A 140873-nucleotide genomic window follows, 5' to 3' on the forward strand; every position below is an offset into this window, starting at 1 on the left:
ACTGCCGAGGGCACGGGCACTGCAGAGAGCACGGGCACTGCCGAGGGCACCGGCTGAGGGCACTGCAGAGAGCACGGGCACTGCAGAGAGCATGGGCACTGCCCAGGGCTGAGGGCACTGCCCAGGGCATGGGCTGAGGGCACTGCGGAGAGCACGGGCACTGCAGAGAGCATGGGCACTGCCCAGGGCATGGGCACTGCCAAGGGCACGGGCTGAGGGCACTGCAGAGAGCACGGGCACTGCCCAGGGCTGGGGCAGCTCCTCGGGACACAGCTCCTGTTCACAGGCGTTTCCTGCAAGGGTTGAATTGCGCCACACCAACACTCAAAGGTTCAGAACCCGAGGTGTGATGGATCTTCTGATGGCTTTTTAAATATCTGGTGAGAGGGGGCTGCTTTCCAAACAGCAGAATCTACACCAAAATGATCTTGATTTGAATAAGTATTCCATCCTTGTTTGGTAAATATACCCAGTGTTAATGGTGCTTAATGGTGCCTGTAATTGGTGTCTAAAGTTATTTAAAAGTAAATTTACTAGAAAATAATTAGCAATTTTATAGTTCACTACTTCCTAATTTTGTCGATAAAAGTTTTTATGTGGTTTTTATCAGATGACACAATAGGACCATGCTGTGAAATAACCTTTTTTTAAACAAGCAGGAAATTGCGCGCACAAAATAAGATTAAAAAATTTTCCTCCGAATTTCTTACCCTGGCAGCCAGCCCTCCCTCACCCCTCTCTTTTTATTAGCCACTGATTTTTCCTTAATCAGCAGCAGTGAAATCTCCCAGGTATTGCTCGTGGATTTGTTCTTTGTGGCCTTGGGAGGTGCAGCCCAAACTGAGAGGTCAGTGAGGAGAGTTGTCCCCCATCCAGGACCTGCAGGCTGGCCCAGCTGTTCTGCTCCTGGTGCTCATTCTGGTCCTGGCTGCAGCACCTGCCTTGCCCAGCCCTGTTGGCCATGGGGGCCACGGCCTGTGGGGCAGCCAGGTGGGCTGGGGTCACAAGAACCAGGTGGGCCGGGGTCATGGCAGCCAGGTGGGGTCAGGGCAGCCAGGTGGGGTCACAGGAGCCAGGTGGGGTCATGGCAGCCAGGTGAGGTGGGGTCACAGCAGCCAGGTGAGCTGGGGTCACAGCGAGTGCTGTCCTGCTGTGGCTCCTGCTCGTGGGGTGTTGGTGCTGCTGGGGGGCCAGGAGAAATGGAGCCAAGAAATGCAGCTGCTACAATGATTTATTGTTTAGTGCTGGGGGTTCCAGGGTTCAGTTCAGGACAGTCACATCGCTCAGGTACAGAGACACTGACGGACAGAGACGCACTGGGGAGGCAGTGACAGCACAGCAACAAGATTCAGAACAGACCCACTCTCCATTTCCAGTCTCTGAACCAGAAAGTACCAGCTTTTCCAGAACAATGAATCACTCAGTCTGTGTATAAAATTAAATATAATTTATGCTTTGCTAATTGAAACCAAATACAAAATTCAATTTCCTGGGTATTCTAATGCTGACATTTGAATAGTTTTTTTAAAAAAAGTGTTATTAACCTGACTCTCATTTGGCAGGCCTCTCTCTGGCCAGATAGAAAATAATCCCCCCCATCCAGCCCCAGCTGCAGTGGGGCATGCATGGGGCGCATTTCCGAAGAGCAAAGCAAAATAACGCCACCCCCAGCCCAGCCCAGCCCAGCCCAGCGCCCCAGTGCAGGGTGCTGGCATGGCCCTGCTCCCTGCAGCAATGCAGCACTGCAGCACCACACCTGCACCTGGGACAGGGCTGGCGGCTGCGCTGCGCTGTCCCAGCACGCTGCGTGCCCATGGAGCAGGCACCAGGGCACAGGAGCACCCAGGGCACAGGAGCACCCAGGGCACAGCAGCGGGCTCTCCTCTCCCATGGGCGCCCGTCAGCTCCTGCCCAGCTGGAGATGGCATCGGGTATAAAAAATAAACTCTGAATATATGGCAGAAATGACAGCAGGGAGTGTGGGGGCAGCAGTGAGGAGGGGCACAGGGTCCCCAGCCCAGCCAGGAGCCCCCAGCCCCGAGCTGGGCCCCTGTGCCAGGCAGCCAGAGCCAGGGCCAGCGCCATGCCCAGCCCTGCTCCAGGCTGGGCTGCAGGGACAGGCAGAGACTCCCAGACATCCTCTGCTGAGGGGCACACCGGGCCTGGAGCCCCTTGGCCTCCATTCAGCATCTTGCGCCAAATCCTGCAACCACAGGTTTCATGTAGGACCTATTCTGATATTTGAATAATGTGTGAAACATCATAAGATTATTCTTATTATATACTTCCAATTTTCCTGTAGTAATTTGGGAGTTTGTGGGTTAGTGAAAACTGCGCTATGTCAGGAGCTGTTCTTACATCTGCCCAGGCTGATGGGAACTGGCGGGTGGCAGCAGGGACCTCGCAGTGTCCCTCAGCACGGGCCATGTGGTGAATGGTGCAAATGGCTTCAGCTCTTCTCGTGCAGTCCAAGGCACCGGCACCATTCCATGGCATGGTGAGCCACAGACAGGCCCTGGAACCCTGAGCAGGGTCAGCTTCTCACCCAGTGAATGCAGCAGTGATTTCCTCTGCTGAGCTGGAGTTCTAGGGAGTTCTTTCACCTGAACCAGAACTGGGTCCTGGTCCTCCTGCAGCAGCCCCTTCCTGCACCTCTGCCCAGTGTGAGGGGCTCTCATGGGGCTGTACCCGAGCTGCAGGCAGCCTTAGCCCTCATCAGAGTACAGAGAGCTGCCAGCAGTGCCTGAGTGCCCTGAGAAATCACCACACAAGGGACCATTTCAGCAGCTCTGCTTCACCTCTGCTCCCCCTCTGCCTGGTTTCTGCAGCAGTGGAGGTGGAGCTGTGCACTTGTGTGAAAGCTCTGCTCCTCTCTGCTGGGCCCAGAAAACAGCTCTTATGACACTGGGGGATTGAGTGGGAATAGACATTTAGTCTATAATTTCTACCAGGATTTGCAAATTTGGGTGACTTGGTCATTTCCACTAGAAAGCACATGTTTTATGCGCTGAGCTGTGCTTGCCCTGGGAATCGATTGCTCTTTTGTAATTCTGAAGTCAGGTGAAGGCTGCTTCCCTGTTCTGCCACCCCAGCTGTCCGCAGCAAGCAGCAGGGATTGCATTTTCAAGGTGCAAACAAATGGCAGTGCCAGGGGTGCTGCCTGTCAGAGCCCGTGCCAGGCTGTCCCAGCCCTCCTGCCCCTTGGTCCCCACATGGCTCCAAGCCATGGGGCAGGGAGCAGGGCAGGGCACAGCCTGGCCAGGGGGAGCTGCGTGGGCAGGGCAGGGCACAGCCTGGCCAGGGGGAGCTACGTGGGCAGGGCAGGGCACAGCCTGGCCAGGGGGAGCTGCGTGGGCACCACTCCGGGCACCACACTGTGCCTTGGCAGCCTGGCTGGGCAGTGGGAGCCTGGCTCACTCTGGGAGCCTGGAGTGCTCGTTCAGCCCCCAGCAGGATGGAGACCTGGGGAGATCCCGGTTCTGATCTCACTGAGCATCTCAGCAAAAAGGAACAACTCTCTTCCAACAGTGGAGGTGCACCCATCAGTCAGAGGAGAATTGAGACCAGGTGTCTGTGGCACTTGGTAAATTCTAGTTTTAGTGCAAGAAGTAATTGAAATGTTTGGTGCAAATGAAGTTCCTGTACATAGTTCCTTTGCAGCATAACTGGCTTTATTCCTTCCACACATGAAGACCAGTGTGCATGTGAGTGCACAAGGCCTGAATTTACCAGATCTGATGCTGCTGTTTGGGCAAAACTAAAATGCAGGGCAGGAGAAATCAAATCTCTGGGTTTGTCCCAGCGCTGGGTTTTGGGAGCCACCCTCTTGCTGGGCAGGAGGTCTGGACCTGCCTGCCTGGCTGCAGGGGGACACCAGCAGCGACACGCTGGCACAGAGTGCCCCTCACCTGAGCAGCCGTGCTCCCCCTGCCTCCTCCTCCTCCTCCTCCCACCTGCCCCGGCCCCAGTGCTGCGCTGGGGAGAGCCCAGTGCAGCCCGAGGTGACACAACAGTTCCAACTGCACACCTGGGGCCACTTCTGCTGCAGCCCTGGCAGCACGAGAGCCTGTTACGCACAGGGATGAGCCTCTGGCCCCAAGAGAGTTTTGGGTCTCAAATGATGATTCACATCCCAAAAACAAAAAAATATTTTTTCCTGATTTTGTGGTTCTACTTATCACTTTCTTCCTGCTCCCACTGGAAATCTTGGCCTGTCATTTGGTAAAACATGACATTGAAGGGTTTGTAAAACTTCCGCAGTCTGTGGATAACATCTGGGTCTATTTTGGGGTGAGTTCGACCCTTGGACTTGCCCAAACACCGGGGAGCACTGCTGTCCTCTGGCTTCTTTAGACAGGGAAACCCCTTCGTCTTATTAAAATAAAAATGCTTCTCTGTCACAATCCTCTTGAGGCCTAAGAAGTCCTGGACCTTGGCCATTTCCCCAGCTGGGTCAGTGATGAGCCTCTCACCACTGACAAACAGGATCTGGGAGAGGGGGAAGTACTGGAGCCAGTTTTCCAAGTGCAGGGCATAAATCCCAATGCGGATAGCACTCCAGGAGGCATCAATCAGCCCCAGGGTCCTGTTCTTGAAGGCCAGCACCTCGAAGGTGGGGATCTCTGGCTTTTTGGACAGGGTCTGTGTGTAGTCCGAGATGGCGCGGGTGACGGGGTCGCGCACCACCACGATCAGCTTGGCGTCCTTGGCCATGTTGTGGATGCGCCGCGGGGCCTCGTTGGTCACAAAGTAGCTGGGCGTCTTCTCCATGGTGATCTGGCCCTCCAGCGTCTTGGGCATCACGTTCCTGTGCCAAAGCAGAGCAGGGGTTAGCGAGGGGCAGGCAGGGCTGGGCACCTGGCGCAGGTGTGACGGGACACGCAGGAGGAGGGATGGTGTCACTCCTGAGTGTCCCCAGACCCAAGCCCTGCTGGCTGTGCTTCTCTCAGCCCCGGCCACAGCGGGCACCCAAAATGTAACAGCAGCCTCGGTGACACATTAAGCAGACAATTTGCCACAGGCGTGTGTAGACCAAAGCTAATTGACACTAAACCCGCACAATACCTGCCTGCTCAGAAGCCATCTGCTCCCATTTGCTCAATTAAGCCTATTCACTCCCGAGCCGTGTACGGAGCGCCGCAGTTCGGATTACACAGGACCTTTTTGTTATGATGACATGCTTTTAAATGTCTCAGCTAATAAAACTTAATACAGAATAAGATCCCTTGCTTCTAGTACAATAATTAAATTTATTTACTATCTTGTGTGTGAGAAAGAATGACTTTTCTTTTATCTCTAATTCACATGCTCTGTCAATAATTAATTGCAGCTGGGTTTTGAGCTTCCTGTGCAAGCACTTTTATTAGCCAAAAGGAATTTGCCTACTGGATAAATTAGCATGTAGCAAGATTTTCCTGGATAGCATATTACCATATTGTAAAATGAAACTGCAGTGAGATAGCAGTTATGTCTAAGAAAATGAAGAGGTAAATTCTTGTCCCAGTGCCACCAGTTAAGGATTATCATAGCCAGCCAGGGGCTTTTAAGCGATCACAGAATCACAGAATGAGCTGCACTGCAAGGGACCCACATGGTGTCCCCTGCAGGAGTGTCACAGCCTCGGTGGCACCTGTTGTGCTGCCAGATGGCGCGGGGGCTGGAGGCTGTGCCGCAGCCGGGGCCTGCCTGCTGCCCACGCCAGCCTCGCCGTGCCCCAGCCGTGGGCAGCCCCAGCCCGGCCTCAGTGCCAAGGACAGCAACGGGGCCGCTGCCCCGGGGAGGCACCCGCGGCGCCGGGCAGATCTCCCGGGCCAGAACGGAGGGTGGCCGTGCCCATGGCCTTGCAGGATTATCCCTCTGTACCGCAACTATTTTTAGTACAAACATATGGTGAGGAAATAACGTGGATAGGCTTGAAATGGCTCTGTGCGAGCACCTTGGACAGCGACAGCCACAGTAAGGCTGACGTCAAAGTGCTGGGCCCCAGGAAGACCCATTTCAGGAACAACACAGCTGAAGCCTGGAGCAGAAGCAGAGGACAGGCACAGCCTGCTAGATGTGCCTGTCACTGTCACCTCCTATTTGTCTGCTAAAGGCATCATCTGGCTTTAACGCCTCTGTAATCTGTGTATTCACGGCTGGCCCTGTCCAGCCCACCAGGCTTGCTCTGCTGGGAGCAGGGGTGATGAGGGGTCTCAAGGCAAGAGTGAGGGTGGGTTTGCTGCTGCCACAGGGCCACCAGTGTCCTCAGCACTTTGGGTGAAGAGGCTGGCGCTCCTCGGCTGCCCCTGAACTGCTGCAGAGCCCTTCCTGCTGAACAGTCCTGACTGAGCACCAGCAGTGCAGCCTGCGGGGCTGCAGCTCTCCCCGTCTCTGGGCCAGCATGCTGCTGGCCAGCCTCTCCAGGGAAAGCCATCCCCGTGCACCAGGTCCTGCTGCAGCTGCCTTCCCAATGGCAAGGGGCCTGCAAACCTTCTGTCCAGAGCACTCTGGTGCTTCATGTGTGCCTTGCATCAGCCACTTGAGCAGCAGTGGCACGGAGGGAGCAAGGATTAGTCAGAATGGTGTATCTTGAGGTATTTATTCCTTTAAGAAAAAAATTAAGAAAAAAAATAAGAGAGATAGGAGCACCTGGGGACTGCAGATGCTGCAGAATTACAGACCAGCTTCCCTGGGGAATCCAGTACCTGAATTTAACAGCCCTGTGGGAAGGAAGCAGCTTTTATGGCTATGCACATCACAGCAAGACCCATGGATGATCAGGGAGGAGCCCTTGGGTGCCCACTGCTGTCCTACAGGGCGGGGGGGGGTGGGAGGTGCTGCCCCCAGCAGCACTGCTCCGTGCCCACTGCCACAGCCAGCCCATGGGCAGGATGGGGAGCGACCCACCTGCAGCAAGGACAGCAGCCATATGGTGTCTGCTCCCCACTGCAGCACCTGATGCCCCAGGGCTTTTGGTTTGGTTTGTATAAAACAAACACACTGGGGGTTTATAAAAGAAGCATGAACAAACGTTAATTACAACTGCCCCTTCAGATGATGTTACCATAATAAACGAGAGCCAAGAAATTGCAGAGCTAATAATCTGGAAGTGTTGCCACATTTAAGGACTGTGTTTAACTCTGTGCACAGTAAAGACAAATAGATGGATGGGCTGGCCCTGAGGAGAGAAAACAGGGAAGCAGCAATCAAGGAAAAGAGGAGGAGAAGCAGATTCAGCGTTTGCTGCACGGTTTTAAGCATAAAGCTGGAAGCCACGGTTTGTCCTCAGGACACGCTGGCCATGCAGAGCCCGGAATGACTGTGGCTCTGGGACATGCCTACAGAAAGGCTTTACCCCAAACTCTGCTGTGCTTCAGAATCCCCCCTCGCGCTGCTCTGCTGGGCAGGAGCTGAGCTGCCCTGTGCAGGTGAAGGGGGCTTAGCCTGCAGCCCCGGGGCCGGGTGCCCTGTGTGCCCTGTGTGGCATGCGGTAAGCGCTGCCAAACAGAGAGCAGCACGCTGCATGGCCAGCTCCTGCTGCTGGGAATAGCAGGGGTGTTAAAGCTGGAGCAGCCGAGCCTCTGGCGCGGCAGGAATGCTCCTCAGAGCAGTTAACCTTCACAGAGCTGCTGCCATGTGCTCTGCCCTAATTGCGTGTGTGCCGACAGAATTCTAACCAGCTCTGTGTGCAGGCAGAGCAGCGCACAGGGCTCCCCTGCAGCGGCTGGTGCAGAGCAGTTTGCGGTGTGGGGCTGGGGCTTTGCTCCCTCTGAACCCATTTTGGCTTTCCTGCCGTGTCTGTGTCCCTTTCGAGGCCAGTCTGGTCGCTGCAGATGCACGGCCAGGGAGTGACCGTGCCCGGCATGCCTGCACAGGGCACTGCAGGGGCGAGGGGCTGGAATGGGACATGTCTGCTCGCAGCTCTGCCACTGCTGCCTCCCCACCTGCCCCTCTTCCCTCTTAGCACTGCTCGCCTGGAAAAGGGGAGCAGCGACAGCGATGCCCTGGCAGGAGCTCTGCTGGCACAGGCATGAGCCAGCCCCCTGCCCCCTCACGGGATGGGCATCGTCCCCTTGGGCTGTGGGTGCAGCAGCACCACACTGTGCAGTGCCAGCACCGGGCTGCCAGGCTGGCCTTGGGCCCGGGAATCACCAAGCAGACGATCCAATATCTATCACTGAGCACTTGCTTGGGCTTTGGGTATTTCTCTCCTTTCCCGTTCATTGCCCAGTGCTCCTCAGAGGCTGAGGAGGGGCAGAGTGCTCTGTGCCCCCTGAGCTGCACAGGGGCTGCTGCTCTCACTCCAGGTTTCTGCTCTGTGCACAGAGAGCCTCCAGCAGGACAGCTGGCTCCTGCCCACCCTGGCTTGGAGCAGGGACCCTCATTGGGAAAATGTGCTCCGGTAATTGCTCTTAACTGCTGGTTTCAAACAAGCTCTTTATTTTCAAAGGATACATTTTATAAATTTGCGAATTTGCATGTTGCCAAAATCCCCTTGTGGTTTATTTAAATCCAGATTATCTTGTTTATTCCTTCAGTCACAGCTGTCATTTATCTCTGTGTAGGCAGCTTGTTCACCATGTTGCAGGTTTCCTGCAATCCCACTCAAAAAGAGTCTTTGTTAACTGTGTTTTCATGTTCTCAACAAGAGAAAAAACTTCATAGCAACTCCCAGGGCTTGGGGGATCACAGAGGAGGACGAGGATTTGCACAGCTGCCGTGGAAAGAGGAGATGGCCAGGTGCTGCAAGTGTCACCTGCCCACAGAGCTCTTCTCTGCTGCTCCTTGGGGTGGAGCAAACAGCTGCTTTTGTCTTCTGAAAAGACAAACATGAATCCTTTTTCTTTTTATTATTAACACATTCCAGTATAATTGCTTGAGCTGTCAGCTGTGACCTGCCAGTAATTCAGCAGGCGTGGGACTTACAAGGGGAGAGCGGCATTGCAACCGAGCCCGCAGTAAGCATTAAAAGCAGAACCCATTTGCTATAAGCCCCCGAGTCAAATCTCTTGTTGAATTTGTTCAAACATAAATTTACAGCTGAATTTACATAGGTTTAATGTTTTATAATCTTTTCAGTCTGTGAATCTATATTCAAGAGTGCATTAGCTCAGAAATATTGTGCTTAACGCTGAAAATAATTTTAATCTCTCCAAAGTCCAATCCTTTGCACATCACTAAACCTCAGAAGCCAATCCCTTCTAATAAGAGACACAAAACCTGCATCTGTCGCTGCCTAATAGATTCACATTGCTCTAATTCAAACAGCTCACATATGTCTGTTAAAAAACACTAAACACAAATTATAAAGCCCTTTCAGAAAAGTGGGTGCCAGCTCTGACTGGGGGCCAAAGGAACTATCCCCAGGAGACTCACTGGAAGAGTTTAATGGTTAGGGGTCTGGTGGCTGGGAGAAGGGGGTGAACCACCCCTCTCTGTGACTTGCATTCTGCTTTTGCAGGGCTTGTAACCCCAAATTAGTGGCTGCCGGTACCATTGGTTTCCCTCTCCAAAACAAGGAGCTTTCCCTCTTCCCAGGGTTTCCGAAGCCATTCGCTGTGCATGCAGAACACTCCTGTGAGGGGCAGTTTGGGGTTGCTCTGTGCCAGCCGTGTCCCCGCTGAGTCTCTCCCCGTGTGCCCCGGCCCTGCAGGATGTGGGAGCCCCGGAGCCCAGTGCAGCCAGGGAACAAGAGGCAGCTGCGGCTTGGGAGTGTCCCAGGGTCCCTCAGCAGGGCCGGCCCTTCTGCCAGTGCGCCCAGGGCTGCCTGGAGCCGTCCGTCCGTCCGTCCGTCCGTCGGTCCGTCCGCAGCGCGCTCCCGGGTTGCCATACCAACGCAGGTGCTAACGCGTGTTGACTCGCTGAGAGCCGAGCTGATCAGAGAATGGCAGCTTGGGGCTGCCATGGCAACCGAGATGCCAAACTGGAATCCGTGTCAATAGCAAAGGTATCCGGGAGGCGGCCGGAGCGCGGGGGCAGCGCCCGGCGGGGCTGCGGGCACCGGGGCATGAACCTCCTCAGGCTGTGCCTGCCCGCTGGGGCATCCCGGCACCGGGGGCATGAACCTCCTCAGGCTGTGCCTGCCTGCTGGGGCATCCCGCACCGGGGAGCATCCACATCCTCAGGCTGCCTGCCCGCTGCCCCTGCCTGCCGGGGCATCCCGCACCGGGGGCATGAACCTCCTCAGGCTGTGCCTGCCCGCTGGGGCATCCCGGCACCAGGGGCATGAACCTCCTCAGGCTGCCCCTGCTCACTGCCCCTGCCTGCTGGGGCATCCCGGCACCGGGGGCATGAACCTCCTCAGGCTGTGCCTGCCCGCTGCCCCTGCCTGCCGGGGCATCCCGCACCGGGGGCATGAACCTCCTCAGGCTGCTCCTGCCTGCTGGGGCATCCCGCACCGGGGGCCGACCCGCCCGGGCTCGCTCCGCAGCGGTGCCTGCAGCGAGGCTGCGCCCAGGGCACCCCTGCAGCCGCACCCCCGGACATGGGAAAGTGCCTTCGGAGCACAGCCTATGTCTAACGCGATTTTTCACAATATCGCCTAGTCTAGAGTCCAGCGATCCCAATGAAAGGGCTTCTGTGTCTCCACAAAATGCAAAATCTTTAACGGCTCATTGGCATGTGCTTAAGTTGGCCTGGATAAGAAGTTACTCCTGAGAACCTGCTATTGATTCTGTCAAGGATTCAAAGGTTTTATAGGCATCGCTCAAGATCTCTTCAGTACTTGTACCTTCTTAATGGCTCCCATCACCAATGGCACGGGAAGCATCGCCCCGCGCCCTGGGAGCAGCCGTGTCTGTGCCGGGAGCCGGAGCCGCGCCGCACCCGGGCCGGGGGCTGCCCTCAGAGAGCCGGGCAAGGCGCCCTGGCAGCCTGAGAGGGGAGCCGGGGGCTCCTCTGGGGTCTGCTGGGAGCTGGGGCAGATACCGGGGCTGGGAAAGGGCAGGGGGCAAACTGCACCCGGGAAGTCTCCTCTCCTCCTACCACTATGCAACAAAATCAGTGGGCAGGTGGCTGAATAGCAGACAAAAATATAAATATGCTCTGATTTCACTGGGACCATCTGGCTCAGGCATGATAGGTGGGTAGGAATGCTATAATCATGGAGCGGAGTACTAAGCTGATCCATTAAAGTCTTTTAGCAGAAGCAACTATGGAACCTATATTAATCTGGCAATGCTTTGTGAACAGACATCACAAGGTTAGATCCATTCAGCTGCAATTAAAACCAGCCCTCACTGATCAGGCTAGCTGAGAGAGCTGCTGCAGCATTGTGTTCCCCAAGGCTCTCATGAGTATAGACTGTTGATACTTGCACAATGTAATCTGAAATTATGATCCTAATGCTAAATCTTGCTTTCTTCTGTTCTCTCCTCAAGTGGATCTCCTCTGGGACACGGCTGCTGCCTTGTGCCCAAATCCCTTGCCTGCACAGCTCTCACACAAATTGGATAGGCTCAGGTTAGTGCCGGGGGGTTCCTGATGGGGAAGTGCCTGACATTGCTTGACCAGGGATAAATTTGGCCCAATCTCTCCAATTTCAGTGCAAGATTTATTGTTGTTAGGCATGTATGGAACAAGTTGTGAGAAAGGTTGGAAATGCATATTTCTAGCCCCTCTGCTGCCAAAGTTATTTCGATGAAGTCTCACTACCATTCCTTACAGAAGGCCAAGATCCCATTCACTGGGAATCTCAGCATTGCCTGCTGGATTTAGTTACTGTGTTAGTCACAGTTATAGCAAAGGACTCACGGGCAGGCAGGGGGAGGCCTGCTCTTCTTACTGGGGATGTTCAAGTCCAGCTAGTCTGCTCCCAGCCCAGATTTCCCTTCAACACAGGAGTTCAAGCCCTCTCCGTGCCAGTTCACTCACTTTCCACCGGTTCTTCGTGCCCCATGCCAGTTCTCAGCTATGGGGCAGAGCTACATGAAATGCTGATGCGCATCCAACCTCTGCAGGACAGAAACCTCTCTGAATCATGCAACCCAGTGCACCTCGCTGGCAGCAGCCATCACACTCCCTTCCCACCCCTTTGGGATTCCAGTCTGGGAGATCAATACCGATATGCAGCAGGAGGAGCCCTCAGCACCGGCTGTGCTCCTCCTGCCCCAAGCAGAGCACCGGGAGCCCGCAGGGACACCCGTGCAGGAGCTCTCCTGTCCAGGACTGCTCCCACCCAGCCAGCCCTGACGGCTGCTGTGGTGCCTGTGGAAGTTTCAGGACTGTCAATAGCAGATGCTGCTGGCATTGCAGGCTGCAGTACCTGGAGCAGCCAGTTGGAAAAGCCACAGCTCATGGGGAGAGCTCGGTGCACACCTAACACTGATCAGACTCAACTGGGTGGTCAAATCACTCCAGTTTCCCAAATATGGGATGGGCCCTTCCCTAAGAAGGCCAGGGAAACAAAATATTAAAATATAGTGGTTTGGAGCTGCAGATCCTGAGGAGGCCTTTTTCATCTTCAGGAAAATTTAATTCTACCAGGAAAAACACGCTGGCAATAATGGCTGCCTAAGTGAAAGCACCACAGCTGTATCATACTAAAAGCTTTTCAGGGAAAAGAGTAAATAAATTCTATTCTTCAGATGTATCTGGATGTTATCCTAACGCAGTGCCAGAGTAATAGGCAAGCCATCAGCAGCTAAAAGGCTGGGAATTGTTATGGAGGAGCGGTAGTGCCAAAGAGGCTGCAAACAGCAGTAATCGTTCACACCCTGCGCTGAGCCCCAGCTGGGCACGGCACAGGCACCAGCATAACCAGGCTGGGCACAAAACCACGATCCAGGCGGCCACAGGAGCCCCGGGCAGGTCAGGGGCGCTGGAGGAGCACGACCCTCTGCGCCTTCACACCCGCAGTTCGCTGTTCCTCGTGAGCTGCCGTGAGACGGACCCACGCGAGCCAGCGCTGCAGGCGGGGCAGCTGAAGGGCAGGTGGGGAGGTCACGGCTCTCTCTCTGCTCTCCCAGCACAGCCAGCTCCAAATCCCTCCACAGGGACACCGAGCGGCGAGACCTCCCCAGCTGCCCAAAGCAGGACATCCCGCTGCCTGAGTGTCTGCGCGCAGCCTCTGGAGCCCGGCAGGCGCCCGGGCAGAGCCCCCGTGCTGCCCTTGCGCACCGGTGCCCAGCCCTCCTCTGCCTCCTCCCCGCGCGAGTGGCGACCGCGTCCGTTCCAGCATCAGACGAGTCCTGCAGCGGCCCAGGCGCCTCCCAAAACCGCTGCCAAGGACTGCACAGATCCAGGACTTGTCCATTCCCAGCCCAGAGCTGCTCCTCTGCCCCTGGAGGGAGTGATGCCAGCCAGGCTGCTGCCGAGGGCACAGCTATTTATTATTTGCTTCTGTTGATTATTTTTGGGTTTAAGTTCATTTATTATGTATGCAAGAATGGTAATACATTGGCATCTGAATGTCTTTTAGGCATACAATATCCTTATTATTCAAAGTGGTTTTTCCTCCATAATTGAATGGTTTACCTTATTATTACACTATGTTAATGACCCAGCATTTCCATTTTTCTATAGGATGCTTAATTGTAAGCAAAGTGCAATCAGAATCAGAGATGCCATCCGTAATTGACAGCATCATAATAACAGCCAGAATTGCAGGAACGAAGCACCAAAATAAGTAACAGTGGGGAGAAAGCTGCCCTGAAACACCTCAGGAGGCTGATCTGGGCTGGGACAGAGCCCACCCACACAGGATCCTCTCCCCAAACTCCGACAGTTTGGGCATTAACAGAGATAGAGTGCTATTGATATCAGTTTGTACATTTAATCAGTTTTTTTGCAGTTTTCAGCGAGATGTGAACTATATCCCTGTCCAAGGCATTTGGTTCAAATCAGCTGAGACAGAGAATAATCAAGATTTATGATTCTCATTCTGACTCGGATCACACAGTCAGTGCAAACGGTACCGCAGAGCTTCCTCCCTGAGCCCCAGTGACATCCTCTGCTTGCCCTCACACGGTGATTTAGCGTCCATCCCAGGGATGTCACCGTGCCCCTGCAGCTCCAGATAATGGTGACTCTGGGTTCTCTCCACCGTCCCCAGGGGTGGCACTTGAGGGGCACCGCAACCCACTTTGGGGCTGGTTGGCAGAAATCAGTAAAACAGCACTTTGCAAACCAAAAGGGAATTCATCTTGCTGTGCCTCCCAGCAGGGCCCAGAGCAGCCTGTGGCATGCCTGGCCTCTCTACCCAGAGCAGCCCTGCTGGGGAAGCGCACCGTGGGCTCCCATGGGTGACCCAAACCCACCCTGCAGGAGCCCAGGAGCAACGCGAGCGCTGGAACTGCCCGGGGAAGGGCCAGGGGCAGCCCAGGAGGCAGCTCAGCAGCAGCCAGGGCTGTCAGCACATCCTGCAGGCAGCTCCATTTCCAGGGGCTCAGCACCAGCCAGGGAGCCAGAGCTCTCCAAGAGCTCAGCTGGGAAGTGAATGTTTAGATAAAAATTAAATGATCCAAACCCAACTCTAATAAAACCAGCCAGGTGATGGGAACAGAGCAGTGGTGGGGCAATTTCCAAGCCATTTTGAAGGCAGCCGTGCTGTGTGTTGCTGGCTGGCCAGTGTGCTGTCTCTGGCTCCTGGGATGCTCTGGTGGGCTCCTGCCCAGACATCTGCTCCCATCAGCAGAGGATGGATGTGAGCCCAGGCCAGGCAGCCCAGCCACGACTGTGGAGGAGGGTCCTGGCACATCCCCCTGCCCACTGACCTGGGGGTTCCCCTCTCTGGGCAGCACAGCCCCACAGCTCAGCCCATAGCCCCGTCTCACAGCTCTCCAGTGTGTGGGCCATGGGAAGAGAGTGCTGTGATCCTGCTGCTGACTGGCTCCACGCAGGAATGGGGTGATGGGAGCTCCATCTGGGATGGGGCTGGGATGGGGATCAGAGCCTCCTCTGCCCCCTGCCCTGCTCACAGTGACGGGAGCTCCATCTGGGATGGGGATCAGAGCCTCCTCTGCCTCTGCCCTGCTCACAGTGATGGGAGCTGCATCTGGGATGGGGCTGGGATGGGGATCAGAGCCTCCTCTGCCCCCTGCCCTGCTCACAGTGACGGGAGCTCCATCTGGGATGGGGATCAGAGCCTCCTCTGCCCCCTGCCCTGCTCACAGTGATGGGAGCTGCATCTGGGACAGGGATCAGAGCCTCCTCTGCCTCCTGCTCTGCTCACAGTGATGGGAGCTCCATCTGGGATGGGGATCAGAGCCTCCTCTGCCTCTGCCCTGCTCACAGATCTGGCAGAGGGCTGGGATGGGGAGCACAGCCTCCTCTGCCCGCGCCCTGCCCACAGTGACGGGAGCTCCATCTGGGATGGGGAGCACAGCCTCCTCTGCCCCCTGCCCCGCTCACAGCCAGGGCAGCAGCACGAAGGCAGGAGGGCTGCCCTGCTGCTCCTGCTGCCTGCACAGGGGCCCTGCTGCATTCTGTCTCAGCAGGGTTTGCTCAGCCACCTTTCCCCACACGCTGTGTGCAGCAGCACTCAGGGTTGGCCAGGGCTCTCGGTTAATTCACACATGTAGTGTAACATCCAAGTGAGTGAAAAAGCAGCCTGATGCCACTCCAGTCAATAGAGTAAACAATTCCTGGTTTGGATAAACAGAATTACTAGTGTTGAAGAGCTCTGGGCAGCACTGCACAGTCTGATTAGTGTAAATGCTAAACACAAACCAATTAACACTCTCTAAGTCTGCTTATCTCATGTCACTTAGTGCTAAAATAAAGGCTAACACTAAACACACACATTGATTTAGCCATTAAATCTAGCATCACTCAAAACAGCTCATTATATCACCGAGAAACAAATAAAGTCACCTGAATTTTCAGAAGCTGCCGTGTTATGAACAATGACTCATTTGCTCCATCCTGCACTAGGGAGTCACTGCTCAAACTGAGAACAGACTGATAGAGCTTCACCCAAAAAGCAAACCTGGGCCACGGCAGAGGTGCCAGGTGCCATCCCTGCAGCTCCTGGGGCTGGCCTGGTGCTGTGCCTCCAGCGACAGTGCCCGGGACAAACACCACCAGCACTAACAACAATTGCTTGGCCAGGGCCAGCCGTGAATCCCAGGCATCCATCAGCTCTGCTGAGGAAGAGGAAAGGCTCTCCACAGCCCCAGCAAACCCCACCAGATGCCAGGGCACTTTTTGAGAGCAAAACCAGCACTGACAGAGCATCCACCTCAGTCCCTGAAGAACCAAAGCTACTTTGGGTTTGATTTGGGCTTTATTTGGGCTTTTCTTCAACTAGAAATTATTGAAAGCTGGTACGAGGGAAGCTGATGACAGGAATAGCCTGAATGGGGTATCCTGCCCTAACAAGCACTTGGTAGCAGGCAGGGAAGGATGTGTGGATGTTAGCAGGCAGTATGAGATGTTTACATTCCTAATTACAAGGGCTAATTCTTCGCTTTGGCCAGGTATCCCTTCTGCAGACAAGGTTAATGGGATGTGAGAGACCACAGCTGCCACAGCACCGAGTGAGGAGGACAGGCAAGAGACAGCAGCATTAATCAGCAAGGAGCCATGCAAAAATGGTTATCTCAAGCTGTTTGGAGGCACTGAGTAAAAATAAATCTCCCTGAGTTTAATATTCTGCCAGTCAGCTCCTTTTTGTAGGTGGAATCTATTAAAAATTATCTTTCTGCTAAAATGCTAAAGTGTTTCTGACATTTAACAGCTTGCTTCGAGCAAAAAGGTGCAATAAATACATAGGAGAGCTAATTGGCACCAGAACATCCAACATCCACCCAGCACGAGCAAGCACTGCTGTGTCAGCTCCTGAGGGCTCTGGCAGACCCCAGCCGCTCCCCTGAGAATGGTGCCCTGCTCACCTGGGGGAGCTGGGAGCTTCCCACCATCACCCAGCAGCTGCAGATGGAGACTTGGAGCCGCGGGGCCGGGGGACCCTCACTGCAATCGGGGCCGGGGGACCCCTGCTGCAATCGGGGCCGGGGGACCCTCGCTGCAATCGGGGCTGAGGGACCCCTGCTGCACTCTGGGCTGAGGGACCCCTGCTGCAATCTGGGCTGGGGGACCCCTGCTGCACTCTGGGCTGAGGGACCCCTGCTGCAATCGGGGCTGGGGGACCCCTGCTGCAATCGGGGCTGGGGGATCCCTGCTGCAATCGGGGCTGGGGGACCCCTGCTGCACTCTGGGCTGAGGGACCCCTGCTGCAATCGGGGCTGGGGGACCCCTGCTGCATCTGGGCTGGGGGACCCCTGCTGCAATTGGGGCTGGGGGACCACTGCTGTATCTGGGCTGGGGGACACCTGCTGCATCTGGTCCTACCCAAGTCTCCACTTGGAGGTACTTGCTTGCTGCAAGATGCAGAAGGAGCTGCTTGGCAATGTGGTCTCAATAAAAATTAATGCTTTAACAAGAAGCCAAATAGCTACAGCTAATGTTCTTCTGAATGAGATCTAAATTTTATTCATAAGCATCAGTGTCAGGACTAAAATAACAGTTTTATGGACACTATGAGCATAAACAGCTCTGCTGATTCAAAAACAGAAACTGCACTTCTGAATGAATCAACGTGTTCATTTGGAACAAAAGCACTGTTCCAAACACATGCCTCAAATAGAAGAGAAAGCCAGAGAGTGTTCTCCTGGTGAGTCTGCTTCTGAGGAGTGCGCAGCAGAGGGGAGGGGAGATGAGGGAACAGTGACTGGGGATGTGCCAGGGAGAAGGAGCAGGACTCATCAGGGACTCCTGGGACACGCTGGAGGCGGGGTGGGATGGTGTTTCACCTCATCTGCATGGGGAAAAGAATCACGGGTGAGAAAGAAGAGCGCTACACTCCTGCAGAAATAAATCCCTGCTGAGCTCCAGCATTCAGGGCTGGATGGCCCTGGCAAATAGTTGAAATGGCCTTTGTTTATTTGAGGTCAATGCCTCAGGAAAGGAAAAGAGCTATATGGCTAATAAGTAATTGATAAGAGATTTTTAGAAAAATACTTCTTGGAGAGTGGGCTCAGACAATAGAAGTCAGGTAGCCCACAGTGTGGCAGGCATGTGTGGGCAGTGGCATGGCCACTCTGGCCAGAGGCTGCAGAGCATGGCTGAGATGGGGTGGAAAACACACGGTGTATTCAGTGAGGAGTTTGTCAGGCTGCTGCTGGTGGAGCCTCTGGACAATTTGTTCGCTTTACAAGGCCAATTAAGGGCCATGCAAGAGGGAAGCACCAGCTCCAGCATCCCCATTCCCACAGCCCTTCTGCAAATGGGAACAGGACCAGCAGCACTGAGCAGGTCCAGCCAGCAGTGAAGCACCCCAGATACCACGATCCTTGTCCAGTGCCCTGCCCTGGGCAGCCCCCAGGCCCCAGCAGTCCTGTGAGCTCGGTTCTGCAGGGAGTCTCTCTGGGAGAGCCTGGCTCTGCTGCTGCAGGGCTTCCCATAACTGGGGCAATATATCTGTGGCCACAAATGAAAGATCAATATTTATTTAACAGACACACTACCCTTTAGAGGCCCCTAATTGTAAATTAATCATCATTAACTGGCAGTAATTGAACGCGCTGAGAGCTGTGATCGCAGCCATCCCCACAGCAGGGTTTGGCTCCAGCAGAGGGGTTGGGATGGAGCTCAGAGCTGGCAGGGGGACCCACGGGGGCCCTGCAGGGATGCAGACACTGCTGCAGCCAGAGGTTTGCTCAGCCCATAGGAGCTGAGGTGGGACAGAGCTGCGTAGGCTGGGGACCCTCACAGCAAACCCTGGAGCACCACGGGCCCCTCTGCTGCAGCAGCCCCACAGCCCTCAGCAGGACACTCTGGAGCTCTGGCCCAGCTCCAGCTGGAGAGGCAGCGTGCTTCGGGCCAGACAAGCCCCCTGGCCTGTGTGGGCAGCACAGGGGGCTGAGGAGGGAAATGAGAGGGTGACAGGCCCACCAAAGGGAAGGGAGACATGGCTCTGCTCTGCTCTGCCTGTCTGGGCAAGCACCTGCCCGGCACCATCAGCACAGCACAGAATGCTGGTGCTGCTCGCCTGCTCTGAGCTCGCTGCCTGCTGGAGGCACAGCTGGTGCCAGGCCCAGGGGATCCCTTCCCTTTGGGAGCCAGAAACTGCAGCTTCTTTCTTTCCAGGTTTCCAGGAACGCAGACCAGCAGTGCAAGCACCAGCGCTCAGAGCCACGGGGCAGGAGCTGCTGCCAGGGGGACACGAGGGATGCACAGCCACCATGGCAAGTGTTTTGGAGAGCGCTGCTTTCAGACAGCCTTCAGCACTGGAGGGCTCTGGAGATGCTGGTGTGCTCTCTGGCCTGGGGCTTCGGGAGGCTCTACCCTGTGTCACCGTGATTAAGAGACAAAATCTAACATTGTCCTTGGCGTGAGCACAGGCGAGTGCTCCGGCCTCAGTGCCAGCGGGCTGTGTGGGGCGAGCTGGCAGCAGGAAATGCAAATTCTCCTTCTGTAAGGACGGCGGTGGCACGAATGCTGACTTTATTAAAATGCAGAATTATTTCAGGGCCCTTTGTTTAGCTCAGAGCCCGGAGGTAATTTATGCACAGGGATGGAGCAGCGAGGGCTGTGCTCGGCTGCTGGCATTGCCAGCAGTTCTTGGCTGTGCTCCTGCTGTGAAGGCTTTCTCACTCTGGAGGGAGGGTCTGGGGAGCCACAGTCTCACTGCTTGTTCTTGCTGAAGGATTCTTCCTGTCCTCACTGCTCCTGTGTACAGCTGCTGTGGATGGAGCTTTCACACACAGATTAATTAAGTGCTCGCTGATCAAGTCAGCTGGTCTTGTGTCCAGAGACATCCCTCTCTGCCTGCCCCCCTGCTGCTGCCCAGAGCAGCCTGACTGTGCTGGGGCCTGGGCTCTGCTGTGCCCGTGTGCCATCCCCATCCCCGGGAGCTGCTGTGGGCATCCCGTGCTGCCCACGGCTCCCTGGGAGCGAGGCAAGGTGCCACACTGAGCCTGGCCAAGGAACCGTCTGGGCCATGGGCAGCGAGGAGGGCCCCTCTCTGTGCCCCACCATGGCTGTGAGCTGCTCCTTGGGCTGTGGCCACCAAACACGTTATCCCCTCTGCCCTGCCCCAGGTACCCCCAGTGGGGCAGTTCATGGACTCTGCAGCCCATGGATTCTCTTTGGATTTGGAGACTCTCGAGGCAGTCTGAGCTTCTGCAAATTCTCATCAAAACTTGGGACTTGGCTGGCACTTCCACTGCTTTGGCCTCTCTATCAAAGGGATGCATGCAGGATTTGGCAGAAGAAGTTCCAGAACCTGGCACAGAGATGACAGTTAGTTTCTTATGAATAAATACTACAACTTGAAAGGATGAGGTTCAGAACTGCAGCACGGCTGGAGCTGTCCTGGTCCCATAAACAGCTGTGTTCCTGCAAGGGCACAGGGAGAGCATGAGGCAGGGCTCTCCCACATGCAATAGAAGGCAAACAGAAGAGAGGTCTGCAGGTCCCTGAGCAGCACTAAGCTCACCTGCTCATCACCACAGTGCTGGAGAGGGTTCTGGTGGCTCAGAGCACTGCATGTCAGATGAACAGGTTCAGCCAGTGCTGGGGGCAATCAGCACAGCCCAGGGGCACAGAGAGGTGCCAGGATCTGTCCTGGCAGCACTGGGGACTGCTGCAGCAGCACGGGCACAGGGACTAATGCCAGGCCCTTCACCTCTGCCAACCATCGCTGCAAAGGCAAACAGAGGCGGCTGGAGCTTCTTGGCAGGGAGGTTTATTGAAATGAAACCTTTTCAGCAGGTTATGTGCTCTTGTTTTGAAGAGTTTAAACCATGTCCAAGATCAGGCTAGATTAAATTCTTGACTTCCACTACTGCCCAGGAAGCCTCATCTAGGCTGATTCACGTTTTCATCTGCATACTAATGCTGGGCTTTAATCAGCAAGGAAACCTTCCAGCACATTGCTTCAAAGGTAAATGTCTGCAGTGGAAGGCACACAGGGAGGAAACCCCTGCCAGCTCCTTTGCCCCTTTCCCATGCCACATAATCCAGATTTGCTGTACCTCAGCTGACAGGACACGAGGGCTCTACTGCCCAGCCCTCTGAGCTGCAACAGGCTGTGCACTGCTGGGGCTGTGCTTGGGGAATATTGCCGTGTTTGACACAAGGTCTGGCTTCGCTGAGGAGGTTTATCACCTGGGAAAGCTGCTGTGCCCAGACACCACAGGCAGAGCAGAGGGCGGGCTGTTAGCAGGGGAAGGAGCTGGGGAATAAATCCCCGACTCCTGCCTTTGTGCAGGTGGGGTGCGGATTTCTGCTGCAGAGGATCCGTGCAGTCTGTGTGAGTCCCAGATCGCAGCCTGCCCCTCGCACATGGGTGCCAGCAGCTGGTGCCAGCCCGCAGGCTGACGGGAGCAGGGATGGAGCCCGGAGCCCGGAGCCAGCCGCCCTTCTGGAGGGAGCTGCTATTCTTAGGCGGGTATTTGGAGGCACTTCAGAGGAACCTGCCTTGTCACACTTTTAAATTCCTCTCTCCGCAGTGGCACAGTGACAGAAGCCTTTCCGTATGGTGCCGTGGGAGGGAAAGCTTCCGCCCGCCACTGCCTGCGGCGGATGCCACCCGGCGCGCTGGGCACCTGCCACCACGGGGCTGGCACCCCGGCTGCACCAGCTGCCAGGCAGCCACAGCCCCGGCCAGGCAGCCACAGCCACAGCCACAGCCACAGCCACAGCCGGGACAGCCACAGCCACAGCCACAGCCAGGGCAGCCACAGACACAGCCACAGCACCAGCCACAGCCACAGCCACAGACACAGACACAGCCACAGCTACAGCACCAGCCACACACACAGCCACAGCCGGGACAGCCACAGACACAGCCACAGCCACAGACACACACAGACACAGCCACAGCCACAGACACAGCACAGCCACAGCCACAGCCACAGCCAGGGCAGCCACAGCCACAGCCAGGGCAGCCACAGCCACAGACACAGCCACAGACACAGCCACAGCCAGGGCAGCCACAGCAGCATGTCACGCCTGCCCAGCTCCTGGCTGCAAGGGGCAACACCGGCAGGTCCAGTTCCAGCAGCAAGCGCTGCATTTCCACAGACTTTCCTAGAGGAAATGTCTCTCCTCTGTAATTGAAAGGTTGCAGCAAACAGGTGTTGCAGGTAAGCAGGGCTGGGGTCAGCCATCCTGCACCAGCCAGGCGTGCAGCCCCAGTGCAGCACACAGAAGTGCGAGAACATTAATCACGGCGGCCGAGCTCCTTTCCTGCCGCTGTGTCACAGCCCTAATTGCGCTTGTTAAGTGGAATGTCTTCCTGGCGCTTGCTCGGGGCCACGGCTCGTTCAGGTAAGACAGAGCCGGGTCGATGCCGCCTGACAGGCGATGCACTCCGCTGCACTCCCGGCAAATGCTGCACGGCCTGTGCCCCTCGGAGGGCTCCCAGCCAGCGAGGAGGGGATCCTGGAGCCCAGGGACCCCAGTGCTGCCGGTGCACTGTGAGGAGGTGAGCAGGGCATCCCCGGAGCCCATGGCCCCAGTGCCACCCCAGGGCACTGTGAGCAGGGATGTCTCTGTCTCTGGCACGGGTGTGTGCTGCCCTGCCAGCACTGCCTATCTGCACCGCACAGCTTCAGCCAGGAGGGCACAGCCTCCGGGGAAAGCTGCTCACATGGCCAGGAACAATGACCCCAGCCCAGCCTCAGCTGCTGCTCCTGTGGGGCCCCCATGCCCTCGAGGGGCTCTGCCGCACAGGACCCTCGGCAGCTCTGCCTTTCATGGTTGTGTGGGCACAGGACAAAGCTGAAGCAGACCCAACACTCTCAGCATCACAAGTAATCCCATTAGTTGTTTCTGTGATATCTGACTGGTCATGAACACCTCGCTTTAATGCAGACCCAGCTCCCCTGGCTCCCTAAGGTGATGCTCAGTGTGAATCTGTCACAGCTGCCCTCAGCACGGGCAGGTGCTCACAGTGCATCCCAGCTGCATGGGCTCGAGGGCTGCAGCCAGTCTGGGCACACATGCTGGCTGGGGCCAAGTCACTTTTCCCACTGTCACCTGGGAGTTCTCCAGACTCTCCATATTTGCTGTGCCTTTCACAGCTTGAAGGGACAGGCCATGCGTCTTTGGAGGCAGCAGGACAAGTTTCCTGCCTGAGACAGAGCTCAGGGCAGCATGGTCTGCATCAGCTCTGATCACCTTAAAAGCCTCGGCCCACGTGGATGCATTTCCCACCAAATGCATCTCTGGCTGAGGAGTGCTTGGGGACCAGCAGTGACGGATGAAGGTTGTGGCTGCCCTGAGCAACCTTAGGTTTGTATGGAGAGACATCTCCTTCCTGTCAGGGGAGAAAAAAGCTATAATCTGCTCTAACTGACGCTGTGATTTTCTTATCCATCACAGTGGCAGCTTGTTTATACCTGCCCAGGGCCCAGTGCTGCACAGGCAGCAGAGGAGAAGTGGGGCAGCTGCAGCAAAGCAGTGCAAGAGCCTGATGGGCTGGAGCACAGGACCAGCAGCATGAGCCTTGCTGACCAAAGCCAAAGGCAGCTGCCCAGGGAGAGGGGGTGCAGCACGAGCCATGAGCACTCCCAGGGCAGCTGGAGACCCAGGTGGGTTTTGAGAGCAGAAGAGAAGATTTGGGGAGTTGCCACGGCAACAGCATCACTTATGTCAGGGTATGTCAGAGCGGCATTGTCTCTGAATCCAAAACCTTCCTTCAAATTAGCTCCAGAGCATACCATACTGCCTTTGGAAACATGTAATGTGCTCCTGTCACTCTGTAAAGCCCTGCTTGTCAAATGGTTGGTGTTTCTTGCCTGCCTGAACAGCATCCTTGAGTGCAGCCCAGCCCCGGCGTGGCACAGAGCCCGCTGCACCCTCAGCAGCAGCAGCAGCAGCAGCAGCATCCAGCCCTGCAGGGCACTGTGAGCAGCGACCCCTCTGCCTGTGGGGGCTCTGCCCTGCACGGCCCCGTCACCCACCACGCCTCCCACACATCCCCTCACTGTTTACAGACAGCACATCACGAGGAAAGGTTCAGCTTTGCCTGTCAGCCTTGTAAACAAGCTGGCAGCAGCCCACAGCTCTGACACAGACGTGTTAATGTGGCACTGCCATGCGCCCAGCTGTGTGGGAGCCAGCAGCTGCCAGGTGAACCCGCTCTTCAAGGGCTTCGGGGTGGGTGTAGCTCCAGCTGCTCGTCCCGCTGGACAGACCCCACAAGAGCTGTGAGGTTGCATTGCCCAGGCCTGGGACCCCCAGCCAAGCCTCAGCTCAGGCAGGGTCAGCTGGAGGAAGTGAGAGAAGTTCATGGGGCTCTCTCCAGCCCGGACAGAACAAACAGAAACTTTTCAAATGTCAATTAGCTTCCTGTCAATCAGCTTATGCTGAAGTAAGGTAATTACCTTGTCCTTACAGAACTCCCACTCTCCTGGAGAAGGCAAAGCTTCCTCCTGCCTGCTTGGCACCAGCAATGCCCAGAGTGATCACCTGGAGCCTGTGGGGACAGCGGTGGCCAGTGCTGCCCATTGCACTGCTGTGGCCGCTGGGACTGGGCACAGCACCAGCCCTGGCACAGGCAGGTGCTGAGCCCCTGGCTTCCACACCAGCTCCGTGCTGCGTCTGGGCTCCCTTTGCTTCTCTCCAGATGCGTCTGCAGGGCCTCCCAAGGGCAGCTGGGTCAGGAGAAGAGGGGACGTAGGGATGTCCTGGGTGCTGCCGGGTGCCAGCAGGATGCAGGATGCAGCCCCTTCTCCCAGCCAGCAGCTCCTGGTGAGCTCTCCCCTGGTGTCTGGGGAATGCTGCTGCTCCCAGGCTGTCCCTGCAGCCACAGCTTGGCAGAGCCACCACAGTTCCATCCCGTGTAGCTCAGGAGCTGCAGATCCAGAGACAGACGCTCCCCTCGCGGTACACTGCCTGCCATGTCTGTGGCCAAGCAGCACCTCACAGGTGTGTCAGAACAGGAAATATCCATTAAAAATAAAGCAAAATAAAAAGGCTCCATTGTAATCCTATTAATGCATCTCCACACAGGTCGGTATCTCCTGAAGAACACTTCCCATTAGAGAAATCAATTTAGCATTCGGCTTTCTTCCTGTGGTGCATATTGAAGTGGGATTTGACAATGATGGAAAACAGATTTGTGTTAAATACTGCCAATAATGTCTCATAGCTCAAGGTTACAGCTTCTGGTGAGCGACAGACGCTCGTAATCCAACGCATGGAAAATACTGCGCTCCACTATCAATTATCTGGAGTTATTAGGTTTTAAAATAAAATGCACATCCGGACTTGAGGCCACATGTTTATTTTACATTTCCCTTGCAGCTGCTTCAGCCAGTTTGGGGCTTTCTGGTCTGTCTGAGGGCTCCGTGCACAGCTGGCTCCAGCTCCAGCTCCAGCTCCAGCCTGGAGTCCCAAATCCCCTCAGGGTGCAATGCTGGTATCCTTTCTGCCCAGGATTTCAGACCTGGATAGAGCTCCACACTCCAGAGAGGCTTACCGCAGACAGGAAATTTCTTGATCCTCTTTGTTTAACAAATTGGGGTTTTCAGGTTCACCCGTTTAGTGGGGAATTTTGCACAAGTGTTTTCCTTCCTCAGGTTCCTCAGGAGCCCACAGCAAAGCAGCTGCTTTGTGTCCTGAATCGCCACTTTGATGCTTGACAAAAGCTTTTTCCTCTTTGATAAACAGAAATGAAGCCAAACATTAATGGATCCTTTCCTTCCTCTCAAGAAGGCTGGGGAGCCGTGCAGGGGGTCAGAAGACCTTTTGGAACCTCTTTTTACTGTGAGGCTGGCAAAGTCTCGGGCGAGGAGGGGAACTGAGCTCCTGCAAGCTGCTGCCCGGAGGAGATGCCCGGGTGATGACACTGGTGCCCGGGCTCAGGTGCCAGTACTGCCCAGCTGGCACCCTGGGCTGCACGGGGACATGGGCCCCAGCAGTGCCACAGGGAACTGGGATAACTGGGAAATGCTCACGGGGACATGGGCCCCAGCAGTGCCACAGGGAACTGGGATAACTGGGAAATGCTCACGGGGCTGCACGGGGACATCAGCAGTGCACCCTGACTCAGCAGTGCCACAGGGAACTGGGATAACTGGGAAATGCACACGGGGCTGGATTCCAGCTCCTGCCTGGGGATGCACAGCGTTCCGTGTCTGTGGAGGAGGAACTGCCACGTGCTGGGGAGCGAAAACAACACCCAGAGCTGGGGACAGAGAGAGAACTGATGGGTTCAGTGACAGGTGGGGAGTGCCACATGCACACACACCTGGAGAGTGGGGCTGAGGAACCTGGACCCACAGGCACTCACTGTTGGTCCTCTTCCCTGTGAGTTTTTACCCTAATTTGCAAGGCAGTAAGAGCCCATATAGGAACCCTGTCCTGTTTCTGGATTGCACTGTGGAAGCCGCATTCCCTGGGACAAGGAGCCTGCAGAAGGGGACGCAAGGGTGACAGAAAGCTGGGGCCAGCCCAGGGAATCATAACTGTGACACAGCCAGACCACAGAAACATCTGCTGGTCCTGCAGAACCCAGGGGAACAGAGAATGCTCCTCACCCCTTCATTAAGCAATTAGACCTACATATATCTCTCTTCTATTAAGTGTCCCCACATCAATGGCAAGGGCCTGCAAATATTCTAGTGGCATAAACAGAGTTATTAATCAGTGCTGTAAAGGCAAGAAATTAACATAAGGAAAACGCAGACTGAATATTGGAGAAAGTTTTCCGGAAGCAAACCATGTTAGTCAGGGAATTGCCATCCCAGGGAAAGGGGAAAACTCCACAGCATGAGATGGATTGGAGATCCCTGGCAAATATCCCAGAGGGAATGCACAAATGATGGCTGGTGAGATGAGCAGGATGACCCAATATGTGACTTGCTCTTCCTGACATAAATCATTGAGTGATTTCTAATGACAATTCACTGCTCTGGGTAAAGGTCCCTTCATTCACACAGTGTGCAGCCCTGCCACAGGCCAGGCTTTGCAGCGGGACAGTGATTTCTTTGCAGCAGGCTCTCCTCCTGCAGCAGAACCACCATGGAGACGCCACTGTCGTGCACCGTGGTGCTGCACCCCTGGGGAGCCTGGGGTCACCCCTGGAGTGCCCTGCTCCCAGGTGTGCTCTGCATCGTGGCCACAAGGAAAGCTCTCTCTAGCTGTGGCCAAGGGGTCAGTCCAAAGGACTGGGATGGATTCAGCTGCTGCCAGCTGCTCCCTCCCTCCAAGCTTTTGGAAGGCTGTGCCCCACCTGGCTTTCCCCTGGAGGCTGCACACAGTGAAAGCACTGGCTGGCTTCACAGCACGTGCCAGGAACTCGGTGCAGTGACAAGGGTGGCAAGAGCAACGCATGCAGCTGCAGGGATGGCAAGGTTACCTGTGCCTCCACCAAGGGGAGCAGCTGCTCGCAGGACGCCCCTGAACGCTGACACGCATTTGCGCTGCGCGTCCTGCTGCAAACAGATGTCTCCGTGCAGCAAAGCAGCCACCCGAATGCTAAAGCAGCTTGTTCTGGCTCTCCATAAAGATGTCATATTTGTTCCCAGAAGTTAATCTTTAAAGATTTTTAGAGCGATCAATAACCAGTGGAAGTGTGCAGAGCAGCGGCTGGGGACAGCAGCAGTGCAGCGAGCAGCCATGCTGAGCCCCACGCACAATGGTGCTGGGGACAGCAGCAGTGCAGCGAGCAGCCATGCTGAGCCACATGCACAATGGAGGGGACAGCAGCAGTGCAGCGAGCAGCCATGCTGAGCCCCATTCACAATGCTGGGGACAGCAGCAGTGCAGCAAGCAGCCATTCTGAGCCCCATGCACAATGCTGGGACTGTCCCCCACAGCTCACACGGGGGCACCCAGTGCTGAAGGGCTCCAGGGAGTGGCATGCTGAGCTCTGTGGCACTGGGGGCTCTTGGCCCTGAGCCCTGGAGCCATCTGGGGACCTGGGCAGGACTGAGGCAGGCCGGCACTGGCGGGGGCTCCCAGGACACACTGGCAGTGCTGCCGCAGGCTGGGGCTGGGGCACACAGAGCCCACCTGCAGCAGGGCTCCTGCCTGCCTGTCCTGGGCCATAGGCTCTGGCTGCGTGCAGATGGCTGCAGGGAGCAAGGGCAGGTTTAGCCCCGAGCTGGCAGGCGGATCAGCAAGGAGAGGAGTGATCAAAGCCAAGAAACTGGAAAGCCATTTGCACAGGCACAGAGCAGGATGGCGGGCGTGCTGCCGGCAGGGACAGTGTGTGCTGAACTGCAGGAGCCTGTTCTGCAGAGCCCGGCGTGCAGCCCAGCCCCACCAAAACTGGCTGTCCTACACAGGCACAGGTAATGTCATCCTCACAGAGCTGCCCCACAGCCTTCCCTGGGCCCCTGGCGCAAGAGCCAGGGTGGATATGAGCACTGGGGGATGCTTCCTGTGTTCCAGGATAGGAACGCTTCAGGAAAGCACCCCAGGTCCCCGCAAACCCCCTTCCCCCATCTGAGAAAAATGTCCATATTCATGAGCCTTATCACTCCCCTCAAGCTGCTGTGTGAATGCAGCAATTCAAAAAGCAGCACCACACAAAGACATATTTTGAGGCCGTTGGGGAATCAGCAATAGTTTCTCAGGCTCCCTTGCTCTGCTCCTGTCCTGCTGGATTGGAGCAGCGTTCCAGCCCCGCTGGTGCAGTGACAGTCCCAGCAAGGCTGCCACAGGTCACAGGTCCCTCTCAGCACTGTCCGTCATGGGGCAGCAGCAGCAGCAGGGTCAGTCCTGGGCTGCTGGAGGGTGCCAGGGGGCCCTGGTGAGTGCTGGAGTTGTGATGCTGCAGCCTGAGGTGGAGCTGGGCGAGCCTCCGGGTCACAGCGATGGCCAGCTACCAGCCCCGGCCACAGTCAGCCTGTGGCTGCTCCCAGGCTGGGGTGGCCGTGCTCAGGATGGCCATGAAGCCTCTGCTGCCGCTGCTTTCAGCTCTGCCCACTGTTGTGATTGGCATTTTATTAAGGAGAGCCATTATCATTTGCAAAAACATTCCAGACATTGTCAGTGCTTATCCTGGTCTGACTCCACAAAGCTCGCTGGGCCTTTATCTCCTACAGACTAGACTACAGCAATGCCTCCGTGCTTGCCAGGAGGGCTGGTGCCAGCCCTCAGCCCCACGGGCAGCACAGATGGTGCCCACCGTGCCCACCACCAGCCCAGCACCGTGCTGGGGCTGCTCCCTGGCTGTCCCTCCTGGGCAGAGCGCTCTGGGCTGGCACCGTGACCGAGCTCAGCGCAGCCTGTGCCCCCTGTGCCCCACTGCCCAGCTGCATGGGGCTCAGCAGCCAGCCCTGCTGCCACCCAGGCTTTGCCCTGGCACAGGAGCCCCGGGTGCTCCACTGCTGCCTTCCCAGCAGGGACATTCCCCAGCAGTGTGCAGCCCCTGCTCTCCACTCTCTGCAGGCTGCCACCATCACACCTGGCTGTGTGGAACTGCTCTGGTGTTCCTGGGGCCCAACACACTCCCTGCATGGCGTAAAACTGCCAGAAACCTCCTCCTCCCTGCTCCCAGGAAAGGCCCAAAATGCCACTGGTACGTCCAGGCAGTGAGCCTGGCCTGGAGCAATGCTCCCAGACCATCCTGTGGGACTGAGCCATGGGTGCCAGCAGCAGGGGACAGGGGAGCTGCCCGTGAGGCTGGCACTCCATCTCCCCTTCCCAACACATGCCACCTCCTGCTGCTCTACCTGCGCCATTCTGCTGCAGGCTAAATTAATTATTTCTAATAAACTCATGTTTAAATTACCAACCCAGGCAGGCAGCAGCTGATTTGAGGGCTTCTCACTCTGTTAGCCCTACTGCAGTCAGCACTGGGCCAGGCAAAGGCCTCCCCTGCATCCCCACAATCAGCTGGGATGGGGCCCTGCAGCCCCCCTTCCTCTGCTGGGTGAGACCCCAGCCGTGTGCCCTGCACTGAGCACAGCCAGACCCACCCCATGCCCAGGCACACGCCTCAGCGCTGGGAGAGAAGGAACAAACACCTCCCCTAATCTGTGCCAGTGATGGAGAAGGTGTCACAGCAACAGGGACGTGGGGACAAGCCAGCTCAGGGCGTGCAGCTTCTGTTTTGGGGAAAGAGCAGGGATAATACACAGCAAGGACAGCAAGTGTGCTTATAGCCGGAGCTGCTTCCTGAGCTGCAACAGGCAGGTGCAGCTAGCAGGGCCTGCAGAGGCAGCGGTGGGGAGGAGGTGCAGCAGCCAGGCAGGGTTTAGCCCTGGGTGTTGCAGCTCTATCACCCTGAGCACAGGCAGGTGAAGCACGACCTGAGGCGGGCAGCAGGCTCATTCCAGCACGCTGCAGTCAGTGCCTGGGCTCTGAGCTCTGGGCTCGGCTGGCTCCCCCCACAACTTATCTCAACCCTTCCCAGATGGCTTTTATCTTTAAACTACTGTACAGCAATACAAAAAGACAACAATAATTTAAGATCCTCTTTGACTGCAGGCTAATACCAATTCACTCTGCTTGCCGAGGGATGACACTTTCCCTTTTTTATATAGCCTCTGTGATTTTTCTAGCGTATGCAGATAATCTCAAGCTCCTCATAAATGCAGCCATAAACTTCCCTCCCTCTGCCCCCTCGGAAGTGCATAAAGCCAGCGGGATAACCAGCTCCATCCCGAGCCTCCGAGGAGCAGCAGCTGCAGCGGGGCGCAGCGCCCGGGCAGGTGCCATGGGGAGCTCCCGGAGCCGGCACGGCCACTGACCCCGGCCAGCCCAGGCACGGAGGGCAGGCAAAGCACAGGGCAAGGCAGCTGGATCTCTGCACAGCGGCTGCCTGGCAAGGTGTCCCTGGGCAGGGCTCCTGGCCAGGCTGTGCTGGGGATGGCACCTCTGGGCACACAGGGCTGCCAGCCCAGCATCAGCTCTGCTCCCTCTCAGAGCCTGCCCGGCTCACACCAACACCTCCTGGGGCCTGTCCGGAAGGAATTCCTGCCTACAGACAAGCCAGCAATGTCTCTCTTTCCCTGAAGAAATGCTCTTCCTGTGTGGATGAAAGACCAACATCTTATCATCTCTCAGCAAATTATTTGGTGTCTATGGAAATGCAGTCTTCCAAGAATTCAGCCCTATTAGTTTTGGGGTTTTTTACATGCTAGGCCTGAAGTAATTAAGCCTTCACATTCTGACTCATTTTCCAGCCTGTTCACCAGCGCAGCTGAGAGAAGGTGTTCTGTCAACAATGGAATTTTTCCCCAAAACACTTTAAAATCCGAAGGTTCATCAAAATCAACTTTAGTTTGCAAACTGTTTAGGTTTTGACTTAGCAGCTTTTTTTTTTTTTTGTGGCAAAATGAACGGTTCAGAAAAGCTCCCAGGCATCTCTGCTGCAGATTCTGGGAGAGCAAAGGGGGCTGGCACAGAGCTCTGAGTCTCAGCCAATTTCTGCAGCACCAGATTATAAGCATCCTTCTTCCTCTTGCTGGAGTGCAGACAAAAACTGCATGTTCTCATGAAAGCCTCCAGCCACAAAGACAACAAAATGGTGTGTGGTTGAACAGAGCACGGCAGTGGCTCTGTGTCCCTGGGTTTGCAGGGGCAGCTCGGGCCATCACACTCAGACAGACACCCTGGCGTGGGGAACACCCCTGGCTGAGCAGGGGCTGAGTGTGCAGCTCCACCAACAAACCCTGCCAGTCTGCTCCCCACCAAGCAGCAGCACCGAGCCTCATTGCAGGTGCCTCCATCGTGCAGATGACAAATCGCTGCCTGAACGGACAGGCTGCACAGCGTGTCTCTAGCTGAGCTGAGATTTCACCCAGAACCACATCCCCAAGAGTTATTACCAGTTTCATTAGATTAATGATTGCAGAGCCACCAGCAGCATCGCAGATGAGGCGTTAACGTTTGCATTCCCATACAGTAGCACCAGTTGCATGGTTTTGCTTAAATCAGGACAAGAGAACAACTGGAGACTGACACAGTGAGGTGTGATTTCTTGCTGGCTCCAGCAGCAAGAGGACAGATTTATGATGCTTAAAAAGCACCAACTGGACTGGGAGACAGAAATCTTGGTCTGTGCATAATGACACACAAGACTTTAACCCCAATGACACACAGGACTTTAACCCTGTATGCTATAAACTTCCTCATCTACTCTCACATTAGCCTGGTAGTAGAACTCCCACTAATACAGGGGGGTAAGGAAAAGGAACTAGAAAACATCCATTCACTGCCTAAACTGTCATCTGTGCTGCGAATAGTCATGGGCAAAGCACATGGTGGGCCTGCTGAGATAAAAGGAAGCTAAGAGATTGTTTGTACCACTAATACATCTCGTGATAAATGATGTGTGAAGTTTTACTGCAAGGTCTTGAGGAGGCTGTGAGCCTGGAACAGCAGCTGAGGGAATGCCAGCCTGGGGCAAGGACTGAGAGGCAAACCTGGGAGGCTGGGGAAGGGCCAGGAGCAGCCTGAGCCATCTCTTCCAGCTCCATGTGATACCCCAAAGGCACACGCAGGGCACTGAGATTCCAGATCTGATGGAGGCTGCATGAGGGAGACTGGGGCATCCACACCAAGAAGCTGGAGCTGAAGATGCCTGTGACAGCCATTGAGGCAGCCACGTCCAATCCTGGTGGCTAAATACGCTCCTAGGGGGATTTCTTGCTTTACCTCTTTAATATTTTCCTATGCTGTGACCCAGTGCTACATGCAATAAAACAATTTTCAAGCTGAAAATGACGCTTTGTCCTCATCCCGAGGCTGCTGAGGACTGTGCCCTGAGCCAGGCTCTGTGCCTCTGGCCACAGCCCACGTCTGAGCCTCTCACACCCTCCTGGAACACATCCCTGGGTCCTGGGGAGCTGCACCCACCCACACCTGCTCTCCCTGCCCTGTCCATCAGCACCAAACCCTGCTGTGTGTATCCTGGTGCCAGGGGCACCAGGGCCTGTGACTGGGGGCACTGCGAGCCACTCTTCCCCACCAGTGCTTTGAGATTCCCAAAGTAGAGGATTGATGCCATGGTTATCTCAGAAATGCCACACAAACATGAAAATTGAGCAAATGATAAAATGTAGATGAATTTTCAGGAGCAGAGAGATTGAATAAGAAAAACCACGGCATCAAACTACACAGTTTATGCACAGGAAAGATATATCTTGACAAGAACTAATATTTTATGTGGCGCAAATAATTCAGTAGTAACAGATTTGCACGTTTAAAAATATGGTATTAGGAACAAAGTCCCGATTTGCCCTACTTCTCATCCAAGTCCCTGACATACACCATCTCCTCACCCTGCCCTCAGTGCTGCCTCGTATTCCACTGCCCTCCTTTTCCCTGCCCTTCTCCTTGCTCCCCACAGGGGCTGCCATGCTGCAATGGGCCTGGGCTCCAGCTCTGCAATGTGGAGAGGCAGGATTTCTCCCCAGGCCTGATGGGCAGTGCCCTGGGTGGGCTTGGGGTGCACAATGCCCGCCCCACGTGCCCCAGTGCCCACACCACACCAGGGGCTGCCCCGAGCCCCCCTCCCCGTGCCAGGGCTGCTCTGGGCACAGGATCCTCCTCAGCCTTGGTGATTTACACTCGCTGTCCATGGGGGCAGTTTGAGACCAGCCCAGGGGAGCGTGGAACAGCGGCCACGGCGGTGGGTCCAGCCCAGAGCGATGGGCAGCTGGGAGCCCCAGGTCACCACAAGGCCAGCAGGACGTGTTTTGGCCGGGGCGCCTCAGCAGCTCCCCGTGCTGCCTGTGCCAGGCCATCTGTCAGCGCTCCCCGTCTCTCCCTGCCGCAGCCAGAGATTTGCACAATCAAGCCCATTTCACTGATGCTGGAATCTTCCTACCTGGTGTGAGGCTCTAAGCCTTATCTGCATTTAGGAATTGTGCTAAGCCAGCAGATCTCCTGCGTATTTGCTCTTTGAAAGCCCACTCTGAGGAGTTCTGGCAGGAGGGCCACATAAAGGGAAAGCCCCACAGCTCCAGCCCACAGATAAAGCTCTGTACCATACAAGACATTTTGATATTTTATGCCAGCATTTGGCGCTGCTCCAGAAGAGCTCTGAGTTATCTTAAGCTTCATAAATGCAGAGCTGAAGCATTAGCAAGGGAATTGCTCCTAAGTCAAGGGTTAGAGGCGACAGCAAAATGGGTTCTTAGGGGGTGCTCTCTGTGCCCCTGGCTCTGGGGGATAAGTCTGTATTTACCACCCCTCCCAACACTGGGCAAACTGTGATGCTTCCCAAGGCTAAGCTGAAGGGTTTTACTGAAACACTCCAGCAAAACCATTCCTCCTGGCTCCTAAGCACATAAAAGCATCAAAAAGTAAAAACGTATTCTGCACTATGGTGATTAATTAGGATGATGGACGAGGACAAAAATCTGGTTCCATTGCCCCCTTTGCACAGAAGCAGGAAGCGGTGTGAGGGGAAGGCAGAACACAGGGGTCACTGCACAGGATGGCAGGACACGACCGTGGCCCCCAAAACGTGCCAGAGGCTCTCTGCCCACCCTGGCACGGCAAGGCAATCGCGCCTCCATCCGCGCCCACCCTGGGCTGCCCATTTTGCAGGAGCCAACGGTGGGAGCTGAGGAGCTAAAATAGATGGGCTTGAAATAATCCTGGAGGAGAGAATCAAGGCAGCTGCTCAAAGGCTTGTGCCAGCCTGGAGCTGAATCTCGCTCCAGGAAAGGTGCTGCAGCAAAGGGGACCCTGCCTCTGATCAGGGAGCTCAGGCAAGAGCTGAGCATTGAAACACACACAGCAAAGGAACTGGGAAACAGAAAACAGGAAAGAGGAAATGGCTTCTAAACAGTGCAAATGTTCCGCTATGGAGGAGGATGGGGCCTGGAGAGGGAGGATTAGCCAGCTATAAATACAAGCAGTGCTGAGTTAAAAGGCTAATTAGAATAGCAAAAAGAAATACAGCAGTACATTTCAGAGATGATTCTGACTAACAAAGAGTTTTTCAAATCTGTTTGCAGAAGCGAATATGAAAGAGAAAATTGGATTCCTATGAAATTATTTCAAAAATTGGAGGAGGAAAAAGGTAATGGCAGATCTCTTCAACAGCCATTCAGGCTCCTGACATCTTCATCTGCTGCAAAGGCAAAGAGAAAGGCGACAGGTCTCAGTTTTCATGTCTTGGGAGGAAAAGAGAGCTGGTGCCAAAGAATGGATTGTGGAGAGGGGGCTCCAAAGCTGATGGCAGACATTCTCCCTGAGGCAGCCTGGAAAGAGGTGAGCAGTCCAGGTGCTTCAGGCTGAGCACAGAGGCGGCAGCTCTGCCCTCCCTGAGCGCTGGGAACTGTGCCACAACACATGGAGGGGACATTGCCCCCCCCAGTGCCCCCTGCCCATGGCCAGGGAGGGGCAGGGGCCCCCTGGCTTCAGGCCGTGGGGTGGTGGAGCCACCTCTGGGGCTTGCAGAGCAAACTCCTCTCTATGGCAGCAAACCACTGAGCCCTCAGTGATTAATCACCTCCAGCCTCAGCATATGCCAGAAATGGCTTTAGCTTCCCCCAAAAGCTGCAACAGATGGTCCTCCAGTTCTTAACCCAATAAATGTACACAGACACACAGAGACACACGCACATACATATAGATATATAAAAATACAGCCTCTACCCCACCTCATCCTGCAGACAGGCGAGGCTGGCTGAGCCACGCCTGCCTCCTCCTGTGACAGAGGGATTCAATGCTCTGCTTTCTGCACATCTCTGGGACACAGCAACATTCCACACTAAAAGAGCTTGGAGCTAGCCTAAGACAGAGCTTGTCCCACACCTCTGCTGGCCAGAAGCAGCACACATAAAGGAGACTGACACCAGAGCAAAGGCTGGTTTGGATTCACATCCTTCATCTGGGCTCCCAGGAGCTGAGGCTGCAGTGCGGGGGTGTCACCAGAGACCTTTGTGGCTGGAGGAGAGGGACTGACATCACCAGAGCCCACGGTGAGGTAAACAGCTGAGCAGAAATGGGATGACTTTATCCTTCAACTGTTCATGACAGCACTGGAGGCTGCTGTGACCAGAGCCACAGGTCACAATGACATCAGGCCATTAACAGGACACAGAGTGACAACTGGGATGGTGCAGGAGGCAGGGATGGGGCAGGGGGGAAGAGGTGCTCGGAAGGAGCAGACACAGAGTGCTGCTGTCTCCTCCCTGGCAGGCAGCACGAGCTGGCTCTCTGTGAACCTGTCTGTGGCCGTGGGCACACAGGACAGCACAGCAGCTGTGGAGAGGCTGCCTGGCTGATGGCTCTCTGAAATTAAACTAATTGCATTGCCTGGTAAATCCTAACAGCAGCTACAATACCTTTGCTCTTCTCCAAAGATGCTGAGTGGCTTTATGAGCATTAATTAACTCCGACACACAACAAGCCTGTGAGGCAGGCACAATTAGATCCGAGGAGAGGGAAGTCCCCAGCCCCAGGTCCCACAGCCTGGCAGCGTGTGGGGGTCCCTACAGGACCAGTTCCCTCCCCAGGGTGCAATTACAGCCTAGGAGATCCCGCTCCCAGGACTCCCCTCTAATTAACCATCCCATCTCCCTGCGCACTCACATCCATATTTATCATGATTTCCTATAACAGACAAAAGGCAAAACCACGAGAAGCTTTGCTAACAAGCAGGCACCAGCAGCAGCCCTTCATCCTGGCCAGGCCCAGCAGAGTCCCTCTGTGCTCATGCCCAACACAGCCAGCCTGTGCAACCCATGGGCTCTGCAGCTCCAGGGCAGTCTGCTCCCTCCCTGGCAGTGCCCTGGAGGCACGGGACATGGCATGAGGCTCCCAGACACCCCATGGGCTTGGCTCTGTGTGCCTGTCCTCTCCCCCTGAGATCTGTGAGACCCCATTCACTGCAGTGGCTGCACCCCAGAGAGTGCTCCCGGGGTGGGGAGCAAGGAGAGGAGAAGCAGCAAAATCCACAGACACACACCTAAATAAAATATTTTAAAGTGAATTTCCCATGAGGTGTAGCAGCTCTTCAGTACTGTGCTGCTTTTCCTGGCCAATCATGTTGTCACTCCAGCTGGTGGGAGAGTGATTGCCAGCTGCCCATGGGGAAAGGATGACAGGAACGTCTCCTCTTGCCTGGGAGAGCTGCACTGGCTCATCCTCCTGCACCACTCCTGACTCCACGAGCCAATGGCTTCCTGCAGCAGGGGCAGAGGGGCAGCAGGAGGGGCAGCAGCCCCGTGTGCCAGCAGGGCTCCCTGTGCCGTGCCCAGTGGGGAATGCAGGGGCAGGTCCCAGCACGGGGCACACAGTGCTCTCCTCAGGAGTGAGGAGCTGGTCTCGCAGCTGGGGAACACAATGAGCCCTTGGCACCCACTCAGCCCTTCCAGCGGCCAGCTGGGACACTGGCCCAGCCCTGCAGACCCTGCTGTCCCTCCCGCAGCCAGCGGGATGCAGAGCCAAACAGCTCCATCCTCTGCCATCCCCGCTGGGTGCCCGGCTGGCCCCTCCCTGGCCCTCAGGCTGCGGGCATTGGAGACTGGAGGAATGCTGCAGGAAATAGAGAGCAATACTGAAATAGAGAGCAATACTGAAATAGAGAGCAATACTGAAATAGAGAGCAATACTGCCCTGTGTCCCTGACCCGTGGGGCCTGTGGGATGGCATGACCCTGGAAGGGTGCCCTGCCTTCTCCTCTGCTCCAGCCACTGCTGCCACCCCAGAGGAGGGCTGTGCTGTGCTGTGGCGTGGGGACAGCTGCTGAGAGTGTCCCTGTAACAGCAGGCTCACCTCCACTGCACACAGGAGCTCTGTGCCCTGTGGCAAAGCCAATGCAGCTGAGCTGCACAAACACATCAGGTCAAAGCTGGCCAGCTGCAGCTTACAACTTCTGTGAATGGGGAAGAAATAGTTATTTTATTTTAATTACAACTTAACTGCCAAATAAGTGCCTGTCCGCTATGGTAATTGCAATGTCACTGGGTGATTAGTGCCTGCTCTGCACCCCAGAACCTGCAGCACATCTGCAACCCACAATAATCCACACCCGAGTGCCCCAGCTGCACACAGCCCCCGTGTCCCTGGCCACGGGGGCCAGAGCAGGGCTGCAGGGGCAAGCAGTGGGCAGAGAGCTGCTCTGCAGCCTGCCAGGAGCCGGCTGTGCCCAGCTCACAGCCCCAGCTCCAGCTCACAGCCCCCAGCCCCAGGGGCAGCTCTGTGTGCCCGGGTGGGCAGCACCCACACCTGGCCGTGCCCAGCTCCCAGCCCAGCACCAGGGGCAGCTCTGTGTGCCCGGGGCAGGCAGCACCCACACCTGGCTGTGCCCAGCTCACAGCCCCCAGCTCTCAGCTCCCAGCCCAGCCCCAGGAGCAGCTCTGTGTGCCCAGGTGGGCAGCACCCACACCTGGCCATTCCCAGCCCCCAGCTCCAGGGGCATCTCTGTGTGCCCGGGCGGGCAGCACCCACACCTGGCCATTCCAGGAGCTCCCTGAAGCTGCTCCCACCCCAGCCAAGCGCTTGTCAATGCCAGGCTGAACATCCACACCCATCTCCAGCTGCTCTCAGTGCCAGGGCCAGCCCTTTGCCCCTCCCAGGGCATCCTGTGGATGTGCCATCGTTACCTGTGCCCACGACACAGCGTGGGAGGGCGTTCCTGCCCTCAGCTCAGCCACCAGGCAGCCACAGGGCCAGCTGCTGGTAGCCAGGGCTGAGCTGCACATCCCTGGCTGCTGCCACTCCTGAGGGCAGCCACTGGGCAGAGGGACAGGCTTTGAGGTTTAGCTTTATATGCATAGGAGGTCTCAAGCAGTGACACTTGCTAACTACAGTTTAGAAAACAACAAAAGGAAATTCTATAGAAAAACACAGCATTTAGTCTCACACCCACCGCCTTTTTTTTTCCTTATTCAAAAGAAATAATCTTTTAAGCATTAAAAAACCCCCCAGTGCTGCTGATACAAAATGCATTGTAACCTTGAATTATATGTAGCAGGGCTGGCTTTCATTATTTATTAGCAAGATCAATTAGAATATTCTGTTTGCAGAAGAATATAATCCACTATGTACTTCAAGCACTAACAGCTAAATATATGCTTATTTAAAAATCAATCTAAAAGTCAAGGTTTCCTTTGTAAATCCTTACTACAGATTAAAAAAAAAGCTTTGAGTGTTACCACCTGCTGAATGCTGTAGTCTCAAGGAGACAGTTATACATTTTAAAACATCTCAAATGGGAATTGATTGTGCCAGGCAAACAATCGCTGAAGCCCAGCATGGAGGGCTCACGGCCTGCGTGAGGGCAGAGCAGCTCCCACGGAAGCCCCGGGACCAGAGCCGTGGGAGCGAGCCCCGAGGCAGGCAGGGAGCGCCAGCAGCCCTGCCAGCCGGGAAGGGCACCCAGAGTGTGCCAGCCGCGCTGGGTGACTCACGCCGGCTCCCGGCATCCCAGCACAGACTTGTTTTTCACTGCCTTCCCCGGGCTGACATGGAGCCAAGGCACCCGCCCGCCAGCCCGGCTCAGGAGCCGCAGTGTCCTCGCCTTTCTCCCCCGAATCGCAGGTTTCTAAGATTAATTGTCATGTATAATTTATTGACCTCAGCCGCGACCTTGGCCCGGCGGTTTCCTCTCTCTGCGCTGTGGCAGCGGCAGCAGAGGCTCCGGCAGGGCAAGGAGCACCAGCAGCACGGATGGGCAGCTCTGCTGCCCCACAGCCCTGGAGAGGCCCCAGCCAGCCCCTCTGCTCCCCCCGTGTCACCCCACAGAGCCCCTTCCCGGCTGTGCCAGCGCCCGCTTTAATCTCCCCCCTGCTGCCAGCCCGGCGCCGGCTGCTCAGCCAGCTCCCCGCTTCTCCGCCTTCCTTAAGCCCTTTCTCTTTCGTCTTCCATTTTTAAATCTTATCTCCAGGTAAAGAGGGTATTTGATGGGATCAAAAAGTGACCTTTAACAAGGGTAGCAGAGCTTCAAACAATATCCCTGCAAGTTCATGCACACTCAAGTGTTAAAGGGAACAGTTCTCTGATCTCCTGTTCCTCAGTGGAAAAGTCGTTTCACAAAGATTTCTGCCAAAAGCTGGTGCAGCAGACTGAGGAAACTTTCTTAAAACCCAGCACCTAGAATTTGGCACAGGCTGTTCTTAGCTTCTGATAAACCAATCCTTCAAAATCATTTGGTCTCAATCTTTGCCAGCAAGTGCTCCAGCCACACCACCCTGCACCTGGCTGGAAGGAGGGTTGGAACAGGATGATCTTCAACGTCCTTTCCAACCCAGATCTTTCTGTGAATCTCCGGAGTGTTTGTTTCTCTGCTCAAGTTCCCTATCTCTTGCCAGTTTCCTGGGTCTGACAGATTCCCAGCTATCCCCCATCTTTCACTCAGCTGAATAAAATCCCTGAAATGCCTCTTAGGTAAAACATTCCAGCCGTGGAGGGAGGTCAGACAGAAGCAATCAGAGGGATCAGACAGTGATTAGTGGGCTGAAAATACAGTCAAGAGCACAGTGGACAGACACCCTGAGGCTGCCCAAGGCCTCCTCAATGGTGCCATGTCCTGCTCCAGCCTGAGGTCCTCAGGGACCAGCAGCATGAGCTGGGGGCTGGCATTGCCCTTGCTGAGAAAACCAGGCTGTTTGATCTACGATCTGAGGGCCACTCCAGTCTTGGTTGAGACCAAGACCTACAGACCTCCCCATAGCACCGTGCAGATAAATTCCAAGTGGGAAAAGAACAGCCAGAGCTAAAGGATGATGTAGGCACATAACAGTTTGCCTGCTGAGCTTCCACTGTGCCATGAGGCCAATGGGTTGCAGTGTCACATTCCCCTGGGACCTTGGCAGGCCAGAAGGGAGCACTGGGGGCCAGAGGCCACGTTATGCCAGATCAGGACAGTGCCACACTCTCCAGCACACAGCCAGTGCTGGCAGTGACGTGACCCCCACGCCACCAGGAGGACGAGGGGACACATGTGCGGTCCCCATCTGCAGCAGAGCTTGCTGGTGCCCCCACAAGTGGCACGGCGCCCGCAGTGGACAGACGGGAGCGGTGGGTGGGTGGCAATGACAGCAGCGTTAATCATTTCCGTGGCACCGTGCACGCAGGCGGCAGGAAAAGCCCATGGCGGGCACAGCCCAAGGCGGGCACAGCCACTGCTGAGGTCTGCACGGGGAGCCTCTCCTGCCCAGCAGGAACGGGGCACAGGGAGCCTCTCCTGCCCAGCAGGAACGGGGCACGGGAGCCTCTCCTGCCCAGCAGGAACGGGGCACGGGGAGCCTCTCCTGCCCAGCAGGAACGGGGCACAGGGAGCCTCTCCTGCCTGCCCAGCAGGAACGGGGCACGGGAACCTCTCCTGCCCGCTCAGTGGAACGGGGCACGGGGAGCCTCTCCTGCCCAGCAGGAACGGGGCACGGGGAGCCTCTCCTGCCCAGCAGGAACGGGGCACAGGGAGCCTCTCCTGCCCAGCAGGAACGGGGCACGGGAGCCTCTCCTGCCCAGCAGGAACGGGGCACGGGGAGCCTCTCCTGCCCAGCAGGAACGGAGCACGGGGAGCCTCTCCTGCCCAGCAGGAACGGGGCACGGGGAGCCTCTCCTGCCCAGCAGGAACGGAGCACGGGGAGCCTCTCCTGCCTGCCCAGCAGGAACGGGGCACAGGGAGCCTCTCCTGCCTGCCCAGCAGGAACGGGGCACGGGAGCCTCTCCTGCGTGCCCAGCAGGAACGGGGCACGGGGAGCCTCTCCTGCCTGCCCAGCAGGAACGGGCACGGGGAGCCTCTCCTGCCTGCCCAGCAGGAACGGGGCACGGGGAGCCTCTCCTGCCCAGCAGGAACGGGGCACGGGGAGCCTCTCCTGCCCAGCAGGAACGGGCACGGGGAGCCTCTCCTGCCCAGCAGGAACGGGGCACGGGGAGCCTCGCCTGCCCGCTCAGTGGAACGGGGCACGGGGAGCCTCGTCTGCCCAGCAGGAACGGGGCACGGGGAGCCTCTCCTGCCCAGCAGGAACGGGGCACGGGGAGCCTCTCCTGCCCAGCAGGAACGGGGCACGGGGGAGCCTCTCTTGCCCGCTCAGTGGAACGGGGCACGGGGAGCCTCTCCTGCCCAGCAGGAACGGGGCACGGGGAGCCTCTCCTGCCCAGCAGGAACGGGGCATGGGGAGCCTCTCCTGCCCAGCAGGAACGGGGCACGGGGAGCCTCTCCTGCCCGCTCAGTGGAACGGGGCACGGGGAGCCTCTCCTGCCCGCTCAGTGGAACGGGGCACGGGAGCCTCTCCTGCCCGCTCAGTGGAACGGGGCACGGGAGCCTCTCCTGCCCAGCAGGAACGGGGCACGGGGAGCCTCTCCTGCCCAGCAGGAACGGGGCACAGGGAGCCTCTCCTGCCCAGCAGGAACGGGGCATGGGGAGCCTCTCCTGCCCAGCAGGAACGGGGCACGGGGAGCCTCTCCTGCCCGCTCAGTGGAACGGGGCACGGGGAGCCTCTCCTGCCCGCTCAGTGGAACGGGGCACGGGAGCCTCTCCTGCCCGCTCAGTGGAACGGGGCACAGGGAGCCTCTCCTGCCCAGCAGGAACGGGGCATGGGGAGCCTCTCCTGCCCAGCAGGAACGGGGCACGGGGAGCCTCTCCTGCCCGCTCAGTGGAACGGGGCACGGGGAGCCTCTCCTGCCCGCTCAGTGGAACGGGGCACGGGAGCCTCTCCTGCCCGCTCAGTGGAACGGGGCACGGGAGCCTCTCCTGCCCAGCAGGAACGGGGCACGGGGAGCCTCTCCTGCCCAGCAGGAACGGGGCACGGGGAGCCTCTCCTGCCTGCCCAGCAGGAACGGAACACGGGGAGCCTCGCCTGCCCAGCAGGAACGGGGCACGGGGAGCCTCTCCTGCCTGCCCAGCAGGAACGGAACACGGGGAGCCTCGCCTGCCCAGCAGGAACGGGGCACGGGGAGCCTCTCCTGCCTGCCCAGCAGGAACGGGGCACGGGAGCCTCTCCTGCGTGCCCAGCACAGCCAGCCCCGGGCTCTGCTGGCCCCAAGCGTTGCTGTCCCGTTTCTCCCTGTCCCGTTTCCCGCTCTGGGGAGAGGGGCGAGCGGCACCAGCTCCGGGCGCTCCCGGGTCGATATCCAGACAGAGCTGCGCTCCCCGCTCCAGCTGCCCACACACACACCCCAGCAGCGCCTGGCCAGGGGGACGGCAGCCAAGGGGTTAAAGTGCCTTGTTACTGCTTCTGGAGCCGGGCTTCACTTATTTGCAGCCGGAATTCCCCAGGAGCCAGGGCTTTTACTAGTGGCTCTGCCGTAGAACCATGTCATTATAGATTGCAAGTTCCTTAAAGGTCAGATAACACAACACAATTGAATCATATTAGTGAGCATAGCGAGCTGATATTTTCCTAGGAAAACCCATAAAGCAGATTGTTTGCTGCAGAGAAACACACTGTTGTATAGCAAAGCCGGTGTAATCGTCTGCACAAACAAACAAGTGGTTTATGAGAAAACCCTCCCCTGCTGCAGATCCTCGGGGCGGGAGCCAGCAGGACCGAGTGCTGGGCATTCAGCACGTTGGATTTCAGCTTGGGTCACAGGACTGAAATACATCGCAAAAGACAAGTAGGGAAATAAACAATTTCCAAGTGTGTTGTTGAGAGACAAATACTCGATATTTCATTTAATGTCTGGATGCAGGTAGTGGTTAATCTAAGACCGTGCTATTAAAGAAATGCAGAATTGATTGTGAGGATGATTGAAGATTTCTGAAGAGCACAATTTCCATGGCCATGATGACCCCACCATTTTTTTTTTTCCTAATTTGCCTGTAATCTATTTGGACAAATCCTTTTATCACATTTATTTCCTTTAAAAGTTTCAACAGTGTGATTAATTACAGAACTTTGCAGTCCTACTTACCCAACTGCAGGCTCTAATTTTGCTTCCTTTTAAAATGGCTTTCCATCCCTAATAGACCCCTTTCCTTGTCCAGCTCCTTTACTTTGTCCCTCTGAAATCCGCTGTCACTGACCCGTCGCACAGGCAGCCACTCATCCTGCCTGAACCTGCAGTTCCATCTGGAGCCACCCAGCACCAGTGGCCACTTGCTCTCCAGAAGGGCATGGGCCTTTCTGTGGGGAGAGGAAAGGCACAAACCTCTTTTTCCAGAAATTTGGGTGCTTGTCAGACCCTAGGGTCTGCAGCCCCTCCAATAGCCTGGAAATTCTCATTTGGTTCTAGATTTAACTTCAGAATGAAAAAGCAACTGGAATCAGCACAACTGCTTTAACCTTCCCCAGTCACAGAAAGAGGAGGAAAAGTAATTAAAACCATAATTTTGAGTACACAAAGCCACATCTCCTCCCGTTGACCTTCAACACGTGCGTCAGCTGTCCGGGGCAGCAGAGCAGGAACAGCACTGGCTCCCACTCCCACCTGTGTGGCTCCCCTCTGCTGCATTTCATCATGTCCCACACAAACAGTGGTGAAACACAGGCAGAAAAACAATTAGATTTAAATCTCGTTTCCTCTTTCTATCTTGCCTTTTTCTTTTCTCTACTTAGATGCTCCTCAGTGCACTAATGGGATTTGTGTTTAGCACAGTGCGAAACGAATGATTTATGGTCTGTCCGCAGTGCACACTCCCAATGCCATTGCAGCCCCTGAAAGGGCACTCCAAGAGTGGCCAGACAAGAGTGTCCTGGCACTGTGTGTGGCTCTTTGTACACGCTGCCCACACGATCCCTGCTGTCCTGGCTCTCTCAGTGCCCCTGTGCTTTCCTCGCACTGCGCTCGGCTCTGCTCCGGGAGGAAACGGGACCAGGAGCCCTGAGCAGCTTCAGCCCCTGCAGCCAGGCAGCACCCACAGGGCTGCCACAAACCTCCTGCTGGTTCCACTGGTGCCTCAGCTCAGATTGACTCGTGCCTCATCTAAGCCAGGCAGGAGCTCAAGTCCCCGTGTTCCATTACCAACAGGAAATGCAAGGGCCATGTGAGAACGGACCAGACCCCACAACCCAAGCACGGTCAGGAGCACAGCACACTGAAGGCTGCAGCTGCCTCAGTCCTACCGAAGGTCCCTGGGACGGGTCAGATTCTCCTGGTGGCTCTGAACGTGGCTCTGTCAGTGCAGCTCCGGCAGCTCTGCACCAGCAGTGCCCTTCATTAATTCCTAATGCTGCCCCAAGTGCATCTCCTGTCCTCCAGGCTTTGGCAGCCCCTGAGAGCTGGGGCACAGAGCACAGCTCCCCACCTTCCTTCCACGTATAACAAGAAGCCAAATGAAATAATGAAAGAAACTCATTTTAATGCCACAGAGGGAATTGTTTTATTGCTAAAGCAGCAAATAGAACTAATTGAATCCACTGGAAAAAAAAAAAAAAGTCGCAAAGAAATGGAAAGGGTAGGTGTGGAACACAGACAAAAAGGGCGAGCTGGAGCCTGAATATTCATGGACCTAGAAACCGCAAACCCTTGAATGCAAAATATCTTCATAACTGATCATATGCCAATGGCAATGCATGCACGGCTCGGAGACAGGCTCAAAATGTTTGCATTTACAAGATTTTTTTAAGTAATATTATGGAACAAATTCTCTGGTTCATTAAGCTGCTTTGCACCTCCCTGGTACAAGAGAACATCCTGGGAGTGAGCGCAGGACTGGCACAGGCTCCCACCAACGCTGAGCATGGGCAGGTGGCCGCGCACACCTGGCACAGCTGTGGTGCCCCCAGTGCCAGGCGGTGGGGCAGCAGCTGCCTGCCTGCTCTGGGGCCATGGGGCAGCTCTGAGCTCAGCCCCTGTCCTGTGCCTGGCTGGGGCACCCCAAATCTCCTCCCGTTTCACATGCTGCCAGCTACACCTGCCACAAGCTTTTAAACTCAGTTTTCAGTGAATCTCAATTTTCAGTGGCAACATATATATTAATACGGGGGTTACATTTTAATTAAGGCAGCACTCATGTTCTTCATTACAATACTAAGTCATCCAGCGAGGAACACCAAGGATATAAATCCCATTAATGAAGAAGGAGATACATAACCTGCACTGCATGCTCCAGCACAGAGGCACCGGTACAAAATGACTCTCATACAAAGTGCAAGGTGAGAAACGGGATTAGAAATGCAGTTTATACTCCCAAGGGTCATACAATGCTCATCTGACACCACAGGCCCTGGATCTGCACCCAGAAGGCACCCAAAACACCAGCCCTACCTCAATCTATTTTCTCACCCTGAGAGAGAGCCCAAGGCACAACACGGCTGCTGGGTGTATATATATGCTCATACATATGCTTATTTAAGCTGCTGGTGGGGGATACAGTGCCTGGGTCCCTCCTGGACACCCCCAGCCACGTGTGGGAGGGGAAGGGCTGCAGCTGAGACCCTCCCCAACAGCAGCAGCAGCGCTGCAGGATGAGTGTCTCCCAGCCTTGGGCCAACTGGGGGCTCAGCTCTCCCCAGGCTCACTGAAGGCAGAGGCACTGGTGAAATCCACCTCTCCGCAAAGCCCTCCCTTCGTCCCTACACCAGCACCCCAAATCCTTACCCTCTGGGCACAGCAAAGAGCTTCAGGCTCACCTCTGCCTGCAACACCCTCCAAGCATTAGGAAAAGTTAACGGGGGTCACGGGGGGAGCTGCACTGGGCAAAGCCATGCAGAGCACCTGGGGGAAGGAAGGACCCTGAACTGGGAGCAGGGACAGACCCACCACAGTGCCAGGGGCCCTGAGCAGCCAGAGCCCCCAGACCCATCACCCGCTGACAGCCAGCAGCTCTGAGCTCACACTGATCAACAGGCTCCCTACACGGCCTGGCCATGGCACTGAACTCACACACTGATCAACAGGCTCCCTACACGGCCTGGCCATGGGAGAGCTCTGAGCTCACACTGATCAACAGGCTCCCTACACGGCCTGGCCATGGGAGAGCTCTGAGCTCACACACTGATCAACAGGCTCCTTACACAGCCTGGCCATGGAAAGCACTTCACTGCTGCCTACTGCAAAAAAAATGGCTGAGGAGTTCCTGATAAGGCTCCAAAGGAACCCATCTGCAGCAGAGACATGGATTGCCTCCCACTGAGACAACCGTATCCCAAGACGAGAGTGCTTCAGAGTATTATGTGGGAACAGAGTAATAATAAAACACCTTGCCGCAACTTTAGCAGCAGTGGCTCTCGCAGAAAAGCCTGTAATGATCTAATAACACATTTCCCTTGCTGCCACTCCAGCCTTGTGAAATCCGGGGTACTTTAAGCCATAAATCCATCCCAGCTCTTCCTTTGTCATTAATTGTTAGGCTATTTGTATCACACATTTCACATACCAAATAGACTCCAATTTCATGGCGGACTAGACTGCAGAAATGCTTCTTTTAATCTTTTTTAATTTCAAAGTGGTACCAAACTTAAATATTTTCTAATGGAGTGTATGTTTTACTCACATCTAATAGTATCACTACAATTTAGGAGCAATAAAAGTCAAGCTCCCGTCTGTACAATAAGCTTGCAGCTCTATTTCCGAAGTTCAATCAGTTAACCTAGGAGAGCAATAACTTCCCTGCAATGAGTAACAGTGCAGAATAATATTTAGATAGAGATAAACCCTTTTTGCATAGGAAATTGCATTATGATTTGCTGGGTCTATGACATTCTCAGCAAGATGCTTTAGTTTACCAATGAAGTTGTTGCCTCAGGCATTTTTCCAGTGTTTTGATTTTTTGGGGAGGGTCTAGATGATTTTGAGCTGAGTAAGGAGCCCTTACCACTCCAGATCCCAGCGTGTGCAGCAGACCCAGCAACAGAGCTGCTGCAGCCTCTTCCCCACACTGGCAGCCCAGGATGAGCAGCCAAACAGCAGCTGCCCCATCTCAGGGCTGTGCATCCCTCAATCTCTGCCCTCCTGCCCCATCTCAGGGCTGTGCATCCCTCAATCTCTGCCCTCCTGCCCCATCTCAGGGCTGTGCATCCCTCAATCTCTGCCCCATCTCAGGGCTGTGCAGCCTCAGTCCCTGCCCTCCTGCCCCATCTCAGGGCTGTGCAGCCTCAGTCCCTGCCCTCCTGCCCCATCTCAGGGCTGTGCAGCCTCAGTCCCTGCCCTCCTGCCCCATCTCAGGGCTGTGCATCCCTCAATCTCTGCCCTCCTGCCCCATCTCAGGGCTGTGCATCCCTCAATCTCTGCCCCATCTCAGGGCTGTGCAGCCTCAGTCCCTGCCCTCCTGCCCCATCTCAGGGCTGTGCAGCCTCAGTCTCTGCCCTCCTGCCCCATCTCAGGGCTGTGCATCCCTCAATCTCTGCCCCATCTCAGGGCTGTGCAGCCTCAGTCCCTGCCCTCCTGCCCCTCCTGCTCCTGCCTTTCTGTGCAGGGTGAACAGCTCATGTAGAGAAGGCAGAGCCCTTTGCTAGGGTACCCAGAGCCCTTTCCTGATGTACCAGTGCTCCTCAGTGCACCCTCTGGCTCCACAAGCTCCAGTGCCACAGAGCATGAAGCAGAGGTGGTGATTGGTAATTCAGGAATTAAAAGGGTACAAATAAAGAGCCCTAAAATGAGCTTGAAGGTTGTGAGTGCTGACAGTGCACTGTGGGATCGATGCTGGTGCTCCCTGGGGAGCAGACCAAGGAGGGATGAACCAACAGCCACTTAAAGACCTCCAGCAGCAACAACTCCAGATCCATAGCTCTGCCACCAGCATCTCTGGAGTCAGCACTTGGGATGGAAAACGGTCGGTTTGCTGTTGAACAAGCAGGACCAGGGCCGAGCAATTGACAGTTTGTCACCTGCACAGGTGAGGCAGCACCTTCCACCCAGGGCTGACTGGGAGGTGACCCCTTCCCACATGTCTGGGGCTCGGGGCTGGGCAGCAGCTGAGCCTCCCGGGGCACACCTGGGGGAGCCCAAAGGGGCTGGGGCTGGTGCACGGCCCATGCTGGCTGGCACAGACATGGGGCTGAGCACTCAGCCTGGCTGGATGGGGGCAGCTCCGGCTGGGGCTGTGCCATGCCCAGCTCCTGCTGTGGGGCTGTGCCGTGCCCAGCTCCTGCTGGGGCTGTGCCATGCCCAGATCCCTCTGGGGCTGTGCCATGCCCAGATCCCTCTGGGGCTGTGCCATGCCCAGCTCCTGCTGTGGGGCTGTGCCATGCCCAGCTCCTGCTGTGGGGCTGTGCCGTGCCCAGATCCCTCTGGGGCTGTGCCATGCCCAGCTCCTGCTGTGGGGCTGTGCCATGCCCAGCTCCTGCTGTGGGGCTGTGCCATGCCCAGCTCCTGCTCTGGGGCTGTGCCATGCCCAGCTCCTGCTCTGGGGCTGTGCCGTGCCCAGCTCCTGCTCTGGGGCTGTGCCATGCCCAGCTCCTGCTGTGGGGCTGTGCCATGCCCAGCTCCTGCTGTGGGGCTGTGCCGTGCTCAGCTCCTGCTGTGGGGCTGTGCCGTGCTCAGCTCCTGCTCTGGGGCTGTGCCATGCCCAGATCCCGCTGGGGCTGTGCCATGCCCAGCTCCTGCTCTGGGGCTGTGCCATGCCCAGCTCCTGCTGGGGCTGTGCCATGCCCAGCTCCTGCTGTGGGGCTATGCAATCCCAGCTCCTGCTGGGGCTGTGCAATCCAGCCGTGGTTTAACACCAGGCCTGATGCTGACGTTGGCTTCCCACGAGCGTGCTCACGGCTCAGCTTAATTATATGAGTGTCCATCAAGAGCAAATACAGAGAGGGCAGAGCTGGGGCTGAAATAAAGTCATTTGCAGATGTGGATGAGCACTAATACTAAATATATTAGTGTACACATCTCAATGCAAGATGAAAGGAAATACACTCTGAAACAAAGGAGAACTGCAGATCTGGGCTATCACAGCAGCGCTGCTCTGCTCGGATCCAAAATAATTACTGCTAATAAAGGAGGGGGCCAAGTCCGGTCCAGCCTGGCTCTGAAGGGAATGGAAATCAGATTTTGGCTTGAAATGTGTTATAGCAATCTCTGTAATACAAAATAAAGTCTGGCAGATGGAGTTATTTTTATCCAGAGCTAGTTCTGTTTAGTAGGTCGGTGGCTATAACTGATGTCCCTTTGCTATTTCCTCTTCCCCCAGGTCCCCCTGCCTCAGTTTCTCCAGGCACTGACAAGATTGGAGCAGACAACTCCAGTATATTTTGGGAGGATCCTACTTAGCTGTAAAAATCAATTGTGAATTTTGCATCCACCCCCAGCATTTGGCCTGTTTATATTGCCAAATATATTCTGTAAAGAAGTACCGTACTTCACAGGAGAGCTTGTCAAGGTAAATACCTTAATTTACATAAAATGTGACTAGCAATTGAAATGTTAAAGCCATAAAGAGCAAGTTTATGATCCATCCTTGATGCCTGGATGTATAATATGACAAGGGGGGAAACACTGTGCCTTGCAACATTTACTAAATTGGTGTTTTAACACTGGGGAGGGAAATGGGAGACTTTGGAAAAAAAGGTTGGAGGGTTTTTCTGAGGGCTGTTTTTTGGCTTTTTTCTTCTCTCTTTCCATAAGTATGAATTTTTCCCCAGCCTTCTACAGCTAGCTTTCAAGACTCTCCTTCAGCTTGGAAGCTGCAGCTACCTCACCTCACTAACAAATGGGGGAGCAGTGCCCGAGTGCCACCGTGGAGCAGAGTCTGAGCTCAGCCATGCCAGGGAGAGGAGCTGCTCGTGGCAGGGTCAGGGCCCAATCCTGCCCAGTCACTCCCCCATGCCCCTCACAGATACCTGTGGTCTAAACAGGAATTTCTCACTGCGATTGAACAGACTCTTGCAATTCTGGGGCTTCTTTAAACTTCTTCAAATATAGGGGAAACCAATTTAAACCTCATACAACCCTAAATAATACTTATTTAAAAGGGGATTAAAAGCCTAAAATGAGCTCGTGCTCACATGCACACAGCAGTGAAATTACAGTATCCACACTGCATGCTCTGGAAAGTTTGATCATGGAGGTTCCTCACCTGGACTCCATACAAATGTTTCAGCCATTCATTCATGCTCATACCCTCACACCCTTCACAATTCATTGAAACCCTTCAAGCAAAAATCATTTGAAAGAAATTACCTCTGTGTATCACAGTCTGAGCAGTGAGAAATGTCCCACATGAACCAGCCCAGCCCCCAAAGCAATAAAATTTCTGCTGAAGTGCATGAAATAATGACTCAGAGAAAAGGAGTCCCCATGAAAAGAAGAGGAAAAAGAAACCCATGAAAAGAAAAAGACTCTGACCTTTGTCGATACAAGGTGTCACAAATTTGTGTTGGAATTTTGACTTGGAAAATCTAAAGCCTTTGCCCATAACTCTCTTTGAGAAGCTGCTGTTCCTTCTGTGGCAGTGTGGGCCTGGCGCAGAGCAGAGCGAGCCTTGCCAGCCAGGGAGCCAGCAGGGCTCAGGTGCATCATTTAGACCACAGAATGCCACCACCCAACACTCCCCTCTTGCTTCTCCAGGGGGCTCCTTTTCCCCAGGCCTGTTTCTGAGTTTTCTGCAACTCTACATGCACGAGCAGTAGTGCGCTCACAAAGAGAGCGAAGCTCACAAATTTTGACATCGCAGACAACACAAACCATTAGCACCAAAGCACCAGCCTGTTTACAAAGTGGGTAATTGAGCAAAATCCTAGAGAAAGGGTGTTCTTGAGACTGCAGTGCAACAGTTCAGTGATTTCAGGGCTGGTGAGATGCGCTGGTTTCTTTCCCACATGCTCCAAGGGATGTTCCCAGTCATTGGAAGAGGCATCCCCAGCACATGTGGCTGGTGTGCTGAGCCCTGTGCCCATAGCCCTCCCGGAGAGCTGTGTGCTGCTCCCGGCTCCTCACACACCGGGGATCAGAGTGGGAGCAGGGCAGAGCCCAGCTGGGCCTGGTGGGATGTCACCCTGCCACCCATCCCACCCCTCTGAGGGAACGGGGCCGGACCCCTCCGTGCCAGGCAGAGGGGCAGTGCCCGGGGGCTGCGAGGGGCACAGAGAGCACCCTGTGCCTCCCCCCTGCTCCCCCTTTCTCTCAGCGCCCCGTGCTCACTGCCAACCACAAACACGTTCCCCATGGAGGCAGAAGCAGGGACAAGCCCTGCAGGAGCGGGGGCTCCAGGGCCCTCCTGGCAGCCTTGGCCCCGGCACTTCTCTCACTCTCTTTGCAGCAAGAGCCAGAGCGGCACACAGGGGCTGCAGGTGCTGAGAGCAGCTGCCATTCCCATGGCTACAAGTGAGCAGCATGTGGATAACCACCATCAGGTGATAAAACACTGCAAATAGACACAATTCATTCCTTCACCCCATTGCTTGAGCTGAAGCAGAGAAAGGAGGGAGACAACTGCTGCCCAGGAAGGGTGCAGGGGGGTTCCCCTGGCACAGCACACAAGGCAGGGCAGAGCCAGGAGAGCCTGAGCTCTGGCACACAGCAGATTCACTGCAGTAGCTGCAGGATGCAGAAGGAAATCCATGCCTGCTGCTGGAATGGCCTCTCATCAGTCCCCAGATGGGTGAAACCGGGAGCCAACCAGCACAAAGCCTGACCCCTGCTCACAGTCCCCAGCCCAGAGCTGACCCAGATGTCAGCAAAGTCCAATACACTGGATCCACAGAGGAGAGAGGCAGCTGAGTCACTACATTTCAGCAAAACCAACTCACAGCAGGGCCCAGAAACAAAATCAATACACTTTCCTTAAGTTACCAGAAGTGCAGTGGGTACAGCACTCTGGGAAGGCCTTTTGCAGAGAAACACAGCAGTTCCCAAGCTCTGCAGCTGCGCCTGTGGGCAAGAGCAGACCCCAATCCATCCTTCCATTGTAGGTGTTCCCACAGTGCCGCCAGCACAGGCTCACAGTGCTGATGGAAAGGGTTTGATTTCCTGAATGCCCCGAGCTGATCAGAACAGCACAGGCATTAGCCAGCAACACAATTACAGCTCACAGCGAGGTACAGCTCACAGCTGTGAGGTGACACTGTGTGGGATGAGGCTGAAGTGGCCCCAGGCTGTTGCTGCCCAGCAGCTGTTAGGGCACGCTGGAGGAGGGTCCCTGCACACATCCCTGGACACAATTGCTGCCAGCAGCCATGGCAGCAAAAGCCAAGGCTGGATGGTCCCCGGGCACGCAGGGCTGGCCCCACTGCCCCAGGTCAGCACAGGAAGGAGGGTGAGACGGCCCCGTGGGGAGCAGAGCCCCTGGCACAAATAACAACACACAACAGCCACCTGCCCCACACAGACCAACTCAGCATCCCAGGGACGGGACTGGCAGGGCCAGCTCCGAGCCACGGCCCGCGGCTGCGGGAACCGCTCACCCTGAGCACGTGCTCATTGCTGAGGGAAGAGCTCCTGTCATGGCATTATTCATTATTTGTGTGAGGCCAGCAGCTCACCAAATAACACGCAGGCCTGACTGCTCGGGAGAACACTCCAAAAACCCAGACAAGCAGTGCAAATAGCATTAGACATGCAAGCCACTCCACTCCTGTCATGGTGACTGCCCCTGCAGCGGGGCCACTCCACGCACACAGCTACACCCCGTCCAAGCTCTCAGCACTGGGGACCAGGCAGAGAGGGGAATGCGATCTAATCACAGATATTGCTGCAGCCTCTCCTTGAGGGCTCCACTGAGGAGGAAGCAAGGAGTAAAGCAATGTGCATGTACACACAGCATTTAACTCTTCCAACCAGCAAACCTTAAAATCCAATTTCAACTCACCACTATCAGGTGTCCTTCTTGTGTTATGGAAATTATATTTGTGTTAAAACCACAAGTTTGTTTTCAAAATATTGTTACAAATCCCCAGTTTTTCTGCTAAAGGTAGGATGTCAAGATAGCCTTGAAAGGGTAACGTGACAGAACTGAATCCCCTCACCATGCTGAGCCTGCAGACAGCTGGGATGGTGGCTGGGAGCACTGGGCTGTTCCACTCAGCTCACAAACCCTCAAGGGTGCCCAGGTGATGAGGTCTCCTGTGCTGGTCATTTGCACCAGCAGAAAGACACAACTAAAGCCCCCCAATGCTGGGGCTTGGAGCTCCCACTCCCTTCACACAGCCACCTGAGCATTTCTCTTTCAAAATCTCCAGAGCAGTCACCAGGAGCACCCCGAGGCACTGGACCTGCACAGGTGAACCCACAGGCGCAGGGCAGCGTGGCCACTGACCCTGCAGGCAGGACCACCTCCCCTCCTTGTCCAGTGACACAGAGCCCCTGGCCCACAGCGGCTGCAGGGCTGCCCTGCCCACCCCTGCCCCTCCCTGGGTCCCTCCCTCCCCTCCGAGACTGAGCCGAGGCCCCCAGCACCACAGGGAGACAAACCTGCCCGGGTGTGGGACACTGCAGGCAGCCTGCAGCTCCCACCATCCACAACATCCCTACACAACTCTGTGCCCTTGGTCCGCGCCCAGGCAGGGAACTCAGACATGTCCCAAACGCTGTGCCTGCGCTTGTAATGAGCATTTATGGATGTAATCTCCATTCCCCGGTCTCAGAGGCCTCTGTGTCATTCTGCCATCCTTTCTGTGCTCTGAGAGAGGCTCTCAGTGCTTTCCCAAACACAGGATAGCTCAGGGCAGAACTCCTGGCACAGGCCATGCCCACTGAGGCATGAGCATCACACTGGAGAGAGCAAATGCCTGCAGTCCAGCCTGGCCGTGGGGGACGTGTGGAGATCACTGTGCCTGAGCACGGCAGAGAGCAGGGGGACACTTGGACACTGGCTACAGACCAGCAGCAGCTCCTGCAGGAAAGCTGGCATATCCTGGGGACAGAAGGAGCAACTTAAAGACAACGGCTTACAAAGGAACAGCAGAGGAAGCCTGGATCTCGTTTAAGGAAAGCTGTACCATGGAACTTGTCCTTCAGACAGCCCAGCATCAGGACAGACAGAACCATAAACTGCAGCCACACAAACAACCCTGGCAGCATAACAGAAACTAACCAAAACTAATCTTGGCCCAGTTTGCACCAGTTTGTGTGTGGAAAGACCTCTGTTTGCAATTGCCACACGAACTGAGCTAAAGAGATCAGAGACTGCATACAAACCTTCAGCTTTCCCTACAGGTTGCCAGCAAAGAACAGAGCCAGCAGTGTGGAACTGCCATTCTGCATGGCACCCTGTCCCCAGCAGCACAGAGCTGGCACCCCCTGGCCCAGTGCCTGCAGCAGCTCCAGCCACTGAGAGAGATCCTGGACCACACATCCAGAGCGCTTAGGGCTTTTCAATCTCAAGGCAGCAAAGACACAGGTGATGCAGCACAGAGCACACACAAAGAAATGGCAAAGCCCGGGTGCCGTCTCCATTTTACAGGAGAAACCAAGGTGGAGAAGGCATTTCCCTTTCCTCCAGCTCCTCGAGGCTGGCAGATGATCTGGTGACTGAACAACTAAGCAAGGAACCCTGAAGGTCTGCCATTCCCTTTTTTCACTATGTAAGAAAAAATCTGACCATGTTAAAAGCTCACAGTGTGTAATGCAGAAGTCACAATAAGGAGGTGACTTCAATAGTTGCTTCTTTGCTAAAAAAACATTGACATTTCTGTGGACAGGAAAAAGATCTCTAATTACTCTAGCTGGGACACAGCTATGAGCTGTCAGCCTCCCTAGTGCACTCAGTCAGGTAATCTCAGAGGTCAGGAAGAAGCAGCTGCTGGGATGGACGGTGAGCTTTCCCCATCCTGTTCTTGGTCTGTGTTTGTGTGGCACTAAACGCCAGCCCATGACAACAGCCTGGCACCAGTACAGCCCCAGGGCAGCTGTGGCTGCTGCTGAGGCACAGAGCACCAGCAATGTCCTGCCCTGCAGGGCTGGGCACTCCTGAGGGAGCGGGGAGAAGCACCTGTTTGTGCTGGGCAGGTGTGAAGATAGCTGCAGGTCAGGCAGCCAGGGCTGGCACGGCACAGAGCAGCAGCCACCCTCACCCGTCCCACAGCCTGCTCTGCCCAGACCTCACACACCCAGGGTGCCCCAACCTGTTCTCCCGCCTCTCCTGCCCCAGCAGCAGAGCTGCAGGGCTTGAAATGAGCAGCACAGCCCAGAGAGCTGCTGCAGGGATAGGAAATACCAAACTGCATTCTGCAAACGGAAACCTGTGTGTGCCTCTTACTCCACGAGAGGAGCTACACCCACTCACTAGCCCTTTTCTAGTAGCATAACTTTAAAGATGAAAAAGCAACTGCTCATCATATTCAGTGCTTGATCTTCTTCTGCCTGTTTTAAATGAAACCAAACTTTTTTATGTGCCACTTTCTATCCTCTTCTAGCCAGTTTTCTAAACTTATTTTTCAAGGTTAAGCCTTTCCTCCAAGGAAATTCAATACAACAAAACACTGTGTCTGAAATTATATCTATAAACACGATAACTATATCCAGTCCTTTAGTTCTTCCCCCCATCAGAGCAGCAAACCAAAAATACTCTCAGGGACACCCTCACTTTCTCAGTGCTGATGTCCACTTTCATGAAATCCCTCCAGAAAATCCCACAGCATTTCACCACAGCCAAGCGGATGCCACACCAAGTGTTACGAAGACTTTCCTTCCACAACCCCCACAGAAGATTGTCTGGAGTTTCTCACCTTTAAACATCCCTGATATGCAGACCATGTACTTTATTTTAATAACGAGGGACCAGATAATCCAGGCAGTAACTTGCCTGCTGCCTCTCATTTTTATCTTCGTTTGCAGAGCAACTAAGAAGCTGCCATACTAGCCACAACAAGAACTTCACCAGCTCAGCCACAGACCACTTTTTATCAAGAACCAGTATGGTTTGCTTTGAACCACGAACTACAGAGCTACTGGGAGTTTTTAAGTTCTACTGATGTGCTGCATTCTGCTCAGAAATTTTTAAAGAGAGAGAAAAACACTGAGCCATCACAATCCACTGATTTCCTAAACCTGTCAAGACATTTAACACTTCCTTACTGCAGTCCAGTGTTTTCTAATAACCAGGACTTTTAGCATAAAATTCCTTTAAAATGTTACCCATTCCTTTAAAATGTTACTCAACAGTATTTAGAGACTTCTTCACAAACAGAATTAGATCTTGTCAATGGAAAAAAACTTCCTAACGTGGAACTTGTTGAATAAAGAGTAAACCCTATTTGTGAAGCAAAGCCTGTGCTCACATGAAGGCAGCATCCTTCAGCCCTGGCAGCACCTGGATAACTTGCAATCTTGTTTATTTCAGTAATTATTAATTACCGACCTATTTAGGCGTATTTTACACCAACTGCAGCTGAACTGCTACGGCATGCTCACACACTCGGAGCAGCCGAGAGGGATGTTACCGGAGATTTCCTGCATTCCCCCCGGAACAGCGCGCTTTCCACCGCTGCCAGGCGCGGCCCCGCCGACCCGCCCGCCCCGGCCCCGCGGGGTCCCGGAGCTCGCCCGGCTCGCACCGGGGGCACCGGGGACCCCCGGGACGGCGCCGGGGCTCCCCCCGCCCGGCACGGACCCGCGTTCCTCCCGCCGCGGCCGCGGATGGCGCCGCAGCCCCCCGCCCTCACCTGTACCACTCCAGCCCCTTCTCGTAGTTCCTGTCGAAGAAGTGGGGCTCGGTGCCCACGGCCCGCACGTCGGGGTGCGCCCGGATGGCCTCCAGCAGCGCCCGCGTCCCCCCCTTCTTCACCCCGATGATGAGGGCTTGCGGCAGCCGCTTCTCCCCGTAGTCCGGCGTGGTGCTGCTGCCGCCGCCGCGGCTGCCCGGGCTGCCGGCCCGGCTCAGCTCCTCGTCCGTGGTGCTCGACTCCTGCGGGTCCCTCTCGAAGGCTCCGCTCTGCGCCGCGATCACCTCCCCGGGGGCCAGCTGCGCCCGCAGCCAGGTGTCCGCCGCCCCTTCCCGGCTGCCGTTGGAGGCCCGCGGCGGAGCGGCCGAGGGGCCCGGGGCGCCGGCGGAGCGCGGGGCCGCCGTGGCGGGGAAGGCGGTGGGGGAGCGCGGGGCCCCGGGGGCCGCCGAGGCGGGGAGCGCGGCGGGGGAGCGCAGGGCGGCCGGGCCGGTGCCCCCCATCAGGCTGTAGCACAGGTAGGTGAGGCACAGGGAGAGGCTGCACATGCAGAGCAGCTTCCGCGCCGGGGGCCCCTTAGAGCCGCGCCCGCCCGGCACCCCCGGCTGGGCGGGGGGGGACATGGCTGCTCCCCGCTCCTCGCCCCGGGCACCGGGCGCACATGGTGTCAGCCGCCGCCCGGCCGCCCCGGCCGCATGGGGCGCCGCTGCCCGCCCGCCCCGCCGCCGCCGGTGGGGGGGGGCCCCGCATGGCACGGTCGCCGCCGGCCCCCGCCGGGTACCGGGGCGCTGGGGCTCCGCGCGGCCGCGCTCCGGTGCCACCGGCTCCGCACTGTTGCCGCCCGAGTTCCTGCCGCGAAACTTTGTGCCGGGTGGGAGGCGGGAGCGCGTTCCCGGCGCGGGGAGGGCCCGGCCCGCCCCCGCCGCCGCCGCCGATGCCGATGCCGAGAGCGCGGGGAGAGCGGGGAGCGCGCCGGGCCGGGCCGGGCCGGGCGGCAGCGGCGCGGAGCTGCGGCCGGGCAGCACCGCGGACAGCGGCCGGGCAGCCCCGAGACGCCCGGCCCGGGCAGGCCCCGCTGCCGCGGTCCCGCCGGCACACGCTGCTCGCCGCCGCCAGCCCTCGGCCGCCCCGCACCGCTCCTGCCCCATCTGCTGCCCGGACCCACCCGCCGGGCCGCACCCGCTCGTGTCAGCGCTCGGCGCAGGGCCCCAGAAACAGGGCCAGTGTCAGCTGTACCCTACAAATGCTCCTCCTTTCCCCTGCAAAATCACCGTGCCACAGCTCCTTGGCCCCATGTCCTGCCCTGCTGCCCTCCACCTCCCCGCGGTCTGTTCTGTCCCCAGCCCATGGCTCCTGCACACAGCCTGCAGCTGCCAAGAGACAGATCCTCCGGGACAGCCCCTCGCAGCAGGGCCCGGGCCCCTTGGTTCTGGCCTTATGGGGATCTGGGACAGGTTCTCAGGGCAGCCTGCTTTCCCCTGGGATCCTGAGGAGAGGTGGCAGACCGTGGGCAGGGGCAGGCAGGAACTTAATTTGGAGCACGGCGGGTTCATAGTTTGGGTGCCAGGAGCTGCACTAGTAGATGAGGCCAATTACACCCTTACACGATGTTCTTCCAGGAACTCTGTCCCCAGCCTCGGTGGAGCAGGTTGGGGCTGACAGCCTCCCTCCTCACAGTTTTCTGGAGCAGCCTTCACCTCTTTCCAGCTCCACGTTTTGTCACTTCCCACCTCCAGTTCTCAGGTTTGGCATTAGGATGTGTTTTGTGAGGGGAAGGAATGCATTATTGTCTCTCAGCTTTCTCCATACCTCGTCTGAGGTCTCTCAGAGTTTCTCCGTCATGAGTGTTGCCCTGGGATATTGGGGCGTGTCACAGCCCTTAGCATCCTGCCCCACAGCAGAACAAGGCTGGCAGTGCCATGTACAGCGATGAATTGAGGAACACGGCCATGTGCTAAAACCCTCACAGGTGAACGAGCAGCAATGTAACCTTGTGCACCTGCCAGCACTACCTGGGAGCAGCAGATCCCAGAAAGAGCCAGCACCCGACCCCAGTGGCAAAAGCTGCAGAGCAGCTCTGTGTTCACACCCACGAGGGCCACAGCTGCACGCCTGAGCCAGCCCTGGGAGAATGCAGGCTGTGTCTCCAGCCTTGTGCATCTGTGAATGCCATGTAGCTCATCCTGCCTGTGAGCAGGACGAGAATTTGGAGGCAGTGACCCTTGTCCACTCACCAGTCTGGGGAACTACTGGATTGTAAAGAGAGGCTCTGGGTGAGGCTGGATGGGAGAGAGCTGGCAGAGCTTCCTCTTGCTCCCCCAGCTGATGAGCCGTGGCCTAGGTTTTGCAGGGGAAGCCCAGGAATTGCCCAGGTTTTACAGGGGAAGCCCATCTCCAAACCTTACTGTTGCATAGGGGACGTGGAATCATGGAATGTTTTGAATTGTTAGATTCTTCAAGGTCATAGAGTCCAACCCTTGCCATGGCCAGGGACATCTTCCACCATCCCAGGCTGCTCCAAGCCCCATCCAGCCTGGCCTGGAACACTCCCAGGGATCCAAGGAGAGCCACAGATTCTCTGGGCACCCTGTGCCAGGGCCTCACCACCCTCACAGGCAACAATTCCTTCCATATCCATATATCCAATCTAACCTTGTCCTCTGTAAGTGTGAAGCCATTTCCCCTTGTGCTGTCACTGCTCTCTTTGAGCTCCCTTTTCAGCTGACATATCTGTAGAGGCCCTTCTTGTTATTCTGTATGTCCCTGGCCAAGCTCAGCTCCAGCCTTGGCCTTCCTGCTTCCATCCCTACGCACCCGGGCAGTTTCCCTGTACTTTTCCCATGATAACTCTTCCTGTTTCCACTGCCTGTGCATTTCCTTCCTTCCCTTGAGTTTGGCCAGCAGGTCCCACCTCAGCCATGTCAGATTTCTGCCTTTGTTGCCCAATTTCTTGTGCCTGGGGATCATGAGCTCTTGCGCTCTATGGAAAGTGCCCTTAAAGACCTTCCAGCTCTGCTCTGCTCCTTGTCCCTGAGGGCAGTTTCCCAGGGGTGTCATTGACCAACTCCCTGAAGAGCTGGCGGTTTGCTTTCCTAAAATTCTGAGCCCTAACTTTATTCTTCGTCTGACCTAAATCCCTCAGGACTGCCAGCTCCACAGAGCAATGCACCTGTGGGCTCCCAGCTACGCTCGGTCTCATTGCAAAAGCAACATTTGGAAAAAGTGAAGTGCCAATGTTAGGTAGCTACCCAGAGCTGAGAAATGTACTCATAAAAAAAGGAGGAAAAGCATCAGTGTTTCCCATAATGAACAAAAGCTCAATGCTGCTCTCAGCTGGACATGTGTTCTCCCTGTGTAGCTCCAGTTCCAATGGAGATAATTCCTTCATAATATATTTTTTATGGCACACATGAGACCTCTGAAATGCAGTGTCTTGTGTCCCGTAAATCATTTTCTGTAACTCGTGGATTCCTTTCCAGCTGCATTACAGTAATGTGAACGTTTGGGGACTAACAGGAGCTGACAGGAGCGCAGCCTCACGTCCCTGCCTGGCGCTGCAGGAGCGGCACGGCTGCCCCAGCAGCAGCTCCTGGCCTCGGGCAGCCCCCAGGCACTGACCAGGGGAACACAGGGCCTGTCCTGGACTGCCCCAGCCCACGGCAGGGCTGCCGAAACTCGGAAATCAGGCTTGAACCTTGAATGAGAATCCCAGTGGGTGCAGCGTGGGTCACACGGCAGGGCTGGGCACAGACGGACGCTCCCAAGACTCACTTGGCTGCTCTGCTCAGCACATGCACATGGCCTCTCGTGTAATTGTTCTGGCATGCATGGATTTACCTTGAGAGACATGAATCCTTCTCATACATGGAGATATGTCTATTCCACAGTGGAGAACCCACAGAGAGCCTGCTGGCAGCACAAGCCTGCTCCTGAGTTTCCCAATATCAAAAAAACCTAACTCAACCCAAGCCAAAACCCAGTTTTCAGTTTCAAAAATAAGATAAACCTCAAACTAGACTCTATTTAATGAAGTCACAGTGCTTTGGTCTTTCTGACACGGAGAACACACCCAAACTGCAGTGCTTAGCAGAATGCCCCAGCCTGACATCCCTGTGGCTCCAGCTCCCATGACGTGCTGCACAGGAGGCCAACAGGATTTACAGCAAACCACACAGAACACAAAGACCATTTCTTCTTGGGCACCAGCTTCCAGACCAGAGGAAATTTTATAACTGGAATGTGAAGCCCTCTAAAACAAATGGTTCATCCTTAAATGCCTGCTGCTGGGCTCCAGCTCCTGATTCATCACAGAGTGTGTATTTCTCCTGCGTGGATGTCAAACGCATCCATGAGCAGATCTGAGTGTTATCCAATGCTGGCTGGTGCTGTTCAGCCATGGATGCAATAGGAGCTGATGGAGTGTAACACTTTATTTGACAGTTCTGCTCTTAAAGGCTTCTGTATTTACCCTGCATACCTGCCTCTGCCAGGCACATCAATTAGCAATGGGAGCACTTCCAGGCAGGCAGCAGAGGCCAAGCTAGCAAGGCCAGCTGAGAATTCCCTGGGTGGGTTGGTTGGGTAGATCACCTAGTTCATGCCCCACATTTTGGCAGGGATCGAGATCAGTTGGTTTTGACAAAGGGAAAGGAATCTGGGCAGCCATGGAGCAGCCACCCCTGGCATGCAGTTTTTTCTCAGTTCAATCACTTGGAGTGACTTATGGCTGCCCCACCTGGGCAATCTGCCTGCGGTGCTCTCATCCCCACAGGGACAGCAGTGCTGGGATTTGTCCCAGGATCTTGGTCATGGGGACATGACAGTGAGTCACGGTTTGCAGCTGAGAGCCCTGCCCTGCAGCAGCGGCCAGGCTCTGGCTGCACGTGCTGGTGACCAGGCTGCAGCTGGAGCACGGGTGGCACTCCGTGGGCTGGGAAGCCTTTCAGAGGTGCTGCTGCCCAGCTGGAGCTGTGCCAGGGCGAGTGGCCTGCTCATGGGGGAAGCAGAACCCCACTCGAGGGCTGAGATGACTGAGTGCTGGCACTGCTCAGACATGGCATTTGCTGCTCCAGTGTTCTCACACCTTTGCTCCAGGAGCAGACACTGGGAGAGGAGACCGCTCCGAGGGCATCTTCAGACTGCACAGCCCATCTCAGGGGGCCTGGGTGTATTTGGCCAAGGGAAGGGAGCTGGAGACCATGTCCCTGCTCTCCAAATGCACAGGCAGAGGAGCACCAAGAAAGGAGGAAAATGGCCTCAGATAATAGTCTGTACTGGCACAAAACCAAAGAGGTATGAGTTGGCACAAATAACTTTTGGCTGGAAATCAGATGGTTTCTAACAGTGGGAGAGATGTTGTTCTGGAACAGATTCCTGAGAGGAGCGTTGGGGGCAAGGTATGCAATTAGTTTTAAGATTGAGTTTGAAATGGACTTTATAACATCATTGCCAGAAATTGCAGGGAAATGGGATTTGATGGCCCAAGCTGTCCCTTCTAGTTCCATGCTCCTGTTGTCATTCACAAGCACCGATCAGAGCAGGAGCCTCTAACAGGAAAGGGCTCTCTAATCTATCAAAGGCTTAACAAGACCCATTGAGGAGAATCTGGAATTAGACTCATTTGAGTGCAATGAAAAGGGTGTATTTAACAGGGACAATAATTTCCTTTTGTAATAATTTGTGAAGGAATATCACAGGACACTTCTGTGGAAGGCTTTACACTGCAACTGGAATTCTTTGTAAAGAACTGGGCCCAGCTGGGAGTTAGGATGGGTCCCTGCAGGAGAGTCTCTGGCCTGAGAATCTAAGGACTAAATTCCAGAGATTATCTCCTCAATTTCCTGACTTTTACAAACACTAGGAATATATTTTTCAGGAAACTTCAGAGACTAACCTCCCATAATTCCTCCTCATTATTTACTTGTCAACGGAAGAAATGAAACACCTTGAAAAGAAGTGGATTAATGCACACAGTGCTCTACATCCTTCAGGGAATGAATAAAGTTTGTAAATATATACTGAATAGCAAAAAACAGAAAAAATGCAATGACATTTAAACTCCAGTCAAAGAAGGCTCTCAAGATGTTTTGCAGTGGCATTCCACTCTATCAAACCATTTTCCCATTCATAGAAACAGCTTCAGGTTTAGAATCATTGGTAATTCTGATGGCTGTTAGTAGCAGCTCCAGTGATCTAAACAGCCCAGTCTGGGAACCTGCATTTATTTCTTTGACCTAAAATTACACAGGTGGAAGAAGACATCACTGGGCAAGCTGCTCAGGCACCAAACCCACTGTTTCACTGATGTGCTGTTCTCAGTTGCTATAAAAAGGAACACCTCTTGGACTTAGAAAAATGCATGTACCACAAATATGCTGTGGAACGTGGTTTATCCAGGGTGTAGTGCTGAAAGTGGAGCCAGAGGAAAGCCAGTCATCCCGAGAGGGGAGCAAAGGGACGCTCACGGGTGACACAGATGGTCCCTCGGCTCCCACCAGCTCCTCACGTCTGCCTGTGCTCCCTCAGGGGTGCCCTCCCGGGTGCCCCCGATCTCCCTGGGCACGGCTCCCCCGGGGAAGGGCACTGCAGCCCCCGCCCCGTCTGTCCCTGGGTGAGTGGCTCTATCTGCTCAGGATCAGGAGATAATCCCCCACTCTAATCTCGGTTCTTGCAGAATGAGGAGCAGGGCTTGCACGGGCAGCCCTTCGCTGATTGCACAACGGGATGACATGCCAAGTCTGTGCTGAACGCGGTGTTAGTTGGCTGTCTCCATCCTGGGCTAAACTGTGGTGATACTCAGAGAGGGCAAGACAGCATCCACAGAGAAGCTGTCTCAGATCTGCAAAGTATCTGAGTGTATCATGAGGGAAACGGGGGCAGGGAGGGAGACAGAGGCCACCTGTGGTCACAGAGTGACTTTGGTCCCAGTTTCAGAAGTCACAGTGGCGGATCCCAGCCCTGATGAGAGCATGACACGCAGGGCTGGAGGCTGCGGAGGCTGCAGAGGCTGCAGAGGCTGGCAGAGGTGGCAGAGGCTGCAGAGGGTGCATCACACAGAGAGCAGCCCCAGCTGTGTGCCTTCAGTTTCACATCCAGGGCTGCCTCCAGGGCAGCTGTGACTCAAGCATGGCCTGTCCTGCTGCTGCCACGGGCTGCACAGTTGGCTGCAGGGAGCTCATTCTGAGCCACCAGGACACATGCAGCCAGTCAGGCAAGGACAAACATATAACAGGACAGCCAGGAGACCACCTGGCCTCCCTGCTCGCTGCCACCCGCCCTCTGTGACTCCCAGTGCCAGTGCCCTGCTCACTCCGTGTTGGCAGGGTCCCCAAAGCACTGGGGGAAATCCTGAAATGGCAAGAAGTGGGACATGCCTACCAAACAGCGCAGAGCTGAGGGCCTTGGGCACAGCTCATCTGCTGCATGGCCTGCTGCCACATCAGTATCAGGAGGCTGGATTAGAAAGGTTTCATCAACATATTCTGTGCTTTCCAAAATGCCCTTCACCAGCTGCGTGGGCCACTGCAGAGCTCCCTGGCTGGGTGGCTTGGCTGCCCAAGGAGAAGGGCCACATGCTGCACAGCCCATGCCCTGCTGCAGGACAGGGGATGGACAGCACCTCCCGTGCCTCCTGACGGGCCAGCGAGGACGGTCTGTGCCCAGGGGCCATTGCAGGTGTGCCCAGGGGTCTGTGCCCAGGGGCCATTGCAGGTGTGCAGCCTCCCAGCCCACCTCGGGCAGCCGCCTCCCGCCCTGCTCCCAGCTGCTCGTCGTGCCCTGTCGTAGCCTTCAGAGAGGGAATGGCCACTCCAGTCTCTGCAGCCGAGTGTCCAAGGGGATTCAGCTCCCCCTGAGCACCAGCCAAGCTGCTTTTCTTCTGCCTTCCTTCTCCCTCGTGTGCCCTTCTTGGGCCGTGGAGCAAAGAGAGCCACTGCTGCCCTTTGCTGGAAACAGCCGTGCCCAGCGTGAGTCCCTGTAAATCATCTGCTCTCTCTCATCCCTCCCCTTCCCTGTATGGTTCCTTCTCCCTCATCACCTGCCATTCAGCCAAGCCCTGCTGATTTCAGTAATGTAATCCCTGCTTATTAGATAGATCCTCCACCTACCTCATAATTTCTGTAGCTCTTCCGTGAGCTGCCTAATTTATCACTCTGCCTGGTAACAAGGTACCCAGTGTGCTACCACTAAGATTTATTCTTCAGAAACACCCATGCCACCTCCTTGGCAGGGCTCTGCTCTCTTGGCTCCTGAGGGACTCTTTCTTTCAGGATTTTGAATTATTTCACTTGGGATTGAGTCTGAAAGCATTCCCTGGAGATGATATGTCCCATCCCATAGCTGCCAGAGATGGAGCAGTCCTGCTCTGGAGGACAGAGCACTGAGGGTGATGAGAAGGACCAGGAAACAAAACGGGTGCTTGCCACGTGTAGTTCTCTCTGATGAATCCTGCAACCTGAGCTTATCCCCTGCTGTGAGAACACAGCAGAAGCATTCAGTTTGTGATCCAGTCCAGCTGCAGGAGTGAGTCCCGGGTAGAACCAACTCATGTAAAAAACATTTGGCTTCATTTGGGAGCAGAAAACTCTTGCTGTGTGCCAAGGGACTGACTGGGCAAGCTGGTGTCAGTGCATGTCAGGCCAGGGTGTTCCTTGCAGTTCCAGCCCACAGACCTCAGGGAACAGCCCCTTGTCCTCACACCACCTCGTCCCAGGGCTGTCAGGGCCACAGCCAGGCTGCCCTTGCCCCTGCCCTGCTGTACCTGCACCTTGCCCTGTCCCACTGGCTGGGACCCGCAGGGCTGGGCCTCGCTGGCAGCTGTGGCAGGGCTGTGGCACACAGCAGCCAGGAGCAGAGCAGCCCTCAGCCCCCTCGAGCCTCTGCTCCCTCTTCCAACAGCTCTGGCAGGTTGGCCAGCACGGGCCAGGTCTGTCCTTGCCGTGGCACTCAGCTCCCAGCAGCTCTCCAGTCCCCAGCAGGCACTTTGGGGAGCTCCTGGACTGGCTCCAAACTGGAGCAGTGACCCAGAAGGAAAGGCAGATGTGTGTGCCCAGAGCTCAGGACAGGGCAGGGAAAGGACGCTCTGAGGGAGGTGGAAATACCCGTGCAGGGATCACTGGGCCCCTTCCACCTGCTCTCCCTGTCCCTCTCCCAAGGCTGGCCAGCACTGAGCTGGGAACATCCCCTGTCCCTTCCTCGTCTCCCCCTTTCCAGCTGTGCCTCTTTCTGCTGCAGCTGAGCAATCCAAGCACTCTTGGCCAGCTGTGGGTTTTCTTCCATGATGTGAGAAGTGAGAGCCCATAAACTGGAGAGAGTCCTGGGAATGTTCAAGGAAAGGAAAAACTAAAAGCCCTCATGATGCCAAAGAAGGGGCTCAGGGCTTGCAGTGGGGCACTGTGTGACTCAGAACCCACCGTGCAGGGCTGGAAGCAGAGGGGATGGCTGATGCTCCTGAAACAAACTTCAGCTTCACCTGAGCAGAGCTTCTAAAAACTCTGCCGTAAAGGTCAAACAGTCCTTCCCAGACCATGAGCCTTTCTTAGAAAAGAATCAACTATAGCTCTCATTATGGAAAACAGTCAAAATAATACAGCGATGCTCCCTCTGAGGGAAAATAGATAGTGCGAGTTATTCCATCTTCCCATTCAGCGATATCAGTTTAGAAAAGCGAGGCTATTTACAGAGAGCATTTTGCTTCCAGTACTTCTGAAGTAAGTGAATTCTGAATTAGTTTAAGTGCAGGATAAATCAGCGAAATAGGAACATCTTTACACTCCAATAAGATGCTATTACTCATAAGCATATTGCACTCCAGCTTGTGGGCTAAAACTACCAGTGCATGACAGGACACCAAGGGCATGAAATGCAGGGGATCCATGAAAATTAGCACAGCACCTTTGGTGCGGAGAGGTAATTTGGGATATTGATTGGTGATGATGGCAGCCCAGTGCTGAGACTCTGACCTGATCCTGTAATCCCAGATGCTCCAGACAGCCATGAAAACCCCAAAACCCCTTCCAAAAGCAATCTGTATTTCTTCAGATTTCAGATCAGAGGCTGAAGCAGGAACATGGCATTAAATGTTGTGCAGCTGTTCAGGACACTGAGGGCCCGTGACTCGTTTGCCACATCCATCACAGTGGCAAGGAAGGAGCCCAGGTGGGAGCAGAGCCCCAGCAGGCACACAGCACACCTGGCAGCGACAGGGCGTCTGCAGCCAGTGTGACCAGGCTGGAGCACACTGCACAGGGTGGCAACTGCACAGAGGTGCAAAGAAATGAGGAGCTGAGGCTGCTGAAGAGGAAGATGGAGCATCACCACAGCAATTTTGAAGAAATACTTTTTTTTTCTTTTTTACCTCTGTGACCTCCCTGGCTGGGGGACACCTGCAGCTGGGCACAAGGAGATGGCACAGGTGGGCACAGCAGGACATGCCCTGCTCCCCACTGCACGGGTTGTTTGGCCTGTGGCACAACACTGGGCAGGCCCTGCTCCTGGCGGCACAGCACGGAGCTCCAGCGTTCCCAGCGTCATGGTGTAGGGTACAAATAGGATGTGCACTCAGAAAGACAAACCTGGAGGGCTCCAGGGATGGCTGGACATGATGGATTGTGCCTCATGGCTGCAATCAGCTATTGAGCAAGACCTTCAGCACAAGCAGTCACTTCCAGCCCTCAGGATGTCTCTCCAGGGAGAGAACCTCCTTGGGCTGCAAGCTCAGGCAGAAGCTGGTCAGAGGGACGATGCTGAGCCTTCATCATCCATAGTCCCTTCAAGCATGACAATAAGAGGATGAAGAGCAGAAAGGGCTTTGCAATTTTTACCATTTCTATCCCTCCTCTCCTTGGAGGAGGAGGGATAGGGGAAGGAGACTGAAGTTCCTGAGGCAGTTCCCAGCATTGGGCTTGGACCCAGCCAGGTCATCACAGCACCAGATGCTGAGGCACACTGTGCTGGGAATTGCCATGGATCTCAGCTGCTTCCCCCTGCCAGGTGACCTTCCCATGGGCTGGTGTCTGGGTCCTGTACTTCCAGCTCTGCAGCAGAGGTGACAGAATCCTTTCTGGGAAATGGAACACAGCCAGGCACTGCATGCAGAGAGGCACTGAGAGCCTCTCCCTGATCCCTTGACATCTTTCACCCTACTTCTCACAAGCTGCTTGGATTCTGTGTCAAGAGGGTGATTCTGCAAATTACATCGGTTCTTGTCTGCTCTTGGTTGGCATGGCAACCTGGGAGGATGGATGGCACAGCCTTGCTGCAGCTCTCGGGGATGCAGGCACATCCCGGCTCTGCTGTGCCCGTGCTCCTGCTGATCAAGGCAGACGGTGCCCCAGCCCCAAACAGGGCAGCCCTGTGGAAATGGGGGATCCAGCTGCCAGGGCACTCCTGGCCACTGGTGCAAGGGCTGAGACTGGCTCAGGCGAGGCAGGAACAAACTCCAGTGCGGGACATGGGTGCCCAGGCCAGCAGCACTCCAGAGCCAGCTGCCAGCATGGCCCCATCCCAGCTCTGGATCTCATAGTCCTGGCCAGGGATCCACTGTTCCTGCTGTCTCAATCAATAAATTTAAGCATTTTCCAGCTCAGCAACCAGAGCCATTGCTGGGCTTGCATTTGTGTCTGATTAATGAGACAGTTGGTCATTTACACATCTCTTGGGGTCTGTCTTTCCTGGGTAATTCTGAAGTTATGGCTGTTTACACAGAAGAGAATCACATCACCTTGCCAAGAGCACAGCTGGAGTGATCCTCATGGAAATTGATCTTCAAGGACCTGAGGCAATGGCACTCCCAAGGAGTTTCACTGAGTGCTCATCATTTCCTGGAAAACAGCTTCTGCAGGTTGAAAGTTGCCCACCTAAACCTTGGGGAGACTGGGGCCATTCCTGCCCCAAGGATCTGAAGTGCTGAGACTGTTTGACTTCACCTTCCTTGGGAGAGGACCAGGAGAGAGCCAAGGGGACTGGGGCTGGCCACCACAAAAGCCCTGTACTGTGGATTCCTCCCAGCTGGGGATGGGAGGGTTGATTTCCAGGAGCAGACTGGCTGTCAGACCATTTGTGATAAATCTGTTTGCAAAATTATTATGTTAAAAGGTTTTAATTATTAGGGACATGTGAGGAAGACAGCTGGGTAATACAAATACAGCCTTCTGTTGCTCCCATCAGGCCTGATCAGTCCTTGGTTTTCTCACATCCCAGCATAAATCTGGAGTAATCCTCCAGGTCAGAGGAATCAGGCTGCTGTCACGGCAAAACCCAGCCTGGGAACAGCATGCTGACATGGATGATTTGGGGGATGTTTTTACAAACCAGGACTTGTTCCTGAGTCTCAGACCTGGGATTAGCGCTGGCACTAACCCCTGAAGATTCCTCTGTGTGTGAGCTTGGGGCTGCTCTGCCTTTGAGAAGCAAACGCTGCAGCCCAGCACCGCTGGCAGCACCCCGCTCCAGCTGGGGGTACCAGAGGAGCCTGGAGCCAGTGCAGATCCCCAGTCCTGGCAGCCAAGAGCAGCTGTCCCCCATTGCTGCCATGGATCCGGGCCTTCCCCAGGGCTGCAGGACTGTGCTGGGTGCCCCTGAGCAGGCCATGACCTGGGGCAGCCTCCCTGTGCCCCTGGAACATGGGGAGCCTGTGCCAGCTGGGCACAGCAGCACGGGGTGGGATAGTCCAGGGTCCAGTGGCACAGCATTTCTGTGCGAAGAGCTCTGAGCTCAGCCCCACTGTGCTCCCGCTGGGTTTCTGCCTCACGGGCGCTTCAGCTGAGCTCGAGGGCAGCTGTGGCTGGGCAGCCCCACTGGGCACCGCGGCCAGCAGGGAGGCTCGTGTGGCGCTGCCGTGTCCCCAGGGCAGCACAGCCCGCATGCCCACCGTGCCCACCGTGCCCCTCAGTGCCAGGGCAGCCCCTCGGCCCGCCCGGGCAGCGGTAAATCCATCTCGCTGCTTATCGCTGTGCTGCTCAGGCTGATTTACTGTTATTGGCAGGCAGCAACCTTTGCCATTTATATTCGGTGCCAAGCCTCAATTTACAGTATACTTTCTGCTTCAGCTCACCCCAGCCTCTATCTCCACCTTCCACATTAATGCAGGATATGTGTGGAATTCATCTTGGAATTTATTTAAAAACCATCAGCCATCCCGGCTTTAATACATTCCCTCATCAAGGCAGCACAAAGCTCAATTTAAATGAAAATTGGGGAATTATGGACTGTCACCCAAGCCAGCACCTTCTGCTGTACTGGCAGGGTCCCCTTTGGCACAACCACAGCCAGGCACACAGGGAGCCACAGCCACTGACTGGGATGAAAGCAACACCCCTGGGAAAGTGAAATCTGTAGCATGAGCTGCCCCAAGTTAATCAGGACTTCAGGAAAAGTCTCCACTGTCACAGTCTGCAAAGCCAGCACCTCCTGGTGCCAGGGCCTGCACAGCTCCTGCCCTGGAGCTGGGGAGACGCTGCCCTGCCTTTGGCCTCAGTCCAGGAGCAGCAATTGGTGGTGGCTGCTGCTTTCCTTGAAAGAGTGTGGAAAATGGGGTTACAGCTAAAAAAGGAATTAAAATACTGAAGCAATAGGCCAGCAGTGAGTAGCACATAATCCCTGCAGAATAAGCAGAGCTAAAGAGCTGAAAGCAAAAAAGAGCATAAATAGAAAATCTGCAATTGTTGTGCAGCTTTGCTTGCCGGGAGCTGTTCCAGCACCTGCACAGAGACCCTGGCTGGGGGCCAGATCCTGCCCCCAGAACCTGGGCACAAGGGCCAGGGGCTCTGCCCGTGCCTGGGGGATGCTCTGGGGGATGAGGAGCTCTGGGTGGCCTCAGGAGAGCCACAAGGGAGTTGTGTGTGCAGAGAAATGATCCACGTGGCCAGGAGGGCACAGGACAGAGGGGTCCTGCCGAGGCCTCCAGGAGAGCCAGAGGTCCTCATGCACCTTCAGAGGCAGGGCTGGGCAGGGAACAGCGTGGTGGGCTGGGCAGGGAACAGCGTGGTGGGTGGCACGGTGGCTCCTGCCCCAGCTGACAGATCTATCCATTTTCCTGCAGTTAAACCAACAGGCTTGGTGGCACAATGTGTGCCCAGTGCAGGAGCCAGCACTGTGACACCCCCTGTGACACAGCCCTGCTGTGGCACTGTGACATCCTCTGTGGCACTGTGACATCCACTGTCCCACTGGGCTCTGGGCATGAGACCCCGAGGGGTTGGGCCAGCGAGTGCTGAGCTCTGGGCCTGGGGCAGCTCCATGAGGGGCTCTGGATGGAAACTCAGCTCAGTGGGGATGTGAAGGTTGCAGAAGGCAGCTCCAGACTCTGCCCACCAGCCAGGGAAAGGCTGGGGCCACGTGTGCTCACTGCTGCAGGGAGGGGGCTTCTGCACAAAGTCAGGAACAAAGGACAGATATTGCAGAAAAACCCTGTTTCCAACATTTGGCACCAATTTATATTCTTTTGGAGAGCCATCTATTGCTCCTTTGAGGAAGGGACAAAAGAAATATCATTGACAAGTTTTTCAGATTCACTACAATGTTCTGTAAAACAAATGTGCCAGTGTATGAGAAAATACAGATGTTGCAGCTGTCATTTGGGGTAACCTGATTATCCTTTCATTTCTAGCTTTGTTCAAACTAAATTAGCTGTGGTAGTCTGTTCAGAGAGATAGTGAGGGTCAGGGTAAACACGGGACTGTAGGGAGCATTGTGCAGGTCAGAGCCACAGCAGGCTGCACAGCCAGCCTTGCGCCCAGGCCCTGCTGCTCCCTTCCCAGAGCCGCTGAGGATGATGAGGGAATGCTGGTGCACCTGCTGCATGCTGCTGCTCCAGCACTGCTGGGGGCTCCAGGAAGGGGCTCCTGCCTTTGTGGGATGCTCCTGGCCAGCCCTGCCCTGCTCAGAGAGGGGGTCCAGTGAAGGTTTCCCACAGGAGCCAGGCGTGGCTGCTGTGCTGCCCCACAGGTGAGCCAGGGCTGGCCAGGGGCTCCAACCCGCACCCCACTCCAGGTGAGCATTCAGACTGGGAACTGCTTTGCTTCTGGGGTCTGAGCTCAGCCTCATTAACAAGTGGATCCAGCACAGTCTGTGCGCAGATTCAATGCCCCCATCCCCATTATTAACTCCACTCACTTTTCAACAATAGAAAGTGAAGACATTTTCTTTGCAAGTCTGATGTTATTTTGGCAGCTGTTGAACATGTCAATCTTTGCAGAAGCTAATTCTTCTGAATCAGGCCATAGTCAAATCTTTTTCTAACTGTAGATATTTAAAGCCCAAATGATTAGATAATCCTGAATACAAATTAATAAAGCCCGAGAAAAAGGAAAAGGGAGGTCCCACCCCATATGTTCTGACAAAAATGCTGCAGATAAAGGCAGGTGTAGGTGTGGCAGGGCTGAGCGTGACTCTGCAGACTGGTTCACGTGCTGGGTTTGCCTGTGCCCTGCGCGATGTTTTCAGAGGGGTCCCCTCGCGCCTGCCAAGCGGCTCCTGCGCTGTGGCAGAGCCAGCTGTGCTGGCTCCAGAGCCAGCTGTGGCTGGGGATGGAGTGGGGAGTGAGGAGCCGCTGCGGCTGCCATCCTCTCGCCTCTGTGTGCGCCCCAGGGTCATTAAAGGGCCGGTGGCTGCCGGGGATGCCAGAGCTCCTGCCCGGCTGGCAGGGACCGGCTCCGGCCGCCCTGGAGCCGCCCTGCTCCTGGTGGAATTGCACGTTTGCCGTTTTACTGATCAGGAGTAAACAGAGTCCTACGGAATGGAGCTGAGGGCAGAGAGAACAGAGCAGGGGCTCTGCCGCAGCACCGGGGGATGCCAGGCTGGCCCGGACCTCTGTCCCTCCCCGGGGGCTCTGCAGGGAGCTGCCAGCCAGCAAAGGTGAGGCACTGGCTCTGGAGCGGCCCTGACAGGAGCGCAGGTGTGCCGGGGTTTATCGGCCCCGGGGGCAATCAGAGGGGGCAGGAGCAGCGCAGCAGCACCGCAGAGCAGGGGCTGAGCAGTGCTGGGGCTGGACACTCCTCACCGAGCAGGGCTGGCTGCCCACACGCTCATAAATATTCTTCATGCAGGCAAGACTGGCTGGGTTTTGATGGTGGTTTTGCTAGAGAGCTTTTGCAGGGATCTTTATCATTCAGTGTCTGTGTAAAACACTTTCCAGAGTCTAAATTCTGCTATAGAAAAACTATATATCAAATGCCCCCCTCTGCTGATACACTGGGCAGGAGTTGCCAGCCCGCGCTGACAGCCAGCTCCAGGCAATATGATAGATATGTGGCTAATAATCAATCGATACTTTTGTTTAGGCCTCTGTCTATCAGTCTGGCATTGTGTGAACTAATTAGATGATAAAATGTGATGAATGTGTATTAAAGTCAGCTTCCTCCTGTTAGTACTCCAGGGACCCTTTCCATTTTCTAGCTGACCTTTTAGATCTCAGCTTTATTGTACGTGAACGCAATTAAATCAATTTGTCAGATATTTGCATTGCTCCTGCTAGTTCAGAATTCAATTAGTCAGTGTCACTTTACCGTCCTTGTCAGCCTCTGCACCAGCTCAGGGAAAAAAAGCTACAAAAAGCCCACCCTAAAAAGCCTGTTCAAAGCAAACCAAATCGTACCAAAACTGGTCTCCTCTCTCTGTGGCTCATTCCTCCACGGCTCACGCTATTTCCTGCTGCTGGCCCGTGCCAGGGCTGCATCCCAGCTGGTGCGCGGGGCTGTGACACCCGAGTTCCCTGTGCCAGGGTGGAGGGGACCTGACTGGAGCAGGCAGGACCTCTTGGGGCTGCTGGGGCAATTAGCAGGCACCCCTCGTTACCACTGCTCTGTGCCGAGTGAAATCTTGTCTGGCAAAATTATTCCCAGAAGCAGAATGAACCTGCAGCAGCCATCGCCACGCTGCAAGGGTTTTAACAATATTCAAATGAGAGCCAACCTTGGCAATTATTTTTCTTCCTGCTGCTCTGAAGTGATGGCTCCTTTATCCATATTTTATCAGCCAGCAAGGAGCTCTGATAGTTAAGATTCTGCTGCTTGCTTAGATCCATGAGAGCACATCCTGCAAGTCTGTTTGAAATTAGCACACAGGAACGGGGCTGCGAGCCAGGGCTTGGTCTTTGCCCTCCCCACTGCAATGTGGAGTTACTCCCAATGGTAGAGCTGGCAGGGTGGGAGCTGGCCCCACGGCCCCAGGCAGCATCCCCTGGCTCCTGGGCAGTGCCTCCAGCCCCTTCCCAGCGCTCCTCCACCTCACCCACAGCTGCTGTGGGGCAGGACGGCCACAGGCACCCTGCGCCTCCTGGGAGCCAAAAGCTCCCATGGGGAGCTGCAGCTGCAGGCACTGCCAGGGCACTGTGCAATGCTCCTGCCCTGAGCCGGGCTCAGCCTCATCAGTCTCAAAGGTCTGACCCACACCTTGTGCTGCAGTACAGGATCCTCCCTGTCCAAAGCCACCCGGGATGGGCTTCGAGCACAGCTGCCTCTGGAAAACACTTGCAGAGGGCTCTGCAGGTACTTCCAGTGAGAAGCTCTTGCTGGGGCCTCACAAAGTGGAGAAATGCCCCGGGGAGAGCCCAGCAAGGGGCTGGAGCAGGGGATGGGAGCTGCTGCCCTCCTGCTTTGAGCAACACCCAAGAGAGGCTCAAAGGATCTAATGTTTGGATGAGAGGAGCTTTGCTTGCATGAGCTCACCTTCCTCCTCTGAGCTCTGGCTGGGATATGAATATCTGCACCATGGCAGGTATAATTAACAGATGGAACTGGCTAATTATGTCCTTCGCATGTGCGCAGAAGACGCAACTGTTAATTGGTGTTTGCACATTTATTATTCCGAGCACCAAGGCCGCTGGCATTTACTGTGACATGTGCTCTGTTCAAAAACAAACACACTGTGCTCCTGTCGGTGCTCTGGTAGGATTTAGGGCCCAGTGAATGCCGGCTGCTCCGCTGCCCTGTGCTGCGTGAGGGTGCTGGGAGGGAGGGTGCCCGGGGCAGCAGGGATGGAGCTGGGCCCTGGCTGCACACTGGGACGGCACTCCAGGCTGTGCAGGGGAATACGCTCTCAGGGAGCCAGCCATTGCCCCACTGCCAGCATCTCAGGGCTGCCAGGGCTCCACACTGAGCTCCAGAGGCTGTGGAACATCACACAGTTCTTCAGAGGATGGCTCAGACATTTATGGGACTATCCTCAGGTGCCGCTCAGTGTCTGCCAGCTGGAAGAGCTGAGACCAACTGCAGGTCACAAGTTGCTTCCAAAATCCCCACCATGAGTTGGAGATCCACCATGCCAAAGCCTTTTCACTTCTGAGCAGGTCCCAAGCTCCACCTCATCCCCAGCTCTGCTCCAAAATCAGCAGCAGGAGCAGAACTCATCTGGATGCTCTCTCAGCCTCAGGCAAGGGCTGGCCTGCCCAGAGAGGAGTGGCCCCACATGCTGGTGGGATCCGGGGGCCAGAGGGGCTGAGCAGGGGTCTGTCAGCACAGCCCTGGCCCTGGCTGGAGCACAACCCATGGGCCAGAAAAGCCACCCTGCCTCTCTCTGCCTCTCTAAAGTATAACAAGGAAAATAACAATTATGCTTTCAAAAGTAATGGTGAAATCTTGAGTACTGAATAAGTATTTGTTTGAGATCAGTGCTTGGAGCTCAGCAGTTTGTTATATAAACATTGGAGATGAACAGCACAGGAATTTCTACCTTTTCTGTTCAAGAGTTGAGATGTATTTCAACGAGCACACTTTCACTAAGGGGTCTGAGCTAACAATCTCCAGGTGAATGGGTTCCTTTATGATTACATAAAGCTGTCTCTGTCATTCCCAGAGAAGCAAAACATGCTGCATAAACCTCTGCTCCTCGACTTGCCCGAGGAGAGAGACCAGCCATCTCTTCAACGTGACCTCAGCAGTGAAATTATGGACTGGAAATTTCAAAATCTTGGAAATGCAGAAGTCAAGTTTCTAATGCTGATGTTAACTCAGGCCCAATTGAATTTAACTTGTCCATTTTATGTAATACGTCTTGATGCACACTTTGTCATGGAACTCAAAATAGAAAGTATTTACTTGTTACAAAGATGATGAATTTGTGTTCCTGCTACAAATACATATGTTACACGCCTTTGACTGATGACTTTCAAAGCCCATTGTAGTGTTGTGGGTTTATATTTTCAGAGCACAGAAAGGGAGGGGCAACATGGGCAAGAAGGAATGAAACCCAGAATGAGCTGGGCATTAAACTGCCTCAGAGCCGCGTTCCTGCCTGTCTGGGGCACGTCCCTGTGCGTGTTGGCAGCTCACCAAAGCCCTGGCCCAGGGCATGGACGCTGCTGGGGCTGGCTGGGCCCCGCTGCAGGGATTTGGGGGCACTGGAGGGAGATTCCTGGCTTGGGGCTGATCCGACCCAAAGCTGGGCTCCTACAGAGAGGGAGAGGCTGTGGAGCAGGGACCAATGGCTCTTTTCAAGGAATTTAATTAAAATATCAAGGAAGCAGAAAATGCTGTAACTGTTTCTTAACTTGCTTTTTTTTTTTTTTTCATTTTTTCATTTAAACGTTCCAATGCTGGTCCTGGTGTATACTTACAAGCTGCTCCAGTATGCACCTGGTGATTTGGATAAAATAACCAAAGACCAAAGTGGGACTGTGTGCCCTCAGAAGGCCCTAGAGGCGTGGGATCTGTGGGGAGGATTTGGGAGGTTGATGGGAGGTGGCTAAAGGAGAATGAGGGAACTCCTGCATGGAGATGCCCTCCCTCCCTCCCTCCCTCCAACACTGCTCTCCATCCAGAGCTGCCCAGGGGCTCCAGCAGCACCTCCAGGTGCCATGCAGGGACTGTCCACAGCTTTCATCTCCTGCCTGTCCCATGCATTCACGGAGCTGTTCATTATTCCTGCTGGTCCCCCGTGATAAATGTTTTCCAGAGATCAGTTCTAAATGTCCTTTTGCAGAGCCTGCTCCGATCCGTCCCTCCTGCACCACTGGGCAGAGCTCCTCGCTGTGCCAGAAGAATTACAATTCTGCACCACAGAAGGAGGAAACAGAGCTATTAATTTCCTAGCAAGTCTGCAGGGCACTTCCAGGACGGATGCTGCCTGTGGTGAATGCTGCTCATTTCTGGATGGAAGGGGAGTGCCTGCACCAGTCAGGTCCCCAGTGCCACCCTGCACCACACCCATGAGGGGCCACACACAGTATGCCCAGGCAGGGGAGGGGGGCAGGAGGGAGAGCTGAATGCCAGGGGAGACCCTCCTCCGGCTGGGGGGCTGGAGCAGGGGTGGGTTACACACCTGGCAGCCAGGAACACCAGGCAGGGGAAGGGCGGAAGCCAGGGTGGGTAGAATTGTCTAAGCACCCCGATTCTTATAACTGAAGCAAGTGTGAATCATTTGAAACGCCAATATCTTGACAGGATAATGAGTTAAACGCAAGTGTGAATTCAATTATGTCTTGGGGTGCCTCTCAGTGGGAGCTGCCCCAGCACATGCCTGGAGCCCCAGAGGAGCAGGGGCAGCCCACCCACCAGCCCAGGAGCTCCCCATGCCCTCAGGGGGCTGTCCCCATCCCAGCAGGCTGGGGGTGTTGGCAGGTGTTGGCATGAGGCTGGTCCCCTCCTGCTGTGGGCAGGGCAAGGCAGAGCTGCAGCTGGGCACGGCCCTGTGCAGCCAGGTGTGGTGGGCAGGGTCCCCTGAACCCGCTCAGCCCTCTCTCACGGGCTCTTGACCTGGCCCTTGCTGGGAAGGAGGTGGTGATGGGTGCTGGAGCGGGACCCTGTGCCCCTAGCTGCCAGCTGAGGAGGCATTTCCCTCGCTGGCTGCAGCTGTGGCAGCTGGGCTGGCTGCTCCCACAGCTGCTGCCCTCTGGCCCTGCTGACAGTGATCCCAGCTCGGCATCCCTCTCACACTGCTGTGTGGTGGGAGCAGAGATGTGCAGGGCATTAGTCCTGCCATCAGTCATGCTGGCAAGAAATATGTTCACAGCTTTCCCTCCAGCGCCGCCCCTTTAGCCCACACACTGGCAGCAGCTCTGTGATTGCCTTGGATGGCTGGAATGAAGAGAGCAGGCCACCATCTGGTGCAGGTCAGCTGCAGCAGGCACAAGCACCTGCCCTGGGGACCACTGAGCACCAGTGGCACCGGGCAGGGCCCACACAACGAGCAGCTGCTAGTGCCACCAGGACAGGGCCACACTGCTGCTGCTCAGAGCCAGGAGCCAAATGCCAGCGGCAGGGATGTGGCCCAGCACATTGCAGCTGCACCTCCAGGACAGGTCAGTGGGGCTGGCTCTGGGGTGCCCAGTAAGTACCCAGTGAGTCCCCGTCCCTTATCTGATGGTCCCCTGTCCCAAACTTTGCTCCCACGCAACCACACGAGGCTGTCTGCCAAGCAAGTCAATACAAATCAATCAATGTTTGCGCCCTCTCAATAACTCTATTACACCCTCAAGGACAGATCTAAACCACCCAAATGGGCCCGAAGCAGCTGCTGTGCTGCCAGCAGAGCAAGCACGCCAGAGACTGTAAATCACGCAACATTAATATTGTCACTGACAATGAAAATCTCTGTATTGCCACGTCTGCCCGCCAGCGGTGGCCTTCAGATGTGCTTCATAAGCACCCACGCTGCTGCATGCACAGCGGAGGGGCTGAGGGACACGGAGCAGGGGGGCACAGTGCCTTTGCCAGCAGCCGACTGCAGGCAGCAGGTCAGGGCTGTGCAGGGTGCCCATGGGCAGGGCTCGGGGAGCTCAGCCAGCAGGGCCCACCCCTCAATATCACACACCTGGAGGATGAGCAGCGATGCCTCCCACAGCACTGTGCAAACACAACCTTCTCTGACAAACCTGGAAGGGCAGAAACCTCTATACCCATCACGTGTCCTCCAGCCCCAGCTCTGCTCTGGGCTCCCAGCCCTGCCCACGACACAGGGAGGGTTTTGCTCAGCCAAAATTCAGAGCAGGGCAGTGCGTGCTCAAGATGTCCAGAATCTGCAGAGCAGCAGAGGCAGGAGGAGGAGGAGAGGGCACAATGGCTGCAGAGAACTGACAGGGACTTGCACTCCTGGTTCCAGTGAGGAGAGCTGGGCTGATGGCCGCAGCGCTGAGGCAATGCCAGCTGGAGAGGGAGCAGAGTGCGCAGGAGAGGCCCCAGAGCAGCAGGGCCTCTGCTTTCCCTCAGATGTTATGCAAAGTGTCGAGCTGGGAGATGGATGGGACATGCAGGGACCTGCTGATGGAAGTGGCTGAGGCTGGGTTTGGAGGATGCAGAGGGAGATAAAGCACTTTGGAGCATGGCAGAGAGGAGGAGCTGGCCATCAAGGAGGGTGCCTGGCCTGGAGCTCTCCCTGCCCATCGGTACAGAGCCAGCTGCTGAGCCCAACCATGCCAGCACTGCTGCCTCTGGCTGCTCTCTCAGCCGGAGCAAACACAGCCTCCCATGGCCACAGCAGCCTCGTGCTGCCAGGATTCAGGCCAGGACAGCATCGCTTTTGGCATTCTTTAGATGTACAAGACACTGTTAGAGCCAGAGCTTCAGAGCCAGCCCAGCAGGACAGAAAGGTCAGAAGACATTCTGTCACTTGTAAATAAATAATAATAAATTACCATGTTTGAGCACACTCAGGAATGCCTCTGCGTGCAGAAACATCAGGCTGGATTAGTGCACAGCAGTGACATGGGGACAGGAGGGTGCTGCCAGCGCTGCCTCTCTGCCTGCGGCGAAGGGCGCGTCCTGCCACTCCGGCAGCTCTGCTGCAGCTGAAGTGTCACTGTCACCTGATGGGCAGCACCACAGAGCCCTGCTCCTCCCCAGTGTGTCCAACACACACACACACACACACACACACCACCTCAGCTCAGGAGCATCCCAGGCCCAGGGAGCAGAGACGGCTGCAGCAGGACCTGCTCACAGGGACAAGGCTGAAGGCAGTGCTCCCAAAAGGCCCCAGAGGAGATGAGGAGCTCCTCCAGCTGCATCTCCCAGGAGATGAGCCCTCCACTCCTGCAAGTTTCAGTGCAAACTAAAGCTCATTCTCCCCACCAGCTCACAGCCCCTCAGCCCCAGCAGCTGCTCCATCCATCGAGTGCCTGCTTGAGGTCTATACGAGCATTCATATGGAAAAGATCTACTCCTTTGAGTCATTTTTCATTAGTTGCAATACTACTGAGCAAAGCAGGGCTGGTTTTGTAAATTAAAATGGGTTGCAGTTCAATACAGAATACTTCATTTGCAGCCAAGTTAAATAAGAGAATCGACATAAATATAATGCAATTACTTTTGCTACTTTCATAATGCCTTTATGAGGCAGATAACCATCCCCATGAATACATTATCCCTCAGTATCTCTGCATCATTTCTGGACTTAAATCTTTTGAGTAGTATCAGAAGAATGGATACATTTAATTAAGTATCTTATTTTAGAAGTCAATTTTACAATGATCAGGACACAGTATCTTTAATTTTCAGTCATAGAAGAGGCTTTCTTTCTGCCTCCAGACTGTTGTAATTTTAAGAATGCAGGCTTGAACAGAGCCACTACATGTGTGTGCCTTGCAGGAGAAGCTGCAGAGCCTGGCTGTCGCTCTGTCAGCCCCAGGCAGGGTGGCTCTGGGGTGCCCACGGTGCTGGCTGCGGCCCTGGGCGGCAGAGGCTGCTCTGCCCAGTCGGAGGTGACCCCGTGCGATGGCCAGTGATGGAGCAGCGTGTCCCTGTGGGTGGGGACACTGGGCTGAGACCGGGCTGCCGTGCCCAGAGCCGCCAGGCAGCGGAGCTGGGCGTGACATCCTCCCTTGTGTGGGTGCTCAATGCCCAGCGCTGAGTCCTGACAGCCTGAGGGGGCTGGCATGCACAGCAAGGCTGGAGGGCGGCACAGGAGCGGGCACTCTGCTCTGATGATGCATTACACTTACCACACGTTTTTACATTTTTGCTGCCTTTACAATTAATTTTCATTGCTCCAACATGACTATTACCCGCTGTGCCCCAGCCCACCTTCACCAGCTCCCTTCATTAGCAGGGTCTTCTAATCACCACAGAGCTAATTGCAGGTTTCCTGGGAGAAAGGCAAGCTTGATAAGGGGATCATTGCATTCATGTTCCTCTCAGCAGACGTTTCATGTAGGGACCAGGAGAGATGTTACAGGGCAGGGAGGTGGGAGAGCAACGTGGGGAGGCAAAGGACAGGGAGCAGAAGGACCCCTCAAGCTGTGCCTTGGTGTAGGAGGGGGCAGGTGGGTGCTGGCCCCAGCCCCTACCCCAGCTGCTCTGGGCCCCCCCAGCTCCTCCACGTCCCCTCCTGCACAGAGACAGCACCAAGGGGTGACAGCCTGGGCTGTCTCAGGAGCCTGGCTCCACCACAAGGGAAACCATGGAGCTGTTCTGGCTCGGAACAGCATTCCAGGGGCAGGTGTTCAGTGGTGAAAAGAAGTACTTTATTTTATTAAATCGTTGATAAACAATCTTCATTGAATTAGGAACATGTAGGTCTTACTTAAGAGTCCCAAAGGCGGGAAGCCCCAAGAAGGTCCCTAACGACCCAGAGAGACCCACTGCAGACATAGCTGGGGCTGCTCTGGGCTGCCCTGTGACAGGCTCCGAGAGAGGGGAGGTGCTGTGTGCATGCTAAAACCGGCTCACGTCACCCTGTTTCGCTTCAGTCTTAAAATACAGAGTGCAGAGAGAGAACCAAATTCCTGAAACCGGACTAAAACTCCTCTGAAATATGCTTGGTACCAGAGCAGATGGAATCTGTCTCCTCCGGGAGGGGCCTCTGCAGGCACATTCCCTATATTTGCTTTTACATCACTAGCTATTTTAGATTTGCAGCGCCACTTCTCCATGAGCAGCCAGTAAAAATATCCTGTGGAAAGCACTGGTATTCCTACCTCTGCACTCGGAGCAAAGCGGCTCATCTGGAGTGCAAAGCACCAGCAGCTCTTGGCGGCAGGCAGCATCTCCCGGAGCCGGGGACAAGCCCGTGGGACACGTGTGGCAGCCCACGGACGGTGCCCAGCCCGCTGAGCGCTGTGCCAGCCCCCAGGGGTGCAGGGGGGTCCCCTCCAGCACGAAACGCTCCCGCAGGCAGCGCCCAGCGTCCTGCAGGAGGGGCAGCTCTGGGACAGGGGACCAGCTGGCTCCGGCCGGCGGGCACACGGCCCACACGGGCTGGCACAGGAGTGGCGCTGGATGGGCTGGGGGTCGGGTGCCAGGGGCTGTGCTGCACTGTGCTGGGCACGGCTGGGAACGGCTGGGCATGGCTGGGCTGCACCGGGCATGGCTGGGCAGGGCTGGGCTGGGCTGGGCTGCGCTGTGCTGGGCACGGCTGGGCTGGGCTGGGCACGGTTGGGCATGGCTGGGCTGGGCTGGGCACGGCTCGGCACGGCTGGGCAGGGCACGGCTCGGCATGGATGGGCACAGCTGCACACGGCTGGGCTGGGCTGGGCTGCGCTGTGCTGGGCACGGCTGGGCAGGGCACAGCTGCGCTGCGCTGGGCACAGCTGGGCACGGCTGCGCTGGCCTGAGCACGGCTGGGCAGGGCAGGGCATGCTCAGCCCAGCAGCAGCAGCCAGCCACGTGCCCATATCCTGCAGCAGGAATCGGCAGCCCCTCAGCACCTGCAGCTGCCCTCCGTGGCATTTGAATGACACAGCTTTTCATCTCCAGGCTGAGTAGCTAAATTTTTAAATATGGAATATTAGGGGTTTATGAAAAAATCAAACAACACTTGCTGGAGAATTGATTCTGCCCCTTGTTTCCCTCCTAGCTGCTGCCACGGTATTGCTCCTCGGCGAGCGATATATAAGCCCTGCAGCAGCACAGGGCTGGTTTTCAGGACACTCTTATGGCTGGCTTTTCAGCATGAGGAATAGCAGCCCAGCTGCAGACGGGAGGATAAAAAGTCCCTCTAAAATTCCTCCAGCAGATCCATACTCCATTTCTGGTGGTGCAAAAACAAGTGCGCAATTGATTGGCTCTTAAGCCCGAATTTGTGAGTTGCAGAAAGTTGCTGGCTCCAAAGTCGCCTAAATTCCCAGCATGTCCCAGAGGAGCTGTTAGTTCTCGTGCAGCTGAAATCATTGAGCTGACCCCCTCTCCTGCACCCCACCAGCCTGGAAATCACCTGACCCTCACAGAGCCCACACAATCCAGCTGCTAGGAATGGGTCTTGCTCCACATGTGACAGCTCCTGTTTCGTTATGCAGGATGAGATGAAGAATCCCAATCTTCCCCTTAGTTATTCCTTCCCTACTTTCTTCCTGATTGCTCAATACAAAAGCTTCGAGCCATCTTTAGACCAAATTGCTTCACAAATGACAAATAACAAGAAAATAGGCTTCATAACCAGGAATAATGAAAGAAATCATTCACTTTGATATCAGGAGCTGGTCGGTGCTAAAGGAGCCCTTCAGCCTGAATAGCAGAAAAGCACATTGCAATTTTCATGTACTTACTAGGATAAAACATGTGACTCCATGGATGCTGCAGCTGTCATCTCGCACTGGTCTTTACACTTTGATGCTGAATTGCACAGGTTATCTTGACACTTGCTGATAAATTTTAAATCACCTCTTTCGCTGTATGCGAGCAGGGGCAGGGAGAGCACATCTGAATACAAATGTTAATGATATTTCTTAGACCTTGCCAGAGAGTGGCAACAGTGGTGGGGGCCCCCAGCGCTGACCCTCCTGCCCCAGCAGGGCTCCAGAGCACAGCTGCCAGCCCCAGCTCTGCTTGGAGGGGGCCCTGCTGCCCTTCCCACCCCCAGCTCCTCACCCGCACACTTCTGACCAACAAAACACTCCTGGCGCAATTAAGCAAATTCCTGAGCAAAACTGACTAATTTTCCAAAGCTTTTATCTTGGCAGCTACAATAATGGCTATAAGAAGATAGTGGCTACAAATATGTGTGCCCACGCCAACTGGCAATTAGAAAATCGTAATTTTGATTCCATCCTGGTTTTGTCAACAGAGAGCTCTGCTGAGAGTTAGATTAGCTTGATGGGGAAAACTTTCTATTCAAAATATGTATAAACAGTGAGGACACTGAGGAAAACACCAGGAGCAGCCCCTGCCGAGCTGCCTGGTCTGATTGCCACAGTGGAAGGAGGCTGGTGCTGCTGGTGTTCAGCGTGGGGTTTGGGAATGTGGGGCACAGAGCTGGCACCCAGCTGCAGGGCTCACAGCTCCCTGGGGAGCACCCAGCTTTCCACAGCCCCTTCTGATCTGACTGGAGCTGCCACAGCATCAGGGCCTTTTTTCCATCTTGACAATGCCTTTGCCCTTCTCCCCTTTCTTCCCCAACTAAGACAGAACACTCAGGGTTCAGAGAGGAGTTTGCCCCAAGGATGTTCAAGCATTAGGAAAATCTCTAGTGCAAACAGATTAATTAATCTAATCAGACGCATCTCTCTAGAAGAATTGGATTAATCTTTTTGGATAAGGATGGCATTCAGCTGATAAGTAACACATGCAATGAGATGTTGATTTATTGCAAAGGGAGGATTTGAAAATTCTCACAGGTTCCTGATCTCATCCTGGGGCTCCAGGTTACTCCTGAGCAAATCAAACAGCCACATGCTCCGGAGGTCCCTTTGACACTGCAGAAGCCCCTGAGCCCTGCATGGCCAGGGAGTCACTTCTGCCGTGGCACCTGCTGGCAGCCCCTGGCACACAGCGCTGGCCTGCTCACCTCCATCCCCATGGTGCTGGGAAACAGCCCCGTGGGACGTGCAGCCAGCACGCTCAGCTCGGGGTGAGCAGAGCCTGAGTGAGCACTGGGCACACTCCTACCCTGCTGGGGTGAGATACCCCTGGGGGGCCCAGGGGGTGCCTGCAGGGGGCTGCAAAACATTTCACCACTCCATGACATCAAATGCTCTTTCTTCCCAGTTGCAGCTCTGTTCCATGGGGCAAGGGCGGGTGAAGCAGGAAGGACAGCCAAGGTTTGATTTTTTAAAGTTTTTTGCCAGAACATGAGCATATTCAGGGGAAGATTTTATCTGAAGATAGAGAATTCAGCTCTTCGCCTAGCTCACACATGAAGTGCCAGAACAGACTTCTCTGCTCTCGTCTTGTGTGAATACAAAGCACCATCTGCTTCCTCTTGTCCCACAAGTCTTGGCATGCAAAGAGTTAGCAGGTGCTGCTCTGTCTGTCTTCACTGAGATGGAAAAGTCCCCAAGACAATCAGGACAGCACATCCTTTACAGTCTGTCCACTTAATGACTGTCCACAAGACACCAGACATCCATCCCCATTTAATCAGGTGTCAGTGGTAGTTCTACCCACATCCGGCATGCTCAAAATCTCGAGTGCAGCTCTGTGTCCCAGGGATCCAGTGCCATTCCAGTGGCTCCCCTCCGTGCCAGCTGGTGGCACCAGGACTTGCTCAGGCAGTTTGGGGCTGGATGGGAATGTTTCCCAGGTCCTTGTTCCCCAGGCAGGGGACAGCATGGGTGGCAGAAGGAGCTGGCTTCACAGCATACCTGGGCACAGCATGGTCCTGGCTGTTACGGGGAGGAGCAGTGCACCCATGGAGAGGCATCTGGTGACCGGGGCAGGGAAGGCACCAGGCCAGAAGGTCAGCTTGGCAAGTAGGGCACGAAGTGGGCAAGAGCCCATCAGCAGGGCCCGGTGCCCAAGCCTAGTGCCAGCTTTCATTAGGTGCTCAGAAAGCTGTGCCACATTGGCTTTGTCACAGCTGTTTTCCCCGCCTACGGATTTCCCTACAAAGCTGTTGTTTTGCTTGCTGCAGTTTCCTCAACATCACCTCAGGAACCTGAGTGTCTCTGCGCAGCCACTCGTCCTCTGCTTGGCTCTGAGCTGCCAGCACAGCAAAAATGCAGGGGAAGTGCAGAGAGCAGCAGCTGCCTGGGGCCACGCTGTCAGTCACGGTTACAGGTGCCTAACAGGGTGGAATGAAGTGGCAGGCGCTGCTCTCAGAGTCCCATCGCTGGCGAGGGGGGCGGTGAGTGCTGATCCCCCTGCCCCGCTCCCTGCCGCGCTGGGGGCTGCAGCTCCCCAGGCCAGAGCACAGCCCTGGCTCCCACGGGCCCTTGGCACCCACTCCCCTTCTGCCTTCTCCGGACACCTGAACAAAACAGGCTCTGGGGAGGGCGGCATGGAATCATCTCCTCCTGCTGACCCTGGTCTGGCCTTGTCTGTGCCCACACAAGGGCAGCCTGCCTATCCCACAGGGAATGCAGCAAATCCTCCTCCTCCAAGCCCCCAAGTTCCCTCCACTGCCATTCCCAGGGTGACTGCGCAGTCTGATACAAGTCTGAGGAGCCTTCAGCACCATTAAGAGCAGAGTGGATCCCCAAAATCACTGTACTGCCGACCTGTGTGTGACACGTGGGCTGCCTGCACACCCCTGGAGTTTGCAGGGTAATTCAGCTGGGAAAGCTCTTCATGAGCTGGCAGCAAACACAGCTGCTCACCACCGTCCACCTCACCCACAGTGCCCTCTCCTGCCTCAGGAAAACAGGATAAAAAGTTCACAGAGTGAATTTCTCAGCTGGAAAAAATGCAGAAACAAACACAACTTCACAACTTACTTGAACTCTCACAGCAGGGGCAGTGTTGCCTGCTGCTCGGGAATCAAGCAGGCAAGTGCCTGATCCTAAACACAGGCAGCTGCTCCCTAGCAGCCAGCAGGGGCATCCTGGAGAGGGGGAGCTGCCTCTGGCCCTGGACCAGCCTTTGCTTCTCCCCCTTGAGCACCAGACAGGCCAGGAGCCTCCCACAGCCCCGCAGACAGAAAGTTCAGTCAGCCCTGGAGGCACTTGGGCCCTTGGACAGAAGCATTGCCCCGGCAAAGCCTCCTGAGCAAGCAGCTCCAGCTGCAGTGCTCCTGCTGCTGCTCAGAACAGCCATGGTGTGAACTGAAACCCAGCTGAGCTGGGCTCAGCTGCACAGCAGCTCCCGCCCATTGTTTGGCACTGCTGCCACCCTGCCTGGCACCTTCCCTTGGCAGTAAAATGCCACATAAAATTAAAGAGCCCACAACAGAGTTGCCTTTCTTTGTGTTCTTTCAGGCAGAAGAGGTAAAAGAAGAAGCTGCTGTACCCCAGCCTTGCTGCACAGGACCACACTGTGCCCATGGACCAGGCAGCGTGACAGGCAGCTGGACTGCACTGTGCTCAATCACGCACAGCCAGCTGAGGGAATGGCTCCAGTTCCCACCCAGCAAGTGTGTCAAGAAGTTTCTGCTCATATGGACTATGCAGTATGTCGCTCTCCTCGGGGACAGACAGCTGGGGAGAGGCTGTGGTGGTGCCGCGGCTGGACCAGGCTCCCCCAGGCCAGCAAGCCTCCAGCCAGAGGCCATTTGGCATGACAGCACAGGGGCCAGCGCAGGACCACAGGGTACAGAGCCATAGCAATGGGCAGCACCTCTGGGGCCTCTGAGGCCCACCTGGGCCCAGAATGGCTCACAAGTTTACAGAGCTGGCGCTGAAGCGGGCAGGATGAGCATGACACGTGCGGGAGATGGGGGCACGAGGCAGCACCTGCTCACACCTGGCCTCAGCTGGTGCCAGCACGTGTTGGCACGTTCAGGGCCGTCAGTCTCTTATCACAAGTAACAAGCAATAGGATCAGAAACAGCAGCCTGAGGTTTTGCCGAAACGGGGTTTAGAGGGGATATTTTGGGAAATTCCTTCCAGGGCGGGTCAGGGCCGTTCCCTGAGGCAGGAGCGGCTCAGCCCGGGCAGAGAGCGCCCTCTGCTGAGGCACCGCGGGACGGCACCGCCGGCGCCAGGGGCTCCGCCCCGTGACCACCGCAACCGCCCCGCGGCCATCGCCGCTGTCGTCTTCGTTATCCTCCCTGTTATCCTCCTTATCCCCGTCGCTATCCCCAGCGTTGTCCCCGTCGCTATCCCCGTTATCCCCGCCGCCGTCCCCGCTCCCGCCGTCCCCGCTCCCGCCGTCCCTGCGCTCCGCGCCCGCCAGGGGTCGCTGCCGGCCGCGGAGCCGCGAGGCGCCTGAGGGGCAGCGCCGCCTCCCCGGCACAAAATGGCGCCCGAGGGGCGGGGCAGGGCGGGGCGGCAGGGAGGGCTCGGGGGCGCCTCAAATCTCAGTTTGATTCATACATCGCTCAGTTAGTTTGTGTGTAATTGACAAGATTGAGAGCAGAGCTTGGGGAGCTGCATGGGCTTGTCCCTGGTGTCCCATCCTCCCCGGAGAGGCAGGATGGTCGGACACGTCCCCAGCAGCGACTGATCCCGAGGAGCAATGGCAGCTGCTGCCAGACTGCAGCTGACTCTGGCTTCAGCTTCCCCAGAGCTCCTACACAGCCAGGCGGAATCTTAAAGCACGTCCCTGGAGGTTTAAACACAGTCACCCCAGTGCGATCCGAGTTCCAGAATGCTGGAACCATTTAGTTTGGAAAAGACCTCCAAGACTATTGAGTCCAACCCTTGGCTGACCATCACTTTGTCCACCAAACCAGGGCACTGAGTTCCACATCCAGTCGTTTCCTGGACACCTCTAGGGATGGAAACTCCATCCCCTCCCTGGGCAGCCCCTTCAGTGCCTGACACCCGTTCCATGGCGTTTTCCCTGATGTCCCGTCGGAGCTCCCCTGGCACAGCTAGAGGCCATTTCCACCATCCTGTCCCCGGTTCCCTGGGAGCAGAGCCTGACCTGCCAGGGTTGCTGCAGCCTCCTGCCAGGAGCTGTAGAGAGCTCCCACGCTGTCCCTGAGCTGCGTACGGGGCTCCCGTCCTTCCCGGGCGCTGACCCTAAGCCCTGGCAGGTGCCTGGCAGCAGGCTTGCCTCCTTGCAGGCGCCAAATGGCCCTGGCCCCGCTGGCCACGCTCTCCCATGGCTCAACCCCAAGCTGCCACTGGGGAGAGTGGGTGAAAATTCAAAAACAAGTGGTTTTTCTCCTGCATTTCTCTCTTCTGCTAAAGGCCGCAGCACAGTGATCTCAATGGCATTGTTTAGCCAATTACTAATTTACTAGGAATTTAGTTTAATGCATTAATAAATGTTGTCATTTTCATGACAAATTATCATAATAACACATTTTAATGGGCTCCAAGAGTTGGGAGAATAGTGGGAAATAAATATATTTTAGTATTATTCACTACGTTTGTACCTAATTATATTTGCAGAATAATTACAGTGGCACTGTTGCCCACACTGAGTTTGTGTTGGCAGCACGGGGGTGATGAATCCCTGGCAGCCACAGCAGCCCCTGCCGTGGCAATCCCAGCCCTCCACCACGGCAGGGCAGCCCCAGGTGACACTGTCCGGCTGGGCCCACTGCCAGCTGCTGATTTACCTGCTGATTCCTCTGCTCGGGGGAACTTGTCTGGGAGATGGATTGCTGCAAGGACCCTCTGTGCCGGGCATGAATCACGCTTTAATCACAGCCTCCCTGGGCTAAGGAGCGCAGAGCCAAGGCTGCACCAGGCCAGGAGCCCGGGTGATCCCAGTGCTGCAGTGAGCTGGAGGCAGCCCTGCATCCCACCCGGGTCCCTTGGCAGCCCCCGAGCAGCCCCTGGGTGCCAGGGCTCCACACGGAGGAGGGATGGTGGGACAGGGTGGCAGGGCCCCTGCATCCCACCCGGGTCCCTTGGCAGCCCCCGAGCAGCCCCTGGGCTCCTCACGGAGGAGGGATGGTGGGACAGGGTGGCAGGGCCAGCTGCACAGCAGCTCTGGCAGTGCCTGGCACACGGGAGCCGCTGCCAGCCAAGGATGGGCGCTGGGCTCCCTTCTGAAGGGTGTAGAGCAGAGAGGCTGGGCCTGGCCAGTCTGAGAGCTGCTGCTGCTGCTGCTGCTGAGGGTGGTGTCACCCCGCGGTGTCACCCATCGGCCTGTGAGGGCTGTGTCACCCCACAGGGCAGGGACAGCTGGAACAGATCAGCTGGGCTGTGTGCAGGGCACTGGCAGGGAGAACCCAGGAGCATGGTGCACTGACAGAGCTTCCAAAGATGCAGGAGACCTGCAGGACAGCAGCAGGATATGAGGGCGGCCCTGCACATACTCTCATAAAGGTCAGCGCATGGGCTGGAGGTGGCACCGCTCCATCCTGCCACTTTGTGTGGGCACTGAAGGGTCCTGGGCAGCAGCAATGAGCCACAATTATGCAAGACCTTTTGATCATAACAGATTTATTCAAAACTCATGCATAAATATTAATGTCCCTGAAGATTTTGAACAACTATTTGGCATAAGCAGAGCAAATATTTAAATCAAACCTGACTGCTGTACATTGCAAACAGAAGGGCAGCTCTGCACACGATGGCACCTCTGGCAAAGCCTGTCTGTGCACTGGCATTTCTGGGCGCCCCACGGGCTGCTGTGGCGTGCACAGCACGTGCGCCTGCCCCCACAGCTGCCCTGCTGTGCCCTGCTGTCAGGGGCAGCCGTGTGGGTGGCACTGGGCCGAGGGGAGTCCTTGTGCCCGGCCTGGCGCTGGACAGCCCCCAGCCTGGGGTCAGCCTCCCACAGCTGGCAGCACAGCCCAGCAGCCACGGGTGCTCAGGGGGTCAGCAGGGACTGCCCACAAGCCCCTTTGCCCCATTCTGCCCCATCTGAGGGCAGCACGCGTGCCTGGGGTCCTGCAGTAATGAGCACAGATGTGTGTGCTGTCATCAGGCAGCATGAAAGGTTATAAATTGTACCCAGCTCCTCTTAGCACTGATGAAGCGTGTCCACTTTGGGCAAATTGCCATTTTCTCGTTTAACGGGATTTCAGCTGCTCTCCAGGGATCTGCCCAGGGGCCCGTGTGGGGCTGTCCCTGCACCGCTGCCAGCTGGAGCTCCTGCCCCACGGGTCTTGGTACCACCCTCAGGCTGATCCAAGCCCTGCCTGCTCCTGCTCTGCTCCTGCTCGCAGGGCAAGGACAGGGTTCATCACCCTGCTCTGCCCTCACGGCCGGGGGAAGCTCCAGGCTGCGGGCAATGCAGGGCTGTGCAGCTCGCTCCCTGATCAGGCTGATCCCCAATGACCTGGCCCATGTGCACTGGCTGTTCGAGGCCGTAATTCCAGGACACTGCTGGCGAAGGGTCAGTGTCAGAGACCCGCAGCCACAGTGTGAAGCAGGGATAACAGAAGCCACCTGTTCAGCCCTGATGGAGGGACCTTTTGGGCTTTGCCATGTGGTGCTGCACCCCATGGCTTCTGGCAGAGTGGGGCCACACTCCCTCCTGGCCAGGGCTGTGCAGAGGAGCAGGAGCCATTTGGGAGATCGCTTAGAAAGGAACACCTTCTGCTCTGCAGTACATAGGGGTTCTCCCTTTGAACACCTTCTGCTCTGCAGTACACAGGGGTTCTCCACTCTGAACACCTTCTGCTCTGCAGTACACAGGGGTTCTCCACTCTGAACACCTTTTCCTTTGCAGTACACAGGGGTTCTCCCTTTGAACACCTTCTGCTCTGCAGTACACAGGGGTTCTCCACTCTGAACACCTTTTCCTTTGCAGTACATAGGGGTTCTCCCCTCTGAACACCTTTTCCTTTGCAGTACACAGGGGTTCTCCCTTTGAACACCTTCTGCTCTGCAGTACACAGGGGTTCTCCCTTTGAACACCTTCTGCTCTGCAGTACACAGGGGTTCTCCACTCTGAACACCTTTTCCTTTGCAGTACATAGGGGTTCTCCCCTCTGAACACCTTTTCCTTTGCAGTACACAGGGGTTCTCCCTTTGAACACCTTCTGCTCTGCAGTACACAGGGGTTCTCCACTCTGAACACCTTCTGCTCTGCAGTACTCAGGGGTTCTCCACTCTGAACACCTTCTGCTCTGCAGTACTCAGGGGTTCTCCCCTCTGAACACCTTTTCCTTTGCAGTACACAGGGGTTCTCCACTCTGAACACCTTCTGCTCTGCAGTACTCAGGGGTTCTCCCTTTGAACACCTTTTCCTTTGCAGTACACAGGGGTTCTCCCCTCTGAACACCTTCTGCTCTGCAGTACACAGGGGTTCTCCCTTTGAACACCTTTTCCTTTGCAGTACACAGGGGTTCTCCACTCTGAACACCTTTTCCTTTGCAGTACACAGGGGTTCTCCCTTTGAACACCTACTGCTCTGCAGTACACAGGGGTTCTCCCCTTTGAACACCTTTTCCTTTGCAGTACTCAGGGGTTCTCCCCTTTGAACACCTTCTGCTCTGCAGTACACAGGGGTTCTCCCCTTTGAACACCTTTTCCTTTGCAGTACATAGGGGTTCTCCCCTTTGAACACCTTCTGCTCTGCAGTACACAGGGGTTCTCCCTTTGAACACCTACTGCTCTGCAGTACACAGGGGTTCTCCCTTTGAACACCTTCTGCTCTGCAGTACTCAGGGGTTCTCCCCTGTGTCCCCTCAGGGTTTGTCTCTCGCCCTCAGCCCCTCGAGGCAGGCCAGGCTCCAGTGCAGCTCTCTGGGGTGCCTTTGGGCAGCTGGCAGCCGGGGCTGCCTCCCGAGGGAGCCCAGCACACCGGGCAGGACCTGGCACTGCCTCTGCCCCTCCCTGGGCACCACCCTGCTCCCTGCTGCCCTCCTGGTTCTCCGCTGGCATCAGCAGTGCAGGAGCAGCAAATACCTTGGGCGTGCTTGGAGCTTATGCAGAACTGGAACAAGATAAAAATGCCCCGAGAGGTACTTGAAGTGTGTGATTTCACAGAATCGTAGAATTCCTTGTGAGGTTTAGAGAACAGCCCTAATTCTGTCCCTTTGAACAACAAACATACTCTTATATGGGGGAAACTGGCAAATTGCAGCAATTTTCTGTGAAATGGGCTGTTTTGAGGCTACAGATGTTGGCACCAGTCTGTCTAAAATAAAAATAATTGCAGACCATTACAATAAAGTAATCTTTTCAGATGAGAAACAATTATGTTTTTCAAAGCAAGCACACGTCTTTACACCTCATAATTATCAATTACAGAGATACCTGCTCTGTTATCTCAACAGCATCTCCAGTTGGCTTCTCAGGGCTAATTGCAGGGGATTTAATTCAGAACTCAAACACTAATGATTTTGACCTTTATGCCTATTCCTGAGGTGTGATACCACTTGAAAGGCTGCGCAAAACTGATCTGCCTGTGGTTTGCATTGCACTTGCCCACCTTTTAGCACGGAGAACCTCTCTTTGCCCTGTCTGGCCTTCCTGATATCCCTGGCCTCTGTGGAGGGGACAGGCCACAGTCCCAGCTCCAGCCCCCAGGAATGCTCCTGCCGGGGCTCCAGAGCAGTGTCAGGCAGGCAGAGCCCAGCAAGGAGCAAATTCAGGCACGGAGTAACTGCAAAGCAGCCAAATGCCAGGTATGAGTGTGCCAGAAGTCCCAGCGGTGGATGGGCTTCCATCACACTCCCAACGGTGTCATCAGCATTCCATGCTTTCTCTTGGAAAGCCTAGTCTCCAATACAAATTGTCCTTTCTTATTGCAGAAGGTGGGAACCTGATCTCACAGGGCCTTTGGGGCTGGCACAGACCCCCCTCCCTCTCCTGCTCTGTGTTACATTTCTGAGTTTTAATATTTAATTGGTGTTTTTTTGCTATTTTGGTCACCTGGCACTTTGCCGCAGTTGAGAGCTGGAGGTCAGCAGTGGGGGGAGGCTGTGTATTAATTCATCAGGTTTTTATGATTTATTTGTTATGGATGCGTCACCAGGCCTTTCCCAGAACTCTTGGCTCCTTCCCTCACCTGTTATTTATAGGCTTGCCGTCCCCTCCCCAGTACCCTGGGCTGTGGCAGGCTCACTGATGGAACCCAGCTCAGGGGCTGGGACCCCCCAAACCTCCCAGACTGATGCTGGGGTGAGGAGAGGGCAGAGCCAGGGGGAGGTGGAGGCAGGGAATGCGGGGGAAGGCCTGGGAGCAGGAGTGATGCAGCCCTTTGAGGGCACATGCCAGGGGACGCAGCCCTGCAGCTGGAGGCAGCCTGCTCTCAGCCAGCCCTGCGTGGTGGGATGGAGCTGTGGCCAGGGCAGAGAGGGATCATGGGGTGCCCAGCAGGGCCGTGGGGCCACGGGGGCCACGGGCAGTGACTCACCTCACTCCCTCCTCAGCTCCTCTCCTCCTGGGACTGAGCTCCTTGCGCCAGCTGGCATTGTGCCTCTGTTGTCTAGGCAAAGGTTTCCATGACACTAAATAAAAGGAAATATGGTTTTGCACAGCTGGATTCTGTCTTAGATGCAGGTTAGGGACAAGAAATGCACATCCAGCAGAGAGCTGTGGGTAGCAAATTATAAGGGCTGTGATCCGTGATGGCAACAAGCAGAAAAATACCAATTTTTAGGAGTTATTCAGCTGACTCCCAACCAGATGTTTACTTCCAAAGCTGTGTCTTGTTTGTTGGTCTTGCATAATCAGCTCATGGCATGAGGACGGAAAGCGTTCAAGCCGTGCCACTGAATAAATGAGTAGCTGGAGGGGATGTTTATGTGGGCCTGGGCTCCCACACAGGGAGTGCCTGGGGTCAGCTGGCAGCCCTGGCCGTGTGCTGAGCCACCAGCCCAGTTCGGTACCCGTGGCACCTGCAGAACCTGCTGCACCTCCCCACGGAGGGCTTCAACTGCACCTGGTGCAAGGGTTTATTTAATACCTTTCAGATGCAGCATTTGATGGCATCATCTCTGTGAAGACAGAAGCTTTACATGTCTTATTTTAGGAAATTTAATGGAATGTTATGGGATGTCAAGTATACTATGTTAATTGGTGTTAATTGGGAAGTTGTCTGAGTTCTGGAGACTCAATTAGAAGGAATTAAAATCCATTCTCATTTATTCCTGCATACCAAATACATACTGCCTTTCCACTCCTCTCTTCCTGTGAGAAGCCAACAGCATATCCAAGCCCAGGGTGCACCCCAGTCTTTCTGGGGAGAAATAGGTGAGAAAAGCCAGACTGGGAAGGGAAATCAGAGTAAAGATGCATTACAGCCTTAGGGAGGTAGCTGGAAAGGAGCCTTCTGTGGTCACAACTCAAGTGATTTGCAGCAGATCAGGAATGAAGAGCAGCTCCAGGTGCCTGCCAGGCAGGGATGGGCTCAGCCAGGGCGAGGAGAGGAGGAGAAGGCTGTGCAGGATAGCTGGCAGGGCCAGGCAGGGCTGTGGCCGTGGGGAGGGAGCACAGCAGGCTTGGCTGTCTGGGAGCAGGTGGATTGCAGGTGAGCAGGGCCCTTAACCCCCCTTCCCACACACCGTGTAGGCAAACACCCAGAGCTTGCAGAATGATAATGTAAACATAAATAAATAAATATCTACTGCCAGGAGGCAAGGAGTGGGAATGCCTGGCCAAGCATATGCTGGCCCCTGCCTGCCCAGCACTCACAGTGCTTCTACAAATTAGCCAGGAAATCAGGACATGATGGGAGCTTTGAAATAGGGAGTTTAGGGAGAGTTTGTAAAGTGTTTAAAAGGCAGAAGCAACACAAAGCCTCGATTTTAATTATTGCCGTTTTAATCAGTGGAATAGTTTATTATGCCCTGAATAGTGAAGTAACTGGAAATGAGAACAGAGTTTGCTCGTGGTGTAAATTACAAAGTCGGGAGAGGAGCAGCCCAGCTCAAAGAGGCTCCAGGCTCTGGGGAGGGAAGGGGGTGCAGGAGAGAGGAGAAGGCTGGGGGTGCAGTGGGAGCAGTGCGCTGTTGTTGGTGCTGGCCGGTTGTTGGGGTGGCAGGTGGGCAGTGGGCCCCCACCTCCTTCCCAGGGAGGTCTGCCCGCTCTGTCCCTGGGGGCTGGTGGCATGGGCAGCTCTGCCGTGAGTGGGGGTGCTGGCAGGGCACCCGTTCCTCGCTGCAGGACCTATGCCATGGGCTCCATGTGCTGCAGGCCCCGTTATCCCTAAGCAGGCAGATGGCATCCCCTCTGGGACAGATGGATTGCATCCCCCTGAAGCAGGGGGGTCACATCCCTCTGGGGTAGAAGTGCTGCCTTTCCCAGGCAGTGCTGAGCCGTGGCACAGGGTCCCAGGGGCAGCCAGGGGCTGGGGGTGTCTGTGCCCAGAGCCAGGGTGCGGGCAGGGGAGAGCAGCCTGCTGCCATGCGTAATATGGAAGGCATTTGATAGCCAGGAAGGGATATTCCTGCTCTCAGTCATGTTTAGGTAATTGGAAGTAAATAACTCCTTTCATCCTAAAACCGGATGACTTCATACACGAGGTAAATGGAAGAAACAAAATCCCGATTTTCGTTCGTGTTCCACGCACGTAGTAAAAATGAACCTTCGTCTGCAGCAATTCTGAGCTAATGAAAAACGAATGAGGTTTTAAATCAAGCCCAAACGCAGAGCTCTGCTGCCAGAGCCACGCGGGGCTGCTGTAGGACAGCCTCCATTTCCAAGGCTTCTCACAAAATCCTGAATAATTTTATTAGATTTTGAGCAAGGCTATTGCCAAAACATTCATTATTGCGCCCAACAAACAGCGGGAGACCGGGAGACACAGGGGTGTCTGTAGGGCTGGTGCCATAGGCAAATCCTGTCTTTCTCTTGTCTCCCTGAAGTTCCAGAGGGCTGAGGTTTGTTTACTGGTGTCTGTACATCACTCAGATGATGCAGAGTGACCGGCCCTGCCTGATCACTTCTTCTGGAAGGGTCCCTCCTGCACAGCCTTAAATCATGTCTGAACACGTTATAATTCTCCCATGTGCCTGGTGACTTCTGTGTATTTGATCAGTTCAGATTCCATAAAAATGTAAATAATCAAAGCCCTTCTGCTGTTATTTATAATGCCTCACTCTGGGCTGTAATTTATGAATTAATTTCAGCTGCAAGTTTCTGGAGGGAGGGGAAAAAAAGATGAATAATCAGATGTGTGGCTGCCAGTAAAAGCCATGACTGCAGGTGTCTCCTCCAGCTACATCCCCCAGACCCTGCAGACCTGACTGTGGCCCCCGGGGAAGCAGAGGCTGGTCCCTGCCGTGCCATCTGCCATTGCGGTGGCCACAGTGGGTCCCATGGGCGCTGGGAGGGTCCAGGGCAAGCTGCTGCTGGCTGGGACATGCCCTCAGCCCCGGCTGTCTCCAGGAGCTGTCCCAGCCCTGGGAGCCCCAGGGAGCCAGCAGGACCCTCCAGGCATCAGCACGGCACAGAGCAGCGTGGGCTTGTGGCAGACAACCCCTCCTTGGCACTGGCACCTGGTGTGCCATTACCTTGGCACTGGCGCCTGGTGTGCCACACAACTGCCAGCCCATTGCTCAACACTTGAGGTGGTGTTTAGAGGCAGTGGTGCACCCGGCAGAGGCTGGCACAGGCAGCTGTGGTGGGACCTGGCCCCTGTGGCCAAGGAGGGCCACAAGCCCCAGGAACAAGCACAGGTGTGCCCAGCTACAGCCGGCAGGAGCTGCAGGCTGGCCTGCCCACGCCAGCCATGCCCCACAGCCCACTATTTCCTCTCTGTTAAGCGTCCTATCTGATCCAGACACAGCATTATATGCATTTCTCTGTGAATAAGCTCTGCTTGACACAGTCTGTGATTGCTTTTTTAAAACCATGTGGGGAGGATCAGTTCTTTCATCCACTGATAAGGTATCAGGTGACAGAGGGATCAGCATCCACCACATAAATCTGCAACTAATCCTTTGGAATCAATATTTTTCATTAAGAACCTGTGAGAGTTGGGCCATTATAGGGAAAAATCTGTTTAGGTTGACACCTTGATGAAGTTATTCAGTTCAGGGGCTTAAGTCATTGGAAGGTAATAAAGAGCAAAGAGCACAGAAAGATCGAGGTGCCGGTTATGAGAGTTCACGACGGGAATAGGGGCTTTATTGCAGAGAGAAATTATCATACTGATTTATTGCGGAATTATGGGAATTTTAGAAGGCTGGCAGCACTGCCCCGATGTCACTGCTGGCTGGGGACACTGCATGAGTGCTCTTTCTTATGCTGGGGACTCACCCTCCCGTGCTGTGCCATCACTCTGCCCTCCCACAGCGCTGTGTGCCAGCTGAGACACCATCTGTGGTGCCCAAACCACTGCTGCCATGTGGGCATTGCTGGGGCTGGAGGAGCTGGTGCTCCACGGCGGGGGCACAGGCGCTCCTGGGCACTCAGAGCTCTGGGTGATCCCGCCAGTGCCACCGTCCCACACTGCCCCCTCCATGGGGCACTCCCAGCCAGCAGCACTGTCCGCTGGGGCTCCAGATGGGATGGAATTACTCCAGCCAGCCCCTCCTGAGCCCCAACGGGAGCAGCAGCCCCACAACTGCAGGGGGGACCTGGGGGGGCACAGGGAGCTGCAGAGTCATGGGGAGCCAAGGAATGGGGCCCTATGGGAGCAGCAAGGGGCTCGGCAGGAGAGCAAAGGTTTAATCCCTAAATAAACTGTAAGAGAAGGAGTGTACACAAACTCACATGCACTGGGGCTGCTTTGAATGTACAGGGTGCTGCTGGATCCTCTGTGCAGAGCGAGCAGGGCACTGCACCTGCTGCCACTCTGCAAACCCAGCTTTAATAACCAAAGAACTCAAACTTATCCGGAAGTTTCCTTTATAGGTTAACCAAGGTTAATTGTGCGAGCTGCAAATGAAAATATCTTGCTCATAAATCCCCAAACCTCATTAAAGAGGATTAAATGATATGACTACTTTGTAAATCCTAAAATTTCGCACAAACCTCTCATAAACAAACACGAGGCCCCTGACATGCTCGGTCTCTGCTGGTGCAGGTGCTTTTCCAGGAGCAAGGAGAAACAAGCAGCCCCTGTGTGTGCCCACGAGGGTGGGCACTGCTGGCAGCGCAGGGGGCCCGTGGCTGCATGGCCAGTGCTGCATGGCCCGTGGGCACATCCTGCACCCAGCCAGTGCCCGCAGCACAGGGCAGGGCTGAGGGCACGGCCAGACAGCCCTGCCAGGCCAGAGCCGTGCCAGCTCCCAGCTCTGGGCATCCTGCTCCACCCGAGCCAGCAAACAGAGGCACAGCATAATCCCTTGGATCTGCGTAATGCCAGGGAAATTCTGCAATAACCACCTTGGCTCTGAGCCATCACTGATGTTTTTTCTTCCAGAAAGGTTTTGTTGTGCAGCTCCTACGGCAATAATTTGTTTCTGTCCTCACTGACTATCCCCAGCCAGCACTAAATGCGGCGGGGAGAGGGAGGTACAGAGAGCAGAGCCAGAGAGCAGCACCCAAAGGGAGGGCAGCACCCGAGGCAGGCTCGGTGGGCAGGCACTGCCAGCAGCAGCCGTGCTGCTCCCAGAGGGAATGGAATCTACTGAAGGGGAGCTCTGGCCCAGCATCGTCACGGCCCTGCAGGGGTGCTGCTCCTCTGCCACGCAGAAAGGGCATAAACCACCCAAATCTTAATGAGCAATTAAAAGCTAATCAAAGGCAAATCTGTCAGATAAGGGTTGCTCTGTGTGTTTTTACTTGGCTTTGCATCTATTTGTGGAACAAAACATATTGTCAGTGAGATTTGTAGCGCGGAGATTTTCATTGTGGTTCCTGGATCTAATTCAGCTTTGTATCGATGGGTTGGGAAGGATGGGATTCTTCTATTAACAGCAGCCTTTAGTTTAGATTTAAGCTAACTTCTACGTGCTCTGTAAATTCCTGTATGTGCCAGGCACATTTCCTTAATTTATGATGATGCTGCGAACTGCTGTCACTCCCCCTGCTCTCTCCCAAAATTCCCTTCCATCTGGCCACTGGAGCAGGATGTCAGTGACCCAAGGCACGGCTCAGCCCTGGCTGTGGATCTGGATGGGGCACTGTGCCCCCACCCCATGGTTCACAGGGACCTGCATTGCCCCGTGCGCTGGGGCTCAGCTCGGTGTCTGCTGGGGTTGTAGCTTTGATTGGCTAAATAAATCTCTAAACATTTTTAAAGAAGAAGACCAAAAGGCCTGAATCCAGTGTGAAGCAGTGCTGACCCCTTGCCAGGCCTCCTGTTATTATGTGCAGTGGAAGGCTTGGCAGTTCTGCCCACTCCCTTGTGCTCCAGTCATCACCAGTACAGGATCCAGCATTCCCAGTTCAGAAGATGTGTATCCAGAGTGTTTCACTGAGCGAATGCTGCTCTCTGAGATCTGAACAGGAACAGATTGTTCAGAGTATCTTCCACATTCCTGATCTATTGATTAACCGGGAGTGGGAATCTATGCAGAAACCCTCTCTCAATTCACTCAGTCTATATCACTTCAGCTTCTTAACTAAATCCCTTCCAAATCCTTGCAAAAATCTAACGGAGAGCTGGTGCCTCTGGGTGGAGGAGCCGCAGCCTTACTCAGCCAGTAAATGGCGTGTGAATGTGAGGGAGCCTATTGTTGCCCAACACGGTCCCATCAATAATAGATTCACAAACCTCCGAGGGAGCTAAAAATTTCTTCTTTAGGTATGAATTATGGATGCAGTTTAGTGTAATGTAGACATATCTCAGAGGTTTTTCCCAGTTTATATGCTAGTAAAAGCCAGCAATTTGCTTGTGTTCCATCTATAGGTTTTGTAAAATAAAGAAATCCTCTCTTCTGCAATAAATTCTGGTATTAATGAAGGTGAAGACAAATCTTTAACATGCATTTTATGCCCAGGATGAGTGTGTCTGGGTGGGAGGCGTGCAGGGCTGCCAGTGAGGTGCCAGCAGTGCTGGGCAGCACCCAGCCGTGTGCTGCAGGCGTGTGTGCCCAGGGCCAGGGCAGTCCCACAGGGGCACCCACCTCCTCCCTGGGGCACTGGGCTGAGAGAGTCCTGCCCCAAGTGGAGTTTGGATGTGGTGGGGCAGGGGAATGGGGTGGCACCGAGGGGTGCTGAGCACAGCCTGCTCTGAAGGGTGCTGAGCACAGCCTGCTCCAAGGGGCTGCAGGAGCAGGGTGTGCTGCTCTGCATGGAGGGGCTGCAGGAGCAGGGTGTGCTGCTCTCCATGGAGGGCAGGGGCTGCAGGAGCAGGGTGTGCTGCTCTCCATGGAGGGCAGGGGCTGCAGGAGCAGGGTGTGCTGCTCTCCATGGAGCACAGGGGCTGCAGGAGCAGGGTGTGCTGCTGTCCATGGAGGGGCTGCAGGAGCAGGGTGTGCTGCTCTCCATGGAGGGGCTGCAGGAGCAGGGTGTGCTGCTCTCCATGGAGGGCAGGGGCTGCAGGAGCAGGGTGTGCTGCTCTCCATGGAGGGGCTGCAGGAGCAGGGTGTGCTGCTCTGCATGGAGGGGCTGCAGGAGCAGGGTGTGCTGCTCTCCATGGAGGGGCTGCAGGAGCAGGGTGTGCTGCTCTGCATGGAGGGGCTGCAGGAGCAGGGTGTGCTGCTCTCCACGGAGGGGCTGCAGGAGCAGGGTGTGCTGCTGTCCATGGAGGGGCTGCAGGAGCAGGGTGTGCTGCTCTCCATGGAGGGGCTGCAGGAGCAGGGTGTGCTGCTCTCCATGGAGGGGCTGCAGGAGCAGGGTGTGCTGCTCTCCACGGAGGGCAGGGGCTGCCAGCAGGGATGGCCTCAGCACAGTCAGCAGGCAAATGGTGCCAGTGCTACTGCCAGAGGTTCCCACTGCCCAGCCCCTGCCCCTGCCCCTTCAGGCATCACCCCCATCCTGATGAACAGCCCCTGGCCCCACAGATCTGTGGGAGACACTTGACAAGCCCAGAGCATCTCCAGGGGTCAGAGGGCTAATGCTTTTTTTAATACCCTCTAATAATTAATACTCTATCTCTACAATGAAAAATCATTATAAAAAGATTGGTTATAACTAAGTAGCTCCTTCTCAAGCACAGAATGAGCAGCAATCCCGAGGGCTCAGCTTCTGTCAGAAAAAATCCATAGCTGCAGATTCATGTCAGCATTTCCTACAGCTCCAACAACCGCGAAGCGACCATGGGAATGAGCCAAGGCTGGCAGCTGCTGGCCCTGGCAGGACCAGCACGGCAGTGTCCCCAGCACGGCAGGGTCCCCAACCCAGCAGGGTCCCCAACACAGCAGGGTCCCCTCCAGGCCTCCCTGAGCAGCAGTCCGGTGCTGCGGGGTGCTGTGGGGTGCTGTGGGGTGCTGTGGGGTGCTGCTGGGTGCTGCTGGGTGCTGTGGGATGCCGTGGGGCACTGCTGGGTGCTGTGGGGTGCTGTGGGATGCTATGGAGTGCTGTGGGGTGCTGCGGGATGCCGTGGGGCACTGCTGGGTGCTGTGGGGTGCTGCTGGGTGCTGCAGGGTGCTGTGGGGTGCTGTGGGGTGCTGCAGGGTGCTGCTGGGTGCTATGGGGTGCTGTGGGGTGCTGCGGGATGCTGTGGGGCACTGCTGGGTGCTGCAGGGTGCTGCTGGGTGCTGTGGGGTGCTTCAGGCTGCTGTGTGGTGCTGCTGGGCGCTGCTGGGTGCCATGCAAGCCAAGCAGCAGCACTGTCTGTCTTGGCTCTCAGTCCCATCCCTGGTGGGAATCCCAGCTGTCCTTTGTGAGTGGCTGAGGGGATTCCTTGTGGGTCCAGGGCATTGCAGGATCCACTGTGGTGCCAGTGCCAGTGGCTGCCTGTCCCCATGGTGCTGCCATTGACACGAACAGGGGACACCAGTGGTTTTGCAGTCTCTCCAGCCCTGCTGGAGTGAGCATCAGTAGTCCTGTTGCTTGGGGGTAACCCCTACAGAGCCCTGCCACCCAGGATAGGGACAGGGCATGGCCGCTCTCCTCTGTGGGATGAAGTTCACAGTAACTGCAGCATTTCCACAATCTGGGGCCAGAACTGTCAGGGAAATCCCTAGTTTTCCAAAGGCATTGGCTGAAACCCAGTTTATACACAAAATCTTTGTCATTTCCTATCAGCCATAAAGAGGGTCTTTAAGCACATCTCTTGCAGACATAATGTTTCAATTTGCAAGTTTAATTTTTTTCCATTTTTTTCCAGAGAGGCGTTGTCAAATATGTATTTATTTTTTAAAGAAAGAACAAACTTTTATAGACCTTCTGCAAAACCTTGTAAAAATATAATCTCTCCTTGTGCCAGACAACTGGTGCCTGCTGACTCAATTGCTTTTATATATGACAAGGCTTGAAAAAAATGATTGCTACTGCCTAACTCCGAGCAGATTGGAGTGAAGTGCGGGACTCATCCATCAGAGGTGCCATGCTGGGTACGTGGAGTGCAGAGCCCTGGGGCTGCGAGGGAGCATCATGATGGTTTTCTCCTAAATCTCCCCTTCAGCCATCGTGGAAGGGCTGGGGTGCTCCTGGCTGCTGGCATGCAGGGTCCCCAGCACCATGGCAGGGTAACACCCCGGTGCTGTGAGTGAGACACTGCCTCCAGCCGCTGGGGGCTGCCTGCCAGGCAGAGTAATCACAGGCATAAATGTCTTCAATTTAATAAATATGCAAAGCAGTGTTTAACAGCCCTGAAATAAACTGCTGAGCGACGTGGCCCATAGAGCTAATGTCATGCTCACCCCAGCGCGCAGCCGGGTGCATGCATGTTTGAGGGTGTCGCATGTGCAGCACCCACTGATGCACCCCTGCTCCCCAGTCCTGCTCCCCAGTCCTGCTCCACTCCGCCACCCCGGCTCAGTGACAGTGGTCTGTGGGCTCCTGTCCCTGGGTTAGGACAAAGGGGCTTGGGGGCACATCCCGCTCACACAGGGGCAGGGGTCTCTGCTGGAGCCAGCCTGGGGGTGGGTGTGATGTGATGGGGGCCTTGCCAGCTGATGAGCTGGGGGAGTGACAGCGCAGTGCTGTGCTGCAGGGCCGGGGTGTGTTCCTTGGAAGGTTTGTGGTGCAGGTACTGGCGGGACCATCGATCCGCGCGCAGCCGGAGCAGCACCAGAGCCAATCGATGGGGGCGTTATTAACGGGCTCTGCTCATACCTGCTGATGGCTCATGAATAAGTGGCCTTGCTGGGGCCACAGGTCAGACTGCTCTGCCATGATGGATGCCTTTTGAAATTGCTGGACTTGAGTTGTCAGTGTTTCATTCCAGTGGGTCCTGTGGCTTACCTGTCCTTTGCTTCCCACTTTGCCACCCCCTTGACTTGGCAAACCCAGTGGGCAGAGCCACGCTGCTGCTGCTGCTGCTGCTGCTTTCATATTGCCCTTCCCTTAGAGCAAAGCTGTGTCCCAGGAAAGTCCCCTGTGCCCTCCAGGCACCCTTTTCTGCCAGAGGGCCCTGGCTCTCACACTGTCCTCAAGGGCCAGGCAATTCTGCTGGGGGCCAGCACAGGTCAGTGTGGTTGGCGTGAGTCATCCCAGGCACAGAGCCCAGCCCCAGGCTGCAGCCTGCCACAGGGATGGTGGCACCTTGCAGGGACCTGGTTTGATGCTGAAGCATGACCCCTGTCACTGCAACAGGACCCTGGCATCACCAAGCGCTCAGTGCCAGAGGTGCCTGCTCCTCCTGCTCTGGGACCAGAGACAGGTGAGGGGTGCGAGGGGGCAAGTGAGACCTCTCAGTCCATCTTTGCCACTCTCTGAGGGGGGAAGAAATTTCCCCTAGAAACGCTGCTCCTGTTTCCTGCATCCAAAATTCAATGTTTGAGAGTTCTCCCTGTGCCACAGAGCTGGCGTCAGGGCCAGCCTGCAGTGGGGTCTGGGTGAGGTGCATCCATCCCATCAGCTGCCGAGCCTTTGGCTCAATCTGCAGCAAGGACAGCACATCCCCTTGCCTAGAGTGCCCGTGGGGACCCACAGCACGAGAGGGCTCGACTTTCAACAGCCAGGCTGGACTGGGGAGTGTTTAACCGACTAATTAAGCACAGAGCTTGCATGTGGGGACTTCCTGAACAGGGAGATGCCAGGGGGACATTTCTGACTGCTGCTCTACTGCTGAAAATTAATTCTTTGAGATGTTGTGTGGATCAAAAGGCAGAGCCAGGCTGGAGCTGGTAATTAGCAGCTCTGGGATCGGGCAGTCACAGCTAACAGAGCAGCTGCTCCAGGGTGGAACCTGCCTGGACAGGAGCTCCAGAAGGCAGCAGGTGTGCTGGGACACGAGGACATTGTGGTCAGCGTCCACCACGGTGTCAGTGCCCATGATAACCAACACACATGATCAGAACTGGGCAGACACAGCATAACCCTGTCCCTGGAGCCCACTCAGGGGCTCAGATCCCCAGAACCAGGGACAGGAGCTGCCAGGGCCTGTGGTGGCAGTGGGCAGGAGGCACTGCCCCATCACCACCCATGCTGATGCTGAGATGTTCTGAGGGAAAGTGTCAGCACTGATGAAACTCTCAGTGGAAAATACTGGCAATGATTTGAGGTATAAATGCCAACTTTCATTACAGCTCTCCTGACTCTTTTGTTACAGCTTGCCTGTAGCATTTCTATGAGACGAGATCACATTCACATTATCACTGAAACATTCCTTCCTCAGCCTCTGAACTCACTTTCTCCCCAGCTGCCCACCCACAAGATACATGAGAATTTGACTTTGTCCTGTTTTGTGATGACCAAGAGTCAAGGAAGATCTTTGCCCAGAAAGATGTGTGTGAGTGGACCTGCGAGCCCACAAAGCAGGAATCTGCAAAGCCCTGGTAGGAAACAAACCCTGAGCCTGCTGGAGGACAGAGCAGGAGGGGAAGGTGTTGTACAGCAGAGATGAGGGGATCCTCTGACCCCTCCAGGGAACGTGGAGGCTGCTGAGCTGCTGCGTGATGAATGAGAAACCCAGAGATTACAATAATTTTGTTAAAGGGTTCTTAGCTCTGCTCTGCTCTTTTGATTAATGGGATTTTATGAGGAGTGCAGGGAAAGGTCATCTGACACGTGTTCAACAGCTGATGGCATTATTCAGCTCAGCCGGGGAATCGCTGTTCCCAAGCACCTGCCAATGTGCTTCAGTGACAGCTGTGGAGTCGTGCAGCATCTCTGCAGCTGCACCGGGCAAGGGGCATTGGCACGGCGCTGGCAGGCCGATGGCACAGGTGTTATCCTCCTTTCCTGTGCTGTGTCTCTGGTGAGTCCCGTCCCCTCCCAGGGGCGCAGCGCCAGTGTGGAGAAGTGGGAGTGCCCCTTTCCTACTCCGCATGTGCTGCAGCTTCCACTGTTCTTCCAGTAACAAAACTTCTGGATTGTGATATGATAATCTGCTGGGTGTAAATGGCTTGTCCAGCCAGCCCTGCAAATCACTCTTATCATCACACTCAATGGGCTGTGTCAACCCAATTTCACAGACAAACGCTTCTCTCCCTGACCATGGGCACTGACATGGATAATTCTGATTTACAAAGCCAATAAAAATAAAATCACTAAGAATTACTAAGAACCACTGAGTTAATATAGGAGATTAGAATCTCCAAATTTAGGGTGACTGAAAGCCATTTGATACATGAACAGTGGCTAATGGGTTATAGAAATGTCGGCCGTGCCAGGGTCAGGTGCCAGAGCACGATGATTTATTGGTGAGAGAAGGGCTAATTGGTGAGTTACCTTTGATGCTTTCCACAGAGGCCAGGTTATTTATATCAGAGTTTGTTTGTCGTCTTTTACTTTTGGGGTCAACCAAAAATTTTTATAGTAAGACAAACCTCAGCATCATGTTCATTAAGGTAGCAAGGTCAGGCCAAAGGGTGGAATTGAGCTGGAAATAATCAGGTTGGTGTGATTAACTCCAGCCTCACTGCCACTCAGAGTGAGCCCCCGGCACAGGCATCCTTCAGGGGACAAAGCACCAGCCACAGGCAGAAAGAACTCCAAAACCCACCCATCAATAACAGAGAAGGTGATGTACAGCAAGGAGAGGGAGTGCCTGTGCTTCCTACCCTGTCTCTGTCCCTCACTGGGAGCTGCTCCTGCCTAGGGAGGGTGCCGTGGTCCCCTGTGTGCCCTGCAGGGGTGAGAAGGTGCCCAGGCAGCTGCAGGAAAACCCAGGAGCTTCCTCTGGGATCCCCCTGCCTGGGGAGCTCAGCCTCTCCCCATCTCTTTGCATGATTTTTACCCATAAAGATCTTGCTATGTCCCTTGTCCTGCACGCTGTTTGCAGATGTTTGCAGATGTTGTTTGCTGTCCCAGCAGAGTCTCCAGGCTGAAGGCCTGCCCATCAGGGCAGGAGATCAGGGGGCTGCACCCTCCATGGGCACAGGCACAGCCAGAAAAGGGGATCCATGAGCCAGATGGCAGCACAGTTCCCAGGTGCTTGTTAGGAGGGATGGGAAATTGCAAATGAAAGGCTTGTGTAGACTTTAAACTTCACTCTGCCTTCATAAAGGTGTCAGCTGGAATTATTTTGGGCATTTACTTGCGTGGTCTAGTGCATCACTAGCTAAAACAGTTTTTTTTAAATAATGGAATTTGCTGCTTGGCTCATGCATAAAAAATAGCAGGAATGCGACCCAGTTGCATAATTTTTTAGTAATAAATAGAGTCAAAAGTGTTGAGCTCAGCTGCTGGCACAGTGAGACACCCTGAGCAGAGGCAGAGGGCAGGGTGCCCTGGGGGCAGCCCCCATGACACGTTGGGAGCACATCCTCAGGCAGCACGGAGGGGACACCCTGGGACGTGTGGCACCTCAGTGGCCAAAGCACAGGGGGACCCTTCCCCACAGGGCTGGCCTGGCTTCCTGTCACTCCTGCTTCCACACATCCTGCACACATCCTGCTCAGTCCTACCATGGCAGGGCTCCTCTTCCCACTCCCACTGCTCCATCTCCAGGAAAGCCACTCTCCTCCTCACAGGAGCAATGTAGAGCATGAACCATTTCATCTCTGCACTGTTAAGCCATTGGTGCGTGAAGCACGTTTCTGAAGGAACCCACAGACATTCCCTGGACACAGCCCAGCGTGAATGGGGAGTCACTGAGCCTGCCCGGAGTGCGAGGTGTGGCTGGAGGGACGGGGCAGGAAGGACAAGGACAAGGACAAGGCCAAAGCCAAGGACAAGGACAAGGACAAGGCCCAGGACAAGGACAAGGACAAGGACAAGGATAAGGACAAGGCCCAGGACAAGGACAAGGCCAAGGACAAGGACAAGGACAAGGACAAGGACAAGACCCAGGACAAGGCCAAAGCCAAGGACAAGGACAAGGCCAAGGCCAAGGACAAGGCCAAGGACAAGGACAAGGCCAAGGCCAAAGCCAGGGACAAGGCCAAAGCCAAGGACAAGGACAAGGACAAGGACAAGGACAAGGCCAAGACCCAGGACAAGGCCAAAGCCAAGGACAAGGACAAGGCCCAGGACAAGGACAAGGACAAGGACAGCCCTTGGGCCCTGCTGGTGTCAGGAATCTCCCGTGCCTTGACACTGCCCCTGGGCTCTGACTGTCACACTGGGCTCGGCCGGGCCTGCTGCTGACAGGCATCACCAGGGCTCTCTGGGGCTCTGGGTGGACACAGGACCAAAGGGACCCACACTGCAGCCTCCTGCTGACTGCACACCCTGTCCTGCCCCAGCACTCAGGACACGTGCTGCCCTTGTACTGCTGACCATAACAAGGGATTGCAGCAACTCCTGTTACCTGTGATGAGCCTGGAGAGCGCACGGGGGCTGGTTATGGCCCCCAAGAAGCCATTCTGTCCCTCTTGCCTGGAGTGGGCCTGGGGAAGGGCACAGACAACCCCCCGTGGCACTGCCACCGTACCCCTGCAGGAGTCTGGGGCATGGCACAGGCTGGTGCTGGCCCTGCTCCCCCGTGCCAAGGGGTGCTCGGGAACCCAGGGGCTGCGCTGGGGAATGCCCTGCCCGAGGCAGAGCAGTGCCCTGAGCACAGGGCCAGCAGCCCCTCCTCCTGCACAGAGGCTGTTGTATAAGAAGTGGCATTTTGATTGATGCCATTTGACATATGGAGAATTCCCCACAGCAGGCAGTCACTCACCCAGCTGATTACGGACTCTGACTTCTTTCTCTAATTAAAACTCTCCCTCCCATTTTAATTCCTTTGCCCCAATCTCCCTGTTCTGGATCATCTCATAATGTGACACTAAGTGCCTGAGACAGGCACCAGGGATGCCCCACGCCCAGCCAGCCAGCTTTGATGCCATGGAGCACAGAGCCCAGCCCAGCCCCATGGGCTCGGGGATCAGGGGACACCCCTGGCACCCCTGTTCCCTACAGGCTGCCTGAGATCCAGCCAAGGTCGGGATTTTTGGTGGGCATCAATTTGCAATGGCCTGACCTGGAGCATTCCTGCACAGCTTCCCCTGCATCAAGTCACATTTCAATGACTAAGTTGCAACGATTTCCCTCTGCCCTAAAATCCCACACTGGATAGGAGCCATTCCAATCAAATGCCTTCCCTGAAAGCCATCCCACCTCCCTGCAGGCAGGGCAGACAGGGTGGGCAGGCAGGCTCAGTTGCAGACCGTGTTTCAGCTTTCTCTGGTTGGAGCTCACCGAGGCAGGGTGGGAACACCAGGGTAAAACATACAACAGGCTTTCTGAAGGAAGGCAGCAGTGCTCCCGGGGCTGCCGAGCTTGGCAGGTCCCACATGGACTTCTGACCTGCTCAGACTCAGCTTTAATGTAACCTAGAGAAAAACTGTGTTTGAACACGGGATTTAACCCTCTGACAGGATCCTCATTCTAGCTGAGAGTAAATCCCTGGGAGGCAGAGCCCAGAGGGCACACAGCCCCGTGCAGAGGCTGGGCAGCTGGGCAGAACCAGGCTGGCAATGCCAGCAGGACACGGTGCTGCCAGGCCAGAGCCCACCTGCAGACCCCTGCAGGGACCATGGCCACCTTCCCCCCTCCTGCTCAGCTGCACACAGCCTTCCCAGTGTCTCCCTCCCGTGTCCTTTCTGCGGGGGGGTTGTTGTTCCAGCACATCTGTACTCAGCCCCAACACCCGCCGGATTGAGGCTGTTTGCCACAAAAACACGTGCTGTTATTTTATATAAACAAGTTGCCACGCTGGAGTTGGACTGCAGCGGTAAATACTGGGTCAGACCCCTTCTCAGCAATGTCTGTCCCACCGTAATTAATATTGATTTTGTGCAGCTGAAATATGGCTACACAATTTAATTTTGCTGCTAAGATTTTTGACATGGCTGTTCTTAGAGATTAATGTGGGATTTAATGAAGGATTTGGGCTCTCATCTGTGATGTTCCCTCATCCCATGGTGTGCTGTGGACCTGCTGCTGGCTGCTCTGGACACGGCTCACAGCTGCTGGCCCCGTGGGCACTGCCTGGCCCCGTGCCCGCTGGGGCTGGGGGTGCCCAGCCAGGCACACCTGCCCGGTGTCACTGTGCTGTGTCACCTGCCCCGTGTCACTGAGCTGTGTCACCTGCCTGGTGTCACTGAGCTGTGTCACCTGCCCGGTGTCACTGTGCTGTGTCACCTGCCCCGTGTCACTGAGCTGCCTCAGGGCACGCCCAGGGACCAGGGCACTGCGGCAGCACGGAGCCCACAGGGATGGTGCCCAGCCCCTGCAGCACGGGCAGTCAGTGACCCTGCCCGCGCAGTGGGACAGTGACACCATGGACAGCAGCACCGGGGACAGGGGAGGCTCCTCTCCTGGGCCCCTGAGGCACATGGTGGCTCCCAGCCTCAAACAGGAGTGTAAAATGTAAATCGTCTTGTCTCAGCCCCAGGTCCAGAAAGAGCAAGGTGGGGCGTGTGGACCCTCAGCCCCCTCCTTCAGGGCTGGGACCAGGACAGCACAGCAGAGCATGGCGTGGCACAGCTGGGCAGGGCCAGAATCCTGTGCCACAGCAAAGGGCCGTGCTGGCCCTCAGGCTCAGGGTGGCACTGTCCTTGCTGGTGTCTCTGCGGGGACACAGCACATGCAACAGCGACCATGTGGCCAAAGCAGATTTTTTGCTTATCGAATCAAGGAGCAGCTGGATTAGAAGATTAGAAACCAAATTAATTACTAATGACTTCCTGGGGCCTGGGTGGTTCTGACAGGGGTCTCCAGGCAGCGGCAGTGCCGGTGGCGCCAGGCTGGCACAGGGGGACCGTTCACCAGTGGGACAAATGTGTGGAGCCAGAGGCCACAACCTGGTCCCTGCTGGGGCTGTGTGCCGCACAGCCGTGCCACTGCAAGCAAGGCTGGCAGAGCTGGGCTTGGGGATCTGTGCAGCCCCAACTCCAGCTCCTGCTCATCCATACTGAGATGTGGCCCCCAGCCCAGGGGGAGTTCAGGTCGGGGCTCTCTGTGGCTGGACTCCCCAATCCTGGGATGAGCGGGCACTGCCCCCATTTCCCTGAGGGTTTTGCTCCTGGGGCAGCATGTGCCCCAGCCTGTCTGTGCCGTCAGTGCCCATCTCTGTGCCCCAGCCTGTCTGTGCCGTCAGTGCCCATCTCTGTGCCCCAGCCTGTCTGTGCCGTCAGTGCCCATCTCTGTGCCCCAGCCTGTCTGTGCCATCAGTGCCCATCTCTGTGGTGTGGCCTCGTGGCCCAGCCTGCTGGGTGCTGCTGGAGGGCAGAGCAGGCGTGGGCGTGGGTGAGGGCTGGTGCTGCTGGCACAGTTAATGGAGCTGGCACAGCCAAGCAGGAGCTGGGAAACAGCCGCTCCTGTCCCCGCTTGCCAGGACAGCCGGGCTACTCGCCATCTGCTTCCTGACCTGGATATTAAACTGCACTAGATGATTAAATATGTCAATGAGAAGAAAGTTTTCTTCTGCCTGCCAGAGCCTTTTGCTCAAGTGAGCAGGGGCCAGGCAGAGGGATGGAAGAAGAGAAGGAAGGCCAGAAGAATGGAAGAAGGACATCATGAAGAAGAGTGAGCCAGGTAATGGGCTGACCTCTGGATGGAGGCTGGGTTGTTTTTAACCAGTTACCTCACAGCCTACAGAGGAGCTTCCCAGGGACCTGGAATGCCCTGAAGTCCTTGGGGAGAGCATGGGGCGTCCCAGTCAGTGCAGGTCACTTCAGCCCCTGCCACCACTGCACTTGAGGGCCAGCCCACCGTGACCAGCCATCATCTCCTGCGGACGTGGGACACAAAATATGTGCACAACTCTGCACAGATGGCACTGACAGGCAGGGCCCTGTGCAAGGCTGCTGGAGCACCCCTGCCCGCTGGGCAGCCCCCAGCTCCTTACACTTGTTACACTGGGCTAATTGGTTTAACAGAGATTGCTGGGTCACTAATTACGGAGCCTATTGAACAGCGTATCTCAGCTTAGGGATACAATTAAAAGTTCGCCCTAATTAATCAGAGGTAATTAACAGACCTTGCATTTCTCTGACATAAATTAATCAAGGAATCCCGAGCAAATCAATGTAGGCGGGGGGAGTCAGGGGACGGAGGGAGTGGGTGTTGCAGAGGTGATGTGCTCCCTGACCCACTTTTCTGGGCTGGGAGCAGGGCTGGGGTCCCTACAGCCCCAACAGCATCTCTGTCTGCATCACCCCCTGCCCGCTGCAGAGCTGGACCCCGCTCTGCTCCCTCCTCAGCGCAGCGTCCGTGTGGCCGCAGTGACACAGGAGCTGGGCGCTGCTGCGGGTCTGGCCAGCGACAGAACTGCGGCATTGCCACCGGCACGGCACAGGTCGGGTCCTGCCTCCAGCCCAGTGGGTCCAGCCCACCAAGGTGTTCGTGCCCTGCTGCACCCTTCCTCAGCACATCCCACGGGCAGCAGTGCCCAGAGGACACGGGGCCAGCGGCCAGAGCCCCGCGGTGCCCTCGGCTGCTGCAGCTGTGCCAGGCGTCAGCCGTGGTTTGGCTGCAGCTGCCTCATCTCCATCTCCCCGAGGAGATGTGTATGGAGATAATCCAGACAAATGATAGATGGACATCGGTGGCTTGTGTATGGATCTGGCTGGGGGTCTGCAATATTTTGCTGCTAAGGAAGCCCTCATTTGTGGCATGATCGAGGACCCCATGCCAAATCAAGGAAATTGATGTGCTTGTAGTAGGAAACTTAATCACCAGAGGGGAAATGCCCACCTCGTTTTTCTCATGAAAGAGGAATGCAGCGCTTTGATTTTTGGCTCTAGTATAAACAGGGTGTGATTAAATATTGTTTCCCCACTCTTTCTTGTCATTAATCAGGATATAGCTGCAAGCACTGGGCGTGACGTGGGGACACTTGCTTTGATTCCTCAAGTTCTTAAATGGTTTTGTTCTCTTTTCAATCCCGTTAAAAATAGCAGGCGGGGTGTTCAAAGTGCTCCTGCTGGAGAGAACTTCTGATCTGAAGGATGCGCGCTCATGGGGGACGCGCCTTGGGCAGGGAGCGCACCCGCGGCTCCGCCCGCGCCTGCCGGAGCGGCATCGCCAGGCCGAGCCGGGCCGGGCTGGGCCGAGCCGAGCCGAGCCGAGCCGGGCCGGGCCGGGCAGCCTCGGGAGGAGAGCCCCCAGCAGCCGGGGCAACGCCTGCCCTGCCGGGGCAGTCAGTGCCCGCTGTGCCAGCACAGGCACCTGGCACGGGGAGGGGCAGGGCAGCCCGTCCCCAGGACCCTGCTGGGGCTGCGTTATCACCTGGCACGGGCACAGCCAGAGCCTCCCTGCAAAGAGCCTCTATCCACAGAGCCCATGGGCTGCGATCCGGGAGGGGAGCTGCAGGGAGCTGAGTGCCCTGGGAATGGGACAGCGCTGAACACCCCGAGCTGGAGCCCCCTTTGCCAGCAGGGCTCTCCTCCTGCAGCCCCTCTGCTGCCCGCCACGTCTGCCACCCCGGCAAAGAGAGAGGGCGCTGCCAAGAGATGCTGTTCTGGGCTGTTTCCACAGGGGCAGAGCAGCGACAAAGCCGGCAGGCTGCCGGGAGCAGAGGGCAGGCCCAGGGCCAGCATTGCTGCTGGACACCAGCACACGGGTCGGGACAGGCCCGGCTGATCGCAGCCCCTCTGCCCGCCCGGGCTGCAGCGACCCGCGGCTCTGCTCCACGGTCCCTGCCCGGCAGCTGCACCGCGGGGCCCGGGCACAGGCACCGAGACGGGAGCACGTCACAGCTTCACTCCCACCTGTGCCCTGCACGCACTCACAGCTCCGGAGCCCGTGGAAATGCACCAGAAACTGCTGTCAAACCAGTTAATTTTAGTGCAAAGCTGCCACCAAAGCTTCTGCTGTTCTGCCTGCCGCAACCTCTCGTGTCTGGTACAGCCGTGTACCTGTCCCTCCCTGGTATGGCCCTGTACCTGTCCCTCCTTGGAACAGCCCTGTACCTGTCCCTCCCTGTACAGCCCTGTACGTGTCCCTCCCTGGTACAGCCCTGTACCTGTCCCTCCCTGGTATGGCCCTGTACCTGTCCTTCCCTGGTATGGCCCTGTACCTGTCCCTCCCTGGTATGGCCCTGTACCTGTCCCTCCCTGGAACAGCCCTGTACCTGTCCCTCCCTGGAACAGCCGTGTACCTGTCCCTCCTGGGCTGCCCCCCGAGACCGCAGCCATGGCCCTGCCCAGCATCCCCACAGCGAGCCCTTACAGGTACAGGTGCCCTTTGGGCCCCCGAGCCCCAGGTGAGGTCACTCAGAACAGCTCAGTTGGCTCTTGGGGAGGCTCTAAAAGCCTCCCGCAGTGCAGGGCTGTCAGTGCAGGGGTTGGCATTGCCTGGACTTTCTGCGTGTGCTGGCCCTGTGGAGGTCAGGTGGGTCCCCTGTGCTGTGCCCAGCTCCCCCTGCACCAGAGGCATAGGCTGGTCACCCAGAGGGGACAAGACGAGGGTACCAGACACCCAGCAGTCCCCAAGATGGCACAGGTGTGTTGTTGGTTTTGCAGGGACCCCTCCTGGGAGAGGCGCTGCTGCTGCCTCCACAGCCCCAGACCTCTGCCAGCACGTCCTGCTCTGCCGGTCCTTTGTGGCTTTTTAGCCAGCCCAAAGCCTTCAACATGGGCAGTGACACCTCCTGGCATGTGGAGGGGGACCCTCAGGGAAGTGAGGAAGAGGAGGGCAGGCCTTCCTCCACCCAGCGATGGTGCCAGAGGAGGCAGCAGCGTTGGGAACAAGAGTGAGTGACCCAGTCCTGTCCCTTCAGTGGGAACGGGGCAGCTCAGTTCTGATTTTCTGCCTTTGAGTTTACATAAGGCAAGGACGGGGTTACAGAGCTGTGGAAGAGCTGGGCTGAACATGCGGTGACACTGAAAACAAGCTTCAAAAAAAATTTACCAGCTTGTGTTTGAGTACAGATTCCTCATTTGCAGTTAAATATAATTGTGAGGGTCTGTGAGCCAGAGAGATATTTCTAGTTATTGGAGAGCTAGCTCCTGCCCCTGTGATCCCCGGGGAATGATAATGAGATTTACCCTGAGCAGGCGCTGCGGAGAGCCGGGAGAGCTCCGTGCTGGTGTGTAGGAGAGCAGAGATGGTTACAGGGTCCCCGCCCGCCGCAGCACACAGATGAACCCTGCAACTGCATCATTTCTGCGCCGTTCGCACCGTGCCTGCCGCCGACAGACCCGGGACGGCCGCCGGAGCCCTCCGGCAGCAGGGAGGCGGCTCTGGCTCCTTGGGGCAGGAGGGATGCTCGTGGGGAGAGCAGGATCCAGCCGCCCTGGGCAGCAGGACACGGGAACCTGTGGGTCACCCTCGCCTGCCTGCACTGCCTCCTCCCGGAGCCCTTCCCTCCTTCTCTCCGGGTTCTGGTGCGTTCCCAGCCCGGCGCAGCCTGCAGGAGCCCAGTGCCATGGGCTCAGCCCGCGGTCCCACAGCCGCTGCCTTCCTTCCCTGCCCAGGTGCTCACGGCTGGGACGGGGCCAGCCCAGCTGGCATCCTCATCCTCGGCAGGCAGCCGCGGGGCCAGGGCCGGCTGGACCCCATCCCAGCGGGGGCAGCAGAGAGGGACAGGGGCTGGGAGGGGGCGGCACACCCGTGCCCACCTCGGTTATGGTCTTTGCAGCGTCAGTGACAGATATGTAAGGATTAAATTGCAGTAATCTCTGTAATCTACTCAGTGAGATTAAACCCTCCCACCGCCCCCAGACTTTATCCCTTTCATTCCAGGACTCTTAGCAGTGATTACAGCCGGGGGAAGCCATTTAGCTTTTAAGCACCACTCCATCCTGCTTAAAAATGCATTTCAGAATCAAATGAGTTTGTGCAACACAGCCAGGGCTGGCTGCTCCGGCTGGGCAGGAGGCTCAGAATTAGGACCAAAGTAGCTTGAGTCAGAGTCAAAATTAAATTCATTGTTTCTGACCTTATTGAGAATACAGTGCATTTACAACTGATTAATGAGGCTTAACAGGAGTTCAGACCCAATTGAAGGCAGCTCCACGGCCTGCACTTCCATCCTGCTGTCTGACGGGCACTTGGAGACTCCACTGGCCTTAGGAGACCCCGGACTGCAGAGCTGGGAGATGTGCCAGCCTCGGGAGGGGTGTGAAGGAGCCGAGGGGCCGTGCCAGGCAGGAGCAGCCCCAGGAGCAGCCCAGGGGCCAGGGCAGCTCCAGTGCCATGAGCTGATGGGGCTGAGCACCACTCCCAGCCTCTGCAGCACGCGGCTCCCACGGGGCCAGGACGGTGCGAGGCTGCACCGGGGACAGGGCACCACTGGAACGGTGTGAGTGGGGACAGTGAGTCACCGGTGAGTGCTGACGGTGCCACAGTGATCCTGGACACTCTGGGAGTGAGGGTGCAGTCCCAGTGCTTGCAGTGCTTGGGAATGGCCGAGTCCTGCTGGCCTGTGCCCCCCACAGTGTCCTGGGGATGTGTAGCGAGCCTCTGAGCACCATCAGCTCTGATCCCCATCCTTGCACCCTGCTGGCCCCTCACAGGATCTGCTCAACTGCATCCCTCTGCCCCACTGCTCAATGCCAAAGTGTCCTTTCAGCAGCTCCAAGTTTCCTGCCAGGACAAGGAGAACAGGGAGGCACTTGAGCAGCAGGCCTGGTGTCTGTTTCAGGAGCTCAGCAAGGCCAAGAGGCTGCAGCAACTCAGCTCTGGCTGCCCTGCAGCACTGAGGATCCCCCTGTCCCTGCACATGCAGAGCTCAGCCTGATTCCCAACACAAGGGTAGGGGGCAGTTTGTCAGCCCAGAACCAAAAGGTTCTTAATGATATACAGAAAACTGGACCAACAGTGACTCTTTGGCACTGAGCACTTTCTTTGGCTCTGGAAATAAGCTCTAAACTTGTTCTGTTCTGCCTTCAACATGGAGACATAATGGGCAGGACACCACTTTTAATCATATTTGCTCTTTTTAGGGTGCACTTTATTGCTTCCCTATTCTTTTAGGTGTCATGTGCTCCTGGCACAAACTTTGTGTATTTCTGTAATAATCTCCTGGTCCCTACACTTGTAGGGAGCTTTCCTCTCTGCCTGCCTGGCAGCTGTCTGTGCTTGGGATGAGCCCTGGGCCAGGTCCTCCCTGGAAAACACAGAGCTGCGGGCCCCCAGCAGTGGTTCCTGCTGCTGTCAGCCCATGATGTGGTGAGATCAGTCTCTCAGAGGGGAAACAGGGCAAAGGGGCTGGCCTGAGGCCTCAAGAGAGCCCCAAATCCCTTCTGTGGGGTCTGTCCTGAGCGCTGTTCGGCCACAGCCCCACGGTGCCTGAGCCAAGCGCTGCTCTGAGCAGGGCGGAGCAGGAGAGGCTGCAGGGCCATTCTGGAGAAACTGCCCTGGGCAAAGGAGCACTGAGGAGCTGCAGGCGGCCTGGGAGGGACAGGATGCTGGGGTCCTTCAGGGTCAATGTCAGACAAGGCAGTGGGGTTCCTGCTTTGGTAAATGTACAGACAGAGAGTGGAGAGTTTGGGAGTGATGAAGGAGGCAAGATGGGAAAGATCTGCTTGGGAACAGAGCCAGGGACCCAAGAGGGATGGGGACGAGAGGGAGCACTGGTGGGACCCTGAAAAGTGGCTAAGGGAGGTGGGGAAGAGAAGATGAAGGAGAGGATGGGATCAGGCTGGGAGCAGGATGCAGCACCAGCTCCACAAAGGACCAGGTGAGGGGGCAGAAGGGGCAGGATGTTTTCCTGGAGTTCTTCTGCAGCCCCCATGCTGCAAGGCACTGGCTGGGGAGAGGGTATCTTCCGCAGTGATCCCGTGGGCTCCTTCCTCCTGCAGTGCCAGAGCCTGGCACCCCGCTCTGGGGATCCCGCTGGGGGCTGGCTCCCAGGGCTCTGTTAGCACAGGCAGCAGGGCCGGCAGCGTGCTGATGGCACCAGAAAGCTGTTGTTTATGTGGAGTGGGGCGTAAACAGCAAACATGTCATGGAAAAGACGTGCCCTGCACAGATACAAAGACTGGAAGCGAAATTGTCGGCTTTACAAAACATTCCTCCCTTGCAAGCAGAGAAACCTGGAGGTGTTGAGGCATCCGCAGCAGCTTTATTTATCCAGACGCCTCTAATGTTCATGCTTAGGCAATGTGTCTGCTGCCGAGGCTGGATCACCACATGGAGGTGGTGATCTAAAACGGAAAAAGCAACTTTTCCACAGATTTGGCAGTTTGTCATGGAGAGGAACTAAGTGACAGATACCTTCCACTGTAGAAAGCAGGACCTGCCAATGCCTGGCCCCTCAGGTACCTCCGGCCCTGCTGTTGCTGCCCGGGCAGGGCAGTGGCCCAGGCTGAAATCCTGTGGGCTCTGTCAGTGCCAGGCCCTGCCCGGCCCTGTGCTGGCTCTGGTGCAGCGTGTGAGGGGCAGAACCAGCCCTGGGTGTGTTCACATCAGTCAGGGATGGCCCTGGGTGCATTCACATCAGTCAGGGATGGCCCTGGGTGTATTCACATCATCAGGGATGGCCCAGGGCTGTCCTCTGGGCTGGTGCTGTGCCCGTGGCTCCATGCCCTGCTTTGAGCCACACAGAGGGGCTGGGGCTCAGCCCTGCCTGCCACAACCTGCTGCCACACAGACCAGTGCACTGTACCCAATGTCCCAAACAGAAAAACCCGTGGGTCACTGAGGATGATGAGGTTTGTCTCCACAAGGACTCAGCCCATCCTCTAGATCCAGAGCTCTCCTGAGGCAGCAGGATGTGTCTTCCTGGAAACTCCATTCCTGCTCCCAGGGAGGAGCAGTGCCATGCCCCAGCCAGGTGAGAGCCTGCAGGCAGTACTGCTTTTCATTTTTTCCCATTGTTTCTCAGGTCTGCACCGCGTTCTGGGTGTTGCACAGAAGGGAACCTGGTCCCCGCCCTGGACTGGCAGCCGGGAGCCTGCGGCGTCCTCGTTTGTGTCGGGCTGGCACTTCTTGCCTGTCTCTCCTTGTCATCATTCTTCTTCCCAAGGAACGAGACAAGTACTTTTCTGCAGCCGATCAAGCTTCTAGTGCTGAGAAAGCAGGAGCGATGGCTGTTAATGTCTGAGCAGTGCAGCACGCAGCCCTTTGGCTCAGCGGGAGCAGCCAAGCGGAAGCCTGGGATGTCGGGGTGCAAGGGGAAAGGAAAGGAAAGAACAGGGGAGCCGGGGATGGGGATGGAGCAGTCCGCATTCAGACTCTGCCACAGCCGGGGGGCTCCCCGGCTCAGCCTGCATGTGGGGCATCAGAGCCGGGACAGGCGGGGCTGAGCAGCCCCAGCCCGGCAGTGAAATTTAATTCATGCGTCACTTTAAAGCTTTCCCTCCTACTTACCGGCGGCACGGCGGCGGCCGATGGCTGCTCCTCCTGCCCTCCCGAGGACAGAAGCGATGCTGCCGTGGGGCGGCCCCGCTCGGGGGCGGATGGTTCGGGCAGCGCGGCTCCGGCACCGGGCTGGGGCACCGGGCACCGGCCGTGACCCTGGCAGCCCCGAGCCCCGGCTGCCGCTGCCGGCGACCGCTGCTCACCCCGTTCCGCCGCTCACCCCGCTCCGCCGCCGCTCCCCGCTCCCCGCTCCCGGGCGGAGGGTGTGCGGCTGCGGGGACGGAGGCGAGTGCCCCCGGCTCCACGGCGCTGCTTCGAGCGGCTCAGGGCTGGATGTGGGGGCAGAGCGGGGCAGGGCCGGCCGGGACAGCGCGGCCGGGGACGGGATGAGCGCAGCGGCAGCGGGGCCGGGCAGGGCGGGACTCGCGGGCAGCCCGGCGCCGGGAGGAAGGGCACCCCCGGCACGGCTCGGCCCGGCCCGGCCCGGCCCGGGGGAGGCACCGGCCGCCGAGCGGCCGCGGGGGCTCCGGGAGGCGCTGACGTCAGGCGGCCCCTTAAATAGCGACGCAGCCGCCGCTGCCCCGGCACTTCCCGCGGAGGCAGCGCGGAGCCGCCGCCGCCCGATGGCGGGGATGGCCGCGGCGGGGCGGCGGGCGCAGGGGGGCCGGGGCGGGCGCGGCCCCCTCGGGCGGCCCGGCCGCGCCGCCGCGTAGCCGCGGGCGATGCCGGAGCGGCCGCGCCGGGGCCGGGGCGCCGGGCCGGGGCCCGCCGTGCCCGGCGGCGCGGCCCCATGGAGCCATGGCGCGTAGGGCGCCGAGCGGGCGGGCCCCGGCCGTGGCTCCGGCTCCGTCCCGGCGGCTGGCAGGGAGGGTCCTCGTCCTCTTCACGCTGTCGCTGTCCTGCTCGTACCTGTGCTACAGCCTCCTGTGCTGCTGCGGCAGCCCCGCCGCGCCCCGCGCCCGCTGCCCGCCCGCCCGCGCCGCCGCCGCCAAGAAACTTCTGCAGCAGTCGCGGCCGTGCGGGCGGGCGGCCCCCGCCCCGCCGGCCGGCAGCGCCCCGGGGCCCGCCCGGCCCGGCACCAAGCGCCTGCCGCGGGCCATCGTGGTGGGCGTCAAGAAGGGCGGCACCCGCGCCGTGCTGGAGTTCATCCGGGTGCACCCCGAGGTGCGCGCCCTGGGCACCGAGCCCCACTTCTTCGACAGGAACTACCACCGCGGGCTGGAGTGGTACAGGTGAGGGCGGGGGGCTGCGGCACCGGCCCCCGCCCGCCCCGGGCACCCCTTGGCCGTCCCGCGTCCCGGAGCGTCCCCGTCCCCCCGCACCGCGGGCACCGCCGCCCGCTGCCCGTCCCCGCTCCTCTCCCGGCTCTCGCTCTCGGTGCGGACTCGGTCCGCGTTCCTCGGTCACTCGGTGGAGCCGGCGGGGCCGGAGCGCTCCCGGCAGGCGGCGGAGCTGTCGCCCGGCCGCTCTCCGGGAGTTTTCCTTAGTCTCTTCTTGCTGTAGCCGAGTGGGTCGCTGCTCGGTCCTGCCCGTTCGCCGGCGCTCTCGGCTGCAGCCCCCCGAGCCCCGGCCCTGCCGGTAGGCGCCCCGAGCCGGGACGATGCCAGGGCATCCCTTCCATCCCGTCTGAGGAAACGTTTGCCTGGGTGAACGGTTCTCCAAAAGCGTGAGTGCCTGCACGGGACGCACTGTCCTCCCGCAGCCCTGCTCGGTGCGCCCCGCACGCTTCTGCTGCCGGCTTTGATCGCTGGCTCCTGAGAGGGACAGTCCTTGTCCTCTGCCATCCCCTCTCTCTGAAGTCGAATGACTGTGGAGCTATATGGAATCTCTAACCATTTGCAGAGGTCAGCGAGTGTGTCTCCAGCAGGAGATGGTGGGATTTAATTTCCGTAAGGGCTTTTGTGAGGTGCGGTGGGCGCTCTGGAGAGGCAGTGAGTGCTGCTGTAAGCAGGTCACAGCGCCCGTGGGCTCAGCGGTGCTGCCGGCGCTCAGCCCCTGCTCCCCAGTGTTGTGGCAGTGCTCGCTGTGCTCTTGGACAGGGCTGGGTGCCTTTGGGCAAGGCCACGGCGCTTCTGCTGGGCGTCAGCCTCGGGAGGCCGAGCGGGGCTTGGCCGGGCCCCGGCTGCCTGTCGCTCAGAGCAGGGGAAAGGGCTCTGTCTGTCTGTGTGTGTGTCGGAGCACCGTGGTGGCAGAGGAGGCGGCCTGTGGGGCACACCAAGCTCTCCTGCCTCCATCCCGACGGCGCTTTCCTGGCTGTTCCACAGCAGGTCGGTGCCCGTGCAGGCAGGTGGAAGTCAGTGTGACATGGTGCTCACTCCCAGCTCTGCTCGGCTCCTGGTGGCTGGGCTCGTGCAGGCATGCACGGAGACCTGCAGCGCTGCTGCCCTGTGTTGAGATCCTTTGGTACCCGTACTGCTGGCAGGTGACAGGAGAGCCAGGACAGGCACAGGTGAAGCTTATTGAAGCTTTTTCTTTCTCTTGAGGGTGTCCGCAGCATGCCCCGTTCCTCCTGCTCTTCAGAGAGTAGCTACAGCAATACCCTTGATCTGCTCTTGCCTCTTGGCAGGTCTGTGTCATTCCCACATCCTCCCCAACATCAGGCACTGTCACCCCTCCTGCACCCCCCAAAAGCCTGCAGCTGTGAGCAGCCCTGCAGCACAGGCATGTGAGGACAGTGCTTTCTCTGGAAGACACCAGAGTGGCAGGATGGGTGATGGAGCAGATGGGTCTTGGCTGAACCCTGGCTCAGAGGGGAGCTCCATGGTCTCAGCACCTAGCTGGGAAACAGCCCCCCAAATCCTGAGCTGGGATCCTTCCCTGCATGCCTGTGTCTGTGACTGATGTGGGCTGTGCTTGCCCTATGTGCTGTCAGTGTGGGAAATGTGGGGCCGGGAGCCTCCTGGGCAGTGCAGGACTGACCTGTGACGCTCCTCCCTTATGAGGTTTGGGACACGGAGCCTGCCCTGAATGAAGGGACAGACCCTGCCTGGGATGGTGCTGAGCAGGAGCTGTGCCCTCTCCCCTCAGGCTGGCACTGAGGGGCTGCAGCAGTGTGCAGCTGGGCAGACACCTCCCACGCTGAGCCATAGTGCCATCTGGGATTCTCCATGCAAAGGGACCTGTCCATGGCCAGGAGGGATGCAGCCTGAGGCTGTGGCAGGGTGGTTTTGGGGTGAGTTGGAGCAGCAGTGGGAGCGTGGCCAGGTGAGCAGCGCCCTGCCCCAGGGCCCAGCTCTGTCTGGATCAATAGAGAGATCATGCCAGAGAAGCGGGGCCTGCAAATTAGTTCAGCTAAAACAATTAAATGACACTTCCTTGGTTTTATTACCTTATTTTTTTTTAAACTGCCAAATGTGCCAAAACTTAAGCACAGAGGCTGCTAAAGTATAAAACGTGGAATCGATTTTCCTCCTTGCAACTGGAGCAATTAATGGGGAGCAGGTCTAACCCACAGTGGGATAAGCTGCTGTCGCTCTGCCAAGAGCCTAGGAGCAGGGAGCAGAGTCCTGCCCGTGGCCATGGCCCACAAGGACAGAGCAGAGGCTGGGCAGTGGATGTGGGGGCTCTGAGGGATTGTGGGGGGCTCCTGCCCGAACCCCAGAGTGGGGGCTGCCCCTGGCCTGGCTGGGGCTGTGTTCAGCCTCTGGCTGGGGAGAGCAGGCGCTGCCAGGCTGCTGGAGGGTGGTGACTGCAGCCTGCCCAGGGCACTGACCCCTTGGCAAGGCGAAGGTAAAGGCATTCCCTGGTGGGAGCAGAGACTTTCCCTGCAGGAGCCCTGGCTGCTGATGCCGAGTCAGCTGTGTCTTGTGCCCCAGTGGGGACCCAAGTGCAGAGACCGAGCTGGTCTCTGGTGCAGTTGCACGTAGCGTGAGAAATGAGCCCCTCTGATGCTCCAGAAACGTTGGTTATCATTTTCTCACGTTCTCCTCTGCCCTGGCATTTGTCTGACGCAGAGATGGCAGAGCTAGCGGGAGGGGACACCTCCTCATCTGCCTGCCCTTGCCTCTCCAAATGTCATGCTTGTTCACAGCTGTTCTCATGGTGCCTCCTGCCTCAGCTGCTGCCGTGGCCCGGAGTAGCCCCAGCTCCCCGTGCAGGGAATGAGGGCAGGGCAGAGCCAGGCCCGGGGATGAGGGCTGGGCAGAGCCAGGCCCGGGGATGAGGGCTGGGCACAGCCAGGCCCGTGCAGGGGGATGAGGGCAGGGCAGAGCCAGGCCCGGGGGCGAGGGCTGGGCAGAGCCAGGCCCGTGCAGGGGGATGAGGGCTGGGCAGAGCCAGCCCCAGGCATGAAGGCTGGACACAGCCAGGCCCGGGGATGAGGGCTGGGCAGAGCCAGGCCCGTGCAGGGAGATGAGGGCTGGGCAGAGCCAGGCCCGTGCAGGGGGATGAGGGCTGGGCAGAGCCAGGCCCATGCAGGGGGACGAGGGCTGGACACAGCCAGGCCCGGGGGCGAGGGCTGGGCAGAGCCAGCCCCAGGCATGAAGGCTGGGCACAGCCAGCCCCAGCTCCCCCCTGTGGGACCACCACCCAGGGCTGCCTCTCAGCGGCTCCACGCCCGGAGCCCCGTGCTGCTCCCAGTTCCCATCACTCTCTAATCCACCTCATTAGCTACAGATACACTACAGGAAAGATATTTTTAGCAAGGTCTGTTTTAAGACAACTGAAACCAAACAGCAGCTTCTGGGGAATATCGATTCATTACCAATCCTGCACTAAATGTTCAATATTGAGCTTTTTCCTGCTGTGAGTAGTGTGGGCCAATAACCTTCAATATTTTCCAGAGCACAGGGAAGGTGGTGTGATTTAAATTGCCGTTAATTTGAGTAGTGGCTCCAATTGCAGCATCGCAGGGTGCAGTTTTCTTTATCAGGATTCCTGAGTGGTCCTGTCAGGTGCCCCAGGGCTGTTTTCACAGAGAGGGGCTTTTCCTTGTGGCTGCAGCAGCAGCAGGCTGAGCCTGGCTGGCACCCGTCCTGTGGCTGCCACAGCCGAGCCCTGAGGCGGTGCTGGCGCAGGGCAGAGCCCTCTGGTTCTGCACAGACACGAATGCCCTGATGCCAGGGATGGCGCCTGTGCCCAGCCTGGCTCTCCTGTACGGCCGGGACAGGTGCCCGGAGCTCTGCCCCCAGCCCTGCCCTGCGCTGGCTCTGGGTGCCCAGGCACTGCTGCTGCCCAGGAGCGTGGCTGGAGCACCCTGCAGGACCCGGCTGTGTCCCCGAGCCCCCGGGGCCGTGGCACGGCGAGCACGGAGCCGGCAGACGCTAATTGCTCCCGGCCACTGCTAATTGCTGCCGGCTAATGGCCGGGCTGGCACACGCACAAATGGGAGCCCATTAGGCTTTGCCCGGGACATGGCTGTGGGCTTTACTGACAGTGCATTTGGGTGAAGTTAATTAGTGAGACGAGAGGAAGGCAGCAGCTTCAAGGATGCTTTGAAATTTCCTTGACTTCAGAGAGTGCCCTGGCTCTGGGGAATGTGCCTGGAACCGTGGCAGAGAGTGCTGCGTGAGGCTGTGTGGGCAGCGTTCCCTGGGCACTGCCCTGCCCTGCTGCCCCTGCACAGCTCCTGCTGACCTGCCCGGGGTGGGCAGCGTTCCCTGGGCACTGCCCTGCCCCTGCTGCCCCTGCGCTGCTCCTGCTGACCTGCCCGGGGTGGGCAGCGTTCCCTGGGCACTGCCCTGCCCTGCTGCCCCTGCACAGCTCCTGCTGACCTGCCCGGGCTGTGTCAGGTGCTGCCAGACCCTCACTCGGGCCAGGAGAGCTTCCCTGTCCGGGGAGCTGGGGGAGATGCTGAGATGGGCTCACGTGGGTGCCTTGCCTTTGGTGTTAAAGACGTGTATATCAGGTCCGTTCCTTCACCTGGCTTGTAATCTGCAGTTTGTTCTCAGCTTGCTTTGGAAGCAGCACATTCAGCTGGTGAGCTGGCACACCACGGGCCAGGCTGCCCTGGGAGGCTGGTGAGGAAAGGCCAGCAGGCCCTGGGTGTCCATGGTGGGGCCAGGCCGTGCCCACAGTGTGTGCCCAGAGCTGAGCACACAGGGAGCAGGGCCAGAGCTGCTCACGGGGCCTCGGGGTGATGGCGGCCCCAGGAGCCATTGGAGGGGTTTGTGCTTGGTTGTACTGTCCGCGTGCCATCTGCACTCAGCTGGCACAGGGAGGTCACCCAGTGGCCACCGTGGCTCTGACACAGGAACTGGGAACTGCTGCAGCAGCTGGGGCGCAGGCAGAGGTTCCAAAAACGAGTATTCCATTTTGGAGTTTCAGCTGTGGAAGGAGTTGCCTTGGAAATGGCAAGGGGTGAGTTCCAGGCAGTCCATGAGCAGAGGGCAGTCCCCAGCAGGGCTGAGCTGGGCTCTGTGCAAGCTGGGCAGGAAGCCCTCCCTCATCTCCTGCTCCTTGCCAGCTCCACTGCCCCCAGAGCTGGCCTTGGCCTTTGCCAGGCCCTCCATCAGTGCTGAGCAGTTACTGAGGAGGGTGAGAGTCACACAAAGGTGTGTGCTTGTGAAAGGCAATGGCAGTGTGCCCTCTGGAAAAGAATCTCTTGACTTAAAGGACACTGCAAATCTCTGGAGCATTTAAATGATTAAAAATGAATCAGCAACAAAGTTAATTACTGTGTTCGCTCTGCTTTTATGCATGGAAATGTCCCTCATTAGCTGTCTGCAAGCGCTGGTGTAAATTCTTTGAACATAAACATTTATTAAAGGGAGCTGCTCCATCATTAAATCCTGGCTGCAGTAGTGTGGGGTGGTGGCAGCAGGGCTGTGGGGCTCAGCCAGGGGCCCTCGGGTGGTGTTTGTGGCTGTGGGCATGGGGCTGTGTCTGCAGCCAGTGTGTCCCGCTGGCCATGGCAGTGCCCAGCCCATGGGGTGCCAGCGTGGCAGGGCTGCTGGGGATCCCCCCTGTCCCCTGAGCCCCTCGCAGCCCTTGGCAGGGTGCTGCAGCCCTCAGCCCTCATTGCTGTGCCCTCCATGGCCCCTGGGATATCTCTCACCAGAGATTTTTATTTCCATCACACCTCGGTTCTCACACGTTTAACCAGTTCTGTTCAAACTTCCCGAGGCTGCCAGAAGTGGCTTTGCTGGAGCTTTCATCCCCCACTGCCACCCACGGTCCTGCTGAGCAGAGGTGCCAGGCAGGAGCTGAGGGTGCTGCCAGCCGTGTGTGCACCCATGGCACGGCACGGCACGGCACGGCATGGCATGGCATGGCATGGCATGGCACGGCACAGCTCAGCCCTGCCGGGAGCAGTGCCAGCTCCTGTGCCTCCCTGCTCACCTCCCAGCACAGCAAGCTGCAGCTGGAGCTGCTCACAGCCCACCCTCCTGCTGCTGGCATCAGCTGGCACAGGGGCAGCAGAGCCCTCAGCACAGAGCTGGCACTCGGGGCTTTTGCCACATGAGGCAGTTTGTTTCTGTGCCCCGGAGCAGATGGAGCCCAGGGTGGCCCAGGCCAAGCTCTGCACACAGCAGGGACTGACCCAGAGCTGCTGGGGCAGGGCTGTGGTGGGATCATCTGTGGGCACTGCCCTCCCCGCTCTTATCTGCAATATCTCAATTGTTTGATGAGATTCGGTACAAATTCCTCCCTGGGAGAGTGTTTCACGCATGTTCGACATCAAAGCAGCGCAGCAGTGAGGGAGTGCATGTTTCTTTAATGTGGGAGTGTTGTAGGGGCCGCAGGGTGCCCAAAGGCAGATTATAACAAAATTAATAATTCAGGCTCGGGAAGGTGCTGGTGAGAGTTAACCCCTTCAGGGCGAGCCACTGCCTCCGTGCTGGCACAGCCAGGCCAGGCTCTGCATTGCTGCCCAGCACCTCTGGGGTGGTGTGGGCACAGCTGGGCACAGCTGGGCACAGCAGGGCACAGCAGCTCCCCTGGGCTGTGCCCGTCCCCATGTCACTAACATGGGCAACCTCTAAATCTGGCCTGAAGGGAGTGTCAGTGCCCATATCAAGTGGCAATAAAGAGCTTTAAGAATTGGGCAGCTCTAGTGAAAGCAATCTCTAACTCAGGAGGAATCACTGCTGTCCCTGCAGCCAGAGCAATGTGCTGAGCGAGTGCCCAGCCATCCTCCCCCTGCCAGTGTCACAGCCCTGTCCCCAGCTGGCACCGCTGGCTCAGCGCACGCCAGGGGCAGTGCCAAGGCCAGCTGGGGACAGCAGCAGAGCCACAGGAGCAGCTCCTGGCTCAGCCCTGGCCACACACTGTGGCACCAAGAACCTTCACACCTGCACCTGCCAGCCCGGGCCCTAGAGCTGTGTGACATGCTATTTGTATGCAAATAACCCTGGGAGTGCACAAGTCCAAAAATATTATTTTAAAGTCTGGTGTAATTAAGTTTGCCATGCATTTCCCTGCTCCTGCAGCCCTGGGGATCCTGCTGTTAGCGGGAAAATGAATGCCTGGATGACATCTCTCCCCCTTGCATGGCTTCACTGGTGATTTATTTATCTGCCCGTGCTGTGTTTTGTTGTCTCAGCAGTCTCTGTTGCTCATGAGCAGCAAACACTGGGAGTCCATTTAAAAAAAAAAACAACTCTTGTCTCATTTCAGTAATTTACTATGCAGAGGTTTTGTGTTTTTCATAATGGATTAGAACCTGTAATTTTGTATTTTGAATGCATGGACCTAATAACTCACGTAATGAAAATCTAACAGGCTTGAGGATGAGCCATTAATGAAACAGCAGTTTTATGATCCTCCACAATATATTGTAATAGTGAATCACTTACAGAGCTGTCCTGCACTGATTTATGATGAAACTTGTTTGTGATGTGGAGATAGAACCGTGTGCCTGCGCTTCCTGACGGTCATTAACCAATGGGAATCGTAATCGGGATTTATGGGGTTTGAAGCAGAGCAGTGGGAAAGGCCAATTAAGCGCCATCCGTGCTCAGGTACCTCAGTGAACCAGCCCTGCTAATTTATGCTGACTAATTAGTTTGTTTTCTCTCCAGTTAGGAGGCTGGTCAAGAGCACATGGGGGTGCGTGGGATGGTGCCCTCGGCAGGTGCCACCTCTCCCTGCCATGCCCTGGCTCTGCTCTGCCACCTCTGTGCTCTGCTCGCACAGCTGCTGTGGGCTGCTCTTCCTCCCAGTCAGGTCTTTCCTCGGCCCAAAGCTGCTGGCCGTGGGCTGTGCTTTAGGGATGCCAGGTCCTGGTCACTGCATGGCCCAGCCTGGGGAGCCCCCGTGGCCCTGGCAGCTGTCTGGGTTTGTGGCACGGATAACCCGGTGCCTCGGGCTCTCTGGGGGATGGCTGCAGGCAGGGATGCACAGAGGGATGGGGTGTTGGGGTGCTGGCCTCATCCTGGCTGCCACAGTTCCCTGTGCACTCCAGCCAGGCATTCCCTACCTGTCCCTGCCTGCTCCAGCCAGGGCACCTCCAGTGCCATGCATCTGACTGCAGTGGATTTGATAGTTTACTCTAGTAATACAAGACCAATTTATAAATCTTTCCATCCCATTAGTTTTTATTTGATTTGGATGTTCAGATGTCAAAGCAAATGATTTAATTAGTGCTAAGCTGGGCTGCAGGGATGCTGCATTTCCCCCAGGCTGGTGCTCCTTGCCTGGCCTGCAGCCCAGCTGCCAGTGCCAGAAACAGATGTGTGTACCCAGGAGCCCATTTGGAGTGGGTGATACCCTGGACAGCTCCCTGTCCCAGCTCCCACTGGCAGAGCAGCACAGCTCCCAGGGTTCTGTGCATTGCTCCCCAAGGCTGCTTGTGGTGGTGGTGTGGCACAGCCGTCCCACTCCTGCATCCTGGCACTGGACACACCCTGGTGTGAGTGTGGGGCTGCCGGTGCCCCCGTCCTCTGCCAGGCTGTCCCCTGGGACTGGGATGGGCCTGGAAGCCATCCACGGCCAGGGTCCTCCACAGAGCTGCTGGAGGGGTCTGTGCCTGCGTGGTCCCGCTGGGAGGGGACACGTCACCAGCCCCGTGGCGCTGCCACCACCTCCCGGTGCCAGTCCCGGCTCCTCCCTTACCATGCCCCTCTGCTTGGCCCGCAGGAGCCTGATGCCACGCACCCTCGACAGCCAGATCACGGTGGAGAAGACCCCCAGCTACTTTGTGACCAAGGAGGCCCCGCGGCGCATCTTCAACATGTCCCGGGACACGAAGCTGATCGTGGTGGTGCGCAACCCGGTGACCCGCGCCATCTCGGACTACACGCAGACGCTGTCCAAGAAGCCAGACATCCCCACCTTCGAGGGGCTGACCTTCCGCAACCGCAGCCTGGGGCTGGTGGACACCTCCTGGAACGCCATCCGCATCGGCATGTACGCCGTGCACCTGCAGAGCTGGCTCCAGTACTTCCCCCTGTCCCAGATCCACTTCGTCAGCGGCGAGAGGCTGATCACGGACCCGGCGGGCGAGATGGGCAAGGTCCAGGATTTCCTGGGCATCAAACGGGTTATCACTGACAAGCACTTCTACTTCAACAAGACAAAAGGCTTCCCGTGCCTGAAGAAGTCAGAGAGCAGCGGCTTGCCCCGCTGCCTTGGCAAGTCCAAGGGCAGGACTCACGTGCAGATAGACCCCGAGGTCATCGAGCAGCTTCGGGACTTTTATAGACCTTATAACATCAAATTCTATGAAACAGTCGGGCAGGACTTCAGGTGGGAGTAAGAGTCCAGGAGCAGAGCTGCACTGACAGGAAGCTGCAGTGTTCTCTGAGGAGGGCCCAAGGGGCTGGAGCCAGGACCCCTCAGCCCACCCTGCCCAGAATTGTGGGCAGAGCCAGGCAAGGGGGTCCCCTGTCCCTGAGGAGTCTGCAGTGCTCTGGAGAACCAAGACAAGGAAGACTCAGATCCTGCTGCAGCCACCAAGCTAAGGGATGGGTGCCCAGCAGCGCTGCCTGTCCCAGCGGGCCAGCAGCCACCTCTGTGGGCTCCTGTTTGCTCTGAGCACCACAAGGTCCCTGGGCCACGGGGATGGCCCCATCTGCGGCCTGTGCCCAGGCTGCTCCAAAGCACAGCCCCCTGTGTCCCAAAGCAACGGGTGCTCCTGGACAGTGGCAGTGGGACTGTCCCTGCCAGGCCCTGTCCCGGGCAGGCAGAGCTGCACTTTGTCATTGCCCACCATGTGTACCCCTGCGGACAGTGACATGTATCTGCTTGACAAAGAATCTATGGAAAATGTTGTACTGATATTTTGTCCTGTGAATAAAGCACAGAATCCTGCTGTTACGGGTACTTTAGTGGCACTAGTTTCCTTGTTCAGCTTGTGATCCCTTCATGTAAATAAAGTGGCTTCCACCAGTCCGAATGCATGGGCTGTTCTTAGGACAGGGCTGGGCAGAGCTGGGGGTCTCGGGGAGCCCCCACACCCCGAGGCAGCGAGGGAACGGGCAGGGGCTGGGGCAGGACAGGCCTGACATGACCCAGGGGAAGCTGTGGCACAGCCCTGCCTGGGGCTGCCCAGGCTCATCCCCTGGCACAGGCTGGGATGTCTCAGAACGGTGCACAGTGACCATGTGCGGATGGAACACACCATGGACCAGTTTGCAAGGCCTCACTGAGAGTGATTAGTGACCAGTGAGCTCTAATAGGAAAAAATTGGAGTTAATTAGTGGACACCTAAGAGAGCCCCATCTGCGTCTCTGCCAATGCCAGCCACAGGAGAAGACACAGCAGAGAGGGGACCCAGAGGCAGTATGGGCAGGTGGAGGGAGAGATGGGAATTAATGGCCATTGACAGGAAAATGGGATATTTGCTTGTATGATTTTTCCTTTAAAGGAGAAAAACATTCACAGCGAGACTCACAAATCCCAGCCTCACAGTAGAAAAGCCATTTCCAATCCACTCCAAGGAGGCAGAAGGTGCCAGGTTAGATTGATCCTTCTGACAATACTGTATTAGTGGGAAATTAGAGCTGGAGCCTGAGGAAACTGCTGCGATATCAAACAATTACTTTACATTTGTCCTTACAAATGGAGGGAGCAGAAATGTGCTTAAATCAAGTATTAGCTTTCCAAAGGGTGAGCAAATGAGGGCACAGGCAGGGCTGCACTGAAAATGCAGAGTACATTAGGAGCTCTTAAAAATGGCTTAAAAAGCCCCAAGCAGGCAATTTGCATGCGGAGGAGGCAGGGCAGGGGTTTGCTGAGGATGGCAGGGTTTGGTGAGGACATGGGGTGCTGCTGGTTTGGAGAGGTGATGCCCAGCACAGGGGCTGCCAGAGGGACCCCCGTGCTGGCCCGGCCTGGCAGGGCACCGGGGACAGGGGCTCTGCTCTCAGGGCTGTCACACCACTGTTTGCAGCCATCCCTGGCACAGCGCGGCCCCGGCTGTCCCCACAGCAGCCACCCCGTCCTGTGTGCTGTGTTTTGATGGGTCCACTCAGGCCTGAACCCCAGAGAGCAGCTGTTCAATATTTATCAGCTCATAAATGGTTAACCATAATGAATGTGGTTTAAGTGGTCCCCGATCCAGCTCTGGAGACCAGCTGGGCCAAGGGAGTCCTTCCCTGGCCCGTTCCCATCAGTGGTGAGTGCCCTGCCCAGGAGAGCACAGCCACTGGCACGTCCAGGGAGCCACAGCCCTGCTCCTGCCTGGGAGCAGCCTCTCCTCCCAGAATGGTCCTTTCCCCACTGGGACTGCCCCAGGACCCCCAGTCAGGATGTTACCTTTGTCATGGTGTCCCCATCAGTTCCTCACCCTGCCTGTCCCCAGTGGGGACACCCTGACCCGGGGGGCGCAGCCCTGGAACACCACGGCTCCAGGGTCTCCCATGGTCACTGGAGCAGCTCGTTAAATCCAGCCCTGGTATTTCCAGGTGCACGAGGAGCAAGCAGTGTTATCCCTCTGACCACGGCAGGACCGCAGCACCGTGAGCACCGAGAAAATTTGATTAACTTCTTACCAAGCTAATATGATTCATTTTCACTGCTGGTTCCATGCTCGCTGGAGCAGGCAGAGTCCTGGGAGTGGCTGTGGGGGGCTCCCAGCCCTGTCCCCCACTGCAATGCTCGGCTGTGTGCTCCCAGCTCACCTCCTTCCCCGCACACAGAGTGGGCAGCAGGTAAATACAGTCATTAACAGAGACCCCCAAGCCCTCGGGATGATGGGGGCTCAGGGCAGCTGGGATTCACACAGTCAAGGAGGTCAAGCTCCCTCCCATGATTGCATCAGGCTGCAGCAAGGAACAGGAGCAGGGGCTGGGGTGACTCAGGGTCTGTCACTGCTGCCCAGCACAGCTGGATGGCACGGCTGGATGGGCACGGCTGGATGGGCACGGCTGGATGGGCACGGCTGGATGGCACAGCTGGATGGAAACAGCTGGAGGGGCACAGCTGGATGGGCACGGCTGGATGGAAACAGCTGGATGGAAACAGCTGGATGGGCACGGCTGGATGGCACGGCTGGATGGGCACAGCTGGATGGGCACAGCTGGATGGGCATGGCTGGATGGCACAGCTCCCACAGGGACAGGGGACATCGCTGCTGGGGCTCACAGCGTGTGATGCTGGGTCCCGGCCATCCCTGAGCCGCGGCATGAGGCCGGGTCAGCGCAGGTGCCCTGCTGTGGATAGGTGTGTTAGTAAGTGTGTAACAGGTGTGTTAGTAAGTGTATAATAGGTGTGTTAGTAAGTGTGTAACAGGTGTGTTAGTAAGTGTATAATAGGTGTGTCAATAGGTGTGTGAATAAGTGTATAATAGGTGTGTCAATAGCTGTGTCAAGGTGTGAAGGGACCTCAGCTCGCTCCCCAGCTGGCTCCTGTGGCGTGGGGACAGCAAAGCGTCGCTGGCACGCTCCAGTGGCTGGAGATAAGGACAGCTCAGGGATAAATATTTGCCCAGTGACTGAATGGATTCAACCGAGTTCATTCCTATTAGAGAATCTGTTAGTAATTATCTGAAGACTCGTTATTACCTGGGGACCTATAATCTCCCACAGTAATGAGCTCGAGGGGCTCCTGTGGCATGTCAAGCAGGAGAGGGAAGGTGGGAAGGGGGCACTGCCACTGCAGCAAGGGCAGGCAAGGGCTCAAGGGCAGCGGGGCTGGCTCAGCTCTGGCAGCGGGCACTGCAGCACCGTGGGGCACAGAGCTGCCACCTCGCCTCCCTGCCAGCCCAGGGGCGAGCCCTGGGCAGAGCTCAGAGAGCCCGGAGAGGCAAAAGCTGAGGCTTGGATGGAGCTGCTGCATCCCCTGCCAGGCGTGGCTGCTGGGAATGCGCTTCAGGACACGGCCCCTGTGCCAGGCATGGGTGATCCCAGCCCCAGGGGCAGCCCTGGCAGTGGGCTCTGTGCCCCACAGAGCTGGGCTGTGCCTCAGCAGCATTGTCCCTGTCCTGCCACCCATGGGGAATAATTCTGCAAACCTGGGTCCGTTTTGTAGGGCTCAAATAAAGTAACTGAAGAGCAAGGTGCAAGGCAGGGCAGGTACTGACAGGTCCCACAGCTGCAAGGGAGGAAACCCCTCCAGGGATACACATCCAGGGTTCCTGCATGCCAGCAGAGGGATGGTCCTGCTGCCATTGCCACTCAGGGCGTGCTCATCCATCCACATACCCTGCAGGGCACAGCAGCTCTGTGCCACAGCTCTGGGGATGCCCAAAAGAGCAGCCAGGAGGGAAAGTGTTGGTAGGTCCTGGTGGATTTGTGTGTTTTACATAAATTTCTTTCTTTCTTTAGAACACACCAATTTTATTTAGAGCACCCAGAGGGGCCGATGCTCCCAGTCCCATCTCTGCCTGCCACGAGCTGCCATGTGGCAGTGCTCTGTTTAGTCACAGCACTGTTATGAGACCAATCCATTCATTTATCTCTAATCTCTAAAACAAAGATAAAATTACATGATTAAGATCTAATTAAAGTCTAACTACCAGCACCATGAATCACTTCAGCACAACTTTAATGGATGCCTTTCGAAGCCATCATGCATTTGGTTTCCTTCTGTGGCCAGTGATTTCCCTGCAGGGACTGGGTCTGCTCTGCCTGATGTTTGCTCTCACTGGCTCTGATTTGGCTGGGGACCACTAAAAATGTTTACATGTGAGCGAGGAGCTCGAAAATCCATTTCTAACCAGACAGAAAATCTCATTTGACAAGCTCATTCAGATGTGCTGTGTCTCTGCAGAGCTGGGTGGAGCAGGGGGGCACCTCAGCCGCGCCAGCCCCGGCCCCGGCTGGGGACAATCCCCCAGCCCTGCCATTGTGTGGCACTCAGGGTGCTCGGTGCCCCCTGGCACCGAGGGTGGCTGCTGGCCAGAGCTGCACTGAGCGCCATTAGCTCTCCTTGGGGAGGAAAAGCAAATTAAAGTCTTTCTCACAGCTCTTGGGTTGTCCACCCTGAGGCACAGCCCTATAATAACGTTGATGGAGAATATTGTCATTTCCCTCTTTCCCAGCAAATCACTGCCTGTCGCTGTCCCAGCGCTGTCCCTGCCAGATCAACACAAGCATTTTAATGCCCTCACTCCTGCACTTGCAGCTTGTCAAGGCAGAGACTCTGCCAAGGGCTGCCTCCCCCAAAGGGCTGCCTCCCTGGGACCAGCAGCCAGGCAAAAATGCAAGTACAAATTATCAGTGCAAGTCCAAATTATCAATTAGCCACTGCTGATGGCATCTTGTCCAGAAGAGCAGCTGAGGGATCCCCCCACGAGATCCCCCCATGTGCAGCCCCACAGGATCATCCCAAGGGATCCCCCACGTGCTTGGGAGGGCACACCAAACCCGCTGCTTCCCCTGTTGCTCACCCGTGTGGGACAGATGAAATGGGTGTTGTGGGAAACAAGACAAAGAAATCTTACAGCCCGTTCAGGTTTGTTCAGCGTCTTTTTCAGCAGAAGGATGTGCAGTTTGTCTGGCGGTGGCACATTAAGTGCACAGCATCCTCTGGGGATGGTGGCTCTGCAACAGGTACCTGAGAGGCTCGGTGGGAGGGGAGATTATCATCATTAATCACCACTGGGAAAAAAGGCACTTTCTCCAAACTGCAGCCCTGTGTAATGGGGATTGTGTACACACGGAGCCATACGTCAGGGGAATGGTCCCTGGATGACTCAGCCAACCAGAGGAGATAAAAGAATTGAAATTCAGGAGTGCTGCTGGCTTACATCTTCAGAGGGGTGAGCCTCCTGAAACACTCATTGCTACACAGCAGGGCTCAGCACTGGGTCGCTCCTGTTACGGGCTAGAAAAACACACCCCTGGCTTTGGGAAATGCACAGCAGCAGCAGGGCAAGCCCAGGGACAGGTGGGTCATGGTGCCCAGGGACAGGTGGGTCATGGTGCCCAGGGACAGGTGGGCCCATGGTGCCCAGGGACAGGTGGGTCATGGTGCCCAGGGACAGGTGGGTCATGGTGCCCAGGGACAGGTGGGCCCATGGTGCCCAGGGACAGGTGGGTCATGGTGCCCAGGGACAGGTGGGTCATGGTGCCCAGGGACAGGTGGGCTCGTGGTGCCCAGGGACAGGTGGGCTCGTGGTGCCCAGGGACAGGTGGGTCGTGGTGCCCAGGGACAGGTGGGTCATGGTGCCCAGGGACAGGTGGGCTCGTGGTGCCCAGGGACAGGTGGGTCATGGTGCCCAGGGACAGGTGGGTCATGGTGCCCAGGGACAGGTGGGCTCGTGGTGCCCAGGAGCTGCCACAAGGGATCTTGGTGCCAGCAGCTCCCCCACCCTGTGCCAGGCACGGGGGCTCACTCACGGCCACCAAGAAGCTCTGGCTGCCACAGCCACCCGCTCCATCCAACGTGGGCCAGCCTGCCTGAAACAGAGCTCAGCTCAGAGCGCAGTGCAGCCCCGTGCCCTCTGCTCAGGCTCTTCCCTGGCTGCAGAGCTGGGGTGAGAGTGTGGTGGTGAGCAGTGTGGCACTGCAGTGACCAGTGCCAGTCCTGTTGGATTGCAGGTGACTGGGTGGTGTGGGAGGCACAGCAGGTTTACACCTGGCTGGGCCAGGAAGAGACAGACTGGCCCGGGGCTGACAGGGGAGGAAGGGAAGAGCATTGGCACGGGCAGAGTGGGGCAGAGGATGCTGCAGAGCAGCACCACAGCCCTCGCTGCCAGCTCCAGCAGCCATGGCTCACCTCCACACCAGGACGGGGCAAACTTCAAAAGGGGGAGAAAATGTTATTTCTCAGAGTTAATATTCCCTTGCGGACCTTGCTCTGCTCATTATTCTGGTCGTTACTTAAGCAGCAGCTGCTCGTCACTCGTGGTGCGCTGCTGAGAAGGGCTGAGTGCAAGAGGCTAATTTATTTTCTTTTAGTGCTTCTCATCCATGGCAGCCCCTGGCTGCTCCTCACCCCTGGAAACCAACCAGAGGCATTTCAGATATTTCTAATGTATGACAGCAACTGGGAAACAGAAATTACCCTCTCTGAAATAATTCCTGAGACAGATTTCTTTTGGCACTTTGCAATGGAGACACAGAGGAAACGCGAGCTGCATGTACTAGTTTGCTTTTCCTGGGCAATTTATCAGCCCCACCATCTGGTGAGACCCAGTTCCTCTCCCCAACAAACACCCCTCACTGCAGGGAGAGCACTGGGGGCACCTGGGAGGGCAGAGGAGCATGAGGGGCTCCCTGCCCTCTGTGGCCTCAGTGCTCCAGCAGCCTGGGCATCGCCTCCTCCTGCACTTTGTGCCCTGGGGGCTTTGCTGGGCCAGGCTCCCACCTTGATGGTGCTCCCGTGGCACAGGGGGAGTGTGGTGGCCCCATAGGAGGCCCCAGTGGGTCCCTGCCTGTGAGTCCTGCCCAGAGCCCAGCCCTGCAGCAGGGCCCTGGGGCAGCAGGCTCGATGCCCTCCTGCTCTGGCCATGCTGGCTCCATCCATGAGGAGCTGCTGGCAGTGTGCCATGTGGTGGGTCCCCGCCAAGCCCAGAGCAGGAGACAAATGATCTGCTCAGGATGCGCTGCCTCCGCTCCACCTGCTCAGCCCAAATGAAATTAAAATATTGACAGAAACAATTTCCAGAGGGAAATTGGAAACGTTAGTGGCAGTGCTGGAGCCAAGTGGTTCCTGCAGCCCGGCTGCCTGTCACACTCCCAGGCAGCGGGGACAGGCAGCATCCTCCAGCCAGGCAGCACCAGGGTGCCCAGACATGGGGCAGAGTGCTCTGGCTGTGACATGCCACCTCTCCATGGCACCTCCTGCCAGGGCAACGGAGATTTGGGCACAGTTCCTGCTGCTTTCACAACACTCAGAGTCATTTTCATGTAACAGTTAGAATAAAGCAAACTTAACGTTTCGTGCACACACGTTTTCCCCAGAGAGCCGGCGCTGTGGGGAGGGGAGCTCTGCTCCTGTGCCAGGCGGGCGATTCCCTGCCCCAGAGCAGCAGCAGCAGCAGCAGCAGCAGCAGCAGCAGTGCCCTGTCTCGTGTCTCTCCTCCACTCCCCCTGCCCCAGCACCAGCCGTTCCTGCCCCACGGCACCTCTGCTCTCACACCTGGACAGGGACACAGCTCCCCAGGAGGACACTGCCATCCCCAGCTGCAGAACAAGGCTTTCCCTCCCCTTCCTCAGCCCTGCATTCCAATCCATTCTCATCACTCATTCCCCAGGGCATTGTGGCACTGAGGGGAACACAGGCCATTGCTGTGCCACCACCAAACTCAGAACCTCATCAAAGAACGAAATCAGGCCGGTTTGACAGGACCTACTTCTGCTCAACCACGCTGACAGGCATGAATTTCTATTCCCAGGCTCTAATTCTCCCATTAATTGAATTTTGCAGTGATTTTTCCACATGTTTGCCCAGGATTAATGTCAGGCTAATTGGATGCAGTTGTCCGAACCATCTCACTCACTCACTCTGCTGTCTCTTCATGTACGCTCTGCCCCTGCCCAACACAAGGCTGCAGCTCTTCAGGATCAAGAGGGAAGCTCCAAGGGGAGCTGCTCCTGACCCTGGTACAAACCTCTCTGTCCAGGCTGCCCAGGACCCTGCAGCAGCACCCAGCACCAGCTCTGTGCCTGCCACACAGCCTCAAGGACAGACAGACATCCCCCGTGTGGCACAGCCTGCCCTGCTCTGCACACCACGGCCCTGCAGGGCTGGCAGAGCAGAGCTGCTGCTTTCCTTGGGCTGTTTTTTTTTTCCCGTTTGAAACCTTCTTCTTGAGCATTTAATAGATAATTTGCATCTTGCAGATTAATTTTTTAGAAATGTTTTTAATGAAGGTTCTTGGCTGTGCACATACCTGCATGTGCCACCCATCCTGGCCATATAAACCTTTGCTACTTATGGAAAAGCTAATTAAAGGTAATCATGAAAACCTCATTAGTCCTCATTTACATAAGTTACACAGAGAAATTCCTTAACCTTTGATCCTGGCCATCACAGTCCATGGGGCCTCCCTGCACATCGGTTCAAAGGCAGGAGCACATCTCCAGCCCTGCACAAGCCAAGCCCTGAGCTCTGCTCTGGGCCACGAGGGGAGGGCTGGGCTGCCTGCCTCGAGTGCAGCTGGCAGAGCCCTGGGCTGGCACAGGCCATGGGCACGGCAAGGGGAGCGTGTCCTGGGGCACAGGGACATGGCAAGGGGGGCATGACAAGGGGAGCCTGTCCTGCAGCCAGGGGCAAGCCAAAGGGAGCCTGTCCTGCAACACAGGCACAGCTCAGCACGTCCTGCCTGCCCTGAGCCTGCCCTGCTGCCCCGCACGAGAGCACACAGGGCCTGACCTTGCCCTGGCATCCCTTGTCCCAAGAGGTGCCACCTCTGTCACCCCATCTGACCCGAGGCTTTGTCCCTGGCCCCAACCCAAACATCCAGCAACAAGAGCAGCTCTGCTAGGGAGAGAAAAGGCCAGAAATGGCCCTGGGGAACACCAGGTTCCAGTTCCCTGCACATTTCCATCATGTCCAGCACCAGCCTCATCATCACCTCAATAGTCTGTGCTGGTGGCTACACTGGGGCTCAGCACAGCCACTGGTGACAGTGACAGCCATGGTGCCACCGTGTGCCAGCACAGCCCCCTCACACCCGCAGACCCCGGGCTCTCTTGCTCCTGGTACTGCAGCAGTGCAATTAGAACCTGTCATGCCATGAAAATATTGGAGCATTAAATGTATTAGATAAAACTCCCTCTGCTATTACAGTAGCTCACATCCTGGAAATCTGAGCAGTGAGCAGCGCGATTTCACCCAGTGATAGGACTGGATTAAGTTCTCCCCACAAAAGCCTCTTCTGGTATGAAAAAGACCATTAGCAGCTATGGAAATCAATAGGGGTCGGCCGTGTTGCTGCAGCTCAGCCGAGAGCTGGGGCTGGAGCCGGGGATGGAGCCGGGATGGAGCCGGGGATGGAGCCGGGATGGAGCCGGGGATGGAGCCGGGGCCGGTGTCGGGGCCGGTGTCGGGGCTGGAGCCGGGATGGAGCCGGGGCTGGAGCCGGGGCCGGTGTCGGGGCTGGAGCCGGGGCTGGAGCCGGGGATCAGCCGGGGATGAGCCGGGGATGGAGCCGGGGATGGAGCCGGGATGGAGCCGGGGCCGCGCTGCTGCCAGCGCTGGCAGCTGGCTGGGAGGAACCATCCCGGAGCCCAGGGAGCGTTCCCAGCCGCCAGCCGGGCACAGGCCGGGGCGATGGAGCGCTGCCAGCCCGGAGCAACACTGCGGGGCCCTTCCCATCCTTCTCCCCGCTGTCCCTGGGGCTGCTCAGCTCTTTTCACCGCAAACAGGGCCGGGAGCTTTTCTCCTCAGCCACTCCAGAGCCCTCCGCTCCAGGGGCCGGGCTGGGAGCTCGGGGGCCCTGGGCACTGGCCTTGAGATGGAATTTCCAGAGATCCTCCCAAGGGAATTCACACCCTACCACAAACAGATGCAACGCACAAGGGAGAAGGAAAAAAAAGTTCCCCGTGTTTAAAAAAACACTCAGTAACAGCGAGTGAGGGCAATACATTATTTAAAGGCTTTTCAGAGGAAAGAAAATAATTTCAGCTTAGTTAGCTTTTTAGGACACGCTAGCAGCTCGCAGGGAGCGCGGCGCTGCGGGGCGATGCGCAGAGCCTGCGGCCAAAGGGCACCGGGAACGGGCACTGGCACCGGGCACGGCACGGGGGCGACACGGGGTGCCAGGGCCGGGCGCTGTGGAACGCGCTGCGATGGAGGGCGCGGCACGGCAGCGCTGTGGTGCGGGCACGCTGATGAATTAGGTGTCAGCGGCGTTAATCCAGAGCCATTAGCCATGCTGAACGTCCGCATATCATTTGTTAAACTAATGGATCGCTGGAGGTCATTCGGTAATAAGAAAGGGAGAGGAGGGTTATTAGTTTTTATCAGACATTAATTGGCCAGAATCGATTGCTTGTTTGGTGTCTGCAGCGCTGTCGGGGTGTTTCCCCCAGCAGCCCCCGGCCCGCGGAGCGGCACCGGCAGAGCCCGGACCGGGCCGGGAGAGCCCCGGCGGCGGCAACGGCGCAACCTGGGCCGGACCTGGGCCGGATCTCGGGCCAGACCTCGGCCGGATTTCGGGTGGATCTCGGGCCAGACCT

General features: G+C 56.5%; 2 protein-coding genes across 2 annotated transcripts; one reads left to right on the forward strand and one right to left on the reverse strand.

Annotated features, from left to right (window-relative positions):
• Window positions 1-3325: 3325 nt before the first annotated feature.
• On the reverse strand, window positions 3326-57889 carry HS3ST4 (heparan sulfate-glucosamine 3-sulfotransferase 4). Its single transcript, XM_058035627.1, has 2 exons — window positions 57270-57889; window positions 3326-4807 (listed from the first exon to the last, which is right to left on the reverse strand). The coding sequence occupies exons 1-2, from the start codon at window positions 57887-57889 to the stop codon at window positions 4171-4173; spliced, it is 1257 nt and encodes a 418-aa protein (XP_057891610.1). The 3' UTR covers window positions 3326-4170.
• Window positions 57890-120222: 62333 nt separating this feature from the next.
• Window positions 120223-130620, forward strand: HS3ST2 (heparan sulfate-glucosamine 3-sulfotransferase 2). The gene is made up of 2 exons (XM_058035825.1): window positions 120223-120656; window positions 129442-130620. Exons 1-2 carry the CDS (start codon window positions 120223-120225, stop codon window positions 130058-130060), a joined length of 1053 nt encoding a protein of 350 aa, XP_057891808.1. The 3' UTR covers window positions 130061-130620.
• The last annotated feature ends 10253 nt before the right edge of the window (window positions 130621-140873 follow it).

This window comes from Melospiza georgiana, chromosome 16 (genome assembly GCF_028018845.1).
Source record: "Melospiza georgiana isolate bMelGeo1 chromosome 16, bMelGeo1.pri, whole genome shotgun sequence".
NCBI classification, from domain to species: domain Eukaryota; kingdom Metazoa; phylum Chordata; class Aves; order Passeriformes; family Passerellidae; genus Melospiza; species Melospiza georgiana.

Bases quoted from the DNA above. Each gene is read 5' to 3' on its own strand.
- HS3ST2 (XM_058035825.1), top strand. From the start codon at position 120,223: ATGGCGCGTAGGGCGCCGAGCGGGCGGGCCCCGGCCGTGGCTCCGGCT. The intron at 120,657-129,441 runs GTGAGGGCGGGG...CTTGGCCCGCAG, and splicing joins CGCGGGCTGGAGTGGTACAG to GAGCCTGATGCCACGCACCC.
- HS3ST4 (XM_058035627.1), bottom strand. From the start codon at position 57,889: ATGTCCCCCCCCGCCCAGCCGGGGGTGCCGGGCGGGCGCGGCTCTAAG. The intron at 4,808-57,269 runs GTGAGGGCGGGG...GCTTTGGCACAG, and splicing joins AAGGGGCTGGAGTGGTACAG to GAACGTGATGCCCAAGACGC.